Raw genomic sequence first — 144,179 nt, 5'->3', positions numbered from 1 at the left:
TTTTTCCATGAGTCTTTGCCAAGTTGCTCAATACTGTCACTGGCATCAAACTGAAGCTATTAAGTTTTTCCTGATGTGAGCATGAGCTAGAAATGTGGCTCATTTCAGGAAAAAAAAAAAAATGAAAGCCCACTCCTTTAAAGGCACTTGGTTTTCAGAAGGGACAGCTTAGTATTTATATTGTCAACGAGAAGTGCACGAGCCTCACCAATATCCCCCATTTATGTCCTCAGAGCATACGTCCCTGACTGAGCACGCTGCTGCTGCATGAGATAAATGAGGTTTGTGCAGCTTTGCCTTTTCTCAGTCCCCAGTGGCTGTACATGAAGGTACTTGTGAACCTTCCAGTTCTTTAATAATTGAAGCCAACGGAAAATTTATCCATATTTTCCATAGCCAGATGCTGTTCTCAATAGAGAAGGGAAATAGCAAAGCACCTTCGAGGCATTCTGCTTTGAAGGTGCAGGAAAAAAGGTAGTGCTGCCCCTGCCCCTGCCCAGCCTTGCCGTGGTTTTGGTGCCTCCTGGGGGGATGCTGACTCTGTAGAGCCGTGGTGTGGTACAGACTGCACTTGGAAGTAGTAGGGAACAGCACGCTTTCCTACTCTGCTGCATAACAAACCATTTCAAGTTCAGTTGTTTGGTAGGTGTGGATTTGGGGGAAGGGAGGGAGGCAGTGGAATTTAATTCCTTTCCCTAGTGTAGATGGGGTTTTGTTTTCATTTTCTTGCTGCTATAGCTCAGAAAGACCAAGGAAGGAGAAATGAGGAGTGGGGCAACATGAAGGAAAGAAAGGGAAAGAAGATAAATATTTCTGTATTGATATTGATTAACTGATATGCAGAGGAAAGAGAGAGAAAGAGAGAGGAGCACATTAACAAATCTCTATTTAAATACTAACTTACAAGTGAAAATGTGTTGGCTCCTTCTAAATCCCTACAGAGATTTTGAGACATTGAAGCCAGCAGACACCCTATGATCATCTAACCTGACCTTTCTTAACTCAGTCTAGAAACTTTACCCAGTGATTCCTGGAATGGCAGGAATTATCCCCACTATGTGAGTACATTTCTAAGATGCAGCTTAATAAACTGATGATGGGTATCATATTGCCTGTGATAGCAGAGCACTGGATGTCATGGGCTGGTTCCTGTGTTCCTCTGGAGGAATGTTACCAATGGCTTGTGGTTGAGCTAAAGCACATTTATCCCTTCTTCCTGCAACTGCTACTAATTCTGACATTGCTGCAGAGCTGCCTTGTCCTAGCATGCATAGGGAGATTCATAGCCATATGAATCATAGTACAGAGGGAGAGCTATGCTGCAAAGATTTCCCAGTTCTTTCCTGAACCCATCAGGTCAAGGTAGATCAATTTGTCTGTTGTTAAAATTACAGCCACAGGCACAGGAGGTTAGTGCTATGTGATGCAGACACCCTTAGATACCACTCTGCCATGCCTTGGCTAGATGAGGATTTGCATTCCTGGCCATTCTGGAGTATTTTAAAGGGGTCAGTCTTGCTATCTCATGATCTAAAGACACAGGTAGTCAGACACACATCCTGAAAGAGTATCCACACCAGGGATCAAGGTGTGTCAGAAGCCGTAATCTTCACCCCACGTAGCAGTTCTACAGCTGAGGAAGAGGTACTCCTCTATCTCGTCTATTCGCCTCCTTGCCTCCTGATAAACAAGTCAGTTTTGTAAGGCTCTGACATCTCTACTTCCCATGAAGGTGTCTTCTGCTGCCCCAGAATTTCATCAAGCAGAAAATAAAAAACCCCTGGCCATTTAGCCAGGGTTTCCCACCACAGCAGCAGCTTCAAAATGTCCAGTCCTGGCACAAACAAGCCCCAGCTCCGCTGCACTGGCAAAGGAAGGCTGACATTACCTGGACATGGTGGTTTCACGGCACAATATATAGTACCCATGATTTCTATATGCACAGAACCTGACATGTCGTGAAAGGGTTGAACAGGTAAAATCTGTCAGCATGGGGCACATGCAATCATGGTCGTCTGTCCTGGTCATCCTGGGGTCACTGCATGTGTACAGCATGGCAGTCACACTCATATCCCTCTTTGGGATTTTTCAGATGGAATATGGGATCAATCCAATTTTGTCTCCCCTTGTCTCAGCATGTTAATTTGTGGGACATGCAATTCAGCTCTCCTGATTATGTAAACAATGAGACTTGTATTAAAAGGACAGGCTGTGGTTCTTTTGCCCTGAGGTAAAATTTTCACCTCTTGGGTTCCTCATGGTCTTTGTATTCTCTTGCTGGAAGCTGAAAGATGTCACCAAGTTAAATGACCCTACAGACACTGGCTGGGCAAGAAAAGTAAGGGACATATTTAGCTTGGGGCTGCCTAAAATAGCTACTCCAGCTGTTGGAATTAGGGCATTTCCAGGTTGTGGAATGTCACAAGTCTCATACTGTAGCAACAATGGGACACCATGAGAAAGCCAGAGCTATTATTCATGTTTCAGGCTCTGGAGAATTCAGAGGTCCAAACAAAACTCAGAGCTGCAAAAGCTTGGAATATCATGAAAATACACTCATCTGGAAATGGTCTAAGAATCTTCTGCAGTGGTTACTGGCAACCACTGAAGAACCTAGGTGGACAGGTCTTGCCTTCCCAGGATGCAGGAAATGTTGGGATGGCCTTTCCCAAGGTATTTTGCTTCTGTGTTTCCCTTCACAGCAGGTAACAAAGCCACATCCAGCAAACAATGGATGTAGTGCAGGAGACTGGAATCTGACACTGGAACTTCTGAATACTTGGCACTAAAAATGTTAGCATCCTGCCCCTGTGCTAAAAGCAACTCATTGCAACTGCTGCCAGTGAGAGGGCTCGGACATTTGAGAAGAACAGGAAAAGCTTGGAGGTTGGGTCTGGAACAGATACTGCCTAGGAGCGAGGAACCTGGAATCAAGTCCTCAATGAAAGTATAGACACTCAGCAGGACACAACTAGTCTCACCACAGCATGAAGTAGGGGTATCAAGTTCTGGAAAGCATGGCGTTTGTCCTTGAGGGCAGGAGAAATGGGCTTTGGTGGATTCAGTGGGGTTCCTCCAGATTTCGGGGCTGAGGACTTGGGCTCATTGTTTCTGAACATCCATCAGCACGTGAAAACAGCTCATAGCTGTTTCTCATACAGGAGAAAGAAGACCTACTCATGGCCTAAAGAAAGTTTCCCAACAGCACAAATGAGGTGTATCCTGGGTTGGTTGCCATATGCAAGTCTTACCTTAGCAATGCAATGGACACATCTGGAATACTTGTAATTACATTTGGGTTTTAAGGGTGCACTATAAGTCCTCTCTGAGGGCTACTTTAAGCTGGGACTGTTGCAGTTGGGTGGTCTCTGGCCACAGGTGCACTTCTAATTAAAATGCAATGTGAAAAATCAGGGGAAAGGCCTGCAACAAGGAGCAAGGGGCTTGCTAAAGAGTCAATTTTACAGCAGTCTTACAGAATTAAGGCAGGTGAGAGTTCGGAGCCAGTGGTGTTTGTTCAAAGGAAGTTATTTTGGATTTTTGCTAAAGCAGAAGATGCTTATTCATAAAAGACCTCCCTCCTTTTTGTTGATTACTCCTCACTCTGCCTTATTGCTTCATTTTGTCGTATTTCAAAACAAACATGACACAAGAAAATTGATAGTAGAAGTGGTCCCCCCAACATAAGACTTTGTCAGGGACCTCACTTTTAATTCCCCAGCTTAATTAAATGCTTCTCCTGCCCCCTTTGACTGGTATGCTCAAGCAGCCTCTCTAGCATGAAGCCTCTCCATATCTCATTACATGACACAGGATGTCCCTGGCAATATGACAATAAAAAAGGGCTGGCAATATCCATGCCTTGCTGTATCTGACACATCTCACTGCAGGGACAGGATTCAGTTGCCAGCATGCAGGCATTTGATAACATTTTGGGTGCTGCACATTATCCAAACCAACCTCTACTTGTCACTCCAGAAGGTGCAGGTCTCCCAGTAACCCTGTGCCACATCTAAGACACTTCAGGGCATCTTAACTGATGTGATGTACCTATGCGTGAGCCACTGAACTGAGATGACATATTCTTTTGCTTAGAAGTAACGCATAATAACATAAATCACCGATACTTCGTCAGGATGGTCTAGAAACGTGAATTGTGTTGGTACAAACAATAACTTGCTTTGCTAAAATATTTTGATTACTTGTAATTGCATCCCAGATCCTGCCTTATCTTCTTACCAGTTTCTCTCCATTTTTTGCGTAAAGACAGGCTATTGCCCTGCCATTCTAGTAGCCATTTCTAAAACAATATTCTGTGTTTTATTCTTTCCACTCATCACTTTGGCTGTTAACCATGCAATCTAGATGGGACATGTAAGTCTTAGCTAGTCACTCTCGGCATTCTTTTTAATCCATGCTTGGCTTTCTTTTTAATCCATGGAAGGAAACAAGCATCCCCAGAAAGGAGGAAGAAAACCCTTTAGAGATGCATCCCCGCACCCCATAGACTACCAAATGAACCTTGGTTGACCAGCTAAGATGAATAGTTAAGTTAGATGAGATGAATCCCACATTTAGGATCCAATTCCCAACAGAAATCAAGGATATGTTTCATTTTAAATGTCATATATTGGGATGAACATTTGCAGAAATACTGGCTTTTGACCATATTCTAGCTTAAGTGAAAATTATTTTCATCATTCTACAATAACCTCTTAACTCTCCCAAAATGGGAAAGTTTTTAGACTCATAGCAGGGTGTTGGACTAGATGATCTTCAGAGGTCCCTTCCAACCCTGACCATTCTGTGATTCCCAAGTTGCCAGTTTTAACTGGCTAGTGAAGAATTATTTTTTCTTAGTCATTGATTTGCTTTCCTATCGCTTACCAGCTTCTTGTCAGGATTGGCAGCTGCCAACCTCACCCATATTTTACACCTGTCCTGTTCTGTGAAAGCTGCCTCTCTAGTTCTGGTTAGAGAGATACACAGAGTGGCAAAATTTATCTGTGAGAAATTCTGATGCGCATATTACTCAGAGACCTACTAAACTGCGTATTCTCCATATGCACCAATATTTACTTTTTTCAGACACATTGTTCCTTTGAGTGTTCTTCATACATGGTTACAAGGAAATTTTCTAGAGGAAGGATATAATTAATAATTTGGAATTATTTTTATTTATCTATTTATGGCTATTATTCCACTGGGGAAATAAATTCCCTACAGTGTGGGATTCCAGCTCTGTAAGTCTCATGAAGGAAGAAGAGGTGGTGGTGTGTGGGGGTAACATGTAGAAGGTGGGGGTTTTTTTCTAGAGTAAGAAAAAAAAATCTCAAGCACAAAAGCTAATGATGTTTTTGTGCTACTTTTGTGAAATGCTGATATGTGTGTTCAAATGGACTGCAGTATGATGCCTTTCAGTATTTGGAGGCATTCGTGGTCCATCAAGGAGTGTATGTGGGGATGGACAGTGGTATCCACAGTGGACTGTGCTGAGGTAGATTCCTTCACAGTTACTATTCAGTAGAAACTTCCAGGGCTCAGATCCTCAGCTGATGGGAACCAGAAGTTCTGCCACCTGTCCAAAACCCATTTTCCATTGCCTGGTCCTACCAGATCACTGAATATTGGCAGTTGAATTTATTACTGGTTTAGAACAGTAGGCAGCATTTCCTCAAAAAATCACAGTATTTTATCCTCTCTCAAAATGGGACATTAATTTAAACAATTTAAATGTAAGCACTTTGTCTGTATTTCTTAAAACAAAAGCAATCCTGCTTAGTGCTAGCTGTGCGGTGCAGCTATTACTCACAGATGGATATCATATGTACAAAGACTGTGGATCCCATCCCGAGCTTCAGGTCACGCTGGGGAGGGAAAGGTGGTGAGGACTTTATCTGGGAAAGCTGAGAGGAAAAAGCAGTAACTTAAATATTTCCCCAGCCAATGTGCTGTTTGGAGGAAGAGGGCTTGTCATTCTAGAGAAGATGGATTAGTAACCTCATGTAAGTAAAGTTGCATAATAAAGGCAATTTATCCTGGATCCACAGCATGCATGAGGCTGACCCTCCAGGGCTGCCTGTCTCCCTGCACAGTGCATCAAGGCACACACATACCACTGTAGAGAATGCATTTAGGTGTCAAAGGGTTGCAGTCAATCAATCACTTCTTTGGCCACCACCTCTCTTGCCCATCCCTCAGGGGGGCAACGTTCTGTGTTTTATTCTTTCCACTCATCATTTATTTCTTTTGAAAGAACAAGCCTTCTTTGTTTGGGGCTCCTACAAGTTGCACTAGATGGGAGGGGTGGGGGGATTCTCTCACAGGGTCTCTGAGGCAAACTCCACAGCTGATTTCTGAGTACACCACGTACCACGGTGTCACAAAGATACCACAAACAGAGAAAAGTCATGCAGCCATGTGCTATGGGAGCTGGCCCCATATTCATGCCAAGATTCTGGATTTCCTGGTGCTCTAAAGCTCTTTGGACCATGGGGATTATACATTGCACAAGATATCAGATGCCAAACACTGACTTTTAAAAAAGCACATGGGAAACAACTCAAAATGACCTCTTGAAAAAAGGATCCTATGGATATGTTTTTAACAATAACAGAGCAGGAAACTTTGCCTTATTAGACATTTACCCAGCTTATCTGCCTGCTGGCACTCCTTAAGTGCACTTGAACACATGCTGGGCCACCTAGGTCTGGGATCCTCTCTGATTTCACAAACTGAGCAAGGTCAGCTCAGGGCAGAGGCTGGGTAAGATTCCCCTTAGTGAAACCCCCGCTGTCCATCAAAAATGGTGCTATTCCATCAACTGGCAACGAACCTCTTTTTCACAGAATCATAGAATCATTTAGGTTGGAAAAGACCTCTAAGATCATCGAGTCCAACAATTAACTCAGCATTGCCAAGTCCATCACTTCCTATATGCATGTATTTATTATACAGCTACATTCTCTCAGTTTTGAACCTATTTTTGGCCTTGCTACTGAGCTCATTTAGTTCAGACAACCTTGTTGCTACCGACGGTGATAATGAAATGAACAATCCCCAGATTGTTGTGGCAAGGAATCAGAAGGGAATAGATTGTGAAAAACAAACAAACAAACAAACAAAAAACCAAACACCCCAAAAATGGAAAAAAAACAAAAAACAACAAAAACAAACAAACAAAAAAAACCCAAACAAAAAAAGAAGACACAGGAGTTCATCCAGAAAGTCTTTGTTAGAAAGGAGAAGGTGAAAGCTTCTGTCAGCAGCATCCTGGATTGCAAACCAGTCCACACAGTTCCCTTTGGCACCCTGGGGAATTTGTCACACTGGAAACTGCACTCTTGTCCTCACCAGTCTTAGCAGGTCTCAGCTTTTTCTATGGACTCCATTCTGTCCATGTCTGTATCTCACCCTCTCCCTGCCCTCCATAAATGTCTTTTTCCCTTGCTGCTTTCAGAAGGGATATAATTTCCATTTCCTCTATTTGGTCCAAAGGGTAGCATCCGATACAAGACAAACAAGCAGCCTTGTCTCCTGCTGCTCAGCTGCATTTTTTTGCAGAAGGCTGTCAGTTATAGTGCATTGAACATATAGTTCCATTTCCCCCCTTTTTAAAAAAAAGTAATTTCTCATCTGGCTTGTTTCCTTGTATAGAAATATCTTTAGGCTGCTGTCGGACATTAACAGTGAAAGAAAGAGAAGGGAACCTGTGGGCTGTAAAAGACATGATTGCGGTCACCTTGGGTCAGCCCATGCTGTTGCTGACCTGCATTCCAAACTATAAATCTGTGATTTTGCCCAAGGCCAGAATCTACATTAATTTCAATCAGAACCCTGCTAGTTGAAAAATATTTACAAAAAAGATCCAGAATCCTATTGGAAGGTGATTTATTTACCTAGGCATTCTTTAATATCTGATGCCTGGAATCTTGCTTTTATGCCTTCCTTGAAGAATACAGGCTGTGAAGTTCAAGGTTTCATTGGGGCATCACCACCAGGAACAGTCAAGATCATGAAGAGACCTTGAGCATCCTCAGTATAAGGACCACTCATATTGAACTACTCCGCAGTGCTGTAGACCAAACAAACATAAAATAAAGATCCCAAATCTGCTCTACCCTTGGACACAACCAGGAACCCCATGGAATAGGTATGGGGAGACTCATGGGGACAGGCTACAAATGGCAGCTTTGGCTGAGAGTGAAATGATGATATCTGCAAACACCTAAATACCTGCAGCAGCAGCCAGTGAAGAGAAGGTTGCTACAGCAGTGATGTGTGTTATGCCAGACCCTGTATCCTTGATAGAGGGTGCAGGAAAGGGCAGGGATCTGGGGAAGGGAGGGGATATGGGAAGCCAGATGAAAAGTTTTATTAGGTGATTATTAAACTATTCTGCAGTGCCAAGCACAGCGCAAGGCTGCCAGCTTGTCTCACTGCAGAACCAAAATTAAAATAATGAGAGGGGCCCTAATCACGGGGTGTCTAACTGCTGATTTTCTATCTGTGCTGGCTGATGGGCTTCACCAGCCTAAGAGAGAAACTCAGAGGTGGCAGATAAGCTTCCCTCAAGGGCAATACCCTTTCAGCTCACTCTGGTGCCCTTCATAGATACAGGCTCCTAATCTGGCAATAAGAAGTGTGATGAGAACCCAAACTACCCAGCAACTAGGGCTACCGGAGGCTGGCTCCTTTCCCAGTGAACGAAGAGAAGATGAGACTGTCTTTCGACAACCTACCCAAGCCCAATCCTTTTGTCGTGACTGCTTCATTCCACAGACCCAGGAGCAGTATCTAGGGGCCTATGGAGTGGGTGGTCTGAAATATTCATCACTGTCATGTAATGAAATACCATCTGGAGCATCTTCATCCATTTTAAGCACCTTAATAGGTGGTCTGAATATAATCCATTCTTCACGCATGGGATACAGGTGTCCACCATGGAAAGGGGAACTTTCTCTTGAGGGGTGGAAGTGGACACCTTTCGATTGTCCCCTGACTTCAGTCTTCAGGGGAACTACCAACTTCAGGGTGTTGTCAAGATCATCATTTATAAACAGAGGTTCGCAATTTCTGCATCTAGACCTAATGGCAACTGCAAACAGCTTCTGGATGTTGATTAAAAAAAGATCCAGGTCCTGATTCAGCAAAGCATTTTATCATACATTTTGAATCTGACTGTGGTTGCTGGGTCATAACTAAGTGCTTGGCAGTGGCTTGCCAAAAGAGGTCTGAGACAAGAAAAATATGCTGTCACTCAGCAGCAATGTAGCCCAGGAGACTGATCCTGAGACACACGTGGGCTGGATGCACCCACACCATCCACCTGGGAACATCATACAGATCAGGTAAGACTTTCTTCAGTATGGATATTGTCTCTCCAAAGGACTGGTAGAAGGTTCCCTTTCTTTGACACCATTAACCTTATGATTCTGCATGCTGTGACCAGTCTATTTTTAAATAATACAGCCCTGCCTACATCACGCCTCTGGGGATGTTTCTGTCACCTTAATTGAAATTCTCTTGTAGGAAGCTTTCTCCACACCTAGCTTTCACTTGCCTTAACCTCCTTTTCATCTCATTACTGTGGAGATGGTGACCTTCTGAGGTGCCTGGACCATGTCCAGGGACATGAGAAGGTCACTGTCACGATGCCAGGTGGACACAGAGGAGGCAATACAAGACAGACATCCTTGACCTATGACGCTGTCCACCCATTGGAACGCAAGTGTTCTGTGGGATGTGTTAGCTGGCTTTAGGATCTGGAGGCAGATTTCCGTGCCTAGAACTAGCGGTTCTGGTAATTCTCCAAGAGACGAAAGGGAGGAATATATAGCGCTGAGCGGAAAGGCAGTGCTGTTCTTAGAGAACTGCGTGGGGCTGACGTAATGTTCTGTGCTGTGATATTCCCAGTTGGAACATATGACTTTGGGTCACAGGTTTGTGGGGAGCCATCTTGGGAACGTAATAGCAGCTCTGAGCAATCCAGCCTCTGCTTTTCCACAGTGTGTGCATAGGCACATCCATGTGGTTTCGCCTGCGGGCACAGAATCAATACGGCTGTTGTTGCCTTTTATAAAATCCACGCTTTGTCTCGGTCTCTTCCCAGTAAACTATTGGCTTACCATTAGTGGATCTGGTAAGCTTCTCCTGTACCATTAACAGCTGGATGAGGTTGTGGGGTGGATGGAGAAAGAGACCTCAGGGCTTCAGCACTTGCAAATCCCACAGCAAGTTCCTATCTACTCCCACTCCTGCCGGAACACCATGGTAACGAGCTCAAACTGTGCAAACTGGCTGCAAAATGCTTTTCTTCAGTCAGTAACACAATACTTTTTCTTTCTCCAGACATCTAACATACACTTGCATCCCCCCGAACACACCATACCAGTTCCCAATGTGATAAGCAATTAATTTGGTAAAGGCTTCCTTTTTTAGGAGCTAAAGCTGTTAGAGTTACTGGTCTTGAGGGAGATGTGAAATCTGCTTTCTCCCCTACCAGACCATTCCTGCAGAACACCACCACCTCACCTCTGGGACACTGAGATCCAAGTGATGTGAAAGCAGCTGTTGAGCTTGCAGAGCCCATTGAACCCACTAGCTGTGCAGGAGAAGCCTTTTCTGTGTCAAAGGCATTTCTTCTGCTGATCTTCAGAGCAGGAAAAGATTTGGGGAGGCAGGTGATTTGGACCCTACCCTAAAATGCCCTTTTCCAAGGAGCCATAACCCTGCAGATCCATTTCCACTATGATTCAAACCATCTTTCTCACCACAGATTAAAAATGAAGTGTCAAAATATGCTATGACTCAGTAAAACACAGCAGGGGTTGCTAATTTCCTGCCGGGTGCTCCTATTCTACGTTCTCAGTGCAAATGCTGGTATCTTCTTCAATTCAGAGTCCAGGGTGTTGAGTCTCAAAATAATATTCCAACTCCACTGTAGATTCAGGACATACTGGTGCTCAACCTGTTTGCTCCACCAGAAGCCACTGGAGGCTTGGTAGCTGGCATGCCTTCATTCAGACACACTTTTCCTATGTTATGCAATCCCTCAGGTGTATTGCAATTTGTATTAAAGAAGTACCGAGAGGACCTGTGTAAAATGAAGCCCCATTCGGCAAAAAAAAAAGCAAGAAAAAAACCAACCCCAAACTAATAAAACAAAGTCTCCAAGATGAGGAAATTCTAAAGACAATGCAAACAGATAAACTAGGAGAAAAGGGGATGCATGAAATGAGGCATGGTGAAGTAATTTGTTTAGGGACATATAGTCTTTATTGCATCTTTTTGCTCAGACCCTTAAAGGTAGCTGAGATGATTCAATCCTCCTGGTGGTTTTCTTAAAAGGAAAAAAGGCCAGCATCACAGCATATACCAAGGGCAGGAGGCACAAAGGTTCAGGATTTCTATTGGGAAAGAAAGATTGTACTAAACACATGATGCTGAAAGACTTTGATTTAGGGAGACAGGAAGGGAAGAGAGAGGGACAATTCAGTTGTAGCACAGAATAAGTTATAAAGCCAAATGGAACAGCAAGGAAAGGGACAAACTGGAGCAGTAGGACAGGTCAGCAGCAGCAATGGAGATGTTATTGTCTTTGAATAGAGGCAGGGTGCCTCTAGGCAGAAAAAAAGATCATATATGATGAAAGTCATGTAAGCAGCAAAAAGCTGGCAAGAACCAGTGCCTGCACTGAGTGGTGCTGGGCTGCACAAGAAAAGCTGCTTATCAAGCAGAATCACTTACTCAGCCCTAAAATTTGACTCCCTCCCTCCTGCTGTAGCAGCCTTTCTCTCAGCTGAAAAAGTGACATTGCCATGATGCATTTTTTGGGGGTTTTTTTCCACCAGGCTCAACGATTCTGCATTTTGAACACAGAACTGGTGCATCTAATCCAAATTGGGAAGGTCATGTCATGAGTAGACTCACTTATTTCTTCATTGGCCAAGTCTGAAAAGCATCAAAGTAAATGGGACAAAGAAAACCAAGTGGTTGGGAGGCAAAGTCCCTGAACTGGGACTTCTTGTATGATGTTGGTTGGGTCTTTAACACTGTAGTGAGTTACTCTAACTGTGCCTCCCTCCTTGACTTAGTCATAAGGGGTAAAGGCATTTCTATTTGTTGGGTAGCAAGCATTGATTGCTCTCCTGAATGTAACGTTGACCTTGCCAGGAGGCAGAATTTACTTGGTTGTGCTCAGCAACAGCATACTTTTACCTCTTTTTTTTTTTTTTTTTTTTTTTCCCTGGGGACCATTTTTCACCCTGGAGAGAAGTCTCACACATTGCTCTCCTGCTTCTTGTGCTTGCGCTCATTCTTGTTCATTCCTCTCAGATAAAGTAACGTTTACTTAAGACTGGAAAATCTTACTTTATGAACCTTTTGCTTCATGGCTTGGGCTCGGCTCAGCTGAAAAATTAGAGGCCACATCTTCACATAGTATAAAACGGGAACCAGGCCAGTTTCCACCAGGGAAGAATCCAGTCTCCCCTGGCAAGAGCAATGCTGCTTGGATTGACCAGCGAGGGTTAACGGGACGTCATGCTTCGCTTTTAACATCATCTCTGACAAAAGGAGAACACAGAAGACATAGAAAGGGAGTGAGAGATTTTCTGAGGGAGCATAAATATAATTGCAGTCAGAGGCCAATATTTTCCATGGTTTGCAGCAGTCATTCACAAGCCTCAGACATCAATAAATGAACCTTTAACTTGCCTTCTAGCTCCATTATCCATTCCACACAGTGCTTTAATTACTTGGTGCCTAAGAAGCATTTTGGACATTGAAGTCTGTCACCCCTTAAGCTGTCTGCCCGACTCTTCATTTCACGAACAAGATACACACAACCTCGTTCAGCCAACGGTAGGCTGGTCACACAAGTATTATGTTTTTCCTCTCGCTGTCTACTGTTTCACCACTGTAGGAATTACACAGCCAAGAGCACAGTAGGAATAATGGCTCTATTCATTTCCCCCTGGGACTAATTCTTACAGATGGCAAGCACTGTGATGGGGCAAATGAGCTTCTTATTTCATTTGGAGGCTTAAAGTTATAAGCTCATTTTGTTGTTGTTTACGGGATAGCTCACCACAGGACGGTGCAACCCTGTACATTGCTGTTAGGAGGAAAAGAGGCAAATCCTGTACCAATGGTGGTCAGAGGGTAGGAAAGGGGATGCTAGGAGGACCCTGCCACTGCTGAGCCCATACCCATCGTGTGCTCAGATCTGCAGCCAGAGGAAAGCTTTGTGGCTGCCTGGGCTCCCAGTCAGGTGCTGATATGAACGGGAGGCTTAGCAATGCTGCAATCCAGGATCATGGCCACGGCAGTTTGGGAAATCAGGATTTGCCAGTGCTTCTGGGGAGAAGTGGTAGAAAAACAAGCAGTTTGCACAGACAGGCTTGGCTACTGTTAGATTACTTGGAAATGTGCTGCAGATTGAAAAATGGGAGATCCTTGTTTACCAGAAAAGAGCGGCAAACAGATGTACCCATGAATGTTTTCTTTCACAGTCATTTTCCTCTTGAGACACACAAGAGAGCAGCAGTTTCAAAACTCAACAGAAGATCCTTGCAAAGCGAAGGCCATCCTTTTCCCTTCGGTAATCACTGTGTGGTTGCCACTACCCACCGAACTGTGGCCACGTGCGCCACCGTACCCTTACCAGATGGCATTTCCAGATAGGGCTGCGCCTCCACGCACATTGGTGTTTGTCTAGTATTCCAAGCAGAAAATAGAAGGATATATCCTTAGTTTTGAGTGAATCAGCATCTCTCTGGAGATTTCAATTTATACCAGTCACTAATCTGGCCCATCATGTCGTTTTTTGTCGGAGCTTCCAGGGTCAAAGTCTCCATGAGTAGTAAAAGATGCTGGATGGGATTTTATTTGCCTGCAAAAACCCTGTATTTGTGTCCCAGACAGAAACTGTCAGTGAAATGAGTTACCAGGGTTTATCAGAGAGGTTATTAAGAGCTGTTTTCCTGCATCTGCCAGCCAAGACAAAAAGTGGTTTTTTTTCTGCAGTGTCTCAGATCATAAGGGATGTTTAACCTCTCCTCGGAGAACCTTAAGGAGACTGAGTACAGCCTCACATCAGAGGGGTTATAGGTACTGACCTGAATCCCACCAGGGATATGGCGTTAAACACGTGACAGACTGAAGCCTCGGATTCCCTGCCCTCTTTAGTCTTTACCAGCACTGTAAAGAGCTCTGTGAATTTTCAGTATTTCACCTAGAGGTCTACCAATGTCACTGTTTGTGTGTCCTGATTTCTTATCTCCCTTACATTTCCCTCTCTCCCAGATGTCACCTCTGCTCTGGATTACTCCTCATTATTTATTCCTGTGTCTATCTGCTGCTGAATTATCTTTCTGTTTGATCCAGGAGAAATATGAGAATAAGAACTTGCCTCCCTTCACTTGCAGTGTTTACATCTCCATCTGAATTGGTCACCCTCAACTGTTTTTATAGTCTTGGAGAGAAAAAGGTACTTTCAGAGCATGATTAAGTTGATCTATATTTAGGGATGAATTGCACACTAGATGCTATCTGTTGTATTGACTAGTTCTCTTGTTGTATCTTGCTCAGGCATGCACATCTACATTATAGATGATCTTCACCTCTCTTCAAGCATCCTCATGCACTGAGAAGTCCTTTGTTCCCTTCCCATCATATTTCTTATGCCCTTTCTACCATTCAGCTATGTACAGCACACATCTTCTGTTGCATCACTGCACTCCTGACATCCATGGCAATATCTCTTCCTTAAGATACACAATCCAGTGTTCCAGAGCCATCACACACAGCCTTTTTTCCACAGTGTGGCATGTCCCAGAAGGCACAAAGCGGTTTTCAGGCATGATCAGGTGGAATTTAGTTTTCAGGTCCTTCATTCTCACAGTCCCTCACTGACCCTAAGTCCTTATTCTGTTGTTCCTCAGGATGGAATCTGGGAGACATCTTCATGACACCAAGCAGAAGAAGTTTGCTGTGACAGAAAGGCACGTTTAGATAATCATCTTGCTTCTGGTCCCTTAACTGGACCAGGATATCCATATGCCACAACCTTGTGTGACTCTGCTCCTTCTCCATGGCCTGCGACCTTACTCAGTAGATCCTACAGCTCTGGTAATGTTCTACCATTAAGTAAAAGCTTACTTCCTATTGCATATTTTTTTCTGTAGAATGGGACAATTGCTGGCCATCAACTCTACTACTTTGTGCTGCTGACAGAAAGACCTCATAACTCAGAGGTTTGACAGCAGCACTATTCACGTAAGGCTTTTGTTGTGCACGCGTAGCAGAAGTGCACATTCTTACATCATGTGGACCAATATGTACCTAATTGTTAATGAGGCTTTGATGATCACCATAAACAGAAAAGTGGCATATATCTTCTCTGCATCTGAGATGCTTTTAGGTCTCCATAAAAATATGAACTTCTATTTTCTGAAATACTTCAAAATATGCAAAAAGAAAATCACTGTCAACAGTATCCCCTTTTTGAGGGAAGAGGACAAAAACAATTTGGATTAAAATCCAAAACTTTCAGATGTATGAAATAGACATAGCCTATTAAAATAATTTAAGAAATGATAAGGGTTATTACAGCATAAAAATTGATCTTCAAAATGAAAAGTCACGATGACATGAAAATTGGTAATTCTCTTTTCTGACAAGATAAACAGAATGTTTCCATCCTACAAAATGCTACATTTGCATATGCACAGACACACACATATGTTTGTAAAATGCAGCCTGCTAAAAGACATTTTTTTTCTGAAAGTTTAATTTGTGACAAAAATATTTAAAATTAACAAGCCTATTTTCAACACAGAAACAATCTCTTCAGAAAGCTTGCAGCCACAAGCAAATACACTTGTAGAAAAGTAAACCTGATTGCTTTATAAAGCCACCATAATATGAGGTAATGATCTAGATGGTGTAAATTACCCCCGAACTCTAGATATTCTGGGATAAGAATGGACAGTTAAAGTAATGAGTGAGGCTACAGCTTCTCCATAGCTGTTCCATATGCATCCATCTCCAGTACCTTGGCTTTAGAGAAAAGGGAGCCTACCTGTTCCTTAAGCCCACGGTTTTGTTGGCTTTACTGTACAAGAGGGATATGGTTTTTGAGCAACCCTGAGCTCGGCTGCAGTCATGCCCTAAGCCTCTGAGCTGCTGCTTTCCCTGCTGTGGCAGGTTAGAGCTTTGTTGCCATTTGCCCTTGGCTCTGCAGAGCGATTGCGCTCTCTGTTGCAGGGTGACCACCTCCATTTTCTTCCACAACAGAAGAAAAAAGAAAAAAGAAAGAAAGAAAAAATCCCACATGTTGATTGTATTGAATCACAAAGCCAACATCATGCTGTGGTGGAAATTCCTTCCTCACTTTGATGCATCCCCCCCCAGCTTTCTGTCTTCGCTTAGAGCCAGTGGTTACTGGAACCACCAAGTCCTACATTGCGTCGGGCCAAGTCCTCGCCTGCACCCAGCACCGCTCAGTCTCAAGCCCTTGAGGGGAAAGCCCAGGCTAGCAAAGCCATGCAAACACACTGATGAAAGCCTGTGTCAGCAACATATGTGTACAGACCTCCCTACCTCGCCGGATTAATGATTTCTGTGGTAGGCTCGTTGCTAGTTTTACAAGCTTAGACTCAAGGCAGAAAAGGGGAGGAGGAGAGGGCCAAGAGAGGAGGCACTGAAGTTTAATGACAAAATCGTGGCTGGCTTTTCCAGGGCATTTCATTATATAAGTTGAGCGGTAAGATCGTTTCCTACGCCCCTGTGACCAAAGGAATGCACGGAGCACGCAGCTCGAACCAGCCGGTGAAATGGATAGCTTGCTGAGTCCAGGAACATGCATAGGCTGTCCCAGCCTCCGCAGTGCAGAAGCACAGCCTCGCCAGTGAACGAACGAGCTGCTCCAGAGTTGCTTTAACTCCGGTCCAGGGGATTAAATGATTCAATCCAGGGTTTGCAAGGGAAAGCCTGGGTAAGCCAGCCAAAGGCAGAGTGCAGTAAGCATGCAAGGAGTTCAACTCAGGATTCTTTATTAAAGGAATAGAAAAGAACAACGATAAAGTAAAATTCCAGCAGTTAAAAAGCACAAGGCTCCATGTTTCTGGTAACTCCAGGCTGAAGGGCTTGTAATGCAATGCTGTTCCATTCTGTGTTATTTCATTTTTCCAAATCCATCCCCACCATCACACACACACACACTCTTCCTTCTCCTAACCTTGCACACTGAGGTCTCTGAAGCTAAATTGGCTTGTACCTATGCATGTACTACTCAATGTCCTCAGTTTGCTGAATTTCATGTTAACAGCAAATATTAACAGGCTGATCAGCACCTATTTTCCTCCTTAAGGCAAGAAAAGAGACATATCTGCACTTACGTCCCTAAAGCTACCTCCCCAGGTAGGGGCCAACGCACTTGTAACAAGCTATTTTCAAAGACCACTGTAGTTGTCAACAAACTTCCATGAGCAATGTCAAACATATGGACTGACATCTGCACAAGCTAGGAAAGCACCATAAAATTTCAGCTGTAGTCTAGAAAGTCGCATCAAGCTTGTAAGATTCGCAGGGCATGAAGGACAGGCAGCAAAGGGAAATCTGGCTGTATAATCTAGTGGTTAGTGGTCTCTGGTCAAGGCTTCGGGTGCCTAAAATAAAATATAAATGCCCTTTGCAGAAATGTCCCAGAAAGCTACTCAGGGCAGGAAACTATTTTATTACTTGATTTTTTCACTAGTTATAGCCCTAAAACAGCAGCTATGACCTCCAGCATCCCTCCCTTTATTATTTCCATCAGATAAGGGTAGCTATCACCTGCAGTTCTGGCTTTGGGCAGTTCATTCTAGCAGGTTATTCTCAGCACCCATTACAGAGGGAAGCAAGGTGCTAACATCAGCTATGTGCTTCTTGCTTGTGGTGGTTGCTGACTAACTTCCAGATGTTTCATCATGGATTGTGGCAACATCTGGGCTCTTTTATGGCAAGACAATCTTGCTGCAACAGCAAAGAATGCAGAGAGAAGCAGTGTTTTTTATTAGATTGGATACACAGAGCTTAGGAAAAACTAAAACTAGGAAGGCAAATAACAGACAAATTCCTTGGTAGGCAAGCCTTTCTTCGAGAGTGAAACAGGACCAGCAAGTTTGTACTTGGGTTCTAAAGTATACTTCACCTGAGCCGCTGGTTTGCATCCAAACTGCTGAAAAGAAGTGTTTGGTATCATATCATGAACCATTAGCTGTTCACGGGTGATGGGGCAGGAGCAAGAACACACTGCTCCTGCTCCTGACATCAGGTTAGGAGTAACTAAACAGAGGCATCTTGTTTTAGGTAGTCATGCATCTACTGTCAGTCCCTTTTATTTATATATGCATTATTTTTAAAAAGGAATTAACACAATTATCAGTGGGAGTATACATTATACAAAGCCATTTCTGAACTCTGGAGAAGCTTAGCTCTCAACACAAATTGTACCCCCCATCTCCCCCAAAAAAAGATGTTCTTTTTATGCAAAGAGTTGCTTGCCTCTGTTGGGTTATTAGGTTGTCTCATTGCTTTTGCTGCCTTGTTTGCAAATGCTTCTGAGGATCTTCATCCAGAATATGCCTGTCACTGTGAACCGAGAAAGCTGTGCAGAACAGATATCAAATGCGATCTGTTGGGTATTCACCTTGTTTAAGCATAGCCATTTGAACCTGCCTTTGTTGAGTCAGGAATTCTTGACCATGACATGCAAGTGAAGAGCTGTTCTTTTCAAAATGTGCCCTGAGCTTTACTCTCTTCCTAAACTGACCCCAGAAACAGGAGATTGTGACAGAATCACCCCTCTGAGGTCAAGCAGCATTCATGACAACAGAAACTCACTTTGCCCTGCTGAACCCTACTTTTCATCCTGCCTCAGCCCAACAATTATTATGACTATTAATTCATAATGAAACCACTAACATCATTCATGCTGGTATTATGACTGCTACTTTACAGAATTTTCTTTAATCTTTGAGTTCAAAAGGATTGTCGCATTAAGAAAGATGTCTCAAAGGTTTAGGGGACCCCAGAAAGGAATGGAAATGCCCAATCAAACCTTCATGATGGGTGCCAAGTCCCCAGAAACCCAGCAACAAACAATTTTCTGTTACTCCATTCTCTGTCTTAGTAAGAGGAGCTGCCTTATGTAACTTCAGCTATGAAGAGCTAGGTATGAAAAAATGTAAAGGCAGTTTTGATCAACTTCTTCCATCACAGTATAGATATCTTTCTATGTGAGCTTCTATTCTAAAAACTGCATCTAGTCCCAGGATATTGCATCCTTCCTGGGAAAGCAAACTCAGCCCAGAGGATGCCAGAAGCCCCTATTTTATATTACTGCTACACTTCCATGCAAAGTCCCAGTCAATAATGAAGTCTTGCTATGCCTGCTGGTAAATAAATGTCAGGTAAGTGAACTGCAGGGTTTCTGCAATATTGCATTTCAGGTTATCAAACCTGGCTGCAATAGCTATTTTCAGATCAAGTGAAAATCAAACTGCTCCCTTGTTGGTGCTATGTTTTGAAAATCCTAGTCCCTATTTCTCTCCTCTGAGACAAGTTCAGGTCCCAGTGATTCACCCACTCACGTATTTTACCTGGTTTGCAGATGGAGAAAAGCATGCTGCTTTCTAGAGAAAGGGAATGGCCCAATGGGCAGGCCAATTTCAAGCTGAGATAGAAATTAATATGCTGTCAAAAATGATTTGGAACAGACCTCTTTGTGCCATCTGATAAAGCTGAAATGTTCTGCTTTGGGCTGAGGCACACCGGGTTGGAAGCTGACATTTTAACCTTTCCCCATGAAAAAAAAAAATAAAATAAAATAAAAGCCACATACTTTTGTGGGGGAGAAAAAAAAAAGTTTTAAAAAATAAGTCAATATTCAAGCCCTGCCCTGAAGCATTTATAAAACTACTGATATGAGACAAAGCAGTGGAGTCTGTAATGCCCTGTCAGAACCAAGGGGACAAGGCAGGTCTCCCAGGGGTGATTCTGCTGATGCCTGATGCTTTGGTTTCAATGCCGTAGTAGTGCAGCAGCCTGTCACGCATCTCCACCTTGATTCACAGGAATTCATCCAGCTGCAGCCTGATGAGCACAAGTATGCAAGGGCAACCTGCAGGCACAGGAGCGTAGCTGTGCGTTCAGCTCCTCCGTCCACTCTTTGCACTGACTGACAAAAAGGATGAGCTGGGCGGTAAGCAGATATCCTCGTTTGATTTATCTTAAGCCGATAACTTATTCCACTTATGCTACAGCATCAAGGTTTAAAAAGAGATGACCCAGCTGACCTCCAGCAGCATCCACCCAGCCCCTCTCCCTGTTGGCTCTCATCAAAGCCCTGTCTGTCAAGCACTTGCAGACTTTCAGCCTCTGCAATCTCGGTATCATGGGCAGCAAGAGTTTGTATACAAAGCTGTCACCACTCTCATGAGTGGGTGGATTTTCCAGCTCATCTGTAACCTGAGTGGCACTTCAGCCCTGGGATCTTTCTTCCTAGTGTCAACAGCATGCAGCACTGCGCTATCCCGTTACACATTATCTTCGATCAAGTTGATGGGCAGGAGGGAACACAGCCAGAAGTAATTGTGGCAGGCTGGGTGTTTTTACAGGCACAATAGTTAATGGGCTGGTTAATGTAAAGGATTAGCCCCTTCATCCCTGGGACATATGAGAGGGGAAGAAGGGGGTGGTGCTACTCAGTAAGTCCCAGTAGAAAACACCACAATCAGCTTGTAATCAGATAGAAGGAAACCAGAAAAAAAAAAAAAAAAAAAAAAAAAAAAAAGAAAGAAAAAAAACCTTCAAACTTTAAAATATCTTGTTGTTGGCACCAGGGCTGGCATTTCAGGACGGTGATGCTCATGGCACCTAACACAAAACCCAGAGCCTTAACATGAGCTGTGCTTCAGGCGAGCAGGGAAGGGGTAAGAAGGCTGAAAGGATGGATGATCTTCATCCTCAGCCAGGGAGTAAGAGGGGGAGGCAAAGCTCTCAGCTGTGCTGCAAGGACATCAGCCCTCCTCTCCCAAAAACTCCTCCCGGCAGGCTCTGCAGAGCGCTATGCCTTTGTGTTGGGGGTTCAACAAGCAGTTGCCCAGAGGTTTTGCTGCACGCTGGAGCTCTCTGTGCACGGAGGACATTTGCCACATTGCCTAAGACAGCAAAGCCCATAGAGCCGAACCTGAGGCTCCAGTCTCTCCCTGCTGCATCCACCTGACGTTACAGCAGTATTACCCAGAGTAGTCCACCAAGTGCTATTGTATCACCACTAAGTGCCCAAGCTTATAGGATTTATGGCCATATGCTTGCCTGGCTTATGCATGGAGAAGTTTAGAAACTTTCCTTCAAATTCTTCAGGCAGGCTAAAACCTCCTGCTTGATGGCTGGATCAGCTTACAGCACAGAGACTGTCCCGGTGAGATGCTCCCCAGAAAAGCTGCTAAGCACTAGAAGAAAAGGGACTGCTGTCAGCAGAAATCTGGGAGGGGCTAGAGCTGGCGTGGTAACATCCCAGTGAGGACAGTAAATCACAAAGAGGTAGAAATCTGGGGCAGTAGACAAGACTGTTTTCCCTTGTGTCACTAAGCCAAGGAGATAGGAATTTGTCTGTGGCTAGTTTTCAGGTATGCTCTAGCATATAATTATTTGGGTTTTGCATTAGGCTACTGGGATTTAGCCATGTCCACAGGCCAAATCTCTATCATCTGCATAGCAATATGATGTTTACTATCTTCCTCATCATAGTAGCTTTCAGCTGTGTCACATAGTGCCAACTACTCCAAAAAAAAAAGAAAAAAAAAAGTTGATGAAAACTCATAGAAAAAATTATCTTCTTCCTTCCTTTCCTTCTCTCCCAAGACAGCATCCTAATTTCAACAGCAACAACCATAGGAAGCAAAAATGTAATTTCTATTCAGCTGCTTTTCTTTTCCTTGTTTTGATATATTTTAATTAATATTTCATATTCTGATATTTAGGTGAAGGGGGAAAATAGAGAAAAAAGTTTAGAAGGAAGCTTGTGATTTTCCCATCTTTGACTGGCCAATTCACATTCACTGCAGCAGCATCAAGGTGCTGTCATTAAGCACCATTAGCACCAAGCTAATTCCAAGGAACCAGTCACTGTGCTCCCTACTGTACAATCACTGTCTTCCCATGTGTGAGTATCTCCAACTAGGATTAGGCTGTACGGCAAGATTAGGGTGGCTGCACAGACCACAGTGCCACAGAGAAGGACTGTGAGATGGCCGGTGGACCAACCCCTCACAGCTCAAGCAGGGTCTGGGTTGTGGGGATGCGGAACAGCAGAAAGTCCACATGGCACCAGTTCAAGTAACTTGGCTTAGAAATCATCCGAGGTCCCTTAGAGCGGATAGTCCCAAACCAGTCAGGAGGGCAGGTTCTTGGTCACTGAAAAAAAAAAAAAAAAAAAAAAAAAAGCATCTCAGGGAATGGTACATCAGAGCAGAATTTTATTCACCTAATAATATAAATGTCCATAATTCACATAGAGGGGCTGTTACCAACTGCTCCATCATTGCACTGAGCCATTCCCACCAGCCTCACTGAGCATGGAGGGCACCAAGAACCTCACAAAAAGTCAGGTCTTCTCTGAGCCACCCACCCATTTCACTTGTGCCTTCAAAAAGCAATCAGCACTGTTATACTGTTGAACAGATTTGTCCACCCTTGGGTCAAATATTTGCTCTCCATCACAACCCCTCTGCCACTAACAACTGTGCTTTAGAAGGGATTTTTCCAGCATCCTGGTTTCTGTAGGAATTGCTTGTAGAGTCTCACAGCCTGCTCCAGTAAGTGCAAGAGTGATGGACCTGCACCGGGGCACCTCATCTGAGTACCCTTGGGGTTTGATGGCAGCAGGGACTGAGCACAGGCAGGGGAGCGAATGAAGCTTGCAGTATGATTCTGGAGTTGAGAAAGGGTAGCTCAGCTGAAGCAGTCTACTCCACAGATATAAAGTGAGAAACAATCCTGCTGTTAGTCTGATTTAAAGAAATGCAGAATTGTTATTATTATATTTTTACTATTATTTTGTAATGATGCCCTGTGGTGAAGCCACTAAGAACCAGCCCTTTGTTTCTCCATTAGGGACCGTCTTCCTTTTTCCCAAACACGCATGTTAATTCTGTAAAAAGTCAGATGTGGTTTCTGCTTTACATGCACAAAAAAGATCCAAGTTAACAGAGCTGAATTTTCTGCTCAAGGCATGCTCTGGCTTTGGAAATTTTCCATATGTCCACATGTGCAAAAAGGTTGAAAGCAACTGCGTTGCTGTTGTGAAATATGAGTGTCACAAAGAAGTCAAAAGGAAAGCGAGTGTTCTGTTCCCAGATCAGGGCTCAAGCAGCTTTCAGAAAATTAGCCAAGGGCAAAACCCCAGACTGTGTCAATAATATAGAACATTGAATAGCCAGTTTCTAAGAGGGACCTATTCATTTTTGGACACTGAATGGGCCAGGAGTTGTTCTAGCCCTACCTTACAGGCAAGTACATGGTTTTGCAATACCAGTTAGAGTTTAGACATATGCTGTGATTTAGGAAATAGGGAATGTTGTAGGAGGTCCAACAAAGAACAAAGTCCTCACTCAGCAAGGGACTCCCAAAAGCGACGGAGCTAGAAACCACGCTGCATCAAAGAGCTTAGAGACAAAGCAGGTATTATCAGAGTCGTTACAGATCAAGGCATCAAGAAATTAAAGGCTTGATTCTTATATATATCTATAAATGTATACACTATTCTGGCATTGTAAAGGGACCCTTAATTGACACTTAATTACAGATAGTTATAAAGTGTGTACTAAATCTGCTATGCAGAATGGCCAGTGTCGAGAGATAAGACAAAGAGAGCGTTTTTCATATTTTTCACCAATTCAGAAATAAGGTAAAGAGGTAACAGAACATGGCCAAGTTACAGAGGAAACTTGTGGCAAAGCTGTTAATGAAGGCCAAACAACCGAGTTCTGATCAAGGACCTGTACTTTTCAGGGGTTATTTTTATTATTTTTTTTTTTCTGTAGAAGTCATTTAAACAAATACATATTTTAGCAAAGACTAGAGCTGTTTCAGCTGGAAGTGGACTTTTTAAATGGCCTTACTACAGAAAAATAATGTCCCAACTCTCAGCATAAGCGGGGAAAAGAAAACAAATATTTTCAGGAAATAGTTACAACAAATTTGTCACCAATAAAGCAGTCAGTAGTTTAAATTAGACACACCTCATTTATAGATCTATGTTGATTTCACCTGTAAGGGCAAGACACAAAAGAGAAATAAAAATCACGTGGAGATCACACACTCTTTTCAGCAACCCTCGCCATACCTCTCTTTGCCAAGCAAAACCCACTTCAGTCCTATGTCAGACCAAAAGCAAATCTATACTGCATGAATCAAGATGTTTTCATTTAACAAAAGAGCAGGGGGTGGGGACACACGCACAAAAAAGAGGGAGAACAGTGAAGAAGTACAGTTAATTAATGTAAGAATTTGACCAGATCAATTCACATGCTCGTTTTAAGTCACTAAGCTTTGGGCTTCTGCACCTGGACCATTCAGGTTGCCTTCCACGCTAACAAAACAGCAAACCTGGTTCAACACAAACAGTGTTCCATAGCACAGACAAATGACGTCAATTTAGGATTTATTTATACAAGGCAAGCTTAGATTAGAAGTAGCAGATGAGAAAAGGGATGAGAAATGGTGAGGGGGAAGCAAGAAAACAATTGAGATCAAAGTCTTTGTTTAGGCAAAGAATCTGAAAATGTGCTGCATGTTTAGCATATGCTTACGTCCTGGAAAAAAACACATACAAGTCAAGTGTGATCCTTAATTACAGAAGAAAGTTTCGTGTTTATTCCAAAAGAACTGACATAATTGTTGTTCTTATTAAGAAAACAGGTTTTGGGGGTATTTTTTTAGCAGCTTCCATGTGGTTGAAAGGTGTCTAAACATGCAGGAAAACCAATATACACTTAGATGGTGTTAACATATCATGTAATAGAATAAAGAAATAGGAAAATGACTAAGGGACAGCCATACCTGCCCAGCTCCAATATCTGCTCTCCGTGACATTGTGTCTCCTACAGCTGCCAGGGTTGTAAAGCCTGAGCCCAGGGCAAGCACTGAGTGATGTAGCTCAAAGATGATCTCCCACTTCACAGATATTGGTACCTCAAAGGTTTCAAGAGCTCTGAGACTGCCAGGATGCCCAAACTAATGACAATTCCCACTGAGAAAGCATGTGAGCCAGAAGCTTCAGCTCCTTCCCTGGAGAACCCAGCTTGAATCTAGTAAAAAGTCACAGGATGTTGGCGCTCTCTCCTGCTCTCACAGTCATGTTCTTATTGTAGCTCTTCATCTTTGCTGGTGGCTCTTGCATGTATTGTGCAGTGGGAAGTGTCTTCTGGCGAGGTGGTGTAAAGGCAGACTCTGTGATCAGGCTGGGCTGAGGCAGCTGTCTTTCAAGCATCTAAGATTAGAAGACACAAATCCAAGAGAGGGTCGTTAAACAGTCGGTTTCAGACTCAGCCAGTGCTTCGTAAACACAGCGTAAGATTTGTTCTCTAACCAGATGAGTAATTAACCCCTTATAAATTTAACAATGAGTATCAAATGGATTTTCTGCTGCCCCCCATCGCACACATCCAGTGAGCTCAGGTTCATGCCAAGAACACAACCAGCTCTCACAGGCTGAACAGGGCAAACTTCGTGGTCTGGATTTCCCCCTTCCTTGGTGAATGGAAAGGGATGTTACCACCTGATGGAGTAGGAGCTGTGCATGAGCCAAGGCTGCAAAAAGCTGGAACCAAGTACCTTTCACGCCAAAGGGTTTCTACGTCCCTTATGAAGCCATTTAAGGAGGCTACGAAGACAGCACGCAAATACCACTAAAGGGAAACTGAATTTAAAATGAGCTTAATCCAGAGCACTAACATTACTGTAACTTATTGGAAAGTGCATGTTACAGATTCCAAACAAATTTATTTTCAAGTACCACATGAGCAAAAACATTCAACAAAGCAAAATGCAGGAACATAGAAATTATCATAAAATGGCCAAAGCAGCAAGCTATGTAGTCTCTTCCTCTCAAATAGTAGCTAGCTTAGAATAATACAGGGCAAAATAGAGGTATACATGTACCCATATGCATGCACCTGCCCAGCTATAACCATACTTTCACACACACACGAAGACACACAACCCAGCTGAGAAGGTGTAAAGACTTGGAATGTATTAAAGCTCCAAGAGGATGAAGATTTAGCAGGTATATGAACCAATATCCAAGCAGAATGGAATTAGGTGGTGCTCATCTCTTAACTGCCTGTGGCTGTTAATGATACCTCTGTGCAACTCTGTATGGGAAGGTGAGCATGGGCTCACTGGCCTCATTCTAAGCCCATCAATGTCAGTCATTTCCTTCCCAGAAAAACTCATAACTAGGCAGGCAAGATCACTCTAACATGTAATAATTCTGATTGAAAGCTCAAACGGAGTTAAATCCTACCAGATACTGGTCTGATCTGCATTTCATGATGGAGAATCAGAGTCAATCCTGAAGCTAATGTTCCAGATTTATAAAATTATTCATTGACTCACTGGGAAAAGAAGTGGTATTCCATGTTTAAATGTTGCAAACAAAAACAAAATAAAATGAAGGTTATTAAGTGGTTAATTCCCAACCTTTTGCCAATAATCACCTGAAAATCCACTTCTTTTTTTTTCTTTTCTTTTCTTTTTTTTTTTTTTTTTTTTTTTACTGCCTAGCCCACATAGTTGTCTAGACAACCAACACCTGCTCTTAATTAATGACTAATATCCCAAACCGGAAACAGTGCTCCCTTGTAACACAGACATGACCTCTGATCATCTCCTTCTACCAGCAAATGTTCAAAACAGCTGAAGACGGCCAAGCCCAGTTAACGTCACCCACCTGCTGCTGCAGCTACTGAAGCCCGAGCTGCTCCGCTGTGCTGAGTTCCTTCGGGGTTTGGTTTTGTTTTTTCTGCTGTGCTGTGTGCAGTGACCTGAATTGGCACAAATCCAGCACTCACACACTCGCAAAGTTGGAAAGAAATAGGAAAAAATAGCCAGAGTGTTTGCTGTATGGTTTTTTTCCAGAGAAAGGCATGCCTCTTGCTTTCCACTAGCGCAGCTGACAGTAGCTTGTCTCCCAAGACCCTCCGAAAGGTGGGACCCCTTCATTTACAGTGCTACAACTAGAGACATCAGGGTCTCCCTCCAGGGACCATCGCCAGAGAGGAAGTGCAATATTTCTTTTAAAGTTGACCAGACTCCACCACCAGCCCAACAATCCAGGAGAATCCTGATAGCCAAGATCTGGATGAATCTGGCTGTTAGACTGGGAGGCAAAGCTCCTCCAGCAGGAAAAGTGAGCAACAGCTCTGGTCACCTCCAGTGAAACTTGATTTTTTAGTTCTACTCACAGGGATATGTCAAAAGAAATCCAGCTTTGCCTCGCCATTGCAGAGAGGAGCACAGTCCGCTGGGGTCCTGACGCCAGTGCTGCTGGTGCTGGTGCTGATGCTGATGGACAGCTCATGTTTCTCTCCTAAAGAAAAAGACAAAATCTTATTTTGTGTAAGTCAAATGCACAGAGGGTAGCTAGCAGTGACCTTGCTTCTCGAAAAAATGGGCCACACATAAGACCTAGTGTGAGGAAGCCCAAGCTGACATTTTTTATCTGATAAACTGTCCATTTATTCTCAGTCTAAAGCCTGTATCTCCAAGCCTGTTCAATTAGCACTGAATATCAAAAAGTCACAACTTTAACTGAGGGAGCTATCACTTACACAAAGCTTTACCTTTGCTTACTAGTATCTCAGACCTCCACTAGCAGTCAAAGAAAGAGTTGTAGGACTGTCTCTGGATGCTGGGACTTGGTCATTGGTGCTGCTCATTTGTTAACACTGACCATATTAACCCAGATGAACCAGCAAACTCACGAGAACTCTTGGGTGCTGTTCAGGAGGTGGCATGGAAAGGAAACCTTCCAGGAACCTGTTTCCATGCAGCCAAGCAGTTTTGAAGGGTAAGAGTGTTTATCAGTATATGCAGAAGTTGTTCCCTCACAACTTGTCCCTATGCTACGGCATCAGCATCAATGCGATCTGAGGGTCATAACAAAAATCTACTAGATCCATCTAAGAGAGACTTTGTTGCTTACTGTGATATCCAACCTGAAGAAAGCAATGACTCCAGCACTGCCAGACGCTAGATTCTCATACTGCTGTGCCAAGCCTTCCACACGGCAACTAACTCGTGGTTCAGCTACGATCCCAACTTCTCTCCTCCAAATTATGCATTTGGTTTTTGACGTCAGTCACCTAGGTTGATTCAAACCAGACCATGCTAGGCATCCCCTGGTAATAGGAGGAGGGAACGGGCATATAATTACCTGAATAAGTGAAAGTTGGCTTGTCAGCTCATACAGACCCATGTAACTGTTGATTTCACACCAAGCAGAGATGTGACCTGTAATTCAATCTAGTGCCTGTGAGCAACAGAACTCGGCTCCCTGAGGGAAAAAAATACATTGAATGCAGAGGGTTGGGGTGGAGACTGAAACAAAAAATCAAATGAACTGAAAATTTGCAGTTTGCTCCCATTCCCAGACAGATTTCCTCCCAAGCTCTCCACCCCTTCTGCAAGAAGATGCAGACCTTGGTGTGCAGGCTGTGTTTTCACACACACGCACATGATTTTGCACATGTGTGTGCGCACATCCCCTTTCTCATTTCTAGCTGCATGCTGCCAACAAGACTTAAGCTTATACAGCTGGTTAGAAGCCTGGGGAAAGGACATTGGTTTTCCTCCTGCTTTTTGACTTCAGCTGGAAAGGGGAGAAGGGAGTGGGTTGAGAGTAGAATGGTGCAGAGCAGCAGAAGTGAGATGAATGGGAAGGCAAAAAGAGGAAAGCAGAGGAATTTGTGGGATTTGTTCAAGTTCATCCACCTATTAATAAAGGGCAAATGAGGAGTGACAGGGAGATAACACTGAGCAGGCCTCCACCATTTCACTAACCATCGCCTATAATTTCAGGGAGTAAGAACTCCACCTGACAGATTTTTGGAGCCGGTCACGGTGCTGTCATGGGACTGGGGAGAGGAAGGGGGGGGGGTGGGCAGGGGGGGCTGGGAGCGGGCAGAGCTTGCAGAGAGAAGAGGGAGGTGAGCAAGGCTGAGGTCAATGGCGAGGTGTTGGTGGCAGCTCATGTTCTGTGGTCTCTGGTCTCAGGCACGGCAAAAGCTGCTGCTCACGTTGGATGCGCTCAGGGAAGGAGCACTTCATAAACCCTGCGCTCAACTGCGGCAGAGCTGGGAAAAGCCGACCAGCTCCTCTCCTCCGGGGTGGCTGCTTACACTGCATTACCTGACATTTTCCCCAACCCAGCTTTACATGACTCAAGTGCCGGAGGTTGCATTAAGTAGGTGTGAACATCATGAGCCTGGATGCCAGCCAAAGCTCAGGAAGGTCAAGGGAGGATTTTTTTCCACCAACTTCAACTGGACTTTCAATCAATTCCATGTTCAGCCTGAGATTTTCCTTGCATGTACCCGAGAAAATGAGGTGATGTGCCATGTAATGAGTGGGACCACACTGGGGTGACTCACTTGGGGTTCCTCGCTCATGGCAAGTTTGCTGAGGACATCTGTGAACATTCCTGTTTGGGGTGCATGGAAAGGGGGTGTCCTAGAAGGCTTTTTGCTGTTGCCTCAGAAGAAGTGGCCAAGACAATCTTACAGGCAGGAAGATGTTTGAAACATGGAGACAATATGCAAAATTAGGGCTGGAAAGGTAATATGGTGATTAGCAAATCCTGGGATGAGTTCCTTGCTTTAGGGACATTTTCAACCACCAAGGACAGACTGCTCAGACAGCCAGGCACCCAGATCTCAGCTGCTGCCCCTTCACTCACAAATACAGGACCAGAGCAAGCTTCCAGTCTGACAAGAGGCACTGGGAGGGTAGAGGCACTGAAATCAGTGAGGCAATTCACTGTTGTGATTGAAGAGTTGCTCCATTAGCTTGGTGGGTCCTCATCTGGTTTAACTGCCTTTGCAGATCTCTCCCAATGTGCTGAAATGCATCTTCAGCTTTGCCATCAGCTCTCAAATAAATTACTATGGAGAGGTGTTTAAAGACCCCATAGTTAGCCATGTGTTTTGAGAAAAGCACTAAAGAATGATGAAGAGTTGGTGAAATTTTATGTTACAAATATTTTTACAGCTTTAGCCCTATTTTTAGTTAACAAATCATCTATGGACCAATTATAATTTCCTTCACACATATTAAGTACACACAAGAATTTGCCAAACACACTGGTGTTAACCCCAAACATTCAAAAAACATGAGTCAGCCCTCTCTCTACCTTCCCCCCTCCCATCCCATATTACCGATGCAGACTTCATCAGACTTTTACAAAAATAAATGTAGGCTCTTTTTTTTTTTCCTTCTCATACTGGATTTTTTTTTCCATTTTGCCTTTTTAAGGTTTTTCTGCACTTCTGAGGATTATTACTTTATTTTCTTTTTTTAAAAAAAAGCCTGAGATTTCCTCATAATTACTTGTCTTTCAGAGTGAGGGGTGCATAAAAAACTGTCCCGTTAAAGACAAGGGGAAGAGCACATACAGTCCTTGGATTTCCCCATTCTGATTGTGCCCATGTGGTCTTACCTGTTTTTTCTTCCGTATGTGGAATATGCAAGTAAGCAGATGCTGTGGTTACTGTTTCATCTTCCCAGCTGGGATGGCAGTTGGATTGAGGACATGGCCAGACCCTCATAAATGTATGTTGGAGCAAATTGAAAGCTTTCAGCTGTTTTAAAGGCAATCATTTGTCCTTCCTCAAAGCTGCTCATGGTGATTAAGGACCATTATTCACTTGCCTAAACATAGGTTCCAATGCTATCTGAGATGCTCTAGGGTATTCCAGCTGATCTCCAGCATTTGAATGACCATGAGTCTTCTGCAAGACCTGTCTGGTACCCATCAGACCCATGTGGATGTTTTAGACTCCCAAGAGCCTCGAATAGCACTAGACATCTATTTTTAGGGAGCTGTGTGCCCTTTCCCCAGTGCTTTGAGATATATGTAAATGGGCTCTGAAAATGACTGAAAGTAATTAGAACTTTGCATTGCCATGGACTTGTGGTCAAGTTACAGTTCATCCAACAGCATGAGAACATCCTTCTTCAATAAGCAAGTCTCAAAGATGCAGGAGTAGGCTGTCCCCATGTGCAGAAAGACGAATTAGAGAGGAAGAGGACCATTCTGGCTGAACAGAGAGCTTTGGGTGGAACTGAGGAGGAAAAAAAAAGAGAATTTATGACCTTTGGAGGAAGGGGCAGGCAGCTCAGGAGGACTGCAAGGATGTCATGAGGTTATGCAGGGAGAAAATTAGAAGGGCCAAAGGCCAACTAGAACTTTATCTATCTACTGCCATAAAACACAATAAAAAATGTTTCTATAAATACATTAGCAACAAAAGGAGGGCTAAATCTTTACTGGATGCAAGGAGAAACATAGTGACTAAGGATGAGAAAAAGTCTGAGGTACTTCATGCCTTCTTTGCCTCACTTTTTAATAGTAAGACCAGTTGTTCTCTAGGTACCCAGCCCCCTGAGCTGGGAGTCAGGGACAGGGAGCAGAATGAAGCCCCCATAATGCAAGGAGAAATGGTCAGCGACCTGTTGTACCACTTAGATACACACAAGTCTATGGGGCCGGACGGGATCACCCCAGGGCTCTGAGGGAGCTGGCAGCAGTGCTCACTCAGCCACTTTCAGTCATTTCTCAGCAGTCCTGGCTCCCTAGGGAAACAGCCTCAAGTTGCACCAGGGGAGGTGTAGATTGGGTATTAGGAAAAATTCCTTCACCAGAAGGGCTGTAAAACACTGGAAAAGGCTGCCCAGGGAGGTGGTGGTGTCACCAGCCCTGAAGGGACTTAAATGCCATATAGATGCAGTGCTTAGGGACATGGTTTAGTGGTGGGCTTGGCAGTGTTAGGTCAATGGATGATCTTTAAGGTCTTTTTCAACCTAAATGGTTCTACGTTTCTACTAAACCATTCACCATCCTCCACCCACAGTCCCCAGAAAACGTGTTTGCTGGAGTGGAGCTTTGGCCAAATAACCATCTCTCTCCAAATCCGTGAAACTTCTGTGACACGGTTGTCTCCCCCACTCCCACCTGTCAAGACAAGGGAGATGTCTCTCTCTTATTTATGACAACACTGCAAAGCCCCTTTGGACAGGTTTGGGAGCTTTCCTCTGCCGCTGCCAGTGTAGCTTGTGTTAGACCCCTACTTAAACCATAAGTTTCTGAGCAGAGGGAGCACATTGTAGAGCCATATTCTCCTGGTGGCAGAACCCAAGATGTGCTGGTTTTCTTCTGCAAACCAAACCCTGACCAATATAGCCTTTTTTTTTTTTCTTCACCCCCATGTTAATTGGAGTATCTCAGGGGCTGTTCAGATTGGTGGCTGTTCAATCAGTTTGCCACAGATTTCCCATTAACCATTGTGAAAACAACACCCATCAGCGGGGTCCATCACATGGTGAGCTGGACCATTCCTTTTCAATGACAAGAATATATCCTGAATTTTTTTCTCAGACTTCTTTGGAGTAGATTATATGTTTAGCTCACTGCCAAACTTGTCTGACAAGGCTGCAGAAGTATCCATTAATCTGAACTAACTTAGCAGATTTTTGTGTATTAAATAGCATAAAACATCATTGAAAATATTGCAAGAAAGCAATCAGAACATGAATAAAAATAATAGATGTGCATGCTTATTTTTCCTTTAGATATGGTAATAGGAAATGTAAGATAAACGTGTTAAATAAAATACAAAAAAAATGAATTAAATTATATAAATAATTGGCCTGCAAATGCATCTTTAAGGAAAATATTAAGTGAGTATTTCCCTTGCAGAGATCAGAAAGCCAGCTTGTTCAAAGCAGCAGAGAAATATATATTTTCTTTTATACCAAATAAGCGGAGTTATTTTTGCAGTAGATGTAGATGCTTATCTAAAACAAATTATATAAGTTAGTAGCAATACTATCCTGGCATTTTGTATTTGTGATGAGATAGTGAGAGAAAGTCTCCATTCCACCACAGTGCTCCTAAAGCCCTGAACCTGTGCTCACGACAAAATTTCATCTACAGTCTCCCCAAAGCTTTCTTTGTACCTAGTTACTGAGCTAAAGTTACAGAGGATTTTTCATCCCTAAAACACCAATCACACTTTACTTTTCTGTAAAGCGATCTTTAATTCTGAACATCAGCATTGACTTTTCTATTCGTGTTGTACTTACTTCTAAATATACATAAATGAATTCTCCATGAGTTTCCATTTTACTGATGGGGTCATGAAGGAAAAAACCTCACGAAATCCTCGTCCCCTCTGGTTTCACCTATTCCAGAGGACCACAGTTTGTAGATGCCTGTACCAGAGGAAAAGTCACAGGCTTATCAGCCAGCACTCTGGGAAGGGAAGCAAAACCCCGCCAGGATCCCAGCCCTCTTATACTAGTGTGCACCAAAACCCTTTGCCAAGCAGGGGCAAGGAACTGGATGAGCACTTCTGGATAACCAGGACCAGGACCATGTGTACCTGGAGAAAATCCAGGCATATCACAGGAGAAGAGCCTGAGAGGCAAAGGAGAACGGGACAGGTTTCACATCTCCAAATCAAACAGAGCTGTTAGTCTCCGACTGACTTGACAAGGGATGTGCAGAGTCTTGACTCTCATTTTAAGGTCATAACTTAAATATATGTTTATCTACCAGTATAGATACAGATATGCATGAACTGCAGTCTGGCTTTCTACATGGTTGGAGCTTATAAAAGCATTTTGGTGCTCTTTGCACTGCAGGACTTTCTCATCTAATTGAACAGGGCCACAGAAATGCTCAGCACATATAACATCATCTGTAAAAAGCTTCTTTTTGGACCAGTGTTCATTGCTGTGCACTGTGGCACACACTGAAGTAAATCCCTCCTGGCCTGTGTGGTTTTGTGAGAATCCAGGAAAAAAAAATATTAAAAAAGCAAATTTCACCAGATCAGCTTTCTAAGCAGTGACTTTCCTTACGCTTTCCTAGAAACCCTGCTCTGCTTTTCCCATCTCCTGCCAAGCCGTATAGAATTGGATGAGCATAATTTTTCTTTTTCTCCTTCTACACGAGCTAGTGCCAGTGCAAGTTTATTATTGTAACTTAACCCTCTCTTGCAAAGTGCATTTAAAGCACCCGGCTTTACATTTTGAGTGAAAGCGGAACTGACCCTACTTTGCTGAAAATTTAGCTGCTCTTTATTTGACTTGCAGGGTTTTAAGTCAGCTGCAATGGTTTGGGGTTAAGAGAGTCTCTGGTAAGAAAAAACTGTGAGAGGAGAGAGGAGCTGGAAGTAAAATAGACTTAAAAATCCCTGAGATGCTCAGAGACAGTACTGGCTAGCAGTCTTCAAATTCTACCTGTCATGATGCAAAGGAGTACCCATGTGGGGGGCTAGTTTGTGTGGTTGGTTTGCTTTCTTTTCTTTTAAACAGGATTATAGAGGCCTTTCATGAAATTGAACCAGGAGGCCAAGGAGTGAACGGGTGTCTGGAGGCTGCCTTCACTATAAAGGGAGAATTGAGTGACTAACACAGACTTAAATAATTTGCAGACATCTGATATTAAAATGAAAGAAATCCCACCCCCACATCTACTGACTGGGAACTGTGCCCTGCAGACACTTTTAATGGCTAACGTGGCTCCATGCACCCTAACCTTCCAACCTTCCGGGAATGCTTTTTGCTGGGATATTTATTGATTTTTCTGGATCTAAACAAAGGCACTGGAAAAAAAAATATTAATAATAATAATAAAAAATAATTTAAAAAAAGCTATATGAGATGGAAAACAGCTGATAAACAAGCCTCAGAGAAATGCTTAGAGGAGCTGTCTGCAAAGTCATCCTGAAGATGTGGCAGTTTTGTAGATCTGGTACAATGAGGTCAGGACATCAGGCAGAGTGAAGGAAGTTAGAAGAATCACTGAGCACGAGTCATTAAGGGCACCCATCACACACACAGCGTGGTAAACGGTTCTGCAGTCTCACCTGCCCCAAGTGAGAAGCCTGTCATCAAGAGTGGTGAACAGAAATCGTAGGTTTTAAAGATTTTTATTGGAAAATTGGGTTGTATCAGAACCTAGAGTGTCCAAGGACTAATGAACTAATACAATAATTTGAAGGTTTATGTAGTTGTTATTACTGAATGTGTTATTTCTTCAGTGTTGAAAAGGGAATTCCAATCAAAACAGGTCTTTCAAACCAGAGGCAATGTTCTGAAACCAAGTATTGAGTTCACTGAATCATCTCTCTTCCATTTCATATCTAACCATCAGTACGGTCTGCTGACAAGGATTCATTAAAATAGGTTTCTGTGAAATCAGTTAATTTGCCCTCTAAATATGCATAGCGAGCTTCAGCTACTCCAGAAAAAGTAGAAAAACAACTTAGACAAGGTATCAAATGGTAGATCGCTCATATTGACCGAAATGAATGCTACTTTCTTTTATACCAACCCAGCTCCCACTTGCAGAGCAGGGATATTAGGACTGCCACACTTCAGCTGGTGTACCGAAAGCTCACCAGCCATAAAAACCAATACAGTGGCAGTGGAGACCTTGAAAATTCTTTCTATAGCAGCCAGGCTTAAGCAGTGCTGTCTTCAGTGCTGCGTCTGCTCTTTACTTGAGCTCTAGATCCTTCATTCTGCTCACAGAGGTCCATCTTTTTATTTTGTTCTCTGTAAATGCAGAATGACACTCAAATTGGATGAATCCCTGAAATCTGACAAACAAGGGCTGTTCTTCACCACTCTGGGTCATTTTGAAATCGGTCGCTTTTTCAGTGGTTGAAAGGGTCTGCTGGTCAGAACAGGACTGCTGCCAGATGGGCATCGTCATTTGTCACAGGGTTGGGGATGAAAAGCAAAATGCCATCCTGCTTGATTCATGAAAGCCTGTCCTTGTCAGCTGCTGCAGAAGCTTCATTGCCTTTTCCCAAACACTGAGCTTAAGGTGACAGCTCATCTCACCCAGCCTCTCACTAGCAGTGGGTTGTCCTCAGCCCTGACCCTGCTCTGAGCAAGAGGTTGGACAAGGTGACCTCCAGTCTCCTCTGACCTGAATTTGCCCATGATACGGTATGGCTTTCAAGGTAAAGGTTGGTTTGGCAGTGAGGAGGAAAGGGAGACCATCACCACAGGAGTCTGAGCTCACACATGCAGTGACTTGGCAGGGAGCCTGACAAACCAAGCAAGCTCCATCAGCAACCCACTAAAGTTCAGCTTGAGGAGACTGAACGCAGAGGGGACAAACTACATCCTGGTTCCTGTGGGGAACAACTGTGCATGGATGAGTCACTCTAACTGTTGCATTTGAGTCTTGCTACTGCAGCTATCTGATCCCATTGCTAACTTCGTAACCTTTGTCCTGCCTCGAAACTTTCCGCTTGTGTCTGCACCGCCATTCTTGACCTTTAGCTGCTGTGCCAAATTTTTCTCCTACTCTATCACTTCATATCTGAGATGCAAACCTTAACCACAGCATGGTCCCCTGCTTGGAATTTATCAAGAAAACATATGGCAGACCTGCCTTTTACATATGGCCAATAGCAATAACCTCAAAAGTTTACCACATGCTAAGACGAGATGGCATTCATTTTCTGAAGCCATCTTTCCTGTCCTTATCTAGAGAGATACTTCACCGTTGGCTTGTTGCTTTCTTGGTCAGTACTCGAGTGGTCAGGTCACTCAGTGTCACCAGGCTCACAGGGCAAGCGGTCAAGGCTGTGAAACCTTATTTACACATTGTTAATCAGAGGTGCATGTCTTTACAACAGCAAAGGTGCTGTGAACAGTGCTGCCAAGTTTTATTTATGCACAGACCCTTAAAAACACTGGTCATTAGGGAAGGCTGGAACTGTCCTCTTTTTATATCTGTTCACTCATCAAGATTTAGGAAAAAAAATGAAGAGGGGCAAAGGAGTGAAAAGCATTGTTAACACTTTTGCTAGGAATAGCACAGCAGAGGAAAAGGCCAAATTCAATTTTTTTAATATATTTTCCTTTTTGAGAGATTAAAAATGCAAGGCAGCTTCTATCCAAAAGCAAAGTAAGCTGTCTGTAGCAGCAGGTTGAAGGGGACTCGCAGCAAGATGGTTCCGTAGTCTAGTTTACTAAAATAAACAGCAAAATCTGGAAAATCAGGGCAGCTGCCTCTGAAATAGGGGCTGGGCCTTTGTATGCTGATCCTTGAGAAGGAAAGGCAGATTTCCAACCCCAGGCATAACTGAGCTTGCTCAGAGTAGAGATAGAATAGCTTGACGGATGGATAGATATACAGACAGACACTTCGTTCATAGAAGGGATCACAGCACTACAACCCTCTGCCAGAAATCTATGAGGCCAACATGTTCCAAGTACTGCTGAGTAAAGCCCTACGAAATAAGAAGTAGAAATGACCACAAATATGCCGTGTTTTAAATTCTAGAGGAGCTGGCACTGCCTGGTAGTCTGCTGGTTGGAAAGGGAGCAGCCAAACCTACAGAAGTGCAGCGAGGCACCCTTGTGCTCTCCGCAAGGGGGGATTCTCCGGGCAGTGCCCGGCATCCAAGCCAGCGCTGCAGAAAGCCATTTGCGAAAGTGACCTTCCTTTTACAAAGCAACTTGCAAAAAGCTGTGCATGTCACTTCAAAGAACAGAAACTGCTGCTGTGTAACTCGGGCACCCCACCAAAGCAGCTCACCCGCAGGGACTGCTGAACTCTGTAAAACCAACCTCTCACTAGCGAGTACTCACTCTCTGTATTGAGAGTCAAAGTTGGGGTATCAATTCAAGAAAATCATAACCCATGGAGACAGAAAGTGATGAAACGTAGCCAAGATAGACACAGGAACCATAAACTCAGGAGAGCAATTTCCTGCTCCTTTAATTGTCCACCCTTCCTCAGAATCTGGATTTAGGGCTGACTCCCAAAAGGAGCACCAAAACCTTTGGTTAGATGTCTGTTCATACACACCATGCCTAACTGAACATAAGGTCTTTCTCCAACCATTTTAACCCTGGAAGAAGCACCTACCACACCATTTTCTAGCTAGGGAGTGAGAGGTCCCACCAATGTTTCTTGCTTCCACTTGACAAGGTCTACGGTTAGTATCTTCAATGGGTTGGCCAAATTCGGAGAAATACTTTTTCTGCGTCAGCCACCACAGAGAGATGACATGGTAGCAGCGGTCAGGCTGAACTTAGCTGTCGATTTTCACCAGCACTGAAAGACATGAAGAAACAGCATGTTTTTGATGAATGCCTTGAACATTCAACATTAGTCAGTGCTCATGTGTTTCCGTGAGCACTGAGAGTGAAATTGCAGTCTTCACAGTGGGAGAAAGGTTGCATGTGCTGTTACTCAATTTGGGAATTGGGCATTTTAGTCATGACTAATATTTCTTCTTCTCTCTGCTTCCTGTCTCCTAACCTCAAGAGCATCAACCTTTTTACTCACCACTTGCCTGTGGAAAGAGTTGACAAGCCATTTGTACTAGATAACACACACTGGATTTTTTGATACTGCGTCGCTGTGTTTCCAATTAGGTTTCCTTGCTTTTATCTTCTTTGTGTAATCTGTTCAGTCCCTCCCACTAATTAGAACCTTATTTGCCTTTTTTCCCCTTTCAACAGTGTTTACCCTTCGCATTGTTCCTTGCATCTCTGCTTAGCAAGATTGACTTCTGTTATCTTTGTTTTTTAAATATATGCTTAGATTTTATTGGCACAGATGCTTGTTAAAGCGATCCAACTATTCATTACAGACCTCATGATTTTCCATAGTAAATTTTCTAGACGATCAACTCGGATCAACATTATTTTTTGTCTCACTCTACATTCTTTCAGAGAGTTATGTTTTATGAAAAGCCCAATACTTCAGATTATTACCTTTCATACACTACATTCCCTCAGAATCAGTGGGTATCTGATGATATGCTGATGGCTAGACCTCCAGATGTTTTATTTTATTTATCATACTTGGCTTGTTTTCTAGGACCAAGTCCAAACCAGCCTCTAATCTCAGGGGTTGCTCAACAAATTCTGTGAGGAGCTGTGAAAAGTTACCAAGGGGGGGAAAAAGTCTAATAATTCCCCAAATCCTACTGTCGTCCTTATGTACTTAAAATATATATTGATCAGTAATGACCTTGTAGGAAGATTAATGAGGAATTTTAACATGCCTTTTGCAAGGGGATGGAAACGCTCAGAATAAATTGATTTCTTGCTAATGAAAGTCAGGGAGAAACTTTCCAGTGGTAGCTTTCCATAATTGTTGGTTAGGAGGGTTTTGTGTTTTTTTCTGTAGTAGATGGCACTTGTCACTGCTCGAGAGTCAGAACAGGTTCTGGATCTCTAGTTTGAGCCAGGACTGCAGTCTTCATGTCCAGAAAACAAGTAGAACAAAGATGAGAGGAACCAAATATGTAACATGCTGCGATGCCTTCCTGCCTGTGCGGAGCCTCACAGGGCTTGGAACCGAAGAGCACCTTTCTGGAAGGACAGGCCACGGCCACCTGAGCCGAGGGGCATGCCTGGAGGTAAGCAAAGAGGTAGGCGAAGACCAAGGGACCCAGAATTAGACAGAATAAATGAGCCAGTAAGTTTGTAACTAACAGTTTCAGTTTGGTGAGTAAAGGCATTAACAGATTTGACTTCGATAGGCAAAAGGTGTATTTCCATAATAAAATGGGCTCTGGGAAGCAGCCACTTTCAGTCCACCCTATTTTCCCTCTAGTTCCAGCCTGGTTTTAGTATCAGAGGCAGATGAGCAAACTCAAAGGCTGGCAATTAAGCATCTGTACTTAGGTAGACAGCACTCACATGTGAAAACACTAAGTCTTCTTCCTCCAGACAAATTGCCCTACTAATGACTTACATCATCAAAAGAATTCAGTGGTGTAGCTATCCTGAGTGAACCTGCATCACCTGGCAGTGCTGTTGAGGCATCATTCCATTCCCTGGAGCTAATGCTACCTGCATCATGAGCTGTGAACCTCCTCAGACAGCACCGCCCCTCCTCCTGCCCATGACAGTGCCAGCGCAGGGCTAGGAGCCAGTGCAGGGCTAGGAGGAAAGCCTGTGGTGGTGCTGGATTACCAGCTGTCCAGACCCAGACAGGAGAGAAAGAAAAAGGGGTCTCATAGCTCCCAGTGCCATCTCTCACCAATGTCATCCCTGTGAGATGAAAGCTTCTCTGAAGAGGTACCACACTCCAGGTGATGACAGAGAACAGAGCAAAAAAAGCTAATTTCACTCAAGCCTTGTGTTAAACTTCAGCTTTCACGAGATTTCTAGGTTAGGGAAGCGAATAAAAGTTTTGCAGCAACACACGTTGAATAGCAGAGCAGCCGTTTGCTGTCCTGTTCAACCCATTTTACACATTTTATCAGAAGAAACAGACGTGATTCACTTTTCCAGTTCTTAATACAATCTTTTGCTAGACTCAGTTAAGCCACTATTTTTCTTGTCTTTTTTTCTGCTCTGTTTCCTTCAGTAACTGATACTGCAGTGGAAATCACAAGTTCAGTGTCACAGCCAAATCGCAGGTCACCTACAGGTACATACCTGCATGCTCACCTCGTGATTCCTGTAGGTCTTCAGCTGAAGCCCCAAACCATGAATATTAGCTAAGCTAACTGCGTAACCAAGCACACAAGCCAGGCTTGTCAAGTTGCTCTGAAATTCCTCTCATCAGGTTTTGTATCCTTGATTTCTTGCAGCCGGGCTCTCCAGTATCACCAGTGTTCTTGGGAAAGGCAGCAACAGGACAAAAGAGACAAAACCAAACAGAATTTTTTTGACTTCTCAAGGAAGTTTTGAAATTTATTTTTTTTTAATCTTAATTCTCTCCACCCATCCCACCCCCCAATTTCATTTATATTTCTTTCTTTTCTTTCAAACCAAGGTCAAAACTGACAAGCTGAAATTCAGAATTTAAAAAAAAAAAAAAAAAAAGTAGGAAATTTGAGGATTTTCCCACCCCACCCCACTTTCAACAGTTTCCAAACCTTTTTACTACGATGGCCTGAGAGGGCTCTTTATTTTTACAGCTGCTGCATACCTAGTTCTCCTCGCTGGAAGACGCACACACAGCTCCAGCGATTCTAATCTTTTCATTCCAGGAAAGGAACCAGCTGTAAATCCACTGAAGCAAGATCAGGATACAGCACCAGGGCTGTTGTTCTGGCCTCCCGCTGGTTAAGACTTCCCTTGAACTGCTCTCACACTCGGTCCTGTCGTGAGTCCAGGAGACTGTTTTCAGAATCCCTTCCCATCTCCCAGTGCAGACCTCGATAAGACTCTAAAGGCAGTGGTATTATGATTTTCATGATCTGGTGAGACACCCCTGCAAAGCAACAGTTGAGCCAGATTTGGAGAAGGGGGTTCCTTCCATCCTGAAAGCGCACGAGAGAGGTACTATGTTCGCATCCACTCCCGATTTCTAAACAAACGGTAGAGATAAAGTTACTCCATGCACACTCCGTGTCCCTGAGAGATGCTGTAAATGAATTTGTGTAATCATGTTGTAGCAGTTGATAGCACAGCTCCTTCCCTCTTTTACTCCAAGCAGGGCTGCCACTATCCCTGCTGATGTCACATCAGCTTTCCACTACACAGTAGACTACAAGAACAACAAAAATTTTGGCACTGTTTAAAACAAGTCAGATCAATGTTTGCAAAAAGCCACAATGTCCCCGCACCCATGGAAAACTGCTCAGGGAGTCACCTCGTGGTGGTGAGAACATCACCTCCAGGGTGGGTCTTTCCCAAGTTTTCACGGTAACCTGGTGCTGAGTGTATACAAACACTCACAATGACTGCCTAGCAACACCTCCTGCCAACCCAGGCAGTGGCAGCGCGAACAAAAATGTGCACCGTGCTCTCCAGCTATTCCTGAAATGAAAATATATCCTCCAGGAACAGTAAAACCTGTGTTGGGCTGATGAAGATGAGGTGGAGCAGGACCCTTCGCACCTCTTTCTACACCACTAACACAAGTTTGACATTGTCTTCTTTGACTCGGCAAGTCTCATTTGGGCTCCAGCAACCCTCACGTCCCCGGTAAAAGCTGGCACATGTGAAAGATATATATATACACATATATATATACACACACACAGACATACACACAGACATATATATATATATATGTTGTGGAGGGGATGGGGAGGAGGAGGAAATTCTGCAGCAGAAGCCAGCAGCTTCCTACAGACCAAAGTTCAAGAGATGTGCAGGATTTTTGCAGATGTGTGTTGTCATTTTTTATCCCGTCTAGATCAAGGGTGGCCTGGCAAGGGGGAATGTGGACATTTAGCATGGAAAGAGACTGTTGCTCTCAGGGGCAGGGAATTAATAGATCCTGAGACCAAAGGCCACAATACACTCCCCACAGCAGCCCTGCAGCCTTCTGCAGGGTGTCCTTCGGTATTGTTCGGCATATAGCAGGACAGGTCCCCGCTGAAGGCTGGCCATGGCTTAGCTCAGGCTTTCCACCTTTGGGGCATTCATTATGGTTGATCTGGTGGCAGTTTTGGAGGTAGGGGTGCCTATATCAACCAGGAGAAAACATTCCAGAGAGGCCTGAGCTACTGCGGGGGTGAACTAATGCATCCACGCAATACAGCCCTTCGCCATGCAAAGGTATCGACTCCAGTCTAACAGCCTGCTGGCCACTGCATGGGTAGGAGGGGTGCTACTTATCAACCACACTGAAAGGGAATAAAGTGCCTTGTTCCAAACCCTGTTGACATTGTCACATCATTGCTAGCTTGGGGACAACTCTATGCTTTGCTGAACCTTTCATCCTCACAGCATACCTCAACATAAAAAGCTGTTTCTTTGTTTTTCTGAGGCCAGGCAGAAAGCTTGCCCCACTGGAGGACTGGGACAGTGTCCATTTGCCACCAGCTTGACTGACAGCAGGCTGCAGGTCTGTTCTTCCCTAGACTCTCCTGAATATATTAAACTGGCTCAAGATCCAGGGCTCGGTATGTGAAACCCTACTGAGTGGGTGTTAATGTTTCTGAGTCAAAACTCAAAGACAAGGCACTGTGCAGTTTCTTAACAAGCATTTAATAAGCATAGAAAACCTTGTAAATCATGTTTGGAAAAAAATCTCTTAAATATTTGGGACTTGCAATAAATTTTAAATGACTACTATTGGGTAGCTCCTCCTACAGACATCCTTCTTCCTATTGCTGTTAAATATATACCGCTGGTGTTCCTTCACAGTAGCCTCTCCGAGTTCAGAGTGTGACTGTAGGACACACTCAGAGATGGAGAAGAATGGCAGGATCTCAGATGTTTACCTGTTGAAAGGCGGACACCTCTGGCAGAGCCTGTAATAGTGTCCTTTTGAAGAATAGTTTAGCTGAAGACATATAAATTTACTCCCACCCCCAGCAGCATTTCAGCCTTGGGATTAATACCTTAGATAATATGACATAAATCTATAAAAGAGCAACCTGGACCACATAACGCATATTTCCTGGTCCTGCATCCACCAAACCTTTGTCCATAATTTGTATTTCCTACTCCTCCCTGTGCTGTATGTGTTTCAGTTGCATGAATGTCAGCTGAAAGTGACACCAGCTGCTCCACAAGCTTCAGCGGTGATTTCTAAGCACAGCTCATAAATACCATTTCTTACATTTGGCTATGTCTGAGCCTTTCTAGCCATATTACGCTGCCCTGCTCTCCACGTCTGCAAGAATTAAAGCTCCCCCAAATGCCTGCCCCTCCCTGTGTCTTTGATCCTTTTGTCTGGACTAAAGAAATTCAAGCTGATACATAAAGCATGTGTGATACATCAGCCTAGTAAAAAGCTCCTTCGTGTATTAGCCCTCTTCTGGAGGAGTGAGATTTTTGTGGTATGATGCATAGAGCCAAACCTGCCAGCATTCCCTGGAAAGCAAGAATAAGGGGGAAAAAATTTGAGCTCATTATTTGAGATCTGATCATATTATTATAAATCTACATTTTCATTATTAAACAAAACATCCACCCAGTTAATTCCCCGATCGCCACCCTGGCAAAGGGGCCCTGGGAACTGAATATTGGAGTTGGAGAATATTGATCCATTTTGGAGGGTAAGGGTTGCATTTGTGCCGGGGAGCAGGAACATCTGGAAGGAAAAGAGGGCGCGTTCCCAAGCAGAGCAACAGCTGGCTGCCCTGTGTGTCCAGCCCAGCTCCAGCTGGCACAGGAGCACCGCCGCAGACCTCAGGCCCCCTCCACCGGCACCACTCCCACAGGCTCTTGCCCTTGCATCAGATCCTTAGCCACTCTGTGCGCTGCTTGTCACTTAGGCCGTCCCCACATGGCATGGGCACAGCACAGCCCTGGCCTCTGGCCCTGTGCAGCGTAAGGATACAGGGCGAAGGGGGAGCCAGGAGCTGTATCATTTGCATCCCGGAGACATGAGTAAGACTGTTTCCAAATACAGCAGCAGCTTGCTGTCAAGGGTTGCAGGACCATTCATACCAGAAGCAGATGATTTGTGTATACTGTCATATGGCATTACTAACGCCGTTGGGTTCCCTCCCAAGCGGAATACCTCCCCCTTTGAGGCAAAGCCCGGCTGGTATTTAACCACACAAAGGATCCCTATCAACTATCCCTTCCACTAAAGCTCTGACAAACCACTTTCCCCATGCAAGTCACAACAGGCTTGTCAACCTCCCCCTGCTGACACCATCCTAGAAACCCTTCTCCCCCCAGGCAACCACTGGTGGTCAGAGCCAGCCCATAAAACCAGCTCCCCCGGGATGTGCCAATGACTTCTCTCTGAAAGAATCCTCATCCCACCACCATGCCACAGAGGAGGGGGTCAGGTCTCCAACCCTTGAATCAAGAGCCTCCTGTACTTTCTACAAAGCCACAAGGCTGTTTGATGATCCAAAGATTTCCTTAATTAAAACTAGAAATCAAATTCTCAAAATAGATATGATTCTATTTTGGATTGAGTCCCAGCTTTGATTTTGATCTTCCTAGTCAAACTGTCTCCTTCCCTTCCTCTGGAAGGGAAGCCTTTGGCACCCAGTGGACCAGCTTCATTATAAAAACGCTGAACAGCAGACCAGTAGTTCCTGAAATCTGAAATGTTGGGACAGAAGTCAGCTAAATTGCTGGCATTTTAGTGCTCTTGCCCAACTTGCTAGATGTGTTTGTCATCATGAAGCGTGGAGTGCTGAGGTGTTAAAGCACTTAGTGCCCTCTGCCACACCTTGCAAGCTGCTGAGGACCATAAAGCAAAGACCTTTAAAGTCACAGACAATATTACAAAACAAGGATGACAGCACGTGCCTTTTTTTTTTTTTTTGGGGGGGGGGCGGGTTGTGTAGGGGAAACTGAGTCAAGACAACTGACTTGTCAGAAGGATGTGGTGCCAGTTTGAGAAGCTAAAAATCTCTTGAGTGCACTAAATCCTTCATTATAAATCAAATGATAAATGGATGAGCAGAACTATTACTAACATTTACTTCTAATTTAACCAGTGGAAAAGCCCCTGGGAAAATCTGGGCCAAGAAAAAATGTTTCCAGCCTTTGCCTTTACAAAGCAGTAGGTTGAGGAGCACAAAGCCCTCCAAGGTGAATGCAGTGCAGACAAGTCATCTACATCTTGTGGTTGCCACAATAACCAACCATAATCTGGGAGTGACCTGATCATATCAGCTGTTAACTGTGTGACCCACGCAGAGGCTAAAATCTAATCTCAGCTGTTTTGGGGGTAAATCTAGGGCAAATCTTGCCGATGACAAAAGACTCACCCCAGGCTGGGCTAAGAACCAAAATCAGACTTGAACTGCTATGTTCCACTTCTACCCAGCCACCCCATTTTTGGGGTGGAAGGTCAGAGGAGCAGTCAAGGAAGGAATCTGCCACCTTTCAGCATGACATCCAGGCTGGTAGGTCCCCACTCCATCCTCCCAATACCAGTGTTTCATTCAGCCCATGACTCTTACACCTGCTCCACGTCAGCCTTCAGCTCCTGGGTGACCTGAGTATTTTGGAGCATTCTTTTCCAAAGCAGATGTTGGTACCTCTTGCTCTGGTTAATGATCAAAGGTGTAACAAAACTGCCACGTCTGGGTTGATCTGTAAGTGGGAATGGGAGAAGGGAAAAGGAAAGGCACTGATGTAGGTATAAAAAAGACAGCACGACAATAAATATCTTTTTCCATTCTTTGTGTTGATTCCCAAGTCCCCTTAGAGCCTCATGGAGCACACCCCAAAGGAGCTATTCTTGCCTGGGTGTCCTAAGGCATAGATGGCTTTCTGCCTCCGTAGCCTTAACGTATCTGGAGAACTGCTCATTGACTTCACCAAGCTTCAAACAGGAGTTGAAGTACACATCCACGGGCATCAGTGGACGTAACACACAGGTTGAGCTGAGGACAGATGGACAAGCAGAATTCAGTTTCTGCTAGTTCTGGGTTAGTAATCACCTTACCTTGAGAAGTGTTTTCAGACTCTAATGGTAAATTCTGCTAACTTTTCTTACAGAGATTATTTTCTTTTTTAAAGTTATGACTTTCCCCATGGTTTCCCGCAGCATTCTCCTGGAGAAACTGGCTGTTCGTGGAGGGGATGGGTATGCTCTTTGATAAAAAAATGGCTGGATAGCTGAGCCCAAAGCGTGTTAGTGAATGGAGTCACATCCAGCTGGTGGCTGGTGACACATGGTGTTCTCCAGGGCTCAGTGCTGGGGCCAGTGCTGTTTAATGTCTTATATATGATCTGGATGAAGGGATCGAGTGCACCCTCAGTACGTTGCAGATGACACCATAGTGGAGGGGACTGTTGACCTGCCGGGGGGCAGGGGGCTCTGCAGGGGGTCTGGGCAGGCAGGCTGGCTGAGGGGCCGAGCCCAGCTGTGTGGGGGTCACCCCGGCCCTGTGCTGGACCCTGCCCAGGGGTCACACCAGCCCCAGGAGCTGCGGGCTGGGGGCAGGGGGCTGGGCACTGCCCGGCGGGGAAGGGGCTGGGGGGCAGCAGCTGGGCACGAGCCCCCCCATGCCCAGGTGGCCAAGGGGGCCAGCAGCGCCCTGGCTGGTGTCAGACACGGCGTGGCCAGCAGGGCCGGGGCAGTGCCCGTCCCCCTGCGCTGGGCACTGGGGGGGCCACCCCTCGGATGCTGGGCTCAGTTTGGGCCCCTCAGCACCAGCCAGACCCTGAGGGGCTGGAGCGTGTCCAGAGCCGGGCAGGGGGCTGGGGAAGGGGCTGGGGCACCAGCCTGGGGGGGGCTCAGGGGGGAGCTGGGGGTTCAGCCTGGAGAGAAGGGGGCTCAGGGGGGACCTTCTCGCTCCCTGCAGCTGCCTGACAGGGGGGTGCAGCGAGGGGGGGTCGTCTCTGCTCCCAGGAACAAGTGACAGGACAAGGGGAAACGGCCTCACCTTGCCCCAGGGCAGGTTTAGATTGGGGGTTGGGGAACATCTTCCCTGAAAGGCTGGTCAGGCACTGGGACAGGCTGCCCGGGGAGGTGGTGGGGTCACCGTCCCTGGAGGGCTTTAAGATACATGTACACATGGCACTTCGGGACATGGTTTAGTGCTGGGCTTGGCTGCACTGGGTTAACAGTTGGACTCTATGATCTTAAGGGTCTTTTCCAAGCTTCTGTGACTGTCTTTGCCTTGTTTTATTTTGTTTTCTTTGGTTTTCCTAGAGGTTCAGAAATGGAGACTGCTTAATCCACAAATCCACACTTAATCAGGGTCAGAGCATAGTACTTCTTCCCGCCTCCTAACCACTGCATCTTGTTTTGCAAAGACCGTTAATTAACCCCCTACAAAAAGCAAGGTTTGGCTTCTCTGCTGAATACCCTGACAATTAGTGCCAACTGTTAAGGATGACACAGCCCCTGAGTGTACTGCAAAATAGACTGGGACCACAAATTCATTTCACATCCATCCCTGTTAGCACACTAGAGCCTTTGACCACTGCAGCCAAAGTACCCTACTCTCAAACTAGCCATCCAGAAGAAATAGGAGAAGAGTATTTTACATTACATTTTCCACAAGACAAGTGGATCCAACTTTTTAGGTGGTATGGATTGGATGTCAATACTGGGAGTCTTTCTCAGAAGCTCTACAGATGGGGTAACAGCAAATGCTGACATTTATTTTGTGGCCAGTTATAATCTAGACAAATGACAGGACGTATTTAGTTGCTGGACTCCATGAGTTGCCTTCACAGCCATCTCTCTAAGTCAAATGCATTAGGTTAGAGGGAATTGACCTGGTGGACAGATCCAGCCCTCAGATCCCAGCTGATTCCCCAGCTCACCAACACCACATGTGTGATCAAGCCAATTTATCCAAGGTCTAATACACTGGAGCTGTGCAAAAAAACTCAAAGTTCATCATTTCTGGTTGTCTAGTGGGCTGGCACAAAAATATAGCAAAGGAGAAAAACAAGAAATCCAAAAGAAAGGCTAAGACTAGATTTAAGGCTGGTTCTTGAGAGTTGGTTCTTAAATTCCACGTTTGATGTGGAACATGGGACCAGTTGGGATGAAAGCAAGGGTTTCATCCCAACTTTCCAATCTTTCCATTACCCACAATGGGCTTGTGGTAAGTTCCACATGAAGTGATCAGAAAGTGCCGTAAATTACTTAATTCCTTTCTGCTCTCTGTGCTGATGTACTCAGCTGCGCTTGGGAATTGCAGTAATAGTAGAGATATATGGAGCTTGAAGCTGATCTGGGGAATGTAGAAACAGAAGAGGCCCTTGATGGAAGCTGTGCTTGATGAGCCATTTCTGCTCACATTCTTGGACACTTCATTTTGACCCTCCTTTCCATCTCCATTTGGGATCTTTCTATATCTTTTCTCTTCAAACAGAAACATTTGATCCCTAAAGTCATCAGACAAAGCCTATCCATCATCACCAGGGTGTGCTGCACAAAGTCATAATTTCCTGAGATCTCCTGGTGCAGCTAACACCCTAACACATCAACTATACCCTCTCATCTTCTTTACCCTCTTACAATTCCTACATACTGCAGTTTTCCAAGAATCAGTTCCAAATTCACAAATGTCCCCTTAAAATACATGAGCTGTGTCCAGAAAAAAACACTGCAAAACTTGCTGCAAAGACAAAACATGGTGTATTCTGTTTTCTTCCTTCTCAGGACCATCACAGCTGAAACTATTTGTTCGTGTCTTCAGTCACCCCTGTCAAATAAGCTAGTAAATTCCCAAGGAGAAAACCAGTCAATAACCCATATCAGGTCTTGCGCCAAATCCAGGACCTAGATAGACGAAGTGTATGGGGGAAACTTTTGCTCTCTGTAGGGAGGTAGTAACCTCTTAGTTATGAGTAGCCAGTTAGTAGCACTGGCAGGATTTGGCTAGTGCCCTGGCCAGGGAATCTAAGTAGACAAGCAACAGTAGAAGAAACTAAGAAAAACAACATGGCTTTTTTGCCTGCAGTTTAGGTTCCCCTGCAACAGGACTGAACCAGCCACAGTGGGGGAGGATGGAGGAGAGCTCCTTCTGTGTTGGTACGGGCTATTAGCCCTGTGGCTAATCAGAAGGTCTCCAAGCCATCAGTACAGGGCTATAATCTCACATTATGAATACCATCAAACTCACAGATGTGCACTGTACACAACATTCATGGAAACAAGTAATTCTCCCAGACTAATAACCATTCCGTCATTCCTTCGGGTCTTGACATGCCATGGCCTCAGGCTCAGGTTATTTCATGTTCATTTGGCTTCTTTGTGGCCCTGTGTGAGGTCTTCCTGGAGTTTAAGCTGGAGGACAGCCAAGGTGTCAAAGGGACACCTTTCCTCTGAGCTGTTGAGCGGAATGTCCTAAGTTTACGAATGCTGGAGTAATTCTAGGTATATGGCCCTCGTGAGCACCATCAATCATGGATTTTCATTTCAAACTCTCCCTACTTTTTACGGCACTTCCCATGGCTGGGTAGGAGAAACGCCGTCACTCCCACCAGATCACTGCAGCTTACTGAAGTTGCTGAGCTGGGTGCTAACTTATTTTTAATACCCAGAGTGGAGCCTCCAGCAGATTCTTGATGAGGATTGTGGAAATCCGAGAATGAAAAAATCCCTCTTAAATATTCCAAGTCCATCCAACTTTATTGTGAAACTAAGTGTCCCAGTGCCTGCTGGGACAGGACTCGTGTAACTAAGTGTGACTCTGGACTGTTTCTCATGGAGAAATGTATGTACCTATTCTGCCAAAAAAAAAAAAACCCAACAGGGCAGTGACAGACAGGAGTCTGTGGGACATGGTGCTGACACCTCAGGCATTTTTAAGTATATTGGTTTATCTATCTACTGATTTATCAGTCACACAGCTCTAGAAATCAGTTCTGAAGTTACTGATAATAATCTCAAGGAATATTCTCCATGTTAAAACACTGTAACCAAGAAAAGAAACAAGCAAAAAGCTTTGAAATATCACTTTACAGTTATTCTAAACACCTAAAATTACTCATTTTCATACTTAACTGGACATATTTGGATAGTTGTGGATCATTTAGACCTATCTTCCTGAGAATATTATAGGAATTCAAGTACCCCAACAGGCACAAGGGCTGTCTTGTCCACAGCAGGAGTAAGGACTGTTCTTATGTTATGAAATTACTCATAAAATAACTAGAGCAAACTGAACTATTATTATGCTTTGGACATATCATAATTTATTGGAGATTTTCTCCTTTAAAAATTCCTGACCTGGCAGAATCAAAACTTCTTAGTAGAGCATAACAATTCTGCTCAACTAACCTGCAAATGTTTTCTCCTGTCTGCCACTCAGATAGGGCTGTTTCGGAATTTCCTGGTGGGGCGCCACTTGGTTCCAAAGGGCTGATTGATTATTTGTTTCTAATGGGAAAATGACATTTGAGGGAGACAAACCCTCTGGATTCCAGGCAGATACTGCCTAAAAGCCTGTCAGGTTCAGTATAAAATTTCCCATCAGAGCCTGAAAAAGCTGCCCAAGAAGTTAGCTGTAGGTTGGTGCTTGGGAAAACAGATCAGATGAGGAAATCAGAGTCAGTGAGCAATTTTTGAGATTTATCATGAAGCAGAGGGTTTTATTCTATAGGAATCTCTCCTTCCTACCTTCTGGCCTCTGCAACTCCTCGGCTTCCTGCAAGGTTCAGCTGACCAGCTTTATTTCTCAGTGTTCTGAGTAGGAAGAAAAAGCACACCGAAAGCATCTATTTGACAGCTATGGACTTAAGGACAAAGCTGAACTCAGACCTGTATTTCCTATGGGATCAGGCCAGCATGCTGACTCCAAATTCAATCTGCTTCACTTTAGCACATGGCTCAGACAAGATACAAGGCATGCTGCTTTCCAAAGGGCACATGCAACTGTAGTCCTGAGAGGGCTCCTTTACAGAGGTGAGGATGAGCAAGCAGAGCAGGGCTAAAGAACCATTCCACCCTTGGCTGCCATAAACTGGAAACCACACATCCCTCCTGGGTGCTCTGGAGAGCCTCAGCCTTCCCAGGACCCCCAGGGAACTGGAAAATAAACCTCACCAGCTTAAATTCACGTCCCCATGCCAACACCTATCCCTGCTGTTCCAGAGCCTTCCAGAATCAAGTCCCTGAGTTACAGTGCAAGGTGGCTTCAACAGTGTGCTATCTCACGCTTTCCCACCATCCTTTTTAACACATGATCTCCTTCCTCCCCCCAGCCTTCTGCTTAAGCCTGCCTTGAACTGTGGCCAATGACAGATGAAATCACAGGGGATTAGTTTCCTGTGACAGGGAGGGGGCCAATGCAGCGCCAAGGTGCAGGCAGGCATGTTCCCCAAAAACACCGCTGCTCCTTCAGCCTTCCCAGACATCCAGAGGCTCAGCAGCCTCCATCTCCTGAGGCTACAGCCCAAAGAGCCAGCAGCTTTGTCCAGCTACTCTGCTGCCTTGAAGGAAACAAGGAGGGTATTTTCTTTGCTTGTTCCTTAATTCAGTCAGCAAACATACCCCACACAAAAAAAACCTGGGCTGGGAAGAATTGATCTATGCACCATCTTGCATTTGCCAAATGGATTAGCTAGTAATTGCTGGGTGTCTCAAATGCAAAAGGGCTCCTGACTCCTATGTATGGCAGGACAGGGCTTGGTCTTTATTTATCTATCATTATTATTTCCCTCCCCCTTTCTCACCCTTGACAAGACAAGACCCTGACCTAAATCCTTTTTTTGGGGGGGAGCAGGGGAGGGGTATGATGTTCTTTCATTAGCAAAGCCTATGAGCCTAAGAGTGACTTTGGAAGGCAGGATATTAACCTTTATGGCTCCTAATACTGCATTACAACATCTAATCCTGCATTCCATGGCAGGCTGAAAAATGAGGAAAGGATGGGTGGAAGAGAAAATATCACTCATTGTGCAAAACCCATTCACTCTAAAGGAAACAGAGGTCATTGCAAGGGAGATAAAGACAGGACAAAAAGGAACCATAATAGATTTGAGTGGGTTTTTCCAGGGACATACAGAAATTTCCAAAGAGGAAGGGGGGCTCTAGAGTGATTTATTAAAATGATAATTCCATCTCCTCTCCTTGGCTTCACACCACTCCCTGTGCCCTCCCAAAAGTTATCTGCTCATGATTCTTATCAAGAATTTATCACTCAGGTGGTGGGGTCAGGACAGTAGCTGTCCCCATCAGAGCCAGGGAGGAGCTGAAACGAGGTGGGCAACAGTGTGGGGGTGGGGTGGGAAAGTCCCACAGCATAAAGGGAGCAAGGAGGCTTCATAACGGCTCTCAACAGCCCTCCTCTGTGGATGAGCTGGGTGGTGACCAAAAATAATGTTCCCTGTGGGATGACTGATAATGCTGTAAGACAAGTAAAGCTCTCCCTCTGTCCATGTTACCAGCAGGCTCAACCCACCAGTCCATCTCCATGGGTGACAGTGTCTAGGACAAGCCAGTTCTGTCCCCATAATCTCCCTGCTGAAATAGTTCACTCTTTTTCCACTATATGGATGTTAGTCCGATTTCATGAGACCATACGTATCTGAGTCATCAGACAACATGAAGTCTTACATCAAGGTGCTGCTGTGGATAAACACAATGAAGTGGGAACAAGAGGGATTATTGGCAGAGGAAGGAGAAACAGACAAGCCAGAGTAAACAGTAAAAAATCAGCCACAAAAGGAAAAAAGAGAAAAAAGGAGGGTCAGCACTCAAAAATACCTGGGTTTGAAAGTCAACATTGATAGCTGTGACCTGAAGAACACCTCAAGGTTCTGAGGTGTACCAAAAGGGAACCTGAGTCAGTGATGGCTTCAGCACAGCCTTTCCCCGTGGTGCGGAGTGAGGCACTACAACACTGCCTGACCACGGTCTGGCTGCTTTTAGTAGGGTTTTTCAACCAGCAGCAGTGACAAAGCAAGGAACAGCGCCAAAAATTTGTTAAGGATCCAGATAGCTGTTGAGCTTCTGGGAGATTTTATTCTGGAATACACTTTTTCAGGAAAAGAGATGGAAATATCACATGGGAATAAATTTGATAACTTTTTTTTAATTTTTATTAAGATAAAATTTCCTTCTCTGACATGTACAGGGTGGAATGATTAAAGTTATTCAAGCAATCTGGAGGAGAGAGGGTAAGGAAGGGGGACTAGCTTCTTGGTGAAGGTTACAGTGTTTTTTAAATTACAGAATTCTTTTCCAAGTCAGATTGCACACAGTCAGTCTTCCTCTCTGTAGATGAATACACTGATACGTTCCCAACTATAAACTCAGACATCTAACTAATAATTTGATTTCATTACTGTGGTATTGGGAAAGCTCCTTGCATCTTGCTTAGAGTCCTGACTCCCCATCAAGTCTGATGGCAAGGGAGAAAACAGAGGTCCAAGCTGGAGATCTGAGCACTGGGTACAAGCATGTACTGAAGAATCACCACTAGCTGCCATAAAATTACTCTCTGTTCATGTTCCTTGATCACATTCTTGCTTCTCTGCTCAGATACCCATTTTAAACCATTTTGTTCTTGGTTTTCATTCATGTAAATTAAACAAAATAAACTAAAGCAAATCAGCCCTGACTATCTTTGGGTTTGCTTCCTTTCTGCAAGACACACACGAGGGCTTTGCTTACAGCACAGCCAAAAACAAAGGACAATTACACTCCACGTTCCCTTCTAAGCTCAACATTCCCATGCAGGTCATGGATCCTGCTCCACACCAGGCAGCAAATCCACAAAAGGGTAGGTAAAAGAGTTCAGCGTCATGGCACTCAGTTGCACAGCTCCTTGCAAATCGCCATCAGGGTACGGACTTCAGGGCTGCTGATCTGATACACCTCTGGTTCAGGATCTGAACATCCTATTTTTTCATTTAGGTCTGCAGACAGGGGAAGCGTGTTTGTTATTCTTGAGGACAGATCTTTTTCTTTTTTCGCCCCCCCTTTTTTTTTTCCTGGATTCACAACAGCTAGTGAGGAGCAAAGAGGGCTGGAGAAGCTCATTGCCTTGCTAATGTGTGGTTTGCAACAAGAGCTGCAGAAAGCCTTCTTGAAGGAAAACCAAACTGGCTTTGAGAATGAGCCAAACCCAAGTGTTTGGGAGGGATCCGGGGGAGAGGATGAGGACGGGGGAGGGGGAGAGGTAAAGGAGGGTAATAAGAGCTGTGTGTGGTACTTCTACATTAAAGAAAAAAAAGGTATTAAGAAATGGATTTGGGATTCCTCCCTTTGGAAACAGTTGAAAAAAAGAGAGCAGAAGCCTGAATTTAAGAAGAGGTTAGAAATGTTTAAAAAACAAATAGACTAAAAAAAATCCCAAACCATCTCTTTGAGGATTTGTCTCCCATCAGCACTCCCATTCCAGGAGAACACACTGGGAAAGGCTACGTGACCAATGAATGCATCCTGACCCCAAACGCACCACAAGAATAATAGACCTTATATCGCACTTTCCTTTGGTAGAGTTCAGAATGCTTTATGGGAAAAGTTGTGTTTTTCACCAAAAAAAAAGTTTTCCAACAGGAACTGGAACCGGAAAAATAAAAACCAACAAACCCCCCAACTTTTAGAAATTTTCCATGTAAAATGTCAAATCTAGAGGGAAAACAAGTTTTGCTTAAAACAAAAACATTTCACTCCTGAGAAGAAAGCCAAGGCATGGGGAGGTTAAAGTGGCTTGTCCAGAAACCCACCTGGGACTTGCACCTAGAGCTCCTAAGCCACAAACCAGTCTGTCTTCAGTTAAACTGTAATGTCAACAGAAATTTCAGGCAAGCACCGAAAAAAAAAAAAAAAGTGCAGTATTACTGGTAAGGTCGCCGGGCTATAAACCAGCCTCTTTAAGAGATCTCCATGCCCACACACGTACTATTCATCACTGGCGTAGAACAGAAAAGCAAGGCAGGCTCGTCCCAGAGAGACCATTTACCCCTCTTATCCCCCTGTAATAACCAACCCACTAAAAGTGCCTACAGCATTCCTTGCACAATCTGCTCATCTGCTGTGTATAATATCACACATGCTATGTACATAAGGTCAAGCTGAACATGCACAAGCCATTCCCAAGGCTCTGAAATTCCTGCGTGCTCCACTCAGGCAACTTCTGTGAGTGAATTCCCCTGAATGACACTGAGTTTCAGCCTCTCCAAGACCTCAAGGTTTTCTCCTAAGCAAACAGCACGTTAATCCTGCATGGAGTTTTTACAGAGCACACGGATCATGTCACGTATGGAGACTCTCAAGATGTCATCTGCCACTTAAGAGGTACTAAGAGAGCCAAGAATAGCAGAAACCCAGAGCAGTGCATACCCTTGGGTGCTCTACAGCTGTGCTTGAGCCTGGAAGACATGTAATTTTCACACCATTTCTCACCAACATACATTCAGTCAACTCCATTTTCCTAGCTCTGTGGTCTAAACACACAGACCTCCAATTTTCACTTTGTCTTCTCATTCAAAAGAGCTGGCAGTGCCTGTAGGCAAAATGCTTTTGGTCCACTTCATTTCTGTGCTCCGATTTGCATTGGCTTCTGGAATTGGCTCCTTTATTTAATAACTATTTCATTAAGCAGAGAGTGGTAAAAACAAAACAAAACAAAACAAAAACCAACCAAACCTACCTGTATGGATTGATCAACATCAGTTGGTGGCTGTACTGCACAACATCTGGGAGTAAGAATGAGGTGGGATGCAAAGAACTGGAGAAGAAAGTAACCACAGCATGGTGAAGCAGAAAACGTGCTACTCTACCTCCTTCCCACCTCCTCCTTTTGTGGGTGAAGAAGTCAGCAACTTTCAGTCCTAGCCTTACCCACCTCTTCAAGCCAACCACACACACTCTTCTAGCTAATAGAGGTAGAGAGGCTCTACCAAGGAGGTCCTTCATGTCATCAATTCATTATTTGGCAGGTAAATTTGTAAATTGGCTATTGTCAGTCATTAGTCACCATATGCAAGGTGACAAGTGTAACAGGCTCCTCTCTCAGCTAGAGCTACTCACACAACATCAATGCCCTCTCCATAAATGAAACAAATCTGTTCCAAATGAGTGGAGAGATTCTCATGAATTTTACACCAAAAATCAGCATTAGGTGTAACCCATCTAAACTATCATCAAATCTGACAGTAAATGATACAGAAAAACACCTTGTAAGGTGGATTGATATCCTGACTTTGTGGGAATTGGAACGGAAATGTTGGATCTGAAATAAGACCTAGACACAAACCCAAGACTGGGTCTCTGCAGAAGCATATTCTTGCATTGGGCTGAGGGCACGTTATGGAGCCATACCACCACTGGGTGATTTTGCCAGTAGGTCCAGTTTCCAAGGCTTTGAAGCCAAACTGATAAGCCTAGATAAGCCTAGATAATTAAGTTTGACTTTCTTTCATTGAACAGACCTAAGTGAGTTAGACACTGAGTTTTCACTAAATGCCCTTTCTATACCTCTTGTAGACCTCTGGAAGCCCTAGCTGTGTACTGCTGCTGTTCTTTCCAAATAGCTAGCGTCCAGCTCCACAGACAGTGCTGAAATACAGCCTGACAACAAAAGGGTTAACACAATACCTAAGCCACGCTTTCAACATACAAAGAGATTAAAAGTTAAACTTCCAAGTGATTTACTGGCAGATGCAGTACTCAGAGAAATATCATCCTTTACCAGTCCCAATGGCCAATAACTCATTACACTCAAATCCTCTCAGGTTCAAGAATTTCATAGATCAGATTCCTGGTGTATTTATCTGCTTTTTTTAAAGGACGGGCCTACCATACAAGCCTTAAAACAAATTCCACATGAGGAAGAAAGCTGTGAGCAACTGATAGCAAAGAGATAAACTGCAGATTAGTCCCTACCAGTCACTACATCTGTCAGACATGCCTTCTCCAAACACCAGGTCAAGAGAATCTGTCTCCCATGATAAACCTGACTCACAACAGAGGGGCCCATCCAAATCCATCCTCCAGCAAATATCCCCTGTGAGGCATGAGGGATGAAGGGCAAGTCCAAGGACCCCTGCATCAGAGGAGGAACATGCTGTTGATGCCACTCTGGCAGCCCAAATTCTTGCTGCTGCTGTAGCTCTCTGTGCAGACATGGGGCAGGGATCTGCTGTGGAACCTTTGTCTCCTGCTTTTGGAGTAGAAGAGCTGGCCAAGGGGGACTGCACATCCAGCATTGTCTGTCTCAGCAAGGCGCTTCACAAAAAGGCTCTTGCTTGCCAGCTTAAAGATGCACGCTGAAGTCAGTGCAAGAGCACCTGTTGAGCCAATAAATATTGGGTCAAGATCTAAAACAAATGAACTTCCCTCCTCAGGATTCTGTATCTATCCATAAAGCACTGTGATATGTGCCAGCTACCAACTGAATACATGGGGGAGATGTGAAGAATAATGTCTCATCAGAGAGGGTCCCAGTGATTGGAATAAAAAAAAAAATGCACTAACTTGAATTAGGATTAGACTTTCTCAGAAAAATTAAAGAAACAACAAAATCGCTCTGTCCACATATGTATTTTTCTCTAAACCTTAACCCAGTTTGGCTTGGATTGAACCGAGTTGACTATGAAGACCAAAACCAGTCACTAATTAATGGTGTCTGGTTTTTCTGGTATTTATGCACCATAAAAATTAATAAGGGACTTCTCTGGGAAAATAAATGGTTAGCGGGAAAGCCAGCTTTGGCCTTTGTTTTTTTCTGTTAGTCATAGCCCCTCTGTGAGATTCCTTGAAACTTTGAGCTGGTTACTTCCCAGGAACTTTTAGTGATTTCCCAAAGCCAACATTTCAAACAAGGACTTGATGCAGCCCCCCTGATATCAGCATACAGAAACCGTGTGTAAAATTGAACTTTTCAGGCTGATTTCCAGACCTCATTCTGATACGTGATATATTCTCATACAGTCATATGCAGAAAGACATGCACAAAAATTTAAAAAGCTGCAGGTATTTTTAGATGCATCTATATACATCATTTCCTTTATATCAAGATTTATGCACCAAAGACATTATTTGTAACAGTGGTAATCACCTGTAGTGGTTATATAGAGGTAAGCAGGTATTTTCCTTTCTACATAAGTTCCAAAACTAGGGAACATTTTGCCCAAGCAGTGGAGTGTGGTGCAGAATCTTGCACTGATTCTTAGTTCCAGCCAGTTTTCTCATATAATCCAGTCTGACACCACGCAGAGATACCAGTTTAGTCCTTTAAACAACATAGTGCATGACTATGGTATCGCATATTGTACATGAGCTGAGGATTTCTGCTTTCCAGTAGGTTTAGCTGGTGCAGAGCCATCAAAGCGATAGGAGAAAGCTACTCAGACAGCAAACAGCAGATTTAGAGCACAAGCACAGCTATCTTGGATATCTGATATTACCCACCTTCCTGGTGGAGTTCCCATAGTCCTTATCAGCCTCTCAAGAGGCAAATCCATTGCACCACCACCATCACCCACAACATACAGCAGCCTGGGTGGGCTGGCAGAGGGGAGAGCAAGCACATTGCTTTCTACTGAGCAGACCCTGGTGCTAACCAGCAGAGCTCAGTAGCCATGGAGAAAATGAACCAAGGAACCCATATTTAAGTCCTCATGAGAAACAGCAGCATTGATACCACACCCTTGCATAGCAAGCAGGAGCCTCAGATTGAAGGTCCTAGGTCAAACCCTCAGCTGGAATAAATCAGAATGGCTTTTGACACAGACACAGCCCTCCCAACTGCCATCAGCTGAGGATCTGGCCCTCCTCTTGATTTTTATTGTGGGCTTTCTTTTCCTCTCTGCAGTTCTCCTGGAATCTGTGACTTGAGCTTTTCCCCTTAATGAATCCACTTCTTGCCACAGCACAGCACTGGAGAAGGAGTTCTGCCTGGGCATTTCTAGATGGCGAGGTCTTCTCCGAGGCCTGTGGAGAGCTGCAGGTGTTTGGCGTTGGATGAGAGGGGGAATGAACAGCCCTGGTTTATTCCTGACATTAGTTCCAATATTTTGCTGAAGTATTTCAGTGATGTCCGAGCCAAACTTTAGGAAAAAAATATATATGTAGTACACAGGGTTGGGACCAGTGGATGCATTAAAAGAACATGATTACCTTCCCTTAAACTGCCGGCAGTGGTGAATCATGTTCAGCCAAAGAAATATCACAGAGACAAAATTTACTTCTCTGCAGAAAAGCAGAAGAGGAAGAAGGCAGGGAGGAAAGAAAAATTACTCTGAATCAAAAGATGAAAATATACAACAGTTCAACATTTTCTTCTTGTAATGACTTTCTCTCTTAAGAAGGTGACCACAAAACAGAGTTGTTTAATCCATTAAAAGTGTAGTTTTCTGGACAGAATTATTTGAGTTTAGTCAACCCACCAGCCTGCTGCTCGCTGGGTGGGCTCTGGCTGGGGAGGGGATAGGCTTTCATTTGATTCCCTCAGAGCAGGTCAATGTGCCACAGGCTTTGTGGATGGCGTCTAATAACCTTCGTTGGCAGATTGTCAGCATGAGCACTATGGGAAAATGGATTTTCATCAGAGTAACACAGATCTGAATGTCATCTGGTACCATAGTGGCAAGGGGGAGGATGACTTTTGGTGAGAACATGTACCTTGGGGAAGAAAGAAATTCTGGTTCTCTTTTGATGGTTTCCTTCACTCATCATTCAGCTCTTCCCATTTTCCTCAAAGGTTGGAAAGGCAGAAATAACCCCTGCTTTTTGTAACGCATGGATGCTTGGAGGGAGGTCTGAAAGCCTGGCTTGAGCCAGAGCAATGTAAAGCATCTCTGGAGAAAGAGTGATGTTTCTTGAGTATTAGCACAGGCAAGGGCAATGGAGCAATGTAGATCTCCCCTGTCCCTTGCTCCTCTCCTCTGGACAGGGAGGACAACACCAGGACCATTATGTTTCAGCATTTACATACAAAGACTGAATGCCTGTTTGGAAGATAACTTGGGAAGATGAAGCAAAAGCTTAGCTGTTATGGTATGACCACTATCAAACTGTCACCCTCCCTCCAGCAGCAATCACATGTGGGCTGCACCTTGTCTTGGACATGGGAGGTCTAAATTCAAATTTCAGTATATCCTTGGTCACTCTTAAATGTACCTGGTCTTCGGCTGGTCTGCCATGGGCCTATATATATCGCTGTCATTTCATGACAAGTGCTCAGGAAGCTCAACTTTATCTTGGTGTAAGAAAAATACATGAAGCTCATAAAAAAGTAGCACATCTATGGTATTTGGAGGGGGGGAGGTTTCCTGCTCATATTATTTATACTCACTCCCTGCTTTCATTTGCACACAGGCTCACACAAACATGCAGGCCAGGTCTTGGTGGCACAGAGCTCAAAGAAAGGTTGTCTGTGCTCTTGTTTCTGCTGAGTTTTCCGTGCACCAAGCAGAGTTCAGTCCATACAGGTTATTTTTACATCAGAAAACTGAGCTACTGTAGTTTCATTGACAAAGCATAAGCAATCTAGCTGTGAGAAAATGACAAATCTAAGTACCTTCTTTCTTAAACTGTTATTTGCTTGCTTGTCTGAAAGAAAAGAATGGGCTATAGTCACAGGACAAATACACACATACCCTTTTTTTAATTTGTTAAGTTAAAGAAACGTCAGGACTAGGTCTTTACGATAGCAAAGAGGTTTTGCCCCTCCCTCCAGCAAAAAGCAGGAAATGCACTTTTTATCTTTTCAGTTGAAGATGATTTCCCCATTAAAAATAATTTTGTTCTCATCATAAAGATCATTCGTATTCAAACAGCAAAAGCAACCCTTATATCCAACAAGCCCTAGATACAGCAGATGGGTGAGGAACGTGGGCTAATATAGAAATGGTACATCTATAGGTGCCAAGAGGTCTCCACGCTGAATCCAGTTCTGACACCCCCACATCTCTGAGGTGAGCAGACATGCAGCAAAGCCCCTGCGCTGCTGCATCCCACTCTGGCAAGGGGAATGCGTTATGGGGGAAAGTAGAAAGGATCAGCTTTCAGAGGCTGAAGGCTGGGATTCCCTGGAGGGAAACTCAAGGAAAATCCCTTGCGAGAAGCTTACCCTTGTCCCAGGCAACTGTTTGCGGGTCCTTCCTCACCAAAGTCACCCTAACACTCTGCCCTGCATTTCTACCTGGCATGGAAGGGACAAGGCTCATCCCACCCTGGAGCAAGCACAGAGAAGCAGCCAGTTCCTCCTTCTTTTAAGGGTTTGAGGTTCAACACTGCCCCTCATCTTATCTGCAACAATGCTCTGCATCAACAGCCACCTTACTGGACTTAATAAGCCATTACCGATGGGTAAAATACACGGAGGCTTAGGACCACCATGTACAGGCACAAACTTTGTGAGGTGGTCCCAAAACCACACCTGAACATGGGGCTTTTCAGAGATGGAGCGTATCTTGCAATGTCCATTTGGTACCATGGGAAGGAGGTCTTCTTCACTGAGGATTTTTCCAGAAAGGCTACAACGGCCCCACAAGCCCAGTGCATTACCCAGGCACTAAACCACACACAAATTGAGCCCCAGAGGACATGGAGTTAACTGCTCATTTCCCAGAACCCTCAGGCACTTTGTCGCAGGCTAATAAAAAGAATAATGGATCATGGGGGAAAATCATAATTAGGCTTACAAAATGTACCCTAGGCTTCTGGTTTTGTTTCAAATATCAGTCCCACCAAAGAAGGAGTATTTTGTGTTTCTATGATTTCCTGAATAAAACTGGGAGGAAATCATAAAATGCAAAAAACACCCACAAATGAGAAGTCCTTATCTTGACATAAAAATATTATTCAGAATCTCTATGGATTGTTTTGCTAATTTCCAAAATGGATGATCAAATACTGAGTGATCCTTCTTTGACTGCCAATATTTTTAATAGGCATCTTAGTCAATGTTAGTACAGCTGTCGTTTCAAATCAACTCTTCTGATGACTCACACTTGGATTCAGAGATTTCCCGAGGTTTATCTGCTCTCCTAATGCTCTTGGTGGACCCGTCCTTGAATCTCATCACATGAGAGAGCAGAAGTTGTCTCCTTATCCAAAACACACAATCCACTGGGCAGTGAAAAGGACACACACAATTAAAAAAGGCAGGAAAGGAAAGGAAGGGGAAAACAGGAGGGGAAAAAAAAAAGACAGACCAGCATGGTCATTTCATGCTCCAGCAGATCGGCATTTATACATAAAGCTCTTGGAACGCCATACTTCTGCAGTCACCCTCCAGCCTTACTCATGGCAAGTTCACATCACCTGTTTCCCCTTTGAGTCGACATTTCCAAGGACTTTGGCTTCCTGATGTGCAGTTGGAAAACTGAAAGGCAAGAAAATCTTCACATTCTGAAGAAAACACAGCTCCTTGCAAAGCCCCAGGGAAATGTCAACAGCCAATGGAAACGAAGAAAAGGAAGCCATGAGACACTATCCCTACTGTAGAAAACAACTGATGATTTAATATTCATTTGAGGAATTTTATTTCTCTCTGATTGAACTTTTCCCATGTCAATTTGACTGAAGGTTGAAGGAGAGTCAATAGTGCGGTCATGGAGGGGAGAAAATGTTCCCCTCTAAAAGTTCATTCTTCAGGTGGAAAAGTGCTTTGTGGCCCAAAGGGTAACATGAGAATGGTTTTGTGTAGATAACTGGAGCTTTGTTACTGCTCAGATTGCTCTATTGCTCTTGGTCCTCCTGGAAAAAAAAAAATATGGAGAAGTCATCTGGGCTGAATACTTTAATTTTGAAGCCTCCAGTAGCTTGAAATATCTCCAAACCTATTAAACCCTGAAACCAAAATAAACATTTTGTCCTCCCTTCATGGAAGCATAAAGAATGTCTTAAGTCAACCCATCCACTTGCCTGCCAATATAAAATTGCCCTCAAGAACATATTCTCCAGGGCTTTGTCAAATCAGCTTTAGCATTCCTTAAGCAACAGGGGGTTCTACCATGTTCCTGGAAAGTCTATTCCACAATCTGTTCCCGTATCCTTTTTAAAAAGCACCATAAAGCGCCTGTTACCTACAAGCACCGTAGCTGGAGATGAATCGAATTTTCCATTCTGTGGTAAATCCCATGCTTTCAAATATCTTTCCAGTCTGGATCCAAAGGAAAGCAAAATATTTTCAAAATTTCCTACTGAATTCTGAGAGAAAAGGCCACTTGCAGTTGATAAAAATTTTCATGTCAATAAAGACAAATTTTTGGACTCAGTTCAAGGTTTATTGCTTCTATATAACCAGTACACTACAGCCTCTAAAATAAAAAATAGAAATGAAAACACATTCTGAAACTGAAAACCAAAGCTTTCCTTTTTTTTAATGAAAGTTTTTCAGAATTGACATTTGCAAACCATTTCAGTTTTATCAAATTGGCTTTTTCCAACAGGAAAACATTCTTTCAGAAGATTTCCCATTGGCTCTCAGACAGATCTTTGCAATATCACGGTCAGAAAGAGCGCTTTTTGTTTCTGTTCTCCAAGAATTTAAACTGCCCAACTATTCCTTTCCCAGAAGATGCATTTCACAGAAAATTATTATAGTGCAGTTGAAGGATTCCTTTCAAATTGAAGGAATTTTTTGATCAGTGCATTCAGGAGCAGTACAGGACCTATAGCTAAAGTCAAAGCACTTAAATAGAGCCAAATCTTTCTATTTTTTTCAGAATTTTAGGTTTTGTACCCTTTGTTTTCTAAATATGTTTATCCAGTTAAGGACCTAAATCTTCCTTAAAAGAAAGCGTTAATACACAACTTGAGCTACTCCAGAACTTAACATTAAGTCTGGGCTTGATGTGGGTTGTTACGTATTGGTAAAGGGGGGTGGGGAGTGGGAAGGTGGGGAAGAAGAAAACAACTAAAAGAAAAAAAAAACTAAATCAAACCAACAGGCAAAAAACCACACCAAAAAAATCTCCCCAGAACAGGAGGAATCTTTCCTACTCAGCACTGGCACAAGCGGTATCAGGTCCCGGGTACCAACATGGGGCGGCAGCATTCATCCCTCTGCTCTCCACATCGCGTGAGCATATACCTGCCATAAACACACACCTCTGCCAAAAGCTAATTCCTGCAGCCCCCCATTCACTCCCACCTTAGAGGCTTATTGCATACCCTCCACAACCAAAGCCCCCCAACATTGATTAATCACTGTTTGTAGAGGGAAGCCGCTTGCACTGTCAGCCGTTTAGTATTGATTAAGAAGCACTCTGCGAGGCAAGACTGGGTGGCTCCAGCTCTGGGAAGTGCCAACAAAAATAAAGCTGGTATTAGTGATCCTCAGCTTCTTTGCTAGGGCTGAGAAAAAGGCAGTATTGTGGGCTGGGAGGCTGCTCCCCAAGATGTCGATCTTTGCCAGTTACCTAACAACAATAATCATTGGATAAATAGGTGGGATATTCACAAGGGGAACTAACAGAGGGAATTAAAAATGAGTAAAAGAAGAAAAAGGAGAGGGGAAAAAAAAGGAAGGCGTTAGACTTTCCAGCATTCTGAGAGAGCAAGGTTTTACCCTCAGCCGGGGGAAAAACAGATTTACTAAACATGGTGACCTCACTTGTTTGCACAGCATTCGGTAACGTACATTTTATTACCTATGATACCTCCATGCTAGCTTGCAAAGCCTTTCCAACGGCCCTGTGAAGGATGTCAAGCATATGGAAAAGAACTAAACCAGCTTGAGGAAGGAATGGCACAGCTGGGTGAAACAAAAAAAGAAAAAAAAATACAGGCTAGAAACACATTGGTTGGGTGTAAATATAACTGAACGCCTTGGGAGAAAATGTTTCTCTCCTCTGCCCCATGTCAGCTAACCAGTGAGGGTCATTTGAACTGGTGATGTGGAGGTGCAGACAGTGGTCTCACTTCTCCTCCCCTACAATGCTGCACCACGTACTTGGGCATTGGCAGATGGAGGAGATGTGGTAACGGGCAAGGGCTGGGGACCAGGCTGCAGGGAGAGAAGGTCCCATCTAGAGAGGCTCCTCTGAGGGATCAGCCTCTGCCTGTGGCAGGAGCAACCATGGCAGGCACTGCCAGCACGCAGGGTATGGGTGGAGGTGATCAGCCCTGCTTGATGTGTGAGCACCAAAAAATTGTGGGTCAGGCCATTGCACTGCACTGAAAAAGTGAAGCAGAGCCTGTCTGCCAGCTCCCGTGGAATTCACTGGTCATCGTTGGTGAAGGAGGTGCCACCCTCACACACAGTCGGAGGAGAGAGTCCCCCAAATGTGATTTAGCTGAAATGAAGGTTGAGAGTGTTTTTTACTGCAAGACTTGGATCCTTGGCTGTGGCCATAAGATATGCCCACAGGTGTGACACAGGAAAACTGGTGGTCTGCAGCCCAGAAACAAAGCCCAGGGAAGCTCCAACAACTGTCCCCTAGAGCCCAGCTCCACCTTAGACATCTCCTTTTCCATCTCTTTGCACTAAGAGTGTCTGTGAGCTGGAAGGAAGCAAAGGAGAGCCTGTGAACTGAGTGCTGAAATTCAACAGCACTAAAAAATATAACAAAAGGAAAGCAAATCCCACTGGAATAAAAATAATAATAATAAAAAACAGGGAGGGGAACGGACTAATATGAGGTGAAGTCAAGAGATCTTAGGGTCAGTCCAGTTTAAAAAAATAAAAACAAGCCACCAAATTACTTGTCTCATTCCATGCTTTGCAACAGCAGAGGCTCTGCCTGCTCCTGGAGCCAAGATCACACAGGAATCGGTTCAGGCAAGAAACCACCTACACCGTTAATTCATAGTGAGCCCAAAGTAAAACCAGGAGATACAGATGAGAAGCATTTGGTCAAGGTGGGGTCTCCCCTGACTGAGAACAGGGCACCAAATTATCTAGGACCTGTGCAGACCAGACCCATGCACCTGTCTGTGCCTCACCTCTCCATCAGCTGATGAACCTGCCACTGCTTCACCCAGCCAGGAATGGAAGTTTGCCTGGGCACAGCATGGGTAAAGAGAAAAAAGGCTCTTTGAATGACCTCCCATACCCGACCTTGCCTCAGCCACGCTTGCTCCATTTCCTGGTCCTGACCTTCTATAAGGTATTTTCTGGCCTTTATTCTGTCCCAGGACTCGTGCTTTTTCTTTACCTTCTCCTTTATTATCTCCTTCCCTTATTTCCTGGTACATAATTTAACATGAAAGCCTGCTTGAGGAGGCTTCAGGAGGACCCTGCCCTGAACCTTAGTTTGATTTCACCAGCTCCTGACCATGGATGGCCTGTAGTACCACAGTACCACAATCCTGGCTCCAGACAGTAATCCAACCGGCTGAGCTGCTTGCCCTCATCCATCCAACAAACCCCTAACAGCACATACAAGCAATGGACCCATGCTCTGACCTTCTGCAGGTGAATTGGGTCCTTTCTGGGCCCCCAAATACTCATGTTACAGCAGATGTGACTCTCATGGGATAAGCCCTGTTCAGAGGCAGTAGATATTAGCACAGGTACAGCTTTATGTTCACCTGCTCAAATGGCTTTCAGCTTATAGCCCATCACCATCTGACCTAAAGTTGCTCAGGGGGGACCTTATTGTGCTCTACCACTACCTGAAAGGAGGTTGTAGGCAGGTGGGGGTCAGCTCTTTTCCCAGATACCTAGCAACAGGACAAGAGGAAACACTCTTAAGTCACACCAGGAAAGGTTTAGATTGGATATTAGGAAAAAAAATCTTCACTGAAGGGGTGGTCAAGCATTGTAACAGGCTGCCCAGGGAGGTGGTGGGGTCACCATCCCTGGAAGAGTTAAAAAACCACACAGATGTGGTCTTAAGGACGTGGTTTAGTGGTGGACCTGGCAGTTCTGGGTTAACAGTTGGACTTGATGATCTTAAAACTATTTTCCAACCTAAACTATTCCATGACCTCCCCAGCATGTTTCTGGGGCAGACAGAAATGAGCTGACTTCATCTGTGGAGACCTGGCAAACCTCATGCAATATCTCTCCCCTGCTGATAATGGAGTATCTTTATGATAATATTAAGTATCTTTAAGGTTCCTCAGCACCAGGGCAAATGTAACAAAGCAGCAGCTCACGAGGCCAGCAAAGAATGGCCGCATCTGATTTTATTCATGCAAGTTGGGCCTGTGTTAACTACTGGACTGGACACAAGCACTGTGGTATAGGTGGTGGTGGAGGGCAAAAAATACATCCTAGAGAGAGGCATGTCAGGCACTGTAAGTGGCTCCTCCAAGCTGTTAAGCAGGAGAAGCTGTCTCAGAGTCTACTGTGGTTAAGAGCCTCTTACAGATGGGAGAAATGCGTCAGCAAAGCATTTTCACGCACCTTGGCTCAGGGCTCAAATAACAGAAGTGGTCGGCAACGCTGCAGCTGACACCCAAGGAGCTACCGAGGGATGATGGCAGAAGCTCCATGAGACTAGCTCGAGCCCAGCCTTGCTCCCAGCAAGCCTGGCAAGGCAATGCCAAGCTGCAAGGTGACCGTAGGCAGGAGCGAGGAGCCGACGGAGCAGTCGTGCATGAGATGCACAGCAACAGCAGTGTTGCATTAGCTGTTCCTCCTGGACAACAATCAGCCAGGCCAAGGAATGGTTGCAATGGCCAGATTTACACCTCGGTAGAAGTTCATTCTTTGAAATTGAAACCATACGTAATTCCCCCTCCTTTGATTTTGGGGAGTGAATTTCTCAGTAAGATAGACATGAAGTTCCTGGGCTGGGAGGGAGGGAAGGAAACAACTAAACAACCAAACAAAAATTCCTCTCTGGGTTAGCCACAGGGGTTGTGCAATCATCCCAGGGTGCTGTCAGCTGGCCCATTCCAAGGAGCTCTCTCCCAGCTCCACCTGGTGGCAAAAGGGACATTCGGGCTATGGCTGTGGCCATGGGATGGGACTCCAAGGGAATAGGGATTCAGTTTCTGCTGCTGCCATCTTGCATGGGTGCCCCTCACTCTGAGTAGCACTGGCTTGCCTGCTCTCCTGAGGTGGGAACAGCCCTTCACCACGTAGGTTAGAAACTCTGGCTCCTGCACGCGTGCGTGGTGGGGGCAGCCTGGGAGGGGGCACTCGGCAAGAAAACAAAGGGAGCCTTGGGCTGGCAGCCAGGCAGGGCTGACAGCTGCCCACAGAATCACAGTCATTTAGGTTGGGAAAGACCTTTAAGATCATCAGGTCCAACCGTTAACCCAGCACTGCCAAGTCCATCACTAGACCACATCCCTAAGCACTGCATCTACGTGTCTTTCTAAACACTTCCAGGGATGGTGACTCCACCACCTCCCTGGGCAGCCTGTTCCAGTGCTTGACCACCCTTTCAGGGAAGAAATGCTTCCTAATACCCAATCTACACCTCCCCTAGCACAACTGATGGCCATATTTGCCTTGAGGCTGAATCACCCCGGCTGTCAAAGATCACAAAAGACTATCAAGAGTCTTCTCTGAGTGTGGTTAAAGCAGTGATATCTTCTATCTGGGTATTTAGGAGGTCGAAGGTGGAACTTGGTTGCCCAGACGCAGGCATCTCATGTCCTTTGAGATGACCTGAAGCATCTCCCCTGTCCTGCTCTCCTTCTCACACGAAGGAGTGGAAGTTGTACCACTGCCTCACGCTGCTGAAGATACCTTCAGCTCCATCACTATGTTTGACATGACCGTAATGCCAAGGAGTTTTAAAAAGATGACCTACAGAGAGCCATCCCCAGACAGCACCCTTCAAAGCCTTGACCCTTCGAATGAATCAGATAACAAATCATGGTCAAGATAGCTCCAGGACTTGTTCACCTCCCAGTCCAAAATAGAGCTCAGGCCAAGCCTTACCACAAATTTCTCCAGCTACAACAATTAGAACAGCAACAGCATCATTGTCTGGCTTGGTTTTCTCCATGTTACCTTCTAAGAGAAGGAAAGAAAAAGAGAACAAAAAAAGAGAAATAAAGAAAACAAGAATAAAGAAAAAAAGCAAAGAAAATCCCGGTAGTTCTAGACCAAATGCAGAGCGTCCTTCCCCTAAAAGCAGGAATTGCAGCTTTTTCAAATGCTAGAAATTTGATATTTTAAAACATATTAGAGAATATATTTGCTGAGTAAACAGAGAGAAAAAAGAATCATCAAAAAGCCTCCATTATCCCCCTAAATACTAAATATCTGATTTCTAAACATCAAAAATTATAAATGATCACGGACTGGCAAAAGTTCCTGGGACTAGCTTATAGCTAATTAAGATGTAACAGACCCAAACATGTAATACTATGACTTCTAACATAAAGCTGATTACAAATACTGTTATTTACGATTGCTGAAAATACTCTCAGGAAGGCTGTGTGTATCCTTTGGGATCTTCCCCTCGCTTACAAGGAACAGGCCTGGTGAATACATGCCAGGAGCTGAGGTCACTGTTATGAGAAAAATCAGGGCATGAGAAGTGAAGCCTTTGTAAGAAGTTATAGGAGCTGTAGAGGGCTAACGCCAGGTTCAGGAACGGTGATGAAGCTGCATAGAGACAATATAGCATAAGAAAGGGGGAGGTGGGAAAAGGGGAGGCAAAGCCATGCTGCCAATGCTTCCAAAAAGGCTGCATCCCACTGAAATCCCACTTATTCTGTAAGCACCCAAGTATACATTATGCTAAAGCCATACAGAGACCAGCAAAGCAGATGTCCCAGTCTAACCTCCGCCCATCAGGATCTATGGGACAGCTCACTGCAGCTCCGTGTCCTCCACCCACTCGGGTAGATCCCTTTGGGAAGGGAGAGGTGTCGATGTGTGCAGCAGGGAGGCACCAAGGATGTAACACAAAATTTGCACTTGGCGCTTTCCTGGGGCAGAAGGCATTTCCAGCTCCCAAAAAAGTATGAGAGCTACACTGTCTCCACTAACTGCAGGATCAGACAAGATGCTTGGAAATAACCGAGGTGAAGTCAAGTAATTGCTCATTAATGATGCCAAAGCATCTTTGGCAGTTGTCTTAATAATTCCCATAAGCTGTAGCTAAACTGCAGCTCAGGTGGGAGGCAGCCTTGAGACCACATTGGGCGGGGGTGGGCATTTTGCAAAAAAAACTCTTTTTGTTACTTACTCAGAATTGTGCTTTTCACAAGGGCAGATCTTTTTTCCCTCAAAGTGATTAGGACTAACTGTATATCACAGCTTCTGTTTCCTTCCGTTAGTGATTCCTACAAATGTACCAGACAGATACTTTTAAAGAGCAAACTGAGAGACCTCTGTAAATCAAGAATGTTCCAACACACTTATTTGGGAAGGTAAAAACAGGAGGGGGGAAACTATATCTGATTTAAAAATATGTAATTCCTAAAATATGGAACATATCTTCAGCTCTGTAACTCGTGAATAATTAAATTATAAGTCCTTCCACACAGCTGTTGGTTTTGCATTTTAAGTGAGTATAACCTGATAGAACAGGCTCTGGATTTCCACCAGGATTCAACAATAACTCCAAAAACAAACTGAAATATGGGTTCACATGTAAACTAAGTTCACCCTCTGAGAGTGCTCTGGCACATCCCATGTGTCAAGCAATATCATGCGAGTGAGATATAAAACCGAGGTGGTGTGGGTAAGGCTGGCCTTGGGTTGATCTTGGCCACAGGAGCCAAGAGATGGAATCAGAAGACTTCAGTCTCATACTGATGATCTTCTCTGAGGATCCTCTTATCTGCAGATAACCATGGGTGAAATACTCTCGTAAATACTTCCTTTCAGTGGAGAACTTTGATTTCAATTCAGTTAACTTTTTCACAAAATATGCTCTGATTTCCATGGAAAATATGGCTTTTTTCATCAAATTTCCTCCCTGACATCCCTTCCTTTGTACTTCCATGCATTGAAAATACTTCCCCCCCCCCCCCCTACACTAGTTATAGCTCAAACACCTCCTGTCCCTGCTCTGAGATGCAGCCCAAGCTCCCTGGCCAACCCACCTCCCACAGCGCCTGCAGAGGGTCCCGGTGTGACCAGGAGGACAGTCTGTAGAGAGTGGGAATAAAACTTTGCTTTTCACAAGGCATCGCAGCTGCATTTTCTGATTTAAAAAAATGATCCTTTTTTCAGTTTTCCAACAAAAAATTGCTTTTTGCACAGAAAAAAATAAACAAAACAAAATACTATTGAATCAGCTGTAGCCACGAGCACCAGTGGCCTGTTTACGCTGTTGAAATAACCCATTCCAGCCCATTTTCTGTCACCAAACCTTGCTGAAGCTTCAGAAAAATTTGTGTGTGCCTTTTTCACCCCACCTTTGTAGCTTCAAGTCATGACTGAAAGTGGAAAACTTCCCTCCATCAGGAAAGGCAAAGCTTGCTTGGCACCACCAGCTTCTGCACAGCAAAGCCCTCACGCTGCACATCACCCCAGTGCAGCACTTTCACTGCCACAATAAAACAACACGCTCCAATGCAGCACTTTCACTGCCACAATAAAACAACAGCCAACTTCCCTGCGTGGAACTAACCAGATCCACTCAAAGCAGACATTTTCCATCTTCCTTTTCACTTATCCAGTATTTACAATCATTTCCATTTTGCCCAGAGGCACCACTAAATATCCCTGAGGGAATCAACAGCATGAGACACCCACTGGAGTACACAGGATTGCTTGATTGAAGATTTCCACCACCACTAATGTGGTGGCCCATGAAGGAAAAGCAATTTAGGACAAGCACTTCCATGCCAGGTCCATCACGTGCTCTGTTATGTGTTGCATGCAGCCTCCATTCACACTTTGCTGTGATCCGGGAAATTAGGAAACAAATGAGTTGACTGTAGAGTAATTTCTCTAGCTGGTAAATGACTAATGACATTTCAGTGCTGTTACAGCTGTGATAACTGAGGAGAGCCAGCCCATCAGGGAGAGGGAATCATGGAAGACTCAACTAAGCATGGTTTGGACAAGATCACAGTCTGATGGCTTTGAGATGGGCTGCCCAGAGCATCCAAAAAAAGCTAAGAATTGCTTCTTCATGGTTGGTTGGTTGTTTTTATTCCCCCAAGTGTCAGCTGTTTTTCTTTTTTTTTTTCCAAATGTGCAAATTCAAAGTTAATAGCCGATGCAATCCAGAAGTAAAACTCCGTTATAAATATAACCCCTCCTCCCTATGCCCTCGTACAGCCACCCTGTGCTTTTGAGCTGGGTACATGTCCCAGTGACCTGTCACAAGGAATGAAGAAAGGCTAACAGGCACCAGTGAGGTCATTCACACCTGGGGAAGGGAAAACTTTGGTTTTGTTGAGGTTTCCTTGCCTCAGAAGACAATAAACAGAAAAACAAGAGAGAGGTAGCTCACACAATAGCAGACCAACCTTGATGCTTGGGACATTTTGCCAGTCTGTAACAAAGACACAAGGTCAGGTAAAGAACACCAAGTAGTGCCTCAAATGCCTTCTTTATGCTTTGGTTTGTTTACTTTTTAGGTTGTGTCCAATACTTCAGTTTAAGTACTACCTTGTTAGAAGTAACTAACGCCATTTGTTCCATTTTTCATCCTTAAAAAAGCAGTGAAGTCTCAGACATGCAAAGCCTTCTGCCCTGATCACCAAGCAAGGTTAGCTGGTAGTTTCCCAGCAGATGTTGGGGGATTCCCTAGGCCTGGAGGGAATCCAGTTTACACCTCAGTGCCCAGCCACTTTGTTTTCTTTTTATTTCCTCAGCCCTCCCAGCAGGCTGCCCAGTTCCCCTGGGACACTGCTCACCCAGAGCATAGACCTGCTGTAACAAGCATAATCCCTTGAGGGATTCTTCTGTACAAGTGAGAGGGAGAAACGAGTGATAATTTATGATAAGTGCCCTTGCAATTAGCACCTTGGAAAATAACGCTGCCTGGGGAAGCTGAGAAGGCCATAAATGAAAGCTTAGCCAGGACAGGAGCATTATTCTGATGCTAAGTCTACATTCTTATTAAGGTCAGCGGGAGCTGGAGGTGGTGGGAGACAGGGATAGCATACCTTAGAGATGGGAGCACAGCCCCAGGCAATCAGAGCCTTGAAATTCTTCCCCCTTTGTCTTACCTGATACAATATCATGCTCTTTAAGGCAGCAGCTATCGGCCAGAGAGCACTTAGCAAACCAGGGCAGAGTCTCAGTAGTTCCATCATCAAAGGAGAGGAGGAAAATGGGCTGAAACACAGGCTCTGGACTTGAGTTCTAATATATATAACTGATATTCTAATATTAGTTATGTGGATGTGGGACTTCACACTCCAGTCAGAGCCTTTAGGGTCTTTCTATTGACTCCTGAAGGATTTTTATCAGTCCCTGAGTTTGACATTCTTGCAGTGAATACTACCAGCCATTAAATTTATGGGATACGTGAATGTAAATATATGAGCACAAGCACAGACACATATATGCAATCATACAGAAAACCCAAGGCACGAACAATCAATGGATAAAGAGGGATATAAGAGGCACCACTTAACCTCTCTGTCGTTCTCTAGGTTTGATTACCTCTCATTAGCTCCAGGTGGAGGTTACACTGCCTGCAGTCCTTATAGAGGTGCCTCAGTTAAGTAATTAAAGGAAGCTGTGGCTATTCAGTCCTTGAGTGTGCTGCATGAAGCAGTGGAAGGCTATGCAGGGCCTGCAAACAGTGATAAGCACACAAATGGATTACCCTTGCTTTGGTTGTCCTGCTGTGAGGTCTTTCTCAAGGTCTGGCCGTGTCTTTTCCAGAAAGTGATGAGTATTGTGAGGTCTCTTTATAGTTACTCATCATTACAGAAATCACTTCATGGGTACCTGGAGCATCTGGATGTGATGGACTTGTTTCTTGCTTTAGTCCTGGCCAGGCAGAAAGGCCAGCCTCCCCTGAGATGTGGTTTCCCCACCAGCAGAATGAAAGAACTGGCCAACAACTTAGTGTGTGAGGATTCTTTGTAGAGCACTTGAATTTCTGCATCTATTTTAGCAGATTTAAAGAGTGGCAAGGAACATTCCTGGGTTCTCGAACTTGGTCGAATATATTGTTAAAATATTAGAAAATCCCCTGCGTGCTTTTGGCTCAGGTAAAAGCATGCTCCCGAGCAATTCCTGGGCATAGTTCAAACATTAGCAGGGGCCGAGGGACCTTCCCAGGAGACAGTTTGCATAAAGCCACCTTGTTCTGGAAGGCAAAACTATACAACAGGCTGGATGTGGGCTGTTTTATGCAAGGTCACGTCGGGATGAGACCTATATTTAATTAACTAGTGAAGATGTAGCCAGAAATTCTAATCCACTCCCTACACTGACACTGTGACTCTTGGACGTAGGAGCAGAGATGACCTGGGAGAGGATGTAGAAAGTGAAATTACTCCTCCTCTTTTCCAAGCAACTGGTAGCATCTCCTGTCACTATCTCTATATCCCAGGTCCCAAGGGAAATGCTCCATTTTGCATTTGACAGCAGCTATAGACCCTTTATTAGCCTGGCTACAGCCCACCAGTACTGTAGCAAACAGTGCACGAGCGAGTCATACATTGTGTCACCTCCAGCCAGCTTTGATTCCCACTGCAAGACTGGTCAGTGGCAGAAGTGGAGGAGACAGCTTCTAGCATAAGCCTGCAGAGCCAGGCTTGAAGCAAATCCATAGGGAAACACACAAGTCATGGTGCTAACCCATCTGCTTCCCATGGCAGAAAGGCAGGATGTGAACTCTGTAGTGCAGCACGATTTGTGTCTCTCTCCTCACCACATGTGGTACCCCCTGCATCTCAGAGGGTGCTGAGGGCACTTACCCCCTGCCTGGTTCTAGGCCCAGTTCTCAAAGTGACCAAGGTATGAGTTTGGGCAAGTCACATCTTTCTACCCCTCTTTCATTTCTCTGTCTCTCTGTCGGTAATTCTATTTAGACTGAAGGAGAATAAGCATCACATCTGCCTCGTCAGTAACTCAGGACCTCTACAAGGAGATGTTCAAAAGCACCTACGCACTTGACCTATGTTAATGATGATGATGAATTAATATCTGGGACCTGACTCTCCCATTTCACCTCTTGGTGATTAATCTTACTTTTAATCAAGTAACAGTCAAATTTTCATCTTTCATGCCTATTTAAGAGGAAGCTCTGTATAAAGTTTGTCCCCTCATTATTTTTTCTCTCTATTTCTCCTCATTCTGTTTTTTGGCTCACAAATGCACATGCTCTTCTATATCTGTCTGTGCTCAGTCGTTAGTTTCCTAGCTGGATTACACACACAGTTCCACACAAAACACCTTCCTTGGATGTGTAGCTAAAAGCTTGTAAGAGGTTCAGGCGAGTCCTTGCTTCTTTCTAAGCTATGGGCACCTGTTATTTGGTTTCACTTCATTCTCATGCTTCCCTGCTGCTCAGCACATCCACAGATGCAGGCTGAAACCACCTTCTTGCAAAGACATAGCAGTGGCCCTAAGGAAAGCAATGGGAGAAAAGGGGGAAGGAAACCTATTTTATTTTCCTGGAGGTGAAGTCTCTCATTTGATACCTTTTAAAAAAAAAAATAAATAAATCCCAAATTCTTACAATACGCATTCTAGCTTCACCCACTTCCTCTGTGGGAACAGCTGTCAAAACGCTGCTACATCCTAGGCTACTGCGGCTTTACGACTCACATTAGCAGCTCTTTAAGGGTCTGGCGGAGGCTGGCTGTGAGGTTTCAAGCCTGCGATTTCTCTATTACCCAACTGCCAGGAAGTCTAATGCAAGGTCCGTTGGGAAGCTGAAGAAGGCAGGGAGGTACACTGCAGGGTTTGACGGGTCATAGACCAGAGGTAGCTCCACAGATCCCCATCTCCAGTCCCATCATCTCCAATCACCCACTCTTCCTGCACAAAACTACCCAGACCAGACATCAGCCAAAGTACCTGCCTGGCTCCTCAGAGCTCGGAGTTGATCTTTCTCGTCACAAGAAGGGGCAAAGCAAAACCAAAGCAGAGGTGCACTGGTTTTGCAGGGTTCTCGCTGATTTAGTAAACATTTCCTTGGGTGGGTGCTGCAGATAATACGCTGTGAGGAGTGCAACTGTGTGATACGATACCAACATCAGTATGACACTGGATGAAGATACTGTCACCTCTGACTGAGGATGGACAGTGTGTGAGGTACTGAGGAGCTATCTCTTAAGGGGTTGGTTAAAGGCCTGGATGCGATTGCTGTACCACGGTGGAAAATGAGATTGGAAGGTAAAACAAATGCAAGAATTTTGCATGCATGGAAAGAAGAGACTTGGAGAACAAACTCTGACTTTGGAGACACAAGCCAGAGTTGTCAAAGTCCTGCAGCATGCAATCAAGGACACAGTAGCCCTTGTTTAACAGCCTAACCTGGGATGTACAGCAGTCTATCAAGGGTAAACTGAAAGGACAGCTGCAGCTCAAGCTCTTTCCGAGCTCAGTTTTTCTCTTATGTGCCCAGCCAGTCTGCCAAGCACCTTGGCTTGGCACTCTGCTTGTTTGAATCATCCGGACCACACTTAGCTGCCTCCACGGGGTGCCAGACTGTTGAGAAGCCACACCTGGGCACTGTGAGAGCCGGGAAGTTACTGCAGGGTGGGAAGTTATGCCCTGCCAGCTGAACTACCAGTGCTGGTTACACGCTTTTACTTACCCCACCCCATAAAGATGCTTTATGTTAACTTGAGTACTTGACATTGAGGGAGATGACAAGGGTGCCTGTTCCTGGTTGCCTGTCTCAACAGACAGTAGCCCAGGAATCTAAATAGCCTCTTACTTAATAGTTCACCACTAGCTATCTCAAGGTCTTTTCTGCCACAAGTTTTGTCTAATCTAGGGCCGGGTTTTGGGGTGGCATGTTTCTTCATTTCTTTTAAACACGTTGACCAGTTGGACCTCAGGCAGCTGCTGGTTGATGTCTAAGCTTTCTCCTCATCCACATGAAAAAGAGGTATCCGTGAACCAGCCCACAGCTGTGGTCCAGAGAAGCAGCATCTCATTGCATGTGCTCACGTATGGGGGCACCGTGTCATTTCTCAGAGGCTTTGCAAACCCAGGTCACCCATGTTTGAGTCATTAGTAGGTTGTAAGATGAACAGCAACAGGCTCTGGTTTTAAAGCTCAGCTGAAATGCATTTTAGGTACTAAATAGCTCCAGGGGCCATTGTGGAGAAAAAGACATTTGATCAGGCAAGACAGTATGTAGCCTGGGATAATGACAATTTTTTAAACTGTTGCCATTCAGCCAGACTAAATTTGTTCATGTCCTACCTATTCTGAGCTCCAGCCAGTTACTTGATCAAAGTAACTTTGCAATCACGACAGTGACATTCTGCCAAGGTATCATGACTTCTCCAGCAAAGTATGATGACTAATGCAATCCCACAGAAAGCTGATGATGTCCATCAACCTCCTGAGTTTGTTTAACACTGTATTGCTCAGAACACCTGTACAGTGACCAGCCCAAACACGAGCACTCTAACAGTCCCAAATCTGATTGTACTTTGTGAGCTATTTGACTGGGAGAGCAGAAGATATGAGGGGGTGGGGGGGAAGAGCAGGAATCTGGGCGTTCTGGCCTTGCAAAATCAGTGTAGAGGCATTTCTCCGGCTCACGGTACTGCTACAAGAGCAACTACATTTTAAATTCTGAGGCACTACCTGGGCTGTGATCGGAGGGCCAGCTCAAGGGCCTGAGATGGACAGATCTCAGAGTTCACTGGGCAAGAGTTAATTGTTGCCAGGGCTGGGCTTGTTGAGGACCTGTTTCCTGAGCTATCGACCCTGCTTTCTGCAGGCATAACTACTGCAGAGAGAAAAGAACACTTTCCCCTATGAAGGCTGCGAGCATCCCTTCCCCTGAAAGCCCGGGGGCTTTCAAAGCAGGGGGGAGACTGCAATGAGATCAAAGAGCTGAGGATCTCCACCACTCAACCAATTACTAGGGATCGTTTCACCTCTCCCAAAGCATACTATGACCGCATGTTGGAAATACACCATCCTGCTCATCTAGGCAACACACTTGCCACTCTGCTAGGCTTTACGGTCTTTCGAGGCTTACATTAGCCACAAGGGCAGGCTGGCTCCAGGACCAGAGGACAGAGCTCCTGCTGAGGGAGGCACAGGGGCTACCACAGCCACTGGACACAGACCTTTTCCAACAGATGCAAAGAAAGAGGAACATGCTTCAAGTATAATTTAAAATACATTTATTGTTTCATTTGTTCTGGCTTTTTTTGTTATACAAAGATGTTAAATAACTTAAATACATTCTCAACAGTCACTCAGAATCAGATTTATACCTACAAGCTGTACATATGAGGTAGAGAAAAATAACTTAGGCTCCCATAAGACACTGGAAAAAAAACAAAAACAAAAAAAAAAAACAAAACGAAAAACAAAAGAAAAATACTAATCCTTCATGTTAGTATTCCCACCTCCCTTTAAAAGGAAATGCCATCCCAGGTGTGCAAAACAAATCCTAGACTTTACATTCAGGCCTCAAAGGGCATCGTTAAGAGACTGCAGCAGGGTGGAACAAGGGAAAATTCCTGTGCTGGTTTGGTGATGCTGTTTCGAATGGGTCCATACCCAACAGGAGCTGGCAGGGTTATCCACACATAATTTAATTAGTCTTAAACTCATCCCCACTTCTATTAACTTCTATTAACCTAGGTTTCTGTGTCTTTATCCCCTTCTATTGTCAGCAGGGGAAAAGTGGCACCTCCCATGGGCCACAACGCTTGCAGGAGGTGGCCACACTGACTGCAGACCATGGGCTCAGCATCCAGCGAGGGATGATTCCAGGCTCACTACAAATGCCCCGCTACCCCAAGCATGTCAGCATCTCCCCCCACTTTCCTGAGCAACCCTGTGACAAAAAGGAGGACTGGGTGAGGGAGGAATCTCCTGCCCCTTTGGGTCACCTTGCCCAATGCTGTTGAGAAGGGGTTTGCCCATTTCTGCAAACATGCAGCAGCAACTGTGGCAAATGAGTTATTCAGATGTGTCCCCTGATAAGCCTGCTGAACTTTCTGTGTCTGAATCGCTTATGGCCTCAACCCTACTGACTCCCTGCACCTGAATAAATGCAGTTACAGGAAGCCCACCACGATACCAGAGCTAAACTGTGCTTGCAAAATCCATCTGCTCTTCCTCCCCACCCACAGGTACTACAGAGTCCTGTGTTGTTCAGAAAGACTCTGTTTCCTGGAACGTGTAAATTGCTCAGTCCAATCCAATGTTCATCACCGAAAAACAGATCTAAAAGCTATTCAACGGCAATATCCCTGGCCCTAAGTTTGACTGCTTTAGCAATGACCACTTTTCTACAGGACTGATCCTGTGCGGTACTGAGCCTCCTTTGAGTTACACGAGCAGCAATGGTCCTAAAAGGCACCATTTCTCCTGCAGGAAAATGTTGCTCTCCAAAATTCATCACCTAGTTAGCATCCCGAAAACTGAAAGGCAGGACGAGCTGCTCATGGAAGCCAGATTCAACCCAACAGATGTGCACGCAGAGCCCAGCAAACCAGGAACGAAGAGCTTTGCTGCACCTGTTTGAGTACAGAACAGACCTAATTTTACTGCAACATCAACTGAGGAATTTTTCACAGGCACCGTAATCCACCAGAAAATTACCTTAAGCAGCATCTACTCCATGAAAGTACTCTCAAGAATCTGTCCCTTCATCTGGGTTCTCGTCCAACCCTACCACAGCCAAACCAACCTAATGCATGTTCACTAACACAGGGCAGCTGAAAAACAATTAACAAAGAAATTCAAGACCTGGGCTGACGGAAGGCAGATGTGTACGAGCTGGCTGGCTGCAAAAAAAAAACAACCAAAAAAACAAAAACAAACACCAACTTCAGAAATTATTTTGCCCCTGCTCAGGTCTCCAAACCAGCAATCCCAAAAGCTCTTTTGGAAACAGATGGTCCATAACTCATCCTTGCTTCCAAAGGTGAACGACAGGCTTCCTGAACCACAGCCGACCAAGGTCCCAACTCCCCATTTCTACACTGCCTCATTCAAATAGATAAAAACTGCTTGTGTTAGATCAAGTCTGGAATTTGGTCCTCTTCATTTAACCTTCCCATGTACTCAGATTATTTTTTTTTTCCCCAACAGTTTTAAGAGTCATTCTTCCCAGGCCAATGGAGATCAATGGCAAACATCTAGTTACTGATCCAGTTACTGTAAATAGGTTTCAACTTTCCTCCATCCAGAGCCATCTCAAGACCAGGATGCACAACTAAAGAAGGGTAAGCTTCAAGTTTCGGGTTAGGTTTTTGTATTTTAATTACAAGCTACTTATTCTTCATAACTCATTTTTAGTGTCAAGAATCCAAAAAACAAACAAACAAAAAAAAGCAAGCCCCTTTGACTAAACACTGTTTGTTTCACCAACTGGAGTCTTTTCAGAGCTGGAGGACAGTGAGAACGTAATGTTTAGGACTTGTTTTGCATGTCTCCACATCCGGCATATATGTCAGTCACACAGAATAGAAGCTTGTTAAAATCAGATGATGGGTGCAACAATTATTTGTGGGGGGTTTTATTTCTTTTAATAGAAAATTCTAATATAAAACAGCAAACATTTTCAGTTTGCCTTGTTTACAAAAATATTATATATTTTTTTTATATTTCTGACATAACTAAATGCACTATTCAATAAAAATATTCTTCCATCAGCTAACTTCTCTTTTAAAAAAATTAATAAAAAAGTTATATAAATAATGGTTGCACCCCCCCACCCCAAAACTGATCTCGCAAGTCTTGCTGGATCAGCTTAGGAGAACCAACACATTGACGCTTTTGGGGGGGACAGGGAGTTAAAGGGGATCAGAAACCTCCCCTACACCCGTCCAGTTACATCTGCCGCAAAAGCCTGTTTTTCTGGGGGTAAGAAAAAGGGGGAAAGTTGCTTTGCACTTTTTTTTTTATATATATATATGAAACGACACCATGAAAAAGTCAGGGACCCAAACCCACTCTTGTAGTAGTTTTACAAAACCAAGCAATTTCATTGAATTGCACTGGAGATCCAATGGTGTGGTGGCAGAATTAGCCTTTCTGGAAAAATCCAGTTTCCTAGAGCTGGAACACAAATGGGTTTTACTGGAGACCACGCAATGTTTTATAGAGGGCTTTGGAGTCTCTCATCTAGGGCTCTCTGAGCTCGCGTACGGAGCGGCGCAAGCAGAAGCTCTTGCTCGCTGGGTTAATGCAATCCCAACACACATCTATCACCAGCAGAAAACCCAAGTCAATTCTGCCAGCCGCTACTTGTTCCATCCTACTCAAGCTCCACTGGATTTTTCCAAAACAAGGTTTCCGCTCCCTGCCCCCCCCCCCGCCCCCCAAGTCTTTCTTCAAAGATAAGGCAAACATTGGAAAACGCTGGGACTAAACACTCCCCCACCCAAAGCACACACAACGCGGTGGGGGGGAAAGAAAAATAACCCACGTATGTTTTACCACCCTAGGTCAAAAGGCCAAGAAGACAAGTTCTCCTGATTTCAGAGTGTTAGTATATTTTATACACTGCCTATACATTTAACACATGTGCCTCGCTACTATTTAGTTATTTATAATTTTTTTTTTAACCACAGGAGAATAAACCTTGCTATTTACAATATATAACAGGCAAGTAATATATCCACATTAACATAAATACAATTTGTTTTTTGTGGTGGTTTTTTTTTGATTTTTTTTTTGATTTTTTTTTAAATACTTACAGAAAGCATCCAGGCTTCAGTGCGTGAATTATAATACACAGAAGAGCTCTTTCACTCAGTAGTTCATTCACTCTTTGCCACTTTCTTCTAGTCAAGCTTTGACAGCCTGCCTTATTGCCCACCCACCTCTCTCTCCCCCCGCTGCCAAACACACCAAGCGCCCCTATCCCCAGCCGACCCAGGCATTTCTCTGCAATGATATCTATGCCAACACCACCCTCTCTTCTGCATCTAGGGACTCATTCTCCTCTCACACCAGTGCAATGCAGAGTTACTCCAGCGAGGTCAACGGAGACAGAGACACCAGTGAAAAGAAGGAAAATGAGGCCCATGGTTTAAATATAACAATAATAAAAATAATAATTAATAATAATAAAAATAATAATGCACATATATTGCAGCCCATTCTTTAATTAAGAACAAGTATTTAAAAAAAAAAAAGAATGGAGCCAGAAATAGTAACTCAGACCCAAAAATCCTCCTGTTCTGAGCAGGTTTGGATCTGGCCTTACTTTGGAGGGGAAGAGCTATTCTAGCACACACACAGAAATGTAACAGTGAGTTTGCACATACGTGAGAGAGAGAGAGAGAGACAGAGACAGAGGGAGAAAGAGAATTTAACATAATACCACATTGAAACCATAAGAAGGTCCTTCTGAAGGGCTTTACAATAAATAAATGTTCGTTCAATATTTATATATATGTGTGTCAGCGTGTGTGTATATATACACACACATGGACACACTGAACAATAGGTTTCTAGTCAGTTTATTTTTCAAACCATTAGATAAACTGCTCGTGGGTGACTTTCAAAGCGGTGCATCTCCCAGGAGCTGCGAGACCTTCCTGCAAACTTTCTGCGTCAAATGCACCAACGTGCATTTGCTGTGGTGGAAGGGACAAACGCCGCGTGTGGATTCCTCCTGCTCCAGCACTACCCCAACCTCCCGAATTGTACAGCAAATAAGCAAACATCAAAAAAGAAACAGTATGCTTCACTTTGCAAGACCATAGTGCTACTAACAGTAACATCCCATCCTGCCCCATGCCTCCACCTCAAGACTTGATGCCAACGAGCCAGGTTGTACTGCAAGTATTTGTTACTAAGAAAAAAAAAAAATATTTTCTCCTCCCAGTAGATGCACATGAACAGCTTAAATATTAGTGGCTACTATTTGGGGGGCAGGGGGGTGGGGGGGGAGCAGAAATTAAAAAGAAAGAAAGAAAAGAAAAAAAACCTGAAAAATAATGGTCCATCTTGGGAAACTGCTCTCTTTTTGCTTGGCTAACATCTACTACTGCTTGAAAAACTCCAGGCAGATTTCTTCTTTTGAGTACCAGATTAATGGCTTCTATCAAATTGGTGGAAATTGCTACTACTGGACAATAAAAAATTGCTACCAAAAGTAAAATAAAATGCCCTCTGCTCTCCAGTGTTTCCTTAGAAAGCTTCGTTGAGGCATTCACCAGCTGCTTCCAATCCACTTCTATATGACTGAAGAATATTGCCGCATCAAATCCTGGATTGTAAGTATCCTCTTCAAAGGAAAAAAGAAATGCTAAAGGTTGTCATCTATTTCACAGTGTCAGAGTGATCTACCACTGCAGTCCATTTCTGGCTTCTCTGGCCACTTGATAGTTTGTCTCTGCATCAATTGGTTGTTCCGAATCCAAGAGTTGGTTAAAATTTAGCAGTTGTATTTTTAAAATACAGTTCGTAATCTAGTGGTTAAAAAAAAAAATATTTTAAGGTCATAGGGTTTACATACAGCTTGTGTCATGTACCACTGCCATAGTTTAGAGTAAATGGAATGATGACCTAATAAAATCAAAGTCAACTCCTCCAGAAGTCTTCTCCACTCCAAAACGGCTGCTATACAATGCGAGGCAGCACCACATTCCAAGATGCACTCCAGTTTCTCTTGTCCTACTCAGAAATGCACGTCCAAATTCAGCTGGCATAAGACTAAAAAGTTCCAGTTCAGATTTCTGAAGCAGTTACCACAGGGTGAATCCGATCAACAAGAGGTGGGAAGAGGAGAGAAAAATAAATCATGCACAAAACGAAAATAAAACAAAAGTATCTAGTGGTTTTTTTAAAAAAAAATAATTAAGACGGTGATAGTGCTAAAGAAACCGCATTTGATGAAATTGTTTTAAAAAAAACCATGTGATTGGACTGAAGGGGACAGGCACATCTGGTTTTCTACTGGCTTCCCAACCTCTTTCTTGGATATGTTTCTGTCTGCAACACGGTAGACCCAATGTTTTTTGAGCTGTATTTGGTGATCAATGGATGTGGATACGGAGCTGTGGTTAAAGAGCTCGCCCTGCCAGGGGGCTCTGTCAGAGCCTGGTGGGCTCGACGTGCAGAAGCCCCAGCAGAGGAACGAACCATCAGGGCCGTTCCTGCTTTCCCTGCATGCCTCTCTCCAGTTGTAGAAAGGGACATAAATGACCGCTTCCCACACCGTTGCATTGAAAGCAGAAAGATCTTCCTTTTGCATCTGCTTATCTCTCTAAGCAGCTGGGTAAGCTTCAGGAACAAAGGAGCACAGGTTATTTATGCCAAAGAGAATATATCAGGCCAGGAGTTCATGGAGGATTGGCGAAACGATCAAGGTGTTCCAAGGAAACGATCCATCAAACTGCGTAGACGACTAAGGTGAAGGTCAACTGGTGTCTAACCCCAGTGTGACAGGCACTTATTTCCACATGGTTGGACCTCATTAAAATCCAGTCTACAGGAAAAAAAAAAACAAAACAAAAACAAAACAGCAACACAGCTGGGTCACCTGTACCCTACAAAGTGCTTATGTCTCAACATAGCTTTCAGATCCCAGAAGGTCAATCAAACCCTGTTTGTCTCCATATGCAGTTCTCATAGATCGCCACTGCCCGTCACCGAGGGTTGCCATCAAGCAGAAGACGCGTCAGTCTTTGCAGGTGTAAACCTCTTCTCTCTGGGTGCACTGCTTGCATTCCACATAGCAGCACCAGCGGACCTGGCACTGGCACGGACGGGTGACCACCCGGCTCTGCGTGTTGTGCCCTCGCCCGCAGCAGATGCTGTCACAGTTCTTGTCTTTGTAACATTTCCTTCCCGAAGTCCCAGGTGAGTATCTACTCATCATACAGAAGCTTGGGGAATCGTCAATGTAGACAAGATCCGTAGTCCTTGGGATTTGATCACTGTGACCAGGGTTGGACTTCTTGGGTGGGGAGATGTCTCCTTCCCCCGTGGCCTCATTGGTAGTGCTGCCCACCTTGAGCGATGTCTCGTACTTCTGCTTCAGCTGCTTCCCTATTTCATGGAATGGAGAGAGCTGCCTCCAGCACGTTCGGACAGTACAGGATCCAGATACGCCGTGGCATTTACAGGTTGTCTCCACTCCAGCTTTGATGACCTGCAGACACACACGGCCCCAGAAGAAAATCAGTTACGGGGGAAAAAATCAAGACACAGAGGAAAAAAAAAACCCAACAACCACCAACATTTGCTATAAGACACTTCTGGAACACAAAGTTGATGACAATAGAACAACCCTCTGTTAGAAGAGGACAGAAAACCTGTACTACAGGAAATGCTTGTTTTAGAAGAGTCCCATTTCCCAGGAATATGACATTGCCCTGCCAGAATATTGCTTTATTGGCTAGTTAATGATACTAGTAAGGTATACAACAGCTGTCCAGTACTGGCACTTATCTACGTAGATAGAGGTATGACGCAACTAAGAGATTAATACGTATTTTAAGACCTATTTATCTATTTTAACAAGGAGATACGTAACAAAAGTGGAAGAAGTTGGTTTAGGGGAGAGAAGAGGGAGAATGCTGCTGTGGCACACACAGGTGGGGTGTCCACGAGTGTGGACAATAGGAAACTTCCCCATACCACAACTCACGCTGCTCCCCATTAGCAGTGCAGGCTCAGTGGAAACACAGTTAAGCTGTGCTGTTCCACCAGTAGTGACTAGGCATAGCATCCCACCCGGTCCACTTTGTGACTGAGGAAAAACCTTCATGGAGCTGAAATAAATATCTAAGCCCTCAAGAACAGCAGCCTGAATCACCATCACCAAAACCAGCAGCTCAAAACAACCTCCAGGTAGCTTCCATCTCTCCAACCTCTGTTCAAGATCCTACTCCAGAGTGTGGCAGCATGTTCAGAAAGACCTGCCAATTTTTTCTGCTAGCAGCGAAGAAGCTGGCATGTGCTTTTAAAAACAGAGTGCCATTGCTTGCTGGCCAAACATACGTTTAACGAACCATGTTTGCATGCAGGGTGAAGCCCAAGGCTCCCTCCACCTCCTCTGCCCTCCCTTTCTCTGAAAAATTAAGATGTGAAGAAACAGGAAACAGACCCTTGTGTGAAGGGCTCAGTCATTCCAGGTGCTTTCACGCAGCCTCCAGGATTTACTCTGCCCGTGGCACCAGCTGTAGGCAGCCTGGAAGGCTGGTTTCTCACACAGAAGGTGTCAGGGGGAAAAAAACATGAAATGTGGGTCAATGCTGCAGTGAGAAGAGTCCATCCCAGTGGGTTCGGCACCCAGCCCATCAGGCAGTGACCCCTGGGGACCGCAGCAGGGCTGGTGGCTGCAGGGAGGACTAGGGGAGCAGTCTCCCATTTTTAACCAGAGAGATGATGTGGGGCAGTCACTCTGCAGGGAGATAGAGCGACCTGAAATTACCAGTTCTGGCCATAGGAACAGACACCCTGCACTAAAGGCTGAACTATCTGCCCCATCTGGAACAAAGAGGAGCTACACCATGTCAAGCTGAGGAACCTCAACTGCTGCCTTGATGCTTCAGCAGCACCTCAGGGTGAGGAGGGTCTGAGATTTGACCAGGCAAGAGTGTGGAGCAACGCCACAATCACACAGGCATTCAGGGGCTGCGGTGCCCAAACATTGCCTACACAAGACACCGTCCAGGGAAGAACAGGCTGCAAGGTTCAAGGCCCAGGCTCGCATAACTTCCATAATGTACTGGTAGAACCTTCTATAATGTGTTTTCAACTGGGATGGAAATGTGTATTTTGTTCTATGTATAAAAAAAAAGCAGAGCACTTATGACCAAGGTCTTCAAACTCCATGTGGAAAACAAAGGGAAGGCATTTAAACCCTTGGAAACTAAAGTGGATTCTGTTCCCTCCACATCAGGACTCTTATGTTAAACTTCTTGCCTGCTTATGCCTCTGGACTACAATTATTGAGGGCAAGGCTTGGTTTCAAATCCTTTCTGAATTACTTAATATTGTTTTTTATTTTAATATTCAAACACTTGCAGTGGGTGCTGTAATGAGAAATACGACTCATCACACATGTCTGTAAAGGAGGGAAATAACTTCCTTCCAGATATCAGAAAGTAAATGTGCATGTTTAATTTATTCCCAAAGCAAAAGAAAGTCAGTCTCCATATAGCAAAATGTCCAGGTTTTGCCTGGGAATAGCGTGCATGGGAATAGCTCTCTTCAGACCACCACAAAGTGTAAATACAGGAGGAAAATCAGAGCCGGTGGAATGAGAGTGTTCCCATACGAGACGGAGGGAATGGAAAGGCAAGGTTATTTTCAACAGAAAAAGCAGGATGGGAAGGAGCAGCAGGATCAGAAAGGGAAGAGAAGAAAGCAAAGAGAGCGCCAAGGGTTATTCATCCTGGGGAGAGACAAAGGTGGTAACAGCCACCCTGGGTGCTGTAAAGGACCCCATACACATAAACTGGCTGATGTTAAACAAAGGATCCCATCCTTTTCAATCAGGCTGCAATAAAGATGCTTCATGGCACAAAAGCGTATCCATCATCTCCTTATAAATGTCATCTGAATGTTCTCTCCCACCTTCTCCAGAGACAGATTTACACCTGGGACTCCTCCAGGGGCAACATGAGAGCAGATATGTTATTTGGACAGTCACAGATAACCTACATTTTGTCCACAGATTATAAACAGATTTTTATATTTCTAATTCTCTCTCCCCACCCCTTTCCCAAAAATAGGTTACATTTTGATTTCACATGGGTAAAGTATAACCACTCCCTAAAATAGCAAGTTAGAACAGAGTTTGGTTTATAGAGCTGCCTCCTGTCAAGGTACTACTGAAAGCACCCTTCCTTTGGGCATCTATGGGATCTAAAAAAGAAAAAAAATATCTCCCCCCTCCGCCCATTATGGCATCTGCCTACACTATGGCCTCCTGACAGCAGCAGACTGGCTCCAGTCCATGTCCTGACCATCCGGTTCTTAATTATTTGGCTGCATGAGTCCTGCTGAGCACCATGTGCAAATGTGCAATAGGTCATGGACTCAGAATTGGGGTCTGGCCCAATCCTGATATTACAGAGACATTTTTAGAAAGACCCTATGCATAATACGGCCTTCAGCAAAGCCTGGCCAATGGTCACACTTCATTCCTGCGACAGCCAAGACCTTTTCAAATGCAATCCAATAATACACAGTAGCATTCAAACAAGTGACGGGTTACAGAGAGAGATGTGTTACTGCTTATAGTACTCAGCTGGGCCGGCTTGGTTAGGGGCTGTCACGCTTTGCATGCCAAAGTGTCTAGCCAACTCTGCAAGAAATCCCACAATGTTAGACAAGAGCATACAGAACACGTTTCAACACCAAGAAAAAAAAAAAAAGGAAGGAAAAAACCAACCCTCACCCATACTGTCCCTTATGTAAATTCACATTTCACTGGCTGTCCAGAAGTGAGAGATGAGTTCATGTGAAACAAAGCTCCTACACCTGATTTCACGCCCAGACCATCAGCAAACTGGATGAAATTGCTGAGATACTTGCAGAAGGGCTGCACACTGCAGTCATTCATCGGTTCAGGCTTTTCTCAAGCCTTCCACCTCCCCCAGCCCATTTGTGTCTGCTCCACCTGGAAAAAGGAGACAATCACCATTGTACAAGAGATGGGAAAGCAAGTAACCAACAGGAGCTGGCTCAGCTGGTGGGCACACTGCGGGAAAGGAACCTGGAGATGGAGCTGCTGTTGTTAGGAGCCACCTCTCCCGAGCTCAGCGGCAGAGCAGACGTTGCAAGTGCAATATATCCAAGGCATCCACATGAGGCTGGTAGATATGGCACAAAACGTGTTGGAAATCCAGATCCTGACAGAGCAGCAGCTAGCAGATGGCAGCAGATCTTCAGTCAGGAATAGGCACATGGGTTTAGGCACTTGAATCACACCAGCCGGCCAGCGCTGACCTCACCGAAGCAGGCATTTGAGTTTGAATGCCTGTGTTTGAGAAACAACTCCAAATTCCCATCTGAGTGGAGCCAAAGTAGGCAGAGGATCCTGCAGTGAAGCAGACATCTGCATGTGCCCCACTGAACAGCTCTCCAGGCTCCACCAGCTGTGCTGACCACATCTCTACCAACAGGAGCCTGGGGACCAAGCTCAGATGGAGGCACGACAGTTTAGGTATCCGAACCTGTGAGCAGAATCCCACACCCTGGGATGAATTTAGGTGTCTAAATATCAGCATCCAGCATTATCTGAGCTACTATGAAACCTTGCTCTTCATCACCAGCTGCTCCTCCAGGAGCATAAAGGTCTCTTAAAGGGTACTAATGCATATATTTAGGCCAATTAACCCTGTTCTCCTTGTCTGAGCTTTAATGGTAATGAACAAAGCCCCTAATGAATGCCAGTCTGTTGCTTTTTTTTTCCTCGCCCACTTCTAGCTACTCGTTAAGCAGTAGGTAGGACAGCTTAGATGTCGTGTGCTGGTGAACCAAAGCATAAAAGGTTTCCATTGTATCCATTCTCATGAATGCACCAGTTCTTGAAATCCAGCACACGGATTTTCATACGGCCACCGTGCAAGCGTGGTGCATCCCAACCGCTTCATAAACCTTCTCCTTGAAGGACCGAGAAGGGCTCGAGAATGTTATGAGGCAGTTATAGTGAAAATCCTAGAAAACTTTCTTTGCCAGCCAGCCTCCCCAGCTGCTGTCAGTCACGATGCAGCTACTCAAGGCGATGCATGATGGAGAACTGCTGCCTACAGGCCCCCTAACCACCCATGGGCTAAAATGAATCTTGGCAAAGCCCTTCTGTTTCCCCTCTCGTTCCCCTGCTTCCACAAAGACCTTCCTCCTCTTGTTGCAGGCTCCTGTCAGAGACACTTAAATCCACCCATTCCTGCAGGAAGCACTGCAAGCCTTCGCCAAGTCAGCAGGTTGCTCAGAGCAGTGTTGGCAAAACCGTTCCTGGCTGGGCTCTGGGACAAAGGGGTAAATGTCTAGATCATGCTTCCAAACCTGGAGGGATTTCCAGGGTAGAGCAACTTCACTGTTATTACCAAAAAGTCTAGGGTACACAAGGCAGAATAAGATTTTTAATACAAGTTTATCATTTCCAGAGCCACAGGTAGCACCTGCTTTCTTTCCAAGGCACATCAGTTCAAAGCCTGATCCGCCTCCAGAGACATGCACCTCTTTTGAGCACATGTGGCATCACCACTTATTCATCTACACCAAGGTAAGTGGCCACATGCATGCTTCTATACATCACAGATGGGAAACAAACTGTACCAGCTTAAATCCAAAGCACGAAACATGTCATGCTCCCTACGGCCTAAGTGCTGTAGATACCACACCTTGGCAGAGTTGTAGTAACTCAGGAGAAGACACCACAAGTGTGCATTTCAGTCCTTATTATATGCTGTGGAGAGCATCTACTGTGAAAGCAAAGTTGAGCAAAGACAGCTAGTGCTTCAGGGACAGCATCACACATCGAAATTGCATTCTCCCACTCTCCTTTGGACAAGCCCCGAGTCTGGCAGTCTCAAAAAGGAGAGCAGTTTGGGAGGAAAACAAAGCTCTTTGAGCAAATTAGTTTAACTTAGGAACACTAACTCCCATCGTTCTCATCGTGAGAATACCAAATACTGACAAAGGCACAACAGGGAAAACAATTATGATAGAGCAAGACTGAATAGTCTTTATTGGTGTTTGCTGTTAAGAAGAAATTAGATAGCACTGCAAGACCGCCTGCCCAAATGGCTTTACAAGAGCCATAGGGAAAAGGGATCACAGCAGAGCATTGCTATGCAACATGTAATCCTCCCTCACAACAATGGTTTGCTACGAAGCTCAGACTAAGTGCCCCCGTAATGATCAGTCTCAGACATGCTGCAACACACAATTTCTCAGTGTTTTAGCTGAAACGCTGAGGACAGATTCCCATTCATTCCCAGCTGGGTCACGGGGCTCCGGCGGTGGTTTTCAGACAACTCTTGTCTGGGCAGCAGCAGTGCGAAGCGGACACGCAGCCGTGGGAATTCCTCGGTTATAGCTCTGCTGTCGTCATGGCTGGTCTGCGGCTCCCAGGCTTCAAACCATTCGCTATGGTTTGCGGGAGAGGAGGGAGCAAACGACCCTCCTTAGGCTCAGCTCATCCAGGAAAAAGCCTGCCTGCATTCTGCCTTACTTCAGAAGGGGCTTTGGGATGCTGCTTTACAAATCGCATCTCTTCCATCCTCAAGATATGCTTCCTCCTTCAATTTAAATAGGCTTAGTTATTCTCTCAGCTCAAATATTAATGTTAGTTTGGACAGCAGCCACAGTCTCCATTCCTTCAGAGCACCCAAACAACTAGAAGACCAGACTTGTCCCTTAACACTGGCCATTGGTCAAATTATAAGTTTCACAGGTTATTAGAAGTTTTCTTTTCCTTTTCTTCCCTTTTTCCTTCATCTTGTTAAAAAAAAATCCTTTCTTTTGAGCCTGTTCTGAAACTTTTTTCAGAGCAGTTTTAGCCTTTCCACTAGTCTTCCTTCTTTAAAAATATGAACACTCACAGTTTAATGAAATATGTGTTAAAATACAAATGCTTAAACATAGAATAACACAACCCAACATTAGACTGAGAACTTTAAAAGTATTTTTCCCTTTCAGTATTCCTAGTATGCTTCACGTGCTAAGAAAGCTCCACATAAACAATGAACTGCAGTTACTTATGGGACACAGCAAGCAGGTTTTTTTCGAGAGCATTGATTTCCAGCCCTTAGAAAGGCTTTGGCTGAGCCCACCTCAGCCTGAAAGGAGCAGAAAATCCAGAGAGCATGCCTGTGCATTCCTACCTGTCACAACCTGGAGCAATCATTACTAGTGGTGGTCCTGCAAACTGATCTGTACGTACAAAGTCAAGAGCTAGTCTCGGAGAGGCTGCTCTTTGCTAGGTTTCAGTTGTACCTCAGTAGAAGTGTGATGCTTGTTTTCTTGCTGCAAACACACCCCTAAAGGATGCATTATGTCTCCTTTTGGGTTTTCCACACACCAGCTCTATTAGTAAGTTCATATGGATTTTTCTCATAGAAAAGAACAATTACTACACTTTGAGGGTGCAGAAAAACAGAGGGATTAGCATTTAAACTTGCCTGTTTGACTATAGAGTTTGACCGGAATCATGTTTGCTAGTAGGAACCATATGAGACTGGATGGGCAGTGCTTGTAAACACTGTCTCTGCAACAGGAGACCAGGGTGCAAGTCTCTGCTTTGCTACGCCTGTGTGTGACCTTTAGTAAGTCACTTAATCTTTCTGGGTCTCAATTTCCCCTCTATAAAATGGAGATACAGAAATGAGGAGGGTGGTATGCTCTGATAACATGTTATGTGATAGCTCATGAAGTTCCTCAGACAGATGATAGCTGGGCAAACATCTACCTGATATGGAGAGTCTGTCTCCAGCGCAGGAGGCACGCTCAGCCCTCGAGACAGATCCCTGCCAGCGCTGCCTAAGGGAAAAAGCCATTCCTTGCATGGACTTCCAAAACAAGCAAGTCATCAGCAAGGAAAAGTCCATGCACCTCCCACTATCCTCTCCAGAGCGTCCCACGCTGTTTCAGAGATGCAGGCATAACATTTCTCAGGATGGGTCTGGACTTGAATCCGACAGCAACAAGGGTGACAAGGCTCCTTCAGAAACATGCACGTAGTCTGTGCAGACCAAAACGTATGGATTGGTAACGTGCAAAAACACTTTAGGAAGCTTCACAAAGGGAACCAGTTTCCAAGGGGGTATTGTCTAAAGACAGACCTTTGGGGTGGGGGGGAGAAATTTTCTTCTTCTCCATTTCTGCTTCCCCATAGTTTTGCATGAAGCACTCTTGGCTCTCAAGGGCCCTGACTTCAGGGTCCTGAAGGCAAAGGCTTGCTTGTGTCCCTCCTTCTGGAAGGATAAAGGGAAAAAGAAATGGGAATGTGACAGATTTTTTTTTTTCCTTGGGTAACAGCAGCCCCCTTTAATAGTGCCTCTTGGATCTGTAAGACATGCTTGACCAGACATACCTCTGGAAGAGGTCAGCACTCCTGGGATTAAGAAACTTAGCAACGCTCCAGAGAGGGAGTTGGAAAGTCATGTTTAATGATACTTTGCTGAGAAACTGGGCAAATTTAATTAAAACATCACTTACTCAAGCCCAGTGGAACTAATTGAGTGCTCTAATATTCCGACTTTTCATTAATGGGTTACAAAAGAGGGCTGCACTTGTGTGTACAAGGGGGGGAAAAAGGGGGGAGGATATAGAGAAGAGAGCTTTAGCAGGGCTGTCTGTGCTTCATTTAATATAACCAGGAAACTTCATTGCTGGCAACAGAGCTTTAATACAGTTGACTTCTATCACCACCACCACCCCCCATCCCCTTGACGCATACACACATCTCCCCACCACCACACACCCTCTCCACCCAAGACCCCTCTGAAAGAATAGCTGAATGAGCTGGAGTAGATTTGGCAAAGGAAGGGAAATTGCTTTTTTAATAAGTGGTCTATTCAGAGCTCCTACTTTTCAATAAAGAGAAGGCTAGAGAAGTCCTGGTCTAATTACCTCATCCTCACACTAGACAAGCTCGCCCTTTCATTAGCGATTGAGGTCATATCATATAACTTTGCGAGCCATCACAGGCACAACATGTACAGTGATTATTTCATTGGTGGCAGCAACATTACAGTCGGCCCATCAAGGCTGTAAAAACCAGAAGTAAAATAATAATTAAATGAGAACGTCTACCAAGAGACACTAAAACTAGGTGGGATAGGATAATGTCACCCTCACAGAAATACACAGATTGTTTGCTAGTGTGACACCATGGAGAAACTGCCGTGTTGACCAGAAGGGTGTAGGGTTGGTTGCCAAATTGGTCAATTAAGCACAGGTCCTTTTTTTTTTTGCTGGGTCTCAGGGGGCTATTAATACATTTTGTCATGGTTGGTAGTAATTAGACGGGAAGGATTCTATCTTAAGAATCACAAGGAGACCACCAAGCTTGTGCTCTATCTTTAACAGGTATTCCTCCACTCCCTCAGCAAACACACACGTACATCCATACGCATGCTGTAAGTACACCCACACTGCAGCAAGCTCCCGTAGCAAAACAAAGTCTTTGTCCATCCTCAGCCCAGTCCAGAGCAGTCTGTAGTGCAGCAAAGGTTTCAGTTTGTATGGCTTCACAAAGACATAAAATCTGCGGTTTGTTGGAGGAAAAAAGCAGTGGGTGCTGAGCAGGAATTTAGGCTTCAGCCTCCTGCTCCATCGCTGGTTTGCTGCACAGCCTTGGGAAAGGCATTCAAGTTTGCATCTCAGCTCCTGCTTGAAATGGCCATAATCATCTTTCTGGAAACTCACAATGACATTTAATACATTAGAGGCTATAAGAGCATCCTAGTTATATAATGAGCACTCCAGCCCAAAATTGTTCGGTTCCAAAATGGCATAAATCAATGCCATCCGCACTCCTATGCTGCCTGTGATTCACACCATATATATATTGAGTTATTGTTCAAATAACCAAACTAGGTTAGTTCAAAGTGGTTTCAGACTGTCATAGCCACTAGGTTAGCATCTCCTGCTACTCAATGGTTGGAAATTCTATATGGCAGCAGTTAGCTGACGGGCAGCTTCTTTGGAGCAACTGAGTAGAGGAAATGTGCTGAGTATTGTATTCAACTCACTGTCTTCATGAAGGAAGATACCAGTAAATTCAGCAAGGGAACCTAGCACTGCCTGCTGAGCAGCTCTCGTCCTCCACCAATGCTGCACTTGCAGTGGGGTCAGGAGGAAGCAAGCATGAACCTGGTATTAATCTACACCCAAGTGTAAGCAATGCCAGGGACAATCCATCAACCACACCAAGAAGGTCAGTGCTCAGGCTCCCCCCAATCAGTTTCAAGATACTGAAATCTGAAGCAAGCGCTGCAAGTTTTGACCTTGCAACTACGAAGCCAGCCTGGGTCCTCATCTCTGACTTGAACACCTCTGATCATCACCTTAACACCACCATATTGCACCAGTGGTTTAGGTCCACATATCCTGTCTATAAAGACATATATCCTCGTGATCTTGAGCCATCATCCTCCAAAAACGCTTCCTTCCCAATGCGTAGTTTGCTTGTTCTCTGCCCAACTTTATGGTGGTGGTGTGAATCTGGCGGACTTCTTTGGCTTGCCTTTCAACCACGCTATGATACAATATTCTAGGAGCATGAACAGAAATCATTCCAACCACTGCTGCAAATAGGCAAGGAAAGCCATCAGACAGCATTATCAACTCGACAGACACAGCGTGGGTGGACAAAAATAGGAACACCAGATCACTGACCTGCAGCAGAGGTCTCCGACTTGGATGGCCATGAGGGCTCTGTGTCTGGACAACCGTCACAACTGTTACTCAGCTGTTTAGCTGCAGATACTACACTAGTGCTTAGAAACCACTGCCAATGACCAGAGCCTGATGGTGCCAAGTGAAGTGGAGGCAGAGGACTCAAGAGAGTCCCCGACATCTCCCCTTCCCCTAGGAACTAACTCACAGTGGCATCAGGACAAGAAAGGACTGGAAGAAAGGTGAGATTCACTTTCTCCAGCTCATCCTTGGAGTTAGTTTAGCTCAAAGTCACATAGTATAGAGCAGACAAATAAGACACCTAACCTAAATCCAAGACTGGGTCTCAGCCATATGGGCATCCTGACCGCAGCTATTGGGGTAGAGAGCACTGGGAGTTAAGTCAAATCCCTTGGGCAAGGTTTTTTTCAGCCCCACCACTGTTGGAAGGGAGATATTCATGGAGTTACAAGAACACATCAACATCACCTAAAGCCACAACCTTGTAGGTTTTGATGAGACAGTATTATCTGGGTCTGGAAAGGGAGGAGAACTGTGACACCTCACAGAAATCTCCAGTATGAAATCACAGCCTCCATGGACCACCTTCTCCATTTTAAGTCCCATCTGCTACACAGCCAATTCCAAAGAGTCGGGACAGGCCCTTGGGAACAACAAACCACAAGGATTAAAACAAATTTCATCACCCTGCAAAGCCCGTTTCACACGTCAAAGAGCTGCCACAGGAGTTCAGAGGTACTGAGCCTTTTAATCCAGAGGCAGAAAAGCTGTCAGCCAAAGCCAGACACCCAGCTAAATCCAGGATATTTCTAATCCTGATCTCAGCGCTGTCTAGGAGCATCTGGTGGTGGTGAGTGGGGGGAGACTTTTTGCTGGCCAGCACTCACTGGTGGCATTCTCCGATGCCCCAACTCCATCGTGAGGAATGACATTTTATGCATACACACAGGAACAACTGAGCTGGGGTGGCGATTCCTAGAATGCACAACTGGCTGGGCTGCATTTGCCTGGGAAACTGGAGACCCAGGTCTCCCATCCCAGCCCCAACCCTCCCATCCAATCACACGGACAATAACAAGGCTCAAAGGCTATTTATAGCTTTACAGTATGTCCCCCTTCGAGGTTGGTGCAATGGAACACTGATCCTAGGCACCTGTGCTGGCCAATCTGAGGGATTTTCATATTTGAGCAACTCTAGGCTAGGTAGAGCCAAGCAGGTTACAGGAGAAGGTGGCAAGCCTCTTTCTTCCCCCTCTCTCGCTGGGATGACCTGGCAATCGCAGACGCTTTGTCCTTCACATCAGTCCTGCAGGGAGGCTCCCAGGAACGCAGGTAAAGGCTGGTGGGAAGAACATGGTGTAGGCGCAGAAAGACCCCCAGCAGAGAGGATAAGAATGGGTAAAGAAAGAAAAAAAGAAAAATAAAAAGGGACTCTACACCCAAGCACTATCAGCTGCCAACCCAGCAGCTCGAGGTGACATGGAAAGCTTCTGCCAGAAAACAAGGCTGAAGGGACTTTTAGGACTGAGGTCAGTCAGAGTAGTATCTCCAATCCTGGTTCCCTGCCAGGTGTTTGTCCAGCCAGTTTTAAAGAAACCTGGCTATGGAAAAGCTAGACCGTCCATGCTCCACAAGCTACTGCAAGAAAAGGATCCCTCAATCTCTGCTAAGGGAGCATAAATCCTTCCTCCTTTTCCTTGTCCTACCTACCTCACGGAAGCCTGAAGAACCTGTCTTTCCATCCCTTTGTAGTGTAAGGCACTCTCCTCCCTGCAGGAGCAATCTTTGTCCCCACCTCATGTCTTCTAGACCTGGACCTTTCCTCCCTTCCATGTTTTCTAGACCTTGTCCTGTTTCTTTCCCATGGATCTCTCCCCAACAGTTTTGCACAACTCTTGAAGCACAGTGACAAAACCAGGGCACAAACCCATAACTGAGACTTCACCCCCCCAGCAGAAGGATCACTTCAGGCATTTTGCATCCAACACACTTGTTTCCACACCCAAGCGCAGCACCTTACTGCCCCCACAGCAGCGTGAACCCCCACCCCAAGCAGTCCGCAACGCACCTTCATGCCCACGAGGTTGTTGTGGAAGTCCACCCTGGCTCGCAGGTCCTTGTTGGGCTTCCTCCCCAGGAACTCTTTGACAAACTTGTTGCTGTATTTCAGGTTGTCACCGCAGCCGCCCCACTGCCAAGCCTCCCGGTTCTCCAGGTCAGGGGCCTCGTCGCAGGTGCAACGCTCCATCCGCCCCGCGCTGCATGCCTTGGCCATGGCATGCGTCAGCCCCGCGGAGGAGATGGCGTACAAGAAGGCTGTCTCCTTAAAACCTGCCAGAGAGAGGAGGAGGTGGCTTTAACTGCAGATAAAGCAAGGGTTAAAGAAAGGAAAAAAACTGAGGAAATTGAGGTAAACCCCAATCTGAGAAAAGTTTGAGTGATGTCAAGCATGCCGAGCTCTACACGCACCACTGGTAGTGGAGAGGACACAATGGAGGGCAAGGAATGATGGAAGAAGGTGGCACAAGGCAGGATTAAAGAAAGGAAATCAAATCTGGCCAGCTTGGTGGCCATCACTCTGCAAGCAGACTCTGCCTGAAAATAGAAAGAGAGCAGGAGTTGGACAGGCCACGGAGGTACCATCACCACGGTACAGCAGTACTGCTACCAAGGGGACACCAAACAGCAGGAACCCACCACAGACTCCCAGTCCGATGGTTGAGGTAGAAACCATGAGCACGCCTTGTTCTTCCTGAAAAAGAAACCACTGGGTCCTACCCCAGTCCAACAACACTGTGAACGGAAGGCACCCAAGGGCCATGAGCACAGTAGCCATCCTGTCACCCCACTCAAACGCCCCAAAAAGTGGTTTGTGCCTCAAACCTGTCACCCACAACCCTTTCTTACACCTCTGCGCTCACCTGCATGGATGCAACAGCATCTGCTCCCCCCACAGTAGGTAAACTAAGGCCCAGAAAGAGCCAAGATCTTGATCCAAATGATAAAAGGTAGAAATAAAAACCAAACATGCCAGTATTTATAGCTCCTCATTCTCCAGCTATGGAAGCCATAAACGACTGCATATTTGAGATGCAATTCCAGAACAGCTTTGGATCCGACTCAAGAAATCCCCCGCTCAAAAATAACACAAGTGGACGGTGACAGTAGTGGATATATCTGTAAGCTGGTGTGTCAACCAAGGACATGCAGAGACACTGCCAGGTCATTTTTGGAACTGTTCCTTGGGAGGTTCATGGTAGTCCAAGCAAGCTCATGGGGCACTATCCTGGCCCATCCCCAGAGCCTGCCTTCCCAAAGCACTCCCAGGGTCCATGATGCTGAATTTCAGAAGATGACTGACTAAAATCCAGTCCAAGAGACTGAGGTTTAGTCCTCCCCAAGGGAGCTGGCTCAAGCCAGATTGTGGTAGGAATTGCCCGACCATTCTGCTGCTCACCTGGAAAACAGTAGGAACCTCTCCCTCACTGGAAGGAAAGTTAAAATAAAAGAAGGCTCAACTCTACACTCACTGAGGACACTATAAAGAGTGGTCTGGGCTGAGAAACCAAATTTGGTGGGTTTCCCCTCTTTGTTTTCTCCCTGAAGTTAGACCATGTCCTCTAGCACCCCTGAAACATCTTCAGCATTGCAAACTCTCATTGGGAGCGGTGGGAGAATTCTTAATTCACACAACAAACCCTCATGAGCATGCAGACCACCAAACTCCTCTAGGCAGAGGGTGCCTTCTGAGCAGCTTTCATCTTTTGTAGGCTAGTTCAGCTTTTCCTACGTTACACCCTAGGTCAGACTGCTCCCACGCCTGCCCGAGGGATGCCACTGCTGGAGACAGATGCTCCCAAGCCTCTGTGCTCCCAGGCTGTAGAACTGGCCTGTTTCCACCGCTACTACTCATGCTACGAAATGGAGAGGTACCAGCATGCTAACAAAGTCTTTGATGGAACAGGGCGTGTAAACCCTCCTCAGAGTCTGAGGCACCACGATTAGTGGCAAACAGCCTAGATGTGGTCAGGTGTAGTAGATAGCCCAGATCTACCACCTCCTTGAAGGCCTCCTGGTTTGAAGCACTGAATCCAGAGTGGTTGTGAAATCCCAGCAGAAAGTCAGTGCCGTGCAACCACAATGCACACCAGGTTTGACAGAACGCCAGGAGGAATTGTTCACTTGCCAGGTTCTCCCTCTCCATCAATCTCCCCATCAGCTTCAGTTCTACTCCTCCCGTTTTTCACCACTGTAAGCTTCACAAATTCCTGGTGCCCATCAGCACGGGTATCATCTCGCCCACAGGCAGCTTCCAAGCAAGTCCATGTGACATTTGGCTCTGGCCAGAGTTAAAGCCATCTCCGCCATGTACTATTTGATTGCACCAAGATATTTTGTAACAAGATAATGAGCTTTAAATCAATGCAGGCATTCTAACCCCCAGTGCATTGACAGCCTGCCGTCCGCGGCTATCCAGTTTCAGCCATTTCCAAAATTGTTTGCGAGTATCCAAAGAGGATAACAAGTCCCTCAAACAATCCCCCGTTATTTTAGGAAACGGGCTGTATCAGCCCAAGTGGCAAACCAGCAGCCAGGCTGTTCTGGTGACCAAGTGTAAAAACCGAGAGAGAAATTTTTTCTGAAGTGAAATGTGGAGGGTTTTGCCACCCACCCCCCTTTTTTCTTTCCTTTCTCCATAACTGCAGTGGTCCTGGAGGAGAGGAAGAAAGCCCACACTGACATATGTGAATAGCTGTGTCTTGGTGGGTGATACATGTGTCCTCCTGCCCTGGGGTATCACTTGCCGCAATGCTGAACCAGGAACCAGCAGCTCTCAGAGAGGAGGAGAAAGATTTACAGGGCAGTGTGTTATGCTGCAGGAACAACCTCTGAAGGATTTACAGCATTGGTGGAGGGTAGAGATGTTGCAGGGGCATAAAACATGGAAGAATGAGACAGCAGGCAGAGCCTTGCAACCCTCAGAGCTGCCATTTATTACACGGGGTCCTGACAAGGCGGAGGCGGGAGCTGGGAGAGGGGATGTTCTCAATGGTGTTTTAAGGCAGCTCAGCTTCGAGCTGCTTCAAAATACCCCTTGCTAAGGGGGCAAGGAACATCTGAAGGAACAAGCTGTGGCCTCCAGGTGTCAGCATGAGAAAGTGCTTGGCTCTCCCAAGGCACCACTAACCCAGGGACTCCTCTGGCATGCGGGGATATTTTTAAATGTCTTGCAGCTCTGGCTGGACCTCTTGGGTTTCATAAGGACTTTCCTTGTTTCCACCGCAGTCAGTGACAGTGCATTAGTTAAGCCCTAGCGCTTCTGAATTACACCTCTGCTAATTAGCGAGGGAGAGTGCCTTGCAAACCTCTGCTCTTGTCTTTGAGCACATCAGACCCTGGGTTTCTAGGTCCAGCTCCATCGCTGAGTGTGGGACTTTCTGGAAGTCAGTAAAGCCCTCGGGACCCATGCAAGCGATCTGTAAAATAGTCCTGGCTGCACTGTTAGCTGCAGTGCAGAAATCAGAACTGGATTTTACTGGAAGGGTGCAGGAAACTGGATTATATGACGTAACACAAAGGAAGGAGAAAAAAATACCACCTGTTACTCCAACACTTTCTCAGCTTCTGGTCATCTCCACCTGAGCTGCTGGGAAGGGGTGTGGGAATTGCCCACCACTGGCAGCCAGGGAGCTTTGCCCTGACTACAGCAGTAATGACACACACGTTCACATTTTGCCCTGCACGACAATAGGGGTCCGCTTGCCCCCACTGACAGGGCAGCACAGAACAGTCCATTTTGCCTTATTTCCCTAAACAAGGAGTTTTCTCAACTTCCTTCCTTAATAATTTTCTGGTCCAATTTATTATTCTATAATAAATAAGACCAGAAAAAAAAAAAAAAAGAAGAAAAAAAAAAAGAGGGGAGAGCTTTGGGAACTAACAGCTTTGGGAACTTCAGCACCTTCCCCTCCAGCTAGAGCTCATCTTCCAGCAGAAGTGAGGCACAAATGTAGCTGCTGGCTGCAGACACGCACAAACACCTCCAGCCTCCACAGAGATGAGCTGTGGCCAGCAGTGGGAAGCAGACAGGGGTTGCTTCGCTAGTTACAAGCACCGAAGCTGCCACCATATAGCACGCCCTTTGCCTGCTGCGCACCATCACAGGTGAGCTGAGCCTAGCTTCACGTTTAACTTCTGCAAGCTCTTTGTGGACCTCTGGGGAGGAGGTGACCCACTGCTGACAAAGGCTGTGCCAGGATGACCACCCTGCAAGATGCCAGGGAAGCCGATGGCTGACGGGGATGCCAGCACCCCCAGCCAGGACCCCCACCCTGCTCACCTCTCTTTAGCAAGCTGGCCCGGTAGCGACCCTCCAGGGTGCAGTTCCAGCGCTCGAAGCGAAACTGGTACTGGCATTCCAGCGCGCTCATGCTGATCGCCTCCATCAGGGTCTCGGCCACGCCGGGGTCCCGCCGGCACATCCTGCGCTGCTTCTTCTCCAGCTTCAGGCGGTCACAGACTTTGTAGTGGGCTTTGACGGCAGCTTCCTCCATTTCTGAGGTCAGAGGGAGGATGGTCAGGGGTTCGTTCCCTGTCAGCCTGCAGAGGAACAGAGGGGCACAGCATGAGGAAAGAGTGACACAGCAGTAGACGTGGGGCCGTGGTGGGACCAGGCTCTCCCCAGCTGAGCACCCACGGGGACTTGCTGATGTCTGGGCAAGGAGCGGTTTTGTAGTGCAGCTCTCTGCAGCATGTGTGCAAGAGGAGAAGGGTAAGAAGCAATATTTGGATTTATGTTCTTCATAGTTCCCATAGAGCTTGTTTGTACCTAAGATCTTGGCAATTTCCACCACAGGACTCCGCTGAAAATTGAAATTGGAAAGGAATAATTGAAGGTACCTAACGGCGTGAGCTTGGGAAACTAGTAAAAATAGAAGAGCCCTACAGTCACTCTCCTGTGCACAAACCAAAAAAAGTCCTTTTAGCATATCAAGCAGAGCCAGAACTGGCTTGGGAAGGGATGGAGAATTATCTGTCCCACCAGACCCCAAGAGACGCACCAAGACAGCACATACACAGCCACCCTGCCCTCAGCAGAAGAGATCCTGACATAAAACCTAGCAAGCCACTGCCTGAGGCTCAAGAGCAGGATACACTTTCCAGGAGACACGCCAACAGCTTTTACAAGGCAGAATGAGCTCAAAACCTAAAAAAAATGACCTGAAGACATTCGTGTCCCACTCACTGCCTTCTCCCCTCCCCTGCCTTCTCCAGGCACAAGTCCTTGACTTGTACAATGCAACAAAGAAGCCAGCGTACTGTTCCCGGTGTCAAGTGACGAACTGCTGGAAGAGGACCAGGCTGGCATCAGCCCCAGGGAGCAGAGAGGCTGCAGGAACATCTGCAGGGCTCATGAGCGGTTTGTTGGCCAGGCTGCCCGCACCCCACTGTCCTGGCTCTGCCCTTTTCCGGCTAGGTGCCAGTCCACGCAGTCAATGGGAATCACTATGCAGGGCTTCGAAGGACCTGAAGACGAGTTTCCCCAGCCAAAAAGGAAGAATTGCATAAAGCCAGAATTGAAAAACACGCTGGAACGCTGCAGTCCTGCAGAGGCGAGCGCAGGGATGGGTCGCAGGCTCAGGCGTCTCCATTGCTGAAGGACCAGTGGGGGGAACAAGGTGACAGGCATAGGAGGGGAGCACACACCTTTGCTGAATGCAGATTCACCCTGGAAACCCTTTAAACCCCTACCTGTCCTGCAGAGGCAGTGATTTGTTTCCTTTTTTAATGAAGATTTCTCTCTAATGAGCGGGGTGCATCCTGCCAGGAGCCCAGTCCCCAAGGTCAAGCAGCTAGGATGCTTTAACTCCCAAACCTCCCTGCACAATGGGTACAGAAGCCTGACCTGAGCCACAGCCAACGACAACCAGCACAGTTCCAATCATTACTGATAACTTGGCAAGGTGATTTCACGTTTAGATGTCTAAAGAAGGGAGGAAAAAAACCCCACCCAGCTGGGTTTGGAGCCTGGATTTTTTAGAAGAGATGGGCAAAGAAATGTTCTCCTTCGGTTACCTTCAAAAGTATTAGCATTTCCAGGAAAAAAAAAACCTCAATGGTAAACATGAAGAGACAGTGATTTGTGGGAAACATGGAAAACTGGTGTAAACCAGTGTAAATGTCCAAAAATTTTGGGGTTTCCTCAAATTCTGCTCCCCAAAAGTGATAAAAACACCCAAAAGGCCAAACAGCAAGCTCCATCTGAAGCACTGACAAATGTTAACCCTTATGGTTTTGCTCTGTCTCGACCGGGACAGGGTATGGACTTGGTTTTGACTGTTCCCCAAGGAGACAGGACATCCTCCAGCCCTGGTGCCTCATTAACTGAAGCTCTGAGAAGGCTTGTTCATCAGAAAGGTGGCTTGGTCTAAGCCTCGCCGTAGTAGAGACCTGTAACAGTCTCCAGGACATTCACTCCTGCCCTTCCTCAATATTTCTGCTCCAAAAGTTCACTCCTGCAAGCTTTCACAGCTGGTGTAAGAAGTCCTCAGCTGGCAAAGGTGACTGACTCATAAAAGCATTTTCTACAGCTCCCCCTCCCCAGTTTACCTTTCCAGCTGAGCAGGTACTGTTAAGCTAAACGTCCTGGAAAACAAACTCCAAGTATCATGTAGCAGATGACCATCACAGCAAGGAGGGACACCGGAACTGATCCTACAGACAAGATTTCTGCAGAGCAATTGGTGACTTTGAACCCCTTCCCCACCCTCCCCCTTAGCTGCTTGGCTTTGAGATATGTTGAAGTATGGCTTCCCGTGGGACAGCCTTGCAGAACTTGCTGATAGCACAGCCCAATGGCATCTCTCTCCAATAAAGTCACCTAAATAAAAATAAAAACAAAACAGAGCTGGGGATAGGGAGAAGGTAGAAAATAGGATCTGTGGTGCTGCACAGTGCCAGAGGAGAAGCCTCCAGCAGCCACTTACAACTAGTGGATGGAGAGTCCTGGGAAACAACAGAAAACTGAAGCATTAAACGAACTATGTCTGCAATGTCCATTTTCACTGCTCTGTGCAAAAGCCTTAGGTAGGAGCTCACCAGCTCTGGTATGTGGGACACATGGGTAACAGCCACAGTGAGCCGAGAAAGCTGGGCAGCATGCAGCCACCCACTTCACCCCTTCCCGAGAAAACAACCCAAAGACAAGACACCAACAAGATGTCCCACAGAGACAGTAGAACACCACTTTTTTCCACCTCCCACTTCCTGACCCAGCTCTGACCAGTCCTCCTTCATTAAAGAAAAGGGGCCATGAACATCCAAACTGGTGAAAAACAAGCAACACAACACGCATGCTGAACAGAGACCCATCCATCACCACCTGGCTTGTTGCTCGGACTGATTTCACGGGTTTTCAAGCTGGTCTGAATCAGAGCAAAGCAAATGGATTGGGGAAAGCATCTCCAGAACAAAACAAGGAGTAATTTTAGGGGAAAGGGGCTTTTCCTAGCCAACAAGTAATGCAGCTCTTCCAGGTGAAGACTTCCACGAGCAAAACCAGCACACGTTCACACACACACATTTCCAACCCCCCAGCGCTGGACGTGTGCCCATTTCAGCAGGGGAGAAGACCAAAGCAGCAGCCCCAGCTCTGCACACGTGTTCCAGCAGCCCTGGGAAGACGGGCAAGATGGCACTTCTCAGAGTGTGGCATCAATAATAAACAAGTGCAGGCAGAGCCGGGGGGAGCCAGTGCCCCACCTGACACACTGCCTGGGAGCTGCCGCTGCATGGAACCTTTATAATCCTATAAAGCTCTTTTATGCAACCTAGGCTGAGTGAGGTCCCGTAAGGCAATGGTGTCAGTCGGATGCTTTCTCAGCTCCTCACAAAGGCCAAGCTGTTCCTTCCAAGGAAATTTTTCAGGAAGGGGGGGGTGGGGGGGGTGTTGTGTTGGTTGTTTTTTTTTACTTTTATACACACCCAATCCACAACTGTTACAATTAAACTGCCAGCCAGCCCTCTGTGCAATTGTGTTCTAGTGGATCAACGGGGCCAAGTGTGAGATGAAGGTGTGTTTGTCAACTAGGAACCTGGAGAGAGACCAAACAGCTCATTGCACACAACCCAGGAAGCTTTAACTCTGGCTCCTATGACAGCAGTATGTATCTACAAAGTCAAAAGACTGTTTCAGACTGTGACCTAATCTTCTGTGCACCTTGCCTGACTCGTGCTCCGAGTGGCACACTTGCACTGTCCAGACCTCAGGAAGGACCTGCTTGTCCAGTGCCATACCCACTTAGCTGAGAGGAACCTTTGCAACATCGCTTGCACTATTCTCCCTCCAGTTTTGCCACTAGTTTGATGCCAGGAAAGGTTTATTATCACCAGATATAAGACCTGTCCAATTTGCGCATGCACCACTGGTGCCATTCGGCTGCCTCGGTTGTGAACTTCATGTCAAACATGGCTTATTGCTTTGCTGTCCTGGAGCTCAGGCTCCAATCACCCAGGCTTGGGAGAGGTCCCAGGCACAGCCCCTGCCGCTGCACAACCCACAGACAGCCGCACAGCCAGGTTTTATCTGTAGCACCACGGAATTACTGACCTTCCAGAGAGGCAATCCAAGGTGGGTCCTGCTTCCAGCTCAGCTCTGAAGTCAAGAGCTTTTATTGTCTCGTCAGCTCACACTTGCATCAGTGTCCCTGTGTTTTCCCTTGTTTAACCGGGGATTTTCCTGATGAGAATTTGAAGGGGTCAAGACAGAAGTAAGGCGCCTGCATAGACCTGTCAGTGCATTCTCGCTTGACATGCTGAAGAGTTTTCTTTGCAAGTGCCACCAGAGATGTCAGCCAAGGTGAGCTGCTTCCCTGCAAGGAAACGCCTCTGCATACCCGTCTGGAATGACAGGCCTGCTGAAATATTGCATTCCTACCCTAGTGCTTCCTTCTCTGTTGGGAGATTTCTTTGGTACATCTGTACAATGGCCCAATTGATTTTATTTTCACTTTTTACATGACCGTTTTTTCCTGCAGTATTCTACTCTTCCAACCTTTCTTCTTCCCTTTCCTTTCTTTAATAATAATAAATTTTGTGAAAAGCTGACAACTTGCAACACTAATCTCTACTGCAACAAATGAATGACTTTACGACTCAAAGAGACTGAGTTATGCTGGACACCAGGCCTGTACTATTATTTTTTACACCCAACAACCTTCAGTTGCCCTCTCTCCCACACCACCACACTCCCACACCGTGAAGAAGCTCTCCTAAATTGATTTACCATGGTCCCCCCATCCCACAAAGGCTAATTGCTATTCGAAGTATAAAGAAGCCAAAAGTCCAAGAAAACACTGAATTCCATGGTGAGTGATGGAGAGTTGATATTTGGAGCAAAAGATGACCATCAAAGAATCAACTCTCCCCTTCTGCACTGTGCTGTTCAGGTTTTTTAAGTGTTCACAAGCACAAGTGTCACCATTGTGCTCACACTAAGCGCCCTTTGGAGGGAATCATCTGAAGAGTGCTCATCAACCTCAATTCTGCTCTTCCCAAGGCTGTCAGAAGCACTGGTGGATGCCCGCATCATTTGGGATCAGAGAAGGCTTTCTCCTCTTTGCTACTAAATAGTTGGCTCTCTGTTTTATTTCTACCCCTCAAAGTCAGGATGAAATATTTTTGCCTCAAGATGCATTGCTCACCCCAGCGTTCAGGCATTCATGTCTATTGCTGCCTTGCTTAGACCACAAAATCAAAAGCCTACTGCTAGTTTCAAAGTTCTCTGCCATTCGGTGAGCTAAAAAGCCAAAGGTTTCTTCTTTTGGCTAATATATAGCCATGCAAAAAAAAAAAAAAAAAAATACCCCATATTCCCTTAAGCCCTTGCAAAAAAGTAATGTATTCTCCAAACCTCAGCAAGGATTTTTTGGCTTCCACAGTAACACTTGCTGAGATGGCAGGATAAGTCCGTTCATGGAGATTGCTCTGTTTGGGTTATCCACTTCTGGCTCAACCCTTCCTCAGTGTAATTTTTCCACCGATCTCTGGCACAGTACTGTGACATTGTGAAGGTCAGAGAAGGTGACAGAAGGAAAAGTGTTTCTCCCAGCCCGAGAAAATGTAGACTCATCTAGGGCTTTACAGGACAGAGCCAAACAGCTTAAACTCCACCTAGAAATCAGAAACAGCTTTGCTAAGATTCCATCTATCCTGGCACTTTACAAGGGTTCCTCTATTTGCCACCCACAGACCACTGCCCCTTACAGACAGGCTAGGGTTCGTTTCCTTCATTCCTAACCAACTCTCCACTTTGTGCTCACCCCTCCTTTTTGCCCTCCATGTCATTCTCCATAAATAAAGGTGTCTTGCTGCTGAAGAACATTAAACAAAGCAAAAAAAAGAATCTGGAAGCGTAAGTAACGAATACAGCTATTTTCATCACAGTTATGCCCCAACTGCTACCTTGATCCTTATCTTCTCAATAGCATGGTACAAACGTACACAGTGCTTTTCTTCAGGTGACAACCCCCTAAACGTGGGCTTCCTCATTAGTCAATAGTGCCCAGATCTCAACCGTAGCTTCTAGTTGCAAAGAAACAAGTAACAGCCCCCACCACAGAGACCACTACAACATTACACTTCCACCAAGACACGGTAGGAGCCCTGCAACCTCACTGCATGCAGGTGGACAGCAGCCATACCCTACACATGCTCCAGAGAGCATGTGTTTGACAAAGGAAAATGCCTACAAGTCCTTGGATCTGCTTCTGAGCAGCAGGAATTAGAGAGAGGAAAGCTACACCATGGGGGCATTTTCAACCCAGTAGATCCCACTTACCAGGGACGGAAGCATCAGGCTCCTGATGAAGTATGCTCAAATGGATATTATTTTTTGAAGGAGACAAAGGTGCAGATTCTTGTAGGCTTCAGTCATTCAAACTTCAATCACTCCTTTTTTCCCAGATAGATCTATGCAGTAGGTTTCCCCTGGTCCTCTTCTCTGAGCATCTTAGGCAAAGGGATGGAGTGACGGGCATGTAAGGATCCTGCTACACATACCTGCCAGGCTCTTGGGTCTTATCAAGAGTTATTTCTGACATCCAGCAAAAAGAGAAGTGACAGCTGCCTCTGTAAGAAAGACTTTTCTGGTGCAAATCTCCAGCTCTTCCCTTTCCAAGACCTCTTTCCTGACTGCTTCTACCACTCATAGCAGCCACTCTGATCCTGAGTAGTTAAGCTCTTTTCAGGCCCAGGTGTTACCACAGAGATCATTTATGCCTGAGTTTCCCATTTTAGCCTTAGCTGAAGTTCACACAGAAGTCAGAGGACTTCTCCCAGGCGGCTGCATGCAGCTGCCCAAGCAAGTGAAATCCCCCCCAGGCCAGCCACCCTGCATGGAGAAGAGACCTGGATCCCACACCCTTACAAAGGGGTCAGCACACCAGTTCAGAAGGGATTTTTCTGTGAATGGGATAAGATGCAGACGGTTGCCTCCCAGATACAGGATGGCTGCTGCATGTGTAAATAAGCTTCCATGCAATCCCCAGCCAAAACACGCCCTCAGCTTCTCCTGTACAAATTACCAAAAAAAGTTTGGCACACGGTATATGAGGGCAAAATTTAGCAACCGAAGGAAAAATCCTTCAGTGAACGAGCAGGGAATATGTGACTCTGTTCAGATGTGGCGGGCTGGAGATGTTCTCGTTATGGTGCATTCCTGAGTGGGACCTACAGACCAAGGTGCCATGAGGAACAGCTATTTTTGCACTGCGGCAATCAGAAGCACCACAAGTAAATACTTGGAGCTGCTGCAGCAATTCCCACTCGTGCAAGGCACAGGACCCGCACGGGTTATGAATGACAGCTAATAGCACTCCGCTGAAGTAAGGAAGCATTGTCTTCCCTCCTGCCTCCCTTCCCCTGCACAGAGGGCACCAGCAATCAGCGAAACCCCACAGCAGAGGAAGGGATCCAACTTGGGTCTTGCAGCCCTTGGTGATGTGCCTGAACCACAAGGCTGAACTACCTCTCCTCCTTTCCCCTGCTCTCCTTACAACAAACCTTATTCAGGATGTTTCCAGTCCATCAGAGCAAAAGACATTTTTATTTTAGGTAAATCTCAGTTGCAGCATTAAGATTCACCAGCATGGAAATGACACAAGAAGAGGGTAAGTGCTAAGAGCAGCTCTACCCACATTTGCAATACTCCCTTGCAATTCCCAAGGTTTCTGCTGAACAGTTTCCCAGTTTTCAAAAATAAAAAAATACTGCTGGGTTTTTGAGGAGGGGGTGTCCAGTTTTCCCAACTCAATGCTTAGCCACCCTTGGCTGGGAGGTCCCAGGTAGCTTGGCCCCCAGAGCTGCCCACAACCCAATTCCCCTGGAACAACCCATTTTGTCCGTAAGAGAGCTGAGGCAGAGAACAGAGGTGGGGAGGGGAAGGTTGTTTCCTCTCCCCTTCATCCTCTCAAGAATGAAACAGCAATCAGCGAGATTTATGAAGGATTTTCAACCCAACTTAAAACCAGCCGGTGAGCCGTGGTGCCAGTGGAATGCACGGGCCAGGCAGCAACAGGGGCTTTCACTCACTGATTTAAGACGGCATTAGCTTTACCCTTGGCAGCCTGTGCCAGGAAGCACCCCCCTGCCAGAGCCCCCTCCCCAGCTGGACAGCTCACGGACCCCCTCCAGACCTCTGCCCCACAACCCACTGCTGCTCCTTATCCCAGCCACTGCTTATATTTTTTTTTTTTTCAGCTTAACATTTCTTTTGGCATGAGTCCCACTAGACTGTAGGCAACACGAAGCTGTGAGTTCTGGTGCAGGGAAGCAGTTAAGTGGGGAGCAATGCAACAGAAGATGAAGAAATAAGCCCAGAGAAGAAAACAAAAGGCTTGGTTTAACCCATTTAGCTCCACACAGTGTTGAGGGAGGAAAGAGGTTTGCAGAGTATTTCCCATGATAGGATGGATTGGCAAAGAGACACACACATACACAACATGAGGTAACATCTCCCTGCAGCAGCAACACAAAGCTGCTATAAGGTAGAGGGATTTGCTCGGTTGCTGTGGAGTTTTTATGGGGTAGATTTTTATTTTGGGGTTTTTTAGTGTTGTTTGTTGTTGTGGTGGTGGTTTTGGTTGGTTTGCACTTTTGTTCATTTGTTTGTTTTGGGTTTGGGGCTTTTTTTTGTTAGGCTTTTTTTGGTTTAGTTTTTTGGGGGGGTTGGGGTTTTTGTTTTGGGTTTTTTTGTTTTGGTTTGGGGGTTTTTTGTTTTGTTTTTGTTTTACACACACTGCTGAAAATCCAGGCTCTCAGATCACCAATGCAATAAAAACAGCTCAGCTCCATCCCTGACGTGGCCTTACAGTAATCCATTTTAATCTAGAATTGGACCTAACAGCTCTCCATGACGTAAAAAACAAGGGACATTTCTCGATCACACTTGCAGAAAATACAGAGGCATCCCTCACCCTGCCTTGCTTTGGAATAGTTTTTTTAGTGGGATCGAGGACCAGGAGAAGACCACAGATGTAATGAATCACACAAAGGAACACAACAAAAGAATTTATATCAGATTTTAAAGACAGCAAACCAGTGTAAACAGGTCAGGTGCTCAATGGCACAATTTTTGTGCAACAAAGTGTTGAGCCACATGCAAACTCTGTTACATCTGCTCCTACCATGAAACCCGAATTCCCAAAAGCCAGAAAGTCATCTGTGGTATAAACCTGCAACGAGTTTTGTTTTGTTGTTCCAAGGAAAGAAAATTCAAGTTCATGGTCTTTCTCAGTAGCTTCCTTTGTCTGGGGAGAGTTGCACAAAGGATATTTAGCATCTGAAATCTAAGTGACAAGAACCAGAAACCCCTTAGATGCACTTGTGCTTTGTGCTTTTTGTACTGCTGCTGGTTTTATATTTATTTCAGCAGGTTTACAAAAGCAGCATCAGACAGCATCACTCATGGGGTAAGGGTTCTCCTTCACAAAGGCAGTTCCAGTTCCCAAAACACCTCCCATCCATCCTTCAGGCTCTCTACAGCTCAGGCTACTGACCAGGAGCCTAACCAAGTCCTGCAGATCTGCCCAAGGGTGGGGGCTCCACAGGGAGCACTGTGCTCAGGGCAATGCAGGGATCAGACTTTTTGACTCAGGCCAGCCATAGCACTTAAAAATATAATAAATGCTGGACACACTGAGATTGGAGCCTTTTTTCCAAACAGCACATCATTAAACTGCAAGGCTGGTTGTCACTGGATGTTGTGAAGCCTGAAACTATGAATAGATTCCAAAAGGGACTGGAGAAATTCAGGCAAGGGAGATTCACCCAGGTGGGTGACGAAACACAAGGGACTGAAGGCAGCCGCTGGCTCAGGAAGCCTCTAAACCACCAACTGCCAGGAGCGAGCAGGACACCCCAGGAGACACATCACCTGTCCCGCTTCTCCTTGGCTCTCCCCGATGTCCATGCCCAGCTGAAGAACCTTCGGTTCGACCCCCATAGGGCAGTTGCTACATCCTCAGCACCGAGCCAGGTACCTATAAGATGCCCTGCAGCACCTTGCTTTGGCTGCAGCATTTAACCCACCTACACACTCCAACCTTTTGGGTGACTGCAAGAAACCACCCAGCGGTGTCAGCCACACGCTAACACTTTGCAACACCAGGCTGATGGATCCATACAGCCAGAGCACCCTGCTCTTTCCTCGGAGGGGCTATTGCTGCTGCACTCCCTTTTGGCAACCCCATCCCCGTGGTCCCAGCAGCAAGCCTCCCACCCACAACAGCCCTCAGCATGCCGGGACATGGGCATGCCTCGCACTGCTCCAACAACAGCGCAGCCAGCCATGTGTTAGTGTCAGTCTCTCCCACCCACCCCTGCCAGGGAACGCATCTGACTTTGCAATGAATCGCCTGTTTGTCTCCCTAACACCTCAGCCAGCCCTTTTGTTAAATTTGGGAGATAAAGGCTTAACGGCTCCACAACACGCATCGTACAGCGGGACTTGGCCTGCTCCTTTCCCCCTCCCTGTCCCGTCTGTCAGATAAATTGTGCTGTCCCTCCCAAACAGTGCCCGGTCTGTTCTCAGCAGATGCTGCAGTTACATAGCTGCCCTTGCCCAGACCACAGAGATTGGCAGCCAGGGAAGAAACTCCTTGTAGCCAACGCAGCAGCTTCCCTCGCTGCCTGGAGATATCCCTGTGCACACACACACACAAGTAGCACAGCAGCTCAAGGGAAAATAAAATAAAAGGTTACCCTCCAGACAACAAATCTTAGAAGCTGCGGGTTTGAAACTGAACCTTTAAGGGAAGCACCGTGAATGCAAAGAGCTCCCCGGGTTGGTTGGGACAGAAAAACAACAGGAGAATGAGCTGCTGCTTCCTTCCCCGGCCCCAGCTCGTACATTCAGGACCTGGACATCCCAGCTGGAAGCAGAGGCTGGCTCCTAATCAACTTCTGGACAAATGACAACTTCTAGAAACAAGCATGCAGATTCAGGCAGAAGGGGGTTTTCACCTCCTCCTCCCCTCAAAACATTTTACCCAGCCCTGATTATATATCGCACGGAGGTCAGCGCGTGGAGTATTTAGATGGCTGGGCAGTTTGACACATCATCTGATCTATTTTGGGAGCAGTTTACAGCTCTGCAATTCCTCCCCTGCACAGCAGCGATAGCTTTTCCACTCTAATGTCATATTATCCTCATGGCAGGTTTAAAAACTAAACAGGTGAAAAAACAAACTTTCTGGGCACTGGAGAGAGCAGGATGCACTAGAGGCACTATGGTGATGGGATGGGAGAAGTTTATCCTCGTTCTGAGCCCCAACAGAGACCATAGGAAAGGGCTGTGAACATAGAGGGCTGGCTCCTTACAAAACTCAACAGAAGCATAGTCAAAGGCTCTTGCATAAAGGTCATCCCATGACAAAAGGGGTCTCTCCAGTGTCTTTTTGAAGGAGCTTTGCAGTCCTGAGGTTTTACAAGCCTCAAATGAAACTTCAATGGTCAGGTCTGCAGCTAAGCAAACTACCTCTGACCAAGGTTTCAGACTCCTCAGATACGGGTAAAACATCAGTGCAGGAGACTACCTTCTTGCTGATGTGCCATAGAAGAGGTTCCCACGAAGCCAGACAACATCACAAGACTTAATGTCTTCTGCTCCAGACACAAGGGCACTGCATGCTCCTTCCCTCGCTGCCACCCGCCAAATAGCACTACTCTCCTCCCCTTGAGCCCCCCCAGCACCCCAACAGACCACTCCTCCACACCACAATTTCTCTCAGCAAAAAGAAGGAAGGAACAAACAGTGTGAACACCTGGCATCAACCTCCCCACATCCATTCACCACCACAAAGGCAGGGCCAGGTCCCACACCGTTACAGGAATGGTGCGGCCCTTCCTCAGGGGGTTTAATCCGTGCACAGCTGCGTGGAAGGGAAGGAGATGCTGTAACAGTGGCTAATCACTGGTGATGGACACATTTCTATTGATAGCCAAGATGTCTCTTACAGACCTGTGCTGCTGGCAGGACCCTCAGGCACCATCTGAAGGTGACTGGACTACAGAATATCAACAAGGAGCTCAGCCAGACCTACCTTTGCCAACCCTTCAGGTGAATACCCTCAGCATACTTGGCAATTTCAGTTTATACATGTTTTTTATGACACTATGTAGAGTCTACATGACAAAAATCTATAGCCTAGGGAGAGCCAAAGCTTTAATCTATGAGTGCTAAGTAGACACATATCATCCATCTTCAAAGCAATGCATTTGTGCTCAGTAACTAAAAGGAAAATCCTTTATGTGCTGTACTGAAGAGGCACGTGGGCACACTCAACCAACCAGTACTAGGGAAAGCATTTCCCTCCTGTATTGATCATCTATCCATCCAACTAAGTTGCATTAAAAAGGCAGGGGGGAGGACAACAAGCCAAGTGTTATACATAGCAACTTCTGATTAGATTATGAAACTTTAAGAAGATCTTAACAAGTGGACAGTGTGCATTTTACATAATTAGCTTGTTACTTATAAATGCCTTCCATAGTGCCAATGGCAGATTTTCACCACCTAAAATAGCCTAAAGCTGTTGGATTCAAGAACTCCTGCCATCCCAATTTAGATCAACTCAAATACAGAAACCACGAGGTGGTTTCGTTACACCAAGATTAAGAATTGAATCGGCTCTTGTGTTGGATGTTGGAAGGGGTAAAAGATTCTAGGGCAAAGACATATTATGTCACAGCGTACCTCGCCAGCCCAATCCTCACTGAATGTGCGAGCTGTTCTTCACAGCATTTTGACAGATTTTGAGTTACTTATGCAGGGGATAGAGCCTTGCTTTAAGACTGGACATAAAGATGCAGCATTGTAGGATGCCACAGCTGTATCTGTATTCATTCAGCAGAGAACTAGCTCCATGAGACATATGCTTCATGAAGCTGGGACTGTTTCACCTCAGTTCCAGGAAGCAGCTCAGAGCAAGCCTTGAGTTACAACCACTGCCTATAAAACATGACCTCAGAAGCAGCAAACTAGGTAAGGAAGCCATTTGATTTGCAAGTTGGCTCATGCTCGACAAGGAATTCCCAACAAGTGCAGAGCTACACAATATCATTCGTATGCCAATCCCTACACCACTCTTTCCCAGTGCCTGCTGACATCTAAAAGGAGGAACAGTTTAAATTCTAAGTGAAAGGTGCAAGAAGACATACTAGAAAGCATCTCGAGGAAAAATTGTCTCATGGGAAGAGGATCCACAAGCTTAAAGTTATCCCAGCATGCAAACGTCATCGAAGCACCATCAACCAATTTGTGCAAGTTGCCATTTTCCAAACCACCCACCAACAGCCAGCAAAACACGCAGAGAAGACAGATAGCATGTGAATCCCTAGTTACCCAAACCCACCACGGAGCTAAGCTCTACAGATGCATACTACGTGATGCCCTATCTTCACCTACTGAATAGCATTAAGACTTACATAAAACTGCCTTGGTGTAACATTGAGTATGTCCTTTCAACGCACCATATAACAGCCATTGCCAAGGACTGAAGGGGAAAACAGTGGCCACGTATCTAGGGCAACAGAGCCCCAAAGAACTTGAAGAAAAAGGAAAATACTTCCCAGTTTTGCTCCTCAGACCCCAGAAATGTCATCGTTCCACTCTGACAAATCTACAGTGCAGCACTTTAATCTCTTCCTTTAAAAAGATTATCAAGTTACAGCTGAAAATGGCATAAAGTTTCAGCTGACTGTGAGAAACCATAGTGAGGTCGGAAGTTGAGTGTCCCTTTCATCTACACATTTGGGAAAAAAAAAACAACTGGGAAGAACAAAACCAGCCAGTGCACCTTCTGCATTCAACTCTACAAGAACGACCCAGGTTGGGAGATTCTGTCTTGCAACATAAATCGTTTGTGTGGTCTGAAAATACATGATCCATCTCCTAGTCCAGTGCTGGATGATCAGTTTTTCTCAGATTAACAAAGACATTTACCTGGCATCTCATTTAAAATAACTATGACTTATATCCTTAAACTCCTCTTGAATTCAGAATGCTTTAGAATCCACATGTGAAAGAAATGAAGGGACCTGAGAGTTTTGTATCATTCTTTGTTAACTCCTTTAAGAGCTAGAAGTGGAAGAAGTGAAAAGAACAAAATTGTTGTAAACGAAATTACTTGCAATTCAGCCACTCGAGGGCCAGGAAACACCAGCATAATTACATCTGCATTAGAAAATAAGTTCTACCTAAAAAGGTTATGTGCTCATATTTTGCAAAGGAGCACTGCATGAGAATTTTTTTTCCAGATTCCCATCTTGTCTTCATTTCCTCAAGACAACTAGATGGAAAGGATGTAGCGGACCACGGGGGGAACAAACTGATCTTACAAGTATCGGTTTTGAGAATTAAAATTTCATTCTAGGAGGGCCACAATAGAAGGCAAATTTGCTGAAAGAGCTTTTACAGTTGTTCACAAGTCATTAGCGTGCCTTGTTTTCCAGTTACTGAGTCTCTGGGCTTCCCTAGTGTGACAACTAACCATGGGATGACCTAGAATTCTGAGTACTCAGGAGTAATGAAAAGAAAGTTGACTTTCAGCATCAGTAGGGATGCTGTAGGTAAGTGGACTCTTAACAGCTTTCTCTGAGCTCTGTGTCTCAGACAGCATGTTAAAAACACCCATGAGGAACCAAATGCATTTTTTCCATTGAGTATAGAACCTGGATAATGCATTCTAAATAAGCCTTGGGGCCAGGTGGTTAATGAGAATGGTAAAATATTTAATTTAATTTATTTAGCAACCGCCCATTCAGATCTTGCAGAACAAAACCTGCATGCAATCATGAATCAAAATTCCATTGCAGCGTACATACACGAAAGGAGATGTTTTAGGTTACTTGTACAGCTCATCTCTGAAGTTTTCCCCGAATTAAACTACGAAGCCTTACATTAGCAGTAATCATGTATTAAAAGGTATCTCCAGATACTTAGGTACTGGCATTAAATCACACTATTTCTGGATCACTGGTAGATGCACTTCGGTAGTTACGCTCAGTTTTCACATGCGTTTGCCAGAAACTGTGTTCAGCACTACAAGGGACAAGCAAATTCCAGGGACTCCAGCCTGTACCTGGGTGGCTATACAGACATCAGGGAAATCCTGTGGCACATATAAACAATCAGATGATAAATCTATTTGTGATGATGCTTTAGCACAGGTGGGATTTGTCTGACATGGAAATACAATGAAAATGAAGAGAAAATTAAAAAACACATTGGGCAGATTCTGTAAGCAAGAGAGCTTTGCTCTAAGTCTTCACAAGTAACCCTTACCTTCCTTTCCAGCTTAGCCCTTCATATCCTAACATGATCAGTAATAAAGAACACTGAGAAACCCCCTCCCTGTACTACTCCATCAACAGATGCTCATTAGAGTTAATCACAACCAGAGCAGCTCCAGCCTGAAATGCAGTTTCCATCTGTCTTCAAAATGCATGTGGGCTTGCTTTACAATTCCCACATCCCACCTCTTTTAGTGGGTCTGGAGACTGAGTCATCACCCCCAGGATCATATGGGGCACAACTACATGGAACCTATCAGCATTAGAGCCAACAGGCTAAAAAAAGTGAAATAATAAAATCAGAAGGATCTAACTCAATTTCCAAGTGTCACAAAGTGGCTCAGCTATACAGCAAAATCTCAAAGAAACTATCAATAATGATACTGGAGCAAGAGTACAGACTGTTTCCAAGACCAGAAACAACTTGCCCTTGAATAGGTCTCCCTGGCTGGTTTTCTCACCATCGGGAGTAAACGTGACCAGACATGCAGAAGACAAAAGCCAGGGCAGAAGTTAAAAGCTGGCTGAACCACCAGCTGAACCCTGCTCGCCCTCCAATTTAGCATGAGTTACCTTTTCCCCTTGAATCCTGTGGCAAAGCGTATTTGAAAGGAAGGGTATGAATGCAAGTTGAAGGAAATAATTAGATTCAAGGAGGTTTAAGATGAGCCATCTCTTTGGTGTCTTGTGCAAACTGCACTAGAATTCCCAGTGCTTTAAGCAAATCACTGCATGACACTTGCTGAAGCAGCAGCTGAAACCCTATAGCACTGCGACAAAACTTGGCTGCGTCCTTCTCTTAGGTTTTACGTCCTCCCTTGGTAGACGGTATCACATTCCCCATCTCCTTTCTTCATCTACACTTGAAACTTTCCAGTTGGCCCCATGTCAAGAAAGCCGTCCCACCCCCAGCCTTGGTGTCTCATCCCTGCGAGGATATGCCTTCTACCAAGCCTTCCACCCAGCTCCCCGCTCCCTCCAGCCCACCCTGAGGTTACAGAGGCAGCCAGCATCCCCTGACCTGCATCCCCCAGGGATGCTAACCCACAAGTCTCACACCTTGCTTCCTTGAAACCCTGCAAGTGCGGGATACACTTGCAGTTCTGCAGGCTGAACCACAGGAACAGGAGTGGTGGGATCGCACTGGCTTTGCCAGCTTTCTCTGCACCACAGTCCCCAAAGTGACATTTGTTTACTCAGTGGTGGAGAAAGGAATCCCTCTAGTTTACCCCTCTCCGGCCCCAAAACAGCAGTGGTTGAAAGTGCCCCAACAGCGTCTAACTCACACAATAGCAATAAGCAATAGTGACACTAAAATCAGGGGGAAACATTTTAGAGCCAAGAAACAACAGGGAGACGTTCACTTCTGTTGCTGTTGTTCCAGGCTGACCAACAGGTCTCAGGACAGAAGGGTGCAAGAACATCCCATCCTAGCAAACAACTATTGCTACTACTTATCCTTACCACCAAAACCACTATTAGTATTCATTTCTCCCAGCCTGTGTCTAAGAGTTTAAGCAGGGACTCACACCTAGTTTCCCAGGCCCACGATTTCCCCCCCCAGCTTTCTGCTGAAGATATCCATGTTGACAGTCTTGACACTTCAATAACTAACCCTGATCTATTCTAGAGTTGTCGAGAAGCAAAGATAACTTTATCAAAGCAAATGGCAGCTTTGGGAAAAAAGTAAGGCCCATATAACATGAAGCTGAGAAGAAACCTTTCTACCAGAGCTCCGTAACATAATTTCTTTGTGAATCAAAAGCATTCTTCACACTGGAATTTTCCTCCAAGTTAAAGAGGGCTTGCAACTAATTAAAAAAGCCCTCCAAGTTTCCAAAGTATTTCAAGTGATAAAACCAAAGTTACAGCCTGAAAATAAATCATAACAGTAATATGCACACACTTGAGAGAAAAAAAACAGATATAAACCTACACTGGAAAAATCTTACACTTAGTGCAGCCAAAATGCCAGTTGATACATGTCACATTTGGGCGCTCTAGGCAACGCTATCACAATGGCTAATACAGGCAGGCAGGACTCCAAGACGAACGTCCAAAGCCCAGGAGGACACACAGATGCTCCCTGGAGCCTTGGAGACCAGTGATGGCATCTCAAGCCTTTTGCTGAAGCTTTCACACACGTTTAGCATCTTGAGCAGCAGCTCAAGTCAAAGCAAGGCTACGACCTTTCAGATGCTGTTACCAGCTAATCCTTCTTGAAGGAAGGCCTCAGAAAACATTTAGATTGAAGTATCCGTGAGATTAAGATGTTTATCCATCCTGTATTCTGCACATTTGTGATTTCAGTGTCTCCTGGCTGCAAGAGCTCAGGAGGACCAAGGGCCAAGAACGAAGAGAACAAGTCAGGCAAGGGAAAGGGTAGCAACGCTAGCAGATGCTTTGTATGTTTGCTAGAAACCTGTCATCAATCTGCAAATAAAAGAGTAAAACAAGTTTAGGGGACATTTTCCCCCAGATGGAAATACCTTGTGCGGCTGAGTTGACCAATCTATAGGGCATCGCAAGAACTAAGGGCATAACACGAGAGGTGCTCCCTGACAAGGCTTCCCAAGTGTTGCATCTACCTTCAGCCAGAAGTGCCATGAACCCCTTCAGACCACCCCAGCCGATCAGCAGCCCAAAGCTGCCCCAGCATAAGTGCTAGGAAGGAGGGCTGTTACCTCCCATTGTGGCTGGAGATCCTGGGCTAGCAACCACATGCCAAGATGAGGGTCTTCCCTCCTCCCACCCCAAACTGGATGGGGGTTTGGTACCAGGGCCCCCATGGCGAAGCCTCATTGAGACACTCAAATACCTGGAGGATGATGCAGACCTTTTCCAAGCACAGCTTGCAGCATGGGAATAGAGGCCTCCAAAGCAGCTTTGGCCATGCACCACAGAAAATGTGCATATGTGACTGCAGAGCAGAGTTTAGGTAACATAACAGACGGAAGGATGAAGACACAGCAGCAAGAAAAGAGCATTCCTCACAATGCAACGGAGTGAGGACAGGGCTTTATGGCAAGATAAGTCAAAGCCTTTCTAACTCAGATTGCCACCTTCACCCTAGAATAACTATAATTTGTAGAGTGCAGGTAGCACAGTTTGCAGACTCCAGGGTTAGGAAGCTCACAGGCTTTGGTCACAGGTGAGACCACTCCACCATGAAGTCCCACCAGCTGCGCAGGAGTCATGCCTTTGCATAGGATGCTGCATGGCAGGAGTCACATGAGGGCAGGGGACAAGTTACCCAGTGCTTCGGTGAAGTTTCGGGGCTCACTACCTGTTGTGGCTCATTTAGGATGATGGGGAGCTGGTCCTGGGCAAGGATGGTCCCTGGCAATTTTATGTTCCTATACATTTAGTCACAACAAACGGGCAAGTGGATTTCAGGACGCCACTGGACATCTCCCAGGCAAGGCTTTACAGCCTCCCCAAAATAATCTTCACTGGTTTCACACTGAAGGCCCCAGAGCTTGTAAGGCAGGTTTAATTTTAGAGCACACTCATCGGATTTGCTTACATAATTTTCTTGATTTGGAAGGCTTTTTATTTTCCTTATGGAGAAAAGCTGTCCAAATTTATCACATTAAGTAGGGGGCTGCTTGCCCATAAGGATCTTAAAATACATTGGCTGCGATTTTCCTTTTAAAATTTGCATATCACAATTAGGGCAATATGGAATTAGAGCAGCTTTAAAGGGTGAGGTGGGAAAGAAACCATTAAAAAGGCCAAATCCTTACCAAATTATACTGGCAACTAAATGCAGTGGCCCACAGGGTGTCCAGAGGCTGCTGAAAACAGGGCAGCAAGAGATCAAGAAATGTTCCAGCCTGAACCCCTTAAGCAGGATATATAAAAATCCCACAACAGAGAATTTTATTGATTTTAAAGAGTTTTCAGTGATTTTAAGGGAACACCATCCTTGTGTTAAAGGTATGTTTATAAGTACCAGAGATGATGTTGGCCTCATCTAACTGGGCAAGAGCCTGGTGTGCAAAGAAATCTCTCCTTTGGGTACCCTGTAAACCAGTCCTTCTAGCCAGCATCAGGACTTGGTAGCAGCCTAGACACTGCTCCAGATTTAGTTCTGCTCTGCTCCTCCTCCTCATCATCATCATCCCTTGATTACAGCCAGAAATCAACTTCTGAGGTTTGTACTTACCAACCCAAAATCACAGCCATAAAACTCACATCAATATCTCACTTGATCCATTACTCACAATTTTGATATTGCTTAGTTCATTTTTGTAGGTGGAAGTCAGGCATCTTTTATAGCAGGTACTTTCCAACCCTATGGATAAGTTGCAGGAGTAGAAAGAAGCTGTCAACTTATGCAGCCTGATGACACAAGGAAGCCCCACATGAATGCCACAGGCCAGCATCCCTCAGACTGAAGGCTCACAGGAGGAAGAATTCACTTTAGATGTTGCCAGATGTCTTCCGCCTACAGAAAATCCATTGTAAGGGTCACTCCAGCAGGTCCTTTACCACTCTGCCCAACCGTCATAGCAATGCACAAAGGAAAAAGTCACACCTCAAGCAGAATCATTTCATTTGGGTCAAAACACAGCTCACGGGTCTTGCATTTAGGTTTCCAGCACTCCTGACAAGAGGAGTCCTGGAGCTCCCTGCCACCACTCTAGGAAGCCGTAAGGGATGGAAAGCCATGCTCTGGGCTGCTCTTTGATGTGAGCAATTCCCACTTCAAAGGCAGCTCATTAGCCTCCCTCTTTCAGATGATTGTTACAAACTCCATCAAGTGCCAGCTGCCTTCACTCACTGAAGTTGAGGTCTCTTGGCCACAAGCTTTGAGTAAAGGTGACACCCCCAAGACAGAGGCAGGAGAATAGCTAAAGCAGATCCTCACCTCCAACTTGCTGCACAGAGGGATGGCAATTCCTCCAGGGAGCTGGCACATCTTTTCTATTGAGGTACCTTGTCTCCCAGCACCTGCAGCCCTATTTGTTGTCTTCTACTGAAGAGCCTACTTCATACAAGCATGGCCTTCAAAAAGCTATCCTGGAAAGGTCCCCCAAGCTTGCCCAGGCATCCCTAGGGGAGGAGGAGGTTTTGCAGATGGCACAGTTTGCAGTGATGTATCAACACACCTCTTCACAGATCATGAGGCTGAATGACAGCATCATCCCCAAGTGAAAATTTGCATGTAGGTGAAACATCTCCTTTCAGCCAGATCTTGGCGTTTTCTCAGAAGTGCAGTTACAAGCTGGCTGCTCACACAAGTAGTGATACATTCTCAGCAGTATCCAGAGCAACAGCTCCCAGAAAAATCTTAAGAGATGCTAAAGCTAAGCTTAATGGCCTCATGTCTTAAAGGAGGAAACATTGACACCTCATGGTGCTAAACCCATTAGGGCTTGCCACCAAAACCTAGCAAGACAGAGGTCTTGGTTCAGGCAGGTAAAAACCTAAGGATATGAAGTATATTCATAAGACTTTTTCCCCCCCCCCCATACTGTAAACAATACTCTGGGTATTCTTTGAGCAAGAATAAGAAAAAGCCTCCCCAAACCTGGCTACTGATTTTCATTACTGCTCCAGGAAATTTAGCTAGAGAAACCAGATTTAATGCATAACTACACCAGTGAACATCCACATTGTCACTGTTTGTGCCCAACTCATGACCAAGCCTGAAGGTGGCCAGGGACTGAAGAGCAGCATGGTGATATTCTTCACCCATGCATAAACTGCTATAAAGAGGGAAGGAGAAGTTCCCTGGTGGTAAGAAAATAAGATTAAATCAGTTTATGATTCAGCCAGAGCCATAAGTGAGATGCACTTTGCACCACAGCACAGTGGGTCCTTGGAAGGATTTCAGAGCTGCAGCATTGCAGACTCAGCCCCAGCACAGCAAAGCAGCAGCATCCACATCCCACTCGTGTGCGATGTCTACTCTCTGCAGCCTGCAGGGCACCAGGGGACTCTTCACAAGCACCATGAAAAACCCAAGCTAAAGAAACTGAAGGTTTGTTCCCCACTAAAAAAAAAAAAACACCAAACTCATACAGCTGCCAGCTGCTCCTGTGACAACCCAAACTGCTCACCTATCTCTAAAGTGGTGCTAAACTAAGTAGAAGAGCTGAAATATCATAGCCAGGGGGAGATGCAAGGAGGGGAGGGTGAAGTTACACAGGGCTACTGGCAAAATAAACCTCGGTACTTCTCTTCACCCTGCCAGAGCTAAGAGCTGCATCAGCACTCATTTCAGGCATTGGATTTAACGCTTCCTTTCCTCAGCCACCATCCATCCCTGTCAAAGGTGGCAACGCTCTGCCAAATAGCCATTCCCTCCGCAGTCTGCTGGCAGCCACCCAGCTAGGATTAAATTTGGACCTAGAGCAGAAGAATAGGGGTCTCAAGTGAAGCCCACAGGGTCAGGATGCTGTTAAATCAGTTAATTGGACTGCAGGGATGTAGGCAAGGGGATGGAGAGCCTCATATGCGGAGGGGGCGAGCACTATCTCCTCACCCCTTTGGAAAGTGGGGCCAATATGAAACAAAACAAAAAAAAGGTTGTGATAATTCCCCCGCCCCCTGCTCAGGGATCTTCCCCTCTCCCCCCCAAACACACGTCATCTGACACTTTGAACACAGAAAATCCCTGTCCCACCCAACTTCTCTCCCAAGCAAGAATTATCCTTCCCACTTGCCCAGGGCATCGCATGCAATGACTGTTTTTCACTCAAGCTTCAGGGAAACAGAGGCCAACCTCTTTCACAACCACAGCTCATCTTCAACCAGAGAGTTAAAGTTACTGAGCTAAGAGGATGAATGCACTGTTGAAGCACTCCCATTTCACCCAGCGAGTTAAGGACAGCAGAGAAAAACTGGTATGTGACTCACTGTCCTGCATTTTTAAGTGAAAAAGCAAGAGCTGGAAAAGAAAAAAAGAAAGAGTGAAAACAACAAAAGGAGAGCAAGCACCTCTAAAACACCCTAGCTGGGCAATTTTAGGCCCTGAATCTGCAGATGCAGGCGCTCTCTGCAGGAGCTGGTTCACACATTAGCCTAGGTGATGTGTTTGCAGCTTTATATCTGAGAGGCTGCCTATATTAGTCATCTGTAAGGGGACACTTCAGCAATGCTAACTGGAACAAACCAAGCACAGGAATGCAAACTGGGGTGGTTAACCCACATCACTTTTGAAGGAGTGCCTCTGCACAAGGCTCTAAAGTGCCCTTAATTCAGTTTAGCCTGATTTGCATTGAAATCAAGGATGTTAAAGCGAATTAAGGCTGTTTAATCCCCAGGGAGAGTGTTTCCACCAGGGGTAGTTAAGAGTAATTGAACTAATCCACTTTAAAAGTCAGTTCAGATTAGTTGCGCTAAGTGGCTGTGCAGATGAGGCTGGGGAGCACAGGGACTGTCTCTAGCATGCAATAATCACATCAATCTGCCTCTGGGGCTGCTCTGGGGGACAGCTACAGCAGGGCTATTTTGCTATGCATAAGGCTGGGAGTGGTCCAAGACACTCCAATAAGAACACTAATAGAAATGTCTACTTGTGCTTGACAGGTGCCATCTGGTTGCAACTGAAGGCATTTTCCACATGTATTTTCTGTACATACCATATATGCTGGGTATGGCCAAGGGGAAGCTGTTTTTATGCGCAGCTCAGGGACCAAGTTCCTGGTCCAAAAAGTGCTGGCAGCCTCTCTCATTCAAGCCATGCTTGAAGCTCATGTCACCTCACTGGAATATGTGTTACAAGCATGCAGGTCTCCACACCCCTGTCCCAGAGATGTCAGGAGGTGGGCTGTGGGCTCACTGGAGGACTGAGGGACCATCCCCACCATACACCAATGCCTGAGGGTGGGTGGCTTCCCCATTTAGTGCTAGCACACCCATCCTGCTCTTCTGTGAGCTCCCATGTGTTACCCATTGCCCACTGGTTTCCACCCTAGCTTTGCAACGGGACTCAACTGGTTAGAGGCAAAAGCAGTTTGGCCCCACACAGTTCCCACAGAAACAAAGGGAAGCTAAGAAGGGGCAACAGATCAAAGAGGGCTAACAGCCACCCCAAAACCCATCCTGCCCCAGTTTCTACTGCAGGTCCCCCCCAGCCCAGGCAGCGGCACAGAGAGGGCTCAGCACAGGTTTTGCCTTTCTAGGAAAGCACTGAGCCCCTCTGATCCAAGCCAGTTCTTCCCCAGCTAAGAATAATCCCCCCAGCTGCTGTTTGATTTACACATTACCATGGACGCAGAGTGTTTTTTATCTGGTAGATATACACGGGGAGAGGGAGCAAGCCTGCGTGTGTTCATTCTGGTTAATGTTTCCTGTGCGGTTCAGCCCGTTATGCCTACAGGTATGTTTATTCCACTACTTTAGCAAACCAGCAGACTTTTTAATGGAACTGTTGATATTTTTCCTGGCTGATCCTCCTGGAGAGGCGAGGCAGTGTACAAATGAAGTTCATTCCTCGCTCCAGCCTGAAGCTACTCTTCTCCTGGGACCGCAGGGAACTGAAGGTTTCCATTGCACTGGTCAGATTTCTTTCTTCTCCAGCCTTCAAGTTTTAGATACATAAACAGAGGCGCTCAGGCAGCTGACAGTAGCAAGAGCAATGCGTGGCTGGTGCTTTAGGCAAGGGCAGCAGCTGCAGTGAAAATCCAGCCGTGCATCTCCCAGCAAGGCTCTGGAAAAGGCTAGCGGGTGCAACATTGCACCCCTAAAATGAAGCCTCACGTACACAGCTCATTTTGCAGGCAGATCCCGCAGGCTGAAGCTAGGTGTTTCCTGCTTATTAGCATTTCAGAGCTCACTAAGTCATCAGCAGATTACCCATACATTTATCTCAATCTCCTTCATTGCTGCACCAGGAGCAGCAACTCCCACCCACAGGGCTCTGCTTCATTAGGCACCTATAGAAGACACTTTCAGATACGGTCCATGGTCCAACAGCCCTTTGGAGTCCTAAAGATAAGCCAAAGGATGTGCACCAAGTTCATGACAGCTCACAGACTGCTCCCCTGAGAACAACCCTGTTTCACAAGCAGAAGTACCCCGAGATTAACAGATGTGTCCAAAGCCACACAGATGCCTGGCAATCTCTGCTCCCTTTACTCCCACAGAGCAATCAGGTAAAAAGCTACTCAGGCCTCTGAACACATCCAGACAGACCAGACGCCAGCTCTAGAGCCACTTCAGTTGCAAGTACTTGAAAGGAGTGCTGCAAAGAGCTCTGGTAACAGAGTGAACAGCCCCATGCAAGCAGGAGCACCTGCTTGGGCATGACTGAGCTAAACACCCCTGCCTCTGAGCCTGTGCTGCTGACCTGCCCAACAGCAAGTGAAGCACAGCATCCCCCAGAGCCGCTCACCAGCCTCTGGCCACACTCAGTGCTGGAGCAGCCAGCCTCTGGGAGCAGGTGGGGTCACCATCCCCCTCCACACCATGAGGTGCTTCCCCTGCCTATACAGCAGGGTCTGCAAGGGAGAGCATCCAACCCCAGCCAGCTGCTAGGGGACAGGGTAAAAATACAGCCAGTGTCACCACCTAAGAGGGTCATCAAGCCTCCTGCAGTCCCAAACTCCAATGAGTCAGAAAAGACGAAGCCTTCAGGCTCACCTCCCTGCTCCCAGTGCCAGCTCCAGCTCTCAGATTTTCCATGAGCCTTGCGGCAGCCCAAGCAGCAAGTGCCTCAAGGGATGCAGTGCTGAGGGAGGATGCCCTTCCCTTACCCCAGTACCTCCCACAAGGCAGTGGCTGGGACAGCCCAAAGGGAACCCAGTCCACATGCTGAGGAAGACTGGGACCACCAGCTTCCCAGAGACAAACTGCATTTAGTTTTAAGGCATCTCCACTACATCAAGTGATGTTTGTTTCTGCATGGCTGTTGATCCCTCTGCAAGCTGAAGAGACAAATGCAGGATTGTACCCGGTCCTGCTCCCCTCCAAATGCATCTCCTTAGGCAGAGACCTGCTCTGCAAGGTGCAGGGCAGCTGCTGCGCTACAAACACATTTTCCTCAGCTACAGAAACCAGCATGGAGACGGTGGCTTTTAACACTGACCGCAGGGACTGCTCAAAGCCCTGTTCAGTCCACTTCACACTCTCAAGAGCTTCAGCTTCAGTCCTCTCTTCAGGCTCATGCTAAGCCTCTGGATTTCCAGAATCAACATGGGACAAGCCAGAAGATAGAAACTGTCACCAGGGATGCAACACAGCTGTGCTAATGAGCCAAAGTAAGTGTTGGATCTTTGGTTAGACCCTGTAATTCAGCTCAAGTGGCTGTTTCACCTCTGGCCTGTCAGATCAACTTGCTAACCACAGACTGGGAAATAGCTCCCTGCTAGCTCCCAGCAGGAGATTTATCTTTGGCAGGGGCTGAAAGCATCCCTGGCCCCCCTTCACCCTTGATTACAGAGAGGCCCAGAGATGCGGAAAGAGAGCTACGCTCTAAGTTTGCCAGGTATTTCAAGATCTCACCTTACACTGGAAGAGGATTAGGGCTAGAAAAGAATTTTGTCAAGATTAAGCAAAACAAGTCAGTTCTTTTAAATAAAGTATCATTTCTGGTGAACTGTCCCCAGAGGGGCTTGGGCTCCAGGATAAGGTTTCTCGTCAGAGGAGGTGGGCAGCCCTGGAGAGCTGTAGCACTGCAGGGCTTGCAGCAGCACAGTAAGCTGAACCCTGTGTCCCCAAGCCGGGCAAGCTCCACTGGTGTCACTGATTGCACTGGGATTGGTCCCTGTAGCCCACACCAATGGAGCCAGCCCAGAAGGATTTGCCTGTGTTGGATCCTCACCCTGGGTGTGGTCGAAATGCACTGTCTTCCAGGTACCCAGTCCCACCAGTTGCCCTGGCTCCCAGGTAAATAAGCCACACTGAGCTGAACTTGGCTTCCCAACACTGATGTCACACCACATCACAGCTCATTCACTCACACCATAACTCACACCTGAGCAAGACCAAAGCTGGTTCTACACAATAGGGAAGCTCAGCTCTCCAGTGCCACTGCAAGAGGCAGGGTCATGTAGGACTGTGACATGCCCCAGGTCAGTGGGGTACCGAAGCTCCCACACTTGAGGGACACTAGAAGTCTCCTTTGAGACTACTAGAGGCCTGGATACCTTTCTCTCAAGACCTGGCTGGGTTGGGATACATGTGCTTGAAGCTAGGGAACAGTAGGATGTAAAGAAGCTGAGAAACACCAAAGTGCCCAATGGCCTTCCTATGCTAAACTCAGGGGGATGCACATTTTCTTTGCTTGCCCAAGTATTTTGCAATGCTTTGCGTGATGTGCCCTCACCCACACTCCCCAGTGCTGAAAGGCACTGCCTCAGAAGAGGCTTTGCACCCATAGCAGGCAGGACCAAGTGGTTTTCATGAGAACCAGGAGACACTGAAGTCAAAGCAAGATTTGGGGGAAGCAAGCCATCTGGGAAACAATCTGGCAGACCTCCTGCAGGCAGTGACAAGCTTCGAGCTTCAGTGCTAAGGCCAAGCAGGGTAGATCCCCACCAAAAACACCCACACCCTACCAGCAGTCAGCTACCAGAGAGAGACCTTAGCACTGAAGCAAAGTGGGGCATTGTGTTAACAGGTCCCCAGGGTAAAACAAAGCCCCTACAAGCTCAATTTAAGGCATAGCCTAGGAGCAATCTCTAAAGATTGAACACTTCACCTGGGCAACTTCAGAGAGCAAGGTGTTCACTAGCTGTAATCCTAAAAGATGCACAAATCTTCACAAAAGATCCACAATCTTCAGCTGCAGCCTCCAAGAGGAGGACAGATATGCCCCACCAGGGCTGCCTGGCTTGCTTTGTTGGAATACAGAGCACGAGATCACCAATTTTAAAAAAGTTCTCAACCCACAGAGAAGACATTACAATGAGAATATTTAAAGGTCTGAGCTCACCATAGTAGTAAAACCAGTCAAGGCACCAGAGACAGCAGGGGCTCACACAGCAAGAGCTAGACTGGGAACCAGCTGCAGGCAGCCTATGAGGACCAGGGCACAGTGATGCCTCTGTGCAGTTTCTTTTAAGCAATTAGGTGGGGAAGTCCACTAGGATGACAGCAAGGCATGAGAGCAACCTGCCAGGCAGTGCATGCCAGAGCTCAGCAGATGGGCACTAACACAAGCACTCTGCTATCCTACAGCCCCCCACCATCAGCCCCTCCAGCTAAGCCCACAGAGGGGGCAGCCAGCACCAGTGCACACTGCAGCAACATGCAGCACACTCCCATGTGCAGAGCTGGGGAAGCTGTCACATCCAGGTGATAGACGACAGCAGGGAACATAAATAAGGCACTTTGTGGAGGTGGAATTTAAAGGGTAATAACTTGCTCTGACTAGAAGTTAGTACAAGTATTCCTGAAGACATGGGCAAGTCCGTCCTATTAGATGCTCACCTGGCAGCACTGATGCTTTTGGAGTCACAACCAGTTCCTTTTGGGAAGTTAAAAGGTGCTTACAATACAGAAGCAGGAAGCCCACTGTCAAGCTATGTGCTCTGTGCAAAGCAATTTATCCTGGCAACCTGCCTCACCTACCTGCATGGAACACATGAAGGCATTGCCCAAGGGTCAGACTCAAGACACACCCTTGGGTACCTCAAAGTAAACTTAATTTTGCTGGACTAACAATGGAGGAAAAAAATTTAGACCAAGATGGAAGCCAGTTCTCCTGTTCATCAGCTGACCTCTTCCAAAAGGACTTGGTCTTTGAAAGCAAAGGTTGCTTGACACTACTTGCTTTGGGAGGCTGCTCTGCAATTTGGTGTCAGAGAAGTTCAACAGCAGACCAAGGTTTGGCTAAACTTCTGTCCATTCCTCCCAGGATTACCTTAGCCAGGTAGTGCCACTGGACAGGTTTTTAGGCTAAGCTCAGCTATTCCTATGGGCATCTCAGTGCTTCGTTCACATCTAGGGGAAATCCCATGTTGCTCTCCAGCACATGAAGATAATATGCACAACAAATAGCCAATTATGCTCCTTCAGTCTCTGGAAGACTCAGAGCAGGTTTTCCAAGAAAGGAAACTTTTGCTTTCAAACAACAAGTTGTGAAACTTGTCCACCCAGTGCACAGCAAATGCAGAACTCAGAGCAAGTTAGTTTCTCCCCAAACTCCATAAGCACCTGGCTATCCAATTAATGTTATTTTAATGAGCTAGGCCAAATGAATCCACTCACAAAACTCATGCCAAGTCCCATACAGCCTGACATCCCATCAACATGAACCGCACGCTCCATGCTACCTTCCAAGCCAGCACAGACTCAGCATTAATGTCAGATACTGTTGAGTTTGCATGTTCTGCAGCGGGTGTACAGCAGAGCTGTTTTGCTCTGTGTTCTTTCCAAAGGACGAGTTTTTCTAACCTGTCATTTCCCCTTCCCCCAAAAGAAATCCTGCAGCAACAGAATTAAAAAATTCTCCCCACCCCTTATAGAAGAATGATTTAAGGTCACAAGCAGACTGAAAGACCACATAGCACCCGCTGGATCCATCTGAAATGGAGTTCTCTGCAACGGCTGAGGGAAAAGAGTCAGAAGAGATTTTTCTATCGGCTAAAGCAAATGCTGTAACTGCTATGTTTATCCATGTAGTCAAAATACTCCCTGTTCTACTTAGCACAGTGCAAACACACATTACAATAAAATGTAAAGCTTACTGAGCTGATAAACTTCATAAGTGTATTTTATGACAGTATCTCAAGAGATAAGACTCATTAGCACTTACAGCCATGATCCAAGGGAACATTAAAAGCACAGCTGAAATCAGAAGAGGAAAACTTTGCAGCTAGATGTCAAAAAACAGCTTTTAAAGGGTTAACCCCTTTCACCCAGCATCATAATAAGTTTCTAGCTCCTACTGAATTTGAGCTGAACTAACTCCCCAGCTCTTGGTCCAGTAAGTCAGGAAGGTATCTCCTACCTGCCCAGCCTGCAGTCAGACCATGTGCTGGTCCAGGACCTGCAGCACCAGTATCACTGCAGCCACATTCTGCAGGAGGAAGAGTAGCCCCCTGCCCCCCATCAGCTTTTAACAATGCAAGCAACAGGCCCTCTGCTTGAGGGCTGCTCAGGCTGAGAACCCCATTGCATTAACACGCTACAAGCCGCTGGAGAGCTCTTTTGGCTGCAGAGAGAAAGACTGCTTCATTACGGAAGGAAGCTAGGGGCTCAGCGTGTTTGCAGTCTGGAAAGCCAGGTATATGAGACTTCTTTGATTGCTTCAACATACATCCTCGGGGAAGCTGGCAGGTCACTACCTGGGCAGTCAGGGAACTTGGGATGATGTTTGTATCTAACATAGGCTTTTAGCATGAACTAGGCAAGTGCCATCCCACCCAAGGGTGCTCTCTCCAGGAGGTAGCTATAGCCACATGGTCAGGCACAGAGAGAGCACCTCACAGACAGCAGCAGATCAGGACAGTTTTAATGCATTGAGCCCTCGCCTCAAATGCCTCAGACAGCAAACACTAGGATAAGAGTTGGCCCATTCCTATTCTACAGAACTCAAGTGACCAGAGAATCCAAGCCATGAAGGTGCCACATTACTCCATATAACTGGAGCAGAGGATCCATATGGAGCTCCTGGCAGCAGAAGTCCTTGTACCTCTGGTGACCTGAGACCATGTTCAAGACTGTCTCCACAGTGGGGATATTCCAACATAGCACCTCCAAAAAAGCTTCAAAACCCCCTCCCCACCTAAGTCCCTCTCCTCAGAGGGCAGCTATGCACAGGGTTGTAATACGGAGACAGGGCAGGCAAGTCTGGCCTTCAGCAACCCTGAGCTGAGCTTTCTAGGCGGCACCACCCCAGTGCAGCTCTGTCAGCTCTGCACCAGAAGCTGCCACGTGCAGTGGAAACTAGTGATGCTCACTGCTTCAAGCACCTCCTCTGGCTACTCAAGCACTGCAATGATGGCTTAGTTCAGCAGTGTCTTCTGGCTTGGCTTTTCCACTAAAAAAAGTCTTAAGGAGCCTTTACATGCCAACATTTCACCAAGGAAAACCTTAGGAATAAAAACACTGTCAGTATCTCCTCAAGTGAAGGGAATGGAGCATCCCTGGGACAGAAACATCTTCTCCAGGAGGCAATTACACCAACTCTGCCAGCACAGTGAATTAAACTGACAGAAAAATGAAGAAAGCAGCAAAGACTGACAAAACCTAGTCTGGTCAGAAAGATTCAAACTAAGAAGCATCACACTGGCTTCTCCATGCAGTCTTCCAGACCTTCCACTTAACCCTTCCCCTTCCCATCACCACAGCCTAATTCAATTACCTACCACTGAATAAGCCTTAAGGCAATTCTCATTACCCTGCGATAAAGCACAAGGCCTTTAATTATTAAACACTCATAGGCTTTTTGTGTTGGGGTTGTGAGGCTGGACTCCCTTTTATTGTTGTTAGCAGCTTCCAGAAAGCAAGTTAATCATTGACCAGGCCTTTCACCAGGAGAGCAGAGTCCTATAGATTCCTGGTCTCTGGTTCTGCATCACCAGTCACACTAAAGAAAGTCACTGGCCTCCTGCTTTGCCAAGTACACACTCAGTATTCTCCTAACAAGCCATCTTCTCTCCCTAGGGAGTCATCTGCAGCACTGGTGATCCCTGGAAAAAAAAAAACACACACAAAAAACCAACCATGCAATATTTGGACACAGAGGTTATACATGAAGCTCACTGTTGAGTTTAGAAATAGCCTCAGAATCTTTCCAAGTATGGGAAACTGAGGCACAAGGTAGGGATTTGCAAGTCTCAAGCAACATGGTCATTCTGGTACATAAGTGTAAGACATACTAACTTACCCTGTCTGAATAACGTTTTGCTCCATCCTCTAAGTACACTGCAAGTGGAAGGAGCTTTCACGTACTTCCCAGCCTAATTTGGGACAGATCCTGGTCCCCTGGACTGAAGATACACATCTTTGTAGACCTTAGCTGCACACAGTTATTTTTTCCAAATGCTCCTGGGTTTGTCACCACCCTTACGGCACTATCAAATCCAGTGCCACCTTCAAGCATCTACAAAGCAAATGCTGCTGCTGGACATGGGGCTCCCCTTCGCAAAGGAGGTTAAACACTGCTTTGAACTGACCCAGAGAGGCCACCTTTGGGAGAGAAGCCAGTCAGGGACTCAGATCAGTCTCTACATGACAATTCACTCAACTGAAAAGCAGCAGGGGGGAGGAAAAAAAAAAAAGCCAGGCACACCCTTCCTATTCCAAGGAAAACCAGAAATCCAGCACCTTAAAACCCAGCATCTCCACCTAGAAAAGAGCCAGCACCACAGGGTGGTATGGCAAAGCTGCCTCGCCAGCCTCAGGAGCTGCCTGCTTATGCTCCAGCTGTGTTTGCCTGCGTGCCACATTCCTCCCTCACCACCCGAGTCCAGGTTTTGTTTTTTTGGGTTGTGCCGAGAACCAGCTGCTCCATCTCACACACGCCAGAGACGACCGGCGCGTCTGGAAAGCCAACACACTGTGGCCTGGCTACGCAACAGCTTCCTGAGAAGTTCACACGCCTTCGGCCGAAGCTGCAGGCGCCAGCGTGTGGCCCCACACCACCATCAAGTGACAGGTACAGAAATTCTTGATATGCAACAGCCATGTTAGCACCTATAGGGTATCCCACCGGCTGGAAAAAACAGGCAGCAAAGCCTGCCAGCGCCACTGGGCTTGCTTTTATTGGAGGTGACATTCAAGCTGATGCCACACATTTGTAGCAACAGAGCTCAGAAACTCAGGCTAACTCCCAGCCCTCTTAAGAGCCCTCCCCATCAGGGTGGTCACAAGCCCCGAATACCCCTTCAACTCCAGAACTCAGATCTCTTCCTACAGAATTTTAGCAAAATCACACCCTGAATCGCACGGTTTCTACCCCCAGCAGCAGCTAAAACATAACCAGGGTACCTACTCTGCACCAGCCAACGGGAACAAAACTATATTGCATTTCCCACACCAAAAAAAAAAACCACTGTGCAGCAAGGAACCTGCTCTGGCCAGTGATGTGTTGGTAAATTAGGACAAGCTATGCTTCCCCTCCCTCCCTCTCCCCCACGCGAGCATTTAAGGGTTCCTGTTGCCTGCGTGCAGTGTACAGATCAGTTACATTTATGAAGAACATTGCAATCTGTCAATATAAACACTATGTAAGCATGAGCCACTTGTAACGTTACTACTGTCTTGACAAGTGTTTGCAGGGGAGCAGAGCTGCCCCGCTGCTGCTGGAGGAAAGCAGAGCAAATCCCAACCCACAGAAGCAAACACTTCTTCCAGCAAGAAAGTAAAGGGGTGCCTCACAACTCTATCAGACTACAAAACCCAACACCCAGAAAGAAACAGAGGGGGTTTAGTACATGGCCTGGGCAGGCTGCAACCTCAGGTCCACATACCAGGCAGCTCAGGCAAGCAACAAGCTCCTGCAGGCTGGCACCAGGGCACAGCAGGGCTGGAGTTATCCAGCCTGCCTGTCATCCCAGCACAGCTAACCTTGTCACCTGCCTCTTCCAAAGGCCAGTAGTGCAAGACCCAACAAGTCCCAGGTGCCACTATGGCACTTCCACCACCCCCAGCCACATCTGAGCTGGAGGGGAGGTCTGGGCACCCAAAGCTTGTAAGGTACAAGAGGAGCAGAGCTGGGAGGCAGTGAAAGGCAACGCTTTCTCAGGGCTCCCGGCAGTCTGGGGCTGCTCCAAACTACCCCCACCAGCCAGCTGTAACAGCGTAAATTCGTTCTCAGACAGCCCAGCTGCAGAGGAGATGGCTGAACATGAAAGCAGGCTCACTTTGAGAGCCGCCAGCGCATCTCCACAAGCCAGTCTCAGCTGACATATCCCAAGGCAATGCTTCCCCCTCTGGTACAGGCTCAGCCAGGAACAGACTCCCATACATACTCCTACCCTAAACGCACCCAACAGCAGCAGGAACCCTGATGGGCAACTAAACCTAGCACAAGCCATCAGGCCCTGCTCAGCTTCACTTTCTCCTCTCTAACATCACGAAGTTTCATCATCAGACATGGCTTAGGAGCTGTAGCATCACCACGTCCCTGAAGCCAACCTCTTCCAGCTGCTTCCCAGCAGCCTGGGCTGGCAAAGCCCTTCTAAGCAGGTGCCTGCAGGGCCTCAGCTCTGCTCGCCACTGCACACCAGCACCACCCCAGGTCCTACCTTTGCTGGGTACTACCTCCAGTCAGGCTGGCACCTGCCTCTCCCCTGCACCGGAGAGGTGGTCAGCAGCACTAAGACTGCCAGCAAAGTCCCAGGCAAGGGAGAAGCCTGTCCATCCCTTCCACACACACAGCGAGCTGTTACCGCCAGCACAGCTCCAAAACAGGCAGCCCGAGGATGGAACAAGTCAGCAGCAAGGACCGCATCCACACCAACGCTTTCTCACCTACCTCAAGCTCTACTTCCAGAGGGCATTTATCAGCTTTGGCTGCTTGTTCATCCCTTGAGGAACAGAGCCAGACACACAGAGAAGCACCAGCCACCAGCCTTCCCACCCCAGCATCCCCTCCCGCTCGCTGGCTGCCCCTGTGGGACAGAGAGACATAACTACATGCTGACACAATCTCATTATCATGTAACCATGCCCGATTTCTGTCCCCATGCACTAATTCCCCACCAGGCCACACATTTGGAGAAACTGAATTCTTTCCCTGAAATAAGACATTGGGGATGGGGGGGAAGGGATCAGCCACAGCTGTCCCTATCCCCCACCAAACTGCAGAACAGAGCAGCCACACCGCAGCTACAGCGTGACATCTGTTTAACACAGCCGCCTGCTGCTCTCTGCACCCCACCGCCTCTGCTGGGGATGCCAGCACCCAGAGCACAGGGTCGAGCAGGCCACCAAAAGGCATCACTGTGGCTTTGATGCTGCCTTTGACTGGGAAGGAGCATCTCTTCCCCACCTCCAAAGGTGGTTGGATTAACTGAGCCCACTTCAGTATTTCAGGTCAGCCCCTGAGCAAAGGGTAATGCATCCAGGTTTTCAGGAAAGATTTGTATTAAACAGCTGTGCTTCCTCACCTGGAGCAGTTCCTCCACACATGTGGCCAGCTTTCTACACACAGCAAAAAGGGCTAATACCAGCTTTTACAGGGCACTTGGCAGAGGCACTAAGAGCTGAGGGAACATACAGGTTTTACCAGGTACAATTTCTTTCTTTCTCGATGTACAGAAGCCCACAGCAAGGAGGGCTCAGCTCTTCCACACATACTTGTTAGATTGCACATCGCTAGGGATTAGCAGGGACCCCAGACCTCAACACGACTGTTTCCCCATATCCCCAGCAGCTCAGCAAGTGCAATCTCTGCTTCAGGCCCCTTGGAAGAACAAAGAGGAGATTAGCAGCAGATGCTGCTCCTTCACTGTGGCTCTAACCAGAGAGCAGGATGCTTTGCATAAGCAAACTTCACTGCACACCACAGCAGCCCTGGAGCACTTGGAGCGCACATCTGGCTGGGTGCACATCTGGCAGCATCTCCTCTCCCCTCCTTATTGCCAGAGAGGGAGTCTCAAATCAGAAACGGCAGCCGGGCTGAGGCAGAGAATAACCCAAAGTGGTCAGGACAGAGCTAGCAGCACACTTCCTTGGCTCAACACGTTCACTCTGAAGTTAAAATCTACACCAGCTACACAAGGCCAAAAGAGAAATCCCAGGAGCAAGCAACTGGAACGAGTTACCTGCTGCACTACAGCAGATACTAGCACCACATGGATTAACAGGAGAGCTACAGCCAAGCTCCTTACAAACCCTGGCAGTCCCAGAAGCACCGTACAACTGCACAGTGCTGGTGGTCTTCAGCAGACACACGAGCTAACGGGCTCGGCACGGCCCTCTGCCTGTTGCTGGGGGAGGAGAGGGCTTTTCCTGAAAACCTGCACACACAGGACAGGCTGTTTCCTCAGAAAACCAGCCCCAGCAGAAGTTAAATGGTTCTGGAGTTGGAAGCAGAAGATGTAAGTAGCACTGTTTGGAAAACTTTGCCAGACCACAAGCAATGGACAAGCCTCAACACCAGGATTTGTTTTACTGGAAAGAAGGGGGTGGAGGGGGGAACCTCAAGTCTGCTAAAACATTCTCCAGGGCCGGGCCGGTGGCTCCTACCAGCGGTCACACCACAACATCCCAGAAAGCAGCACGAAGCATCACTCTCCATTGAACTTGCACCAAAAACTCTCCACCAGGCGCTCGCATCCCACTCCCCTCGTAAAACGACCCCATTTTGGGGCAAGTCTTTAAAAAAAAACTTAAATTAAAAAAACAGGGCAGCTACACCGACACCCCAAGAAAGCAAAAGGGGGGGCTGCGCAGGTGGGAGGCCAGCAGACCCTCTGCTGCGGGCTGAAGCCACAGAGCTGCGGCTGGGGAGCGGGGGAGGTTAAAGAGAAAGGGGTGAGCGGGTTTTATCTGGCTCTTCCAGCTCGGGCCCCCGCCCCAGGTAAGGGGGATCCAGGATGGGAGAGCGCGGGATCCACCTGCGCGGCGCGGAGCCGGCGCGGACCGGGCTGCTGGTGCCCTCTGCCGGCCGCGCCCCTGCACGGCGCACAGGTGAGCGCGGCGGGATGCGGCGGTTCCGCGCCTCTCCGCGCTCCGCCCGGGGCAGGGGACCCTCAGTTCTTTCGGGAATAAGCTTTGCAGCATGCCGGGGGGAGGCAGCATGCATGTCCCCTGCCCAACAACAAAAATAACCACAGCGCCGGGCGATGGCGGGACCCGCAAGCAGGCACTGGTGCTGAAGCATGTGCTTAAGTCGGCGGGGGGTAGGGGGGGGAAGGGGGTTTGTTCAGCGCTGCCCCACGCTGGTGCAGGGTACGGCACGCACCCGGCGCCCAGCCCCCCGGCCAGCCCGCTACGGGACCCTCCGTGCGAAGCACAGCCGCCCGTCCCATCGGGGAAGCGCGGAAGGCAACGCGCCCCGCGGTCCCTGGCGGGCTGCAACCTGCGGCGGCCGGCGAGCCCAGCAGCCCGCCCGGGGGGTAGGGTTGCTCGGGGGGCAGCGGGGAGAGCCAGGGGCACGGGGCCGACCCTCCCTGTACCCCCGACGCGGGGCAGCTGGCAGCGTCGGCGGGAGGGGATGCGCGCACCCACCGCGGGAGAAGGCTGGCGACGGGCGTGCAGCAGCATCCCCACCGCGGGCGGGTGCAAAACCCCTTTTGTAAAAACAACAAAAAAAAAAGTTAAAAGTTAACAAGGAGGCGGGGGGTGCGGGCGCTGGGCACCTACCCGAAGTAGGCGGCGGAGGGCCGCGGGGCGCAGGCGAGCAGCCCTAGGAGCGCGCAGGAGGAGAGCCATCCCAGCAGGACGTGTCCATCCAGCATCTTGCAGCGGCGCCGGCGCTGCTCATCTCGTTCCCCCCGCCGCGCCCGCTGCGGCCCCGCCGCCCGCGCCGCTTCTTATAGCGCGGCCGGCAGCGAGCGCCCGGCCGGCGGCGGGGCGGGGCCGGGGCGGGGCGGGGCGCCGGGGTGGGGCGGGGGCCGCGCAGAGCCACGCCCCCGGAGGCGGGAGCGGCGAGAGGGGGGCGGGGCGGCGGCGCGGAGCGGAGCGGCGGGGGGGGGGAGGGGGGAGCCGGGCGGGGGGGGGAGGGGGGAGCCGGGCGGGAGGGGCGGCGGTGGCACGGCCGGGCGGGCACGGGCTGCGCGTGCGAAGGCAGCGCGTGCAAAGGCTGCGGGTGCAAGGGCCTCTGTGACATGGCCGGGCGGGCACGGGCTGTGCGTGCAAGGGCCGTGCGTGCAAGGGCTGTGTGTGCAAGGGCTGCGTGTGCCAGGGCTGCATGTGCAAGGGCTGCGTGTGACACCACTGAGAGTTCAAGGGCTGCTGTACAAGGGCTGTATTTGAACACAGCTGGGAGGGCAAGGGTTGCTTGTGCAAGGGCTACGTTTGCATGGGCTGCATGTGCCCCGGCTGTATGTGCCAGGGCTGCATGTGCAAAGGCTGTGTATGCAAAGGCTGCATGTGCAAGGGGTGAATGTGCAAGGGCTGTGTGTGCAAAGGCTGCGTATGCACAGGCTGCATGTGCAAGGGGTGCATGTGCAAGGGCTGCTGTGCAAGGGCTGCTGTGACACAGCTGGGAGGGCAAGGGCTGCGTGTGCACGTGCTGCATGTGCAAGGGCTGCATGTGACACCGCTGGGAGGTCAAGGGCTGTGTCTGCAAGGGCTGTGTGTGTCAGGGCTGTGTGTGCAATGTCTCTGTGTGTGCAATGGCTCTGTGTACAAGGGCTGCATATGCAAGGGTGGGGCAGTCACACAACCAGCTGCACAGGCATCAGGTGTGCAAGGGGTGGCCATGCCAGCACTGGGCATGCAAAAACTGGACAAGGCAAGACAGTCATGCAAAGGCTGAACATGCAGCGATGGGCAGCTATGCAAAGGTCAGGTGGTTGTGCAAGGGGTAGAGGTGCCACAGCTGGACAGCTGTGCAGTCATGCAAGGACTGGATGTGCCAGGGATGAGCAGTGGTGCAAGGGTGGAGCAGCCATGCAAAGACCAGGCATGCAACAGCTGGAGCGCTGTGCCAGCACTGTGCGTGCAAGGGTTGGATGTGCAAGGGCTCATCAGCCATGCACGGACTATGCAAGGGGCAATCAGTCATGCACATGCTGAGCGTGCAACAGCTGGGTGGTCACGTGAGGGCTGCAGCTGCAAGTACAGCAATGACACAAGAACACAGCCGTTGTGCAAGGGCCGAGCACCTGCTCAAGGGTTAAACATGCCACTTGAATCAAACGCTAGAGAGCCTTGCAAAGGAGAGGTGGGCCAGGGCTGATCCAGCGTGCCAGAGCTAATTGGTGGTGCAAAAGGTGTGGAAAGGCACAAGCATTGCACACCTGCGTGCACGCACTCCCAGCCCTGTGCAAAAGCCATGCACGGTAAAGGCAGGACGCCCAGCACCCTGTCTGGGAACCAGTTAACACCCTGAATGTCAGCGCTTCGGCTGGTGCTGGGTGGCAGCAGCGTCGTCGTTGCAGGTCAGTCGGTGACGTCACTCCCGTCGTCATCCTTGAGGTGATTTCTGCACCCGCCGCCATGCAAGAGCAAAAAGGTTCCCCTGGGTGAGCGTGTCTGTGTCACGCTGCTGAACCTCCCCCGCAGGGATGGGGACGGGGGGGACACGCACTTGGCACCGTGTCACCTCAAAGGCCATCGTGTCACCTCAAAGGCCACCGTCCCCAGGGGTGACAACCGGGAGCGTGACGAGGCAACGGGACCCTCGGAGGATGTGGTGGTGCTGCCTGTGTTTCTGACCTACCCCCCCCTCCCAGTCTGAGGACAAACTGGTTCAGGAGCCGCGCAGGGGGTGGGTTAATGGGGATGGACCAATGTCCTGGAATAGCCCTGCAGCAGCATTGGGAGCTCGGAGCTTCATTCTCACCCTGCACTGGGTGTTTCCAGCCTTCCCAGTGCTGCACAAACTGGGTTCCGCTTATATTCAGCATAAAAGCAGAGGTGGGGGACAGAGGAGTCAGGGGTCGCGGCGGGGGGCAGTGTCAGAGGGGATAGCTGCTTTAATTTTTGATGCTGTGTAAAACGTCTCAGCCCAGCCCCTGGGCGAACCTCTGGAAGCCAGCTTGGTGGGAAAGCACGGTGCACAGCTTGGCACGGGCACCTCCGCCCCCCGGGCACGAGGGCTGGGGGCTCCCATTACGGCTCTGCACCTCGAGCCTCAGCATCCCATGGGGTGGGGGCTGAAATGTGCGGGGGGGGGGGAGGGTGTAAATCCAATGTAGCCAACGGCTTCCTCATGTTCGTGTGATTTGCCGGGGTCTGGGAATATCGCCGCTCCCTTCTCCCAGTGGCGTGCCACCATCCCCAGCACCCATGGGTGCTGGAAGGCGGGCAGCCCTCCCTCCCCGGCTCTGCAGGATGGCAGCCCGGCAGAGGCCAGCAGCAATATTGCATTAAAGCCCCATCTAGAGGCCTTTCGCTGAAGAGAGTTCGGGGGATGAGGACCAGCTGCGGGGTGACCAGGTCCGGGGTCACCCTGGTGTCCTTACCCTCCTGCCTGAGCTCCCCCACCTTAAGAAAACGCAATAAAGGACTGCGGGCGGAGGGGAGGGCGAGCAGCGTTACGTATATCGTCACCGGGAGGCTTCGCTTGAGTGTTTCTCTGCTGGAAAAGACAGTTTTAGAGTCATCCTTCGTGCGTGTCCCCCAAGTGTGTGCCCAGCACGCAGAAGGAACCCCACGCAGAAGGTTTCCCCCAGGCAGGGATGTGGGGCGCGCAGCCAGGGCTGGCTCATGGGAGGGCGGCGCGACCTCCCCCCACCCCCCACCCCCCCCCGTTACTCGTTTCCTCCGCCCAGAGCAGGGTGCCGTAGCCGGGGGGATGCTCTGAGGAGTGCGTGACTCTTTACCAAGTGAGGCAGCACCAAAAATAGTCGCCGCTTCTGCTTTCGGCCAGGGGAAAGGGGAAGCCGAAGCGGGTGCTGACTCTGCTGGGGGCTTTAGCTGCCTGCGGGTGCTGCTTGTCATGCCTGGGGACCATGCGCCGGTGTTGGGTGCAGCATCCTCCCAGGGCAGCTTCGTGGCTTTCCAGGTCCTTCAGCAGTCCCTAGGGTGACATTAAAGCTGGGTGTTTCTGCTCGGCAGCTGTGGCCTTGGCCGGTGTCCCCGTAGCCACCGACAGCAGAGGGCAGTGCCACACAGGCGCAGCGCCGCTTGTCCAGGGCAGTGTGGACATACCGGTGTGTGCTTGGCTTTGGAAATGGGCATTTTTCAGGAAGGTCTTTTATATCCGGGGTGGAGGGGACACACCATAGCCAGAGCAAAGCAGCCAAACGGTTGGGGCGTTTGGTGTTTCAAGTGAAAATTTCAAAGGGCCATAACCGCACGAGGGAATGGTGCCGCTGCCAGCACCATACCGTGTTCTTCAGCATCAAAAGAAGGTGCCAGGTTGTAATGGTAATGCAGGGCAAGGACCCAGAGCATTTCTCACCGGACCTGCCTCTACTTTGACATCAGCAGAAAACCTGCATCTGTCCCCGAGCCCGCTGCTGTGCTTCTGTGCTGTGCTCCTGCACGCAGAGCAGCTGGGGGAGTGACCTGCGAGGATCCCAGCAAAGGGTTCGGCATCCCGCAAAGGGTCCTGAGCATCCTGTGCCCACTGCCAGGGTGAGCCCTGCCTCCCAGCCCAGTGGGTGACACTGACCCATGACGTCCTCAGACAGCACAGGCTGCCACGGCTGCCCTGTCAGGCTCTTGCCCAGCACGTTAGACCACAGGAGGATCTGGAGGGTGACTTCAAGTTTTCCTTCTCCGTGACTCAGCTCTCGAGCGAGGCTCAGCCCACCTGTATCGCTCCAGAGGCTTCCCCACCCCAGAGGAGCCCTCACCACCATCCTCCTTATGTTTTTTTGCAGGAAACCCAGCACCTCTTTTGCTTGGGGTTCCCCTTCCCTCCCTATGGCTTTGCTCCAGGTGCTCTTCCCTGCAGGGCAGAGCTGGGCTCCATCTGCTCTCCAGGCAGCTCCCATTAGAGAGGCGAGAGCTTTGAGCGGCTCACCGAGGTCTCACTGCATGACCCAAACCTCTCCAGGGCAGCAACTCCAGCTCAGCGGGGTGATTGAGTCATAGAATTGCGAGAGGGAAGGAAAATACCCATGAGGTCATCTTGTTCATCCCTCGTTGCCAGTCCTGCATGGGTTCCCCACCAGATACTTGGCACTTGCTCCCAGATCTGAGTAACTCAAGCAAGGCAGCAAGAGGTGGGGACCTCACCAGGCTGGGGCTGGGTATCCAAGGCTGTGCCTGGGATAGCTGAGAAGCCTTCAGCTGCGTTTCCTCCCAACAGATCGCCTCCTAGACGAGCCACTCACATTTCTCTTCCTCAGTTTCCTTAATTAGAAGTGGGCCTGGCATTTATCTGCCCTCCGGATACAGTCTGAAATAACAGACAAGACCCGCGAACGCCGCCTGCCCACGGGATGTCGTTTATTCCACCATCTCAGGGATCACGCAATGCGAGTCCCCCCTGCTGCCACCACCTTCATTTCCAGTCACTCTTTTTCCACTATCACGTGGACTTCCAGGGTGTTCCCTCCCTTCGAGTAATCACACACGGGCTGGAAGCCAGATTCTCGCTTCTTTTCCATCAGGCTTAAATGCAGTTAAAAGTCACCACGGGGACAGCTCTGAGCTTGAGGCAAAGTGGTGGTGTGTTCTGCCTCCATCCCTTCCCTCCATCCTGCCAGCACCCCTGTCTGGGGTCAGTGAGTTTGAGGGGTAGAGATGTGGTCAGAATATGACTGTTGCTTTTAGCTGGGCTGCCGAGAGCCAGGCTGAGAGCTTCCCTGCTTCCCCAGAGCTCTGGATGGTGCGAGTCACTGCAAACAAGGAGCAGCGTGGCCCTGATCCCCACTCCTGCCCTGTGTTTCCCCACCTTTCCAAATGAAGAAAAGGCACCAAAGCCAGTTGCAGTGCATTACTTTGGTGTTACTGAAGGCAAAAAAC

General features: G+C 46.4%; 1 protein-coding gene across 1 annotated transcript; it reads right to left on the bottom strand.

The window, feature by feature from the left end:
- Window positions 1-83,458: 83,458 nt before the first annotated feature.
- WNT9A (Wnt family member 9A) lies at window positions 83,459-139,082 on the bottom strand. The gene is made up of 4 exons (XM_056337971.1): window positions 138,957-139,082; window positions 102,235-102,494; window positions 97,963-98,225; window positions 83,459-85,665 (listed from the first exon to the last, which is right to left on the bottom strand). The coding sequence occupies exons 1-4, from the start codon at window positions 139,049-139,051 to the stop codon at window positions 85,192-85,194; spliced, it is 1,092 nt and encodes a 363-aa protein (XP_056193946.1). The 5' UTR covers window positions 139,052-139,082; the 3' UTR covers window positions 83,459-85,191.
- Between the last annotated feature and the right edge of the window lie 5,097 nt (window positions 139,083-144,179).

This window comes from Falco biarmicus, chromosome 4 (assembly GCF_023638135.1).
Source record: "Falco biarmicus isolate bFalBia1 chromosome 4, bFalBia1.pri, whole genome shotgun sequence".
In the NCBI taxonomy this organism is placed as follows: Eukaryota; Metazoa; Chordata; class Aves; order Falconiformes; family Falconidae; genus Falco; species Falco biarmicus.
This window is presented reverse-complemented; position numbering and strand designations above follow the sequence as displayed.

Coding starts and splice junctions, on each gene's coding strand:
- WNT9A (XM_056337971.1), bottom strand. CDS start 139,051: ATGCTGGATGGACACGTCCTGCTGGGATGGCTCTCCTCCTGCGCGCTC. Junction 102,495..138,956: donor CCCTCCGCCGCCTACTTCGG/GTAGGTGCCCAG, acceptor GTTCCTCTGCAG/GCTGACAGGGAACGAACCCC. Junction 85,666..97,962: donor ACAACCTCGTGGGCATGAAG/GTGCGTTGCGGA, acceptor GTGTGTCTGCAG/GTCATCAAAGCTGGAGTGGA.